This window comes from Oncorhynchus kisutch, linkage group LG22 (genome assembly GCF_002021735.2).
Source record: "Oncorhynchus kisutch isolate 150728-3 linkage group LG22, Okis_V2, whole genome shotgun sequence".
In the NCBI taxonomy this organism is placed as follows: Eukaryota; Metazoa; Chordata; class Actinopteri; order Salmoniformes; family Salmonidae; genus Oncorhynchus; species Oncorhynchus kisutch.
In genome coordinates, this window is record NC_034195.2 from 8,640,502 (window position 1) to 8,784,680 (window position 144,179).

At 42.4% G+C, this 144,179-nt stretch overlaps 2 protein-coding genes across 3 annotated transcripts; one reads left to right on the forward strand and one right to left on the reverse strand.

Moving 5' to 3' along the window:
* Nucleotides 1-10,955: 10,955 nt before the first annotated feature.
* Nucleotides 10,956-60,998, reverse strand: snupn (snurportin 1). 2 transcript variants are annotated; one of them, XM_031801773.1, is made up of 9 exons: nt 60,903-60,998; nt 28,594-28,764; nt 19,662-19,845; nt 19,246-19,350; nt 13,504-13,600; nt 13,007-13,104; nt 12,757-12,834; nt 12,374-12,454; nt 10,956-11,987 (listed from the first exon to the last, which is right to left on the reverse strand). In XM_031801773.1, the coding sequence occupies exons 2-9, from the start codon at nt 28,749-28,751 to the stop codon at nt 11,643-11,645; spliced, it is 1,146 nt and encodes a 381-aa protein (XP_031657633.1). In that variant the 5' UTR covers nt 28,752-28,764; nt 60,903-60,998; the 3' UTR covers nt 10,956-11,642. The 2 variants fall into 2 exon arrangements, with proteins under 2 accessions (XP_031657633.1, XP_020312303.1); XM_020456714.2 differs by lacking the exon at nt 60,903-60,998 and adding an exon at nt 42,907-43,037.
* An 11,654-nt stretch (nt 60,999-72,652) lies between these two features.
* snx33 (sorting nexin 33) lies at nt 72,653-108,924 on the forward strand. The gene is made up of 2 exons (XM_020456861.2): nt 72,653-75,323; nt 104,321-108,924. The coding sequence occupies exons 1-2, from the start codon at nt 73,901-73,903 to the stop codon at nt 104,572-104,574; spliced, it is 1,677 nt and encodes a 558-aa protein (XP_020312450.1). The 5' UTR covers nt 72,653-73,900; the 3' UTR covers nt 104,575-108,924.
* The last annotated feature ends 35,255 nt before the right edge of the window (nt 108,925-144,179 follow it).

The following is a 144,179-nucleotide window of genomic DNA, read 5'->3' on the forward strand; positions in this document are numbered from 1 at the left end:
GTAAATATCTAGTGCTGCATGCAGAGTTCCATAAATGCTAGCCTGCACAACTGAACAAAAATATAAATGCAACATGAAACAATTTCAAAGATTTTACTGAGTTACAGTTCATAAGGATTTTTTTTTTTTTTTTAAATAAATTCATTACGCCCTAACCTATGGATTTCACATTACCACGAATACAGATATGAATTGGTTGGTCACAGATACCTTTTTAAAAAAAGGGCCTCACAATGGTCCTCAGGATCTCGTCACGGTATCTCTGAGCATTCAAATTGCCATTGATAAAATGCAATTGTGTTCGTTGTCCGTAGCTTATGCTTGCCCATACCATAACCCCACCATGGGGCACTCTCTTCACAACGTTGACATCAGAAAACTACTCGTCCACACAACGCCATACACATGGTCTCCGTTTGTGAGGCCGGTTGGACGTATTGTCAAATTTTCTAAAATTACGTTGGAGGCGGCTTATGTTAGAGAAATGAACATTAAAGTCTCTGTCAACAGCTCTGTTGGACATTCCTGCAGTCAGCATGCGAACTGCACGTTCCCTCAATTTTTGACATCTGTGGCATTGTGTTGTGACAAAACTGCACATTTTAGAGTGGCCTTTTATTGTCCCCAGCACAAGGTGCACATGTGTAATGACCATGCTGTTTTAACAACTTATTGATATGCCACACCTGTCAGGTGGATGGATTATTGTGGCAATTTAGAAATGCTCACTAACAGGAATGTAAACACATTTGTACACAACATTTGTGCGTATGGAATATTTCAGGGATCTTTATTTCAGCTCATGAAACGTGGGACCAACACTTTACATGTCACGTTTGTATTTTTGTCCAATGTAGTTAGTTGGCTAGCTAGCACAAAATGCCAAGTTCGTATTTCTTGATCCAACCAAAAAACAGAACAAACAAGTTACATACATTCATACAGTACCAGTCAAAAGTTCAAGGGTTTTTCTTTATTTTCACTTTTTTCTACATTGTAGAATTATAGTGAATACTTCATAACTATGAAATAACACATATGGAATAATGTAATAACCAAAAAAGTGTTAAACAAATCTAAATATTTGAGATTTTTCAAAGTGCCTTGATGACAGCTTTGCACACTCTTGACATTCCCTCAACCAGCTTCATGAGGTACTCACCTGGAATGCATTTCAATTAACAGGTGTGCCTTGTTAAAAGTTCATTTGTGGTATTTCTTTCCTTCTTAATGTGTTTGAGCCAATCAGTTGTGTTGTGACAAGGTAGGGTTGTTATATAGGAGATGGTATTTTACCAAATAGGGCTAAGTCCCTATTATGGCAAGAACAGCTCTAATAAGCAAAGAGAAAAGACTTTAAGACATCATTACTTTAAGACATGGTCAGTCAATGGAAATGTTCAATTGCAGTTTTAAAAACCATCAAGCGCTATGATGAACCTGGCTCTCACAAGGACTGCCACAGGAAAGGAAGACCCAGAGTTACCTCTGCTGCAGAGGATAAGTTCATTTGAGTTACCAGCCTCAAAAATTGCAGCACAAATAAATGCTTCACAGAGTTCAAGTAACAGACCCATCTCAACAGCAATTGTTCAGCGGAGACTGTTCAGAGGTGAATCAGGCCTTCATGGTCGAATTGCTGCAAAGAAACCACACATAAAGGACACCAATAATAAGAGGCACACTTAAGGCACACTTAACTAGCATGGCTACCACAACATTCTGCAGCGATACGCCATCCCATCTGGCTTACGCTTAGTGGGTCTATCATTTGTTTTTCAACAGGACAATAACCCAACACACCTACAGGCTGTATAAGTGCTATTTGACCAAGAAGGAGAGTGATGGAGTGTTTCATCAGATGACCTGGCCTCCACAATCAACCGACCTCAACCCAATTGAGATGGTTTGGGATGAGATGGACCGCAGAGTGAAGGAAAAACAGCCAACAAGTGCTCAGCATAAGTGGTAACTCCTTCAAGATTGTTGGAAAAGCATTCCAGGTGAAGCTGGTTGAGAGAATGCCAAAGCTGTCATCATGGCAAAGGGTGGCTAATCTAAAATCTATTTAGATTTGTTTAACACTTTTTTGGTTACTACACGATTCCTTATGTTATTTCATAGTTTTGATGTCTTCAGTATTATTTTACAATGTAGAACATTATTTTTTTAATTTTTTTTAAACCTTGAATGAGTAGGTGTCCAAACTTTTGACTGGTACTGTACGTGCTGTTACCAGATCCACTAAACAAAATCAGACAACAATTATCCGTTTGCTCTGGTGGTGTTAGTTACATTTGGCTAGCACAGCAAATAACCACAGAGGTACTGTGAAGGTAGAGAAAGATACATTGACCTTGTTAGCCAGCTAGATAGATGAATCTCTCACAACAGCCAACAATATAACTAAACTAAATGTAGCTAACATATGAGTCCAATGTTTGATGGCCACATTGTTCATATCAAAAGTTAGTGGGGTAATTTCTGCCGCTAGCTATCAATCCCTCTCTCCCCCCTCACCAATCTCTTCATCTGCTTTCTCCAAAACGCAAGTATATTTTACCAGGTGTATTGTCAACTTAGTTTCAAATAAGAAACATACTGTAGTATTAATGAACTAGCTATTGGCATGTATTTCCAACCTCACGTTACAAGAACTAGCTAGAAGTTTGTTTCCATGTAGTAAAACTAGATTATAATACAAAAATGCTAGCGCTGGCACCTTGTGGTGATAATGTTGAACTGCATATAATTATTACACCAGGATGACACAGAAAATGAAGCGAACGAATTGCAACTTAATTTCATGCAACATACATTTTTAAATAAAATCAAATGAATCTTAAAATATTCCTTTCTGCACACCCTCATGACAGTGGTATTTGGTAATGATCTCGCTCTCCTGTGCATGTCATCCTTAAGGCCTACCTTCATTAGTAGGGCTTGCACTAATCCATTTCATGACGGCATGTACAGTAGCTGTAAAAGTCAAATTTGGTATCCTTCAAAATGGTCAACTTCATTAATTGTCTAATGAAAAAAAGTGTCAGCTTTTGTTTTTCTTTCAAATTATTAGAAAAATTATTCCCACTCACAAATTCAGATCGAGGAGTGCTTTTCCTATTTCAAATAGTATAATTTCAAATGGAGAAAACATCTGAACAGATTGTAAACAATGTGTGAGGATTTGCTAATCCTGTTTCAGTATAGAAATGACAAGCCACATGTACAAGTGTATTGGACATGCCCACGAGGCCAATACTAATCCCAACATATGTCTGTATTGGGAATGCATGCCATAAACAATCTCATATCCATTGTAAACAATGGAACCAAAAGGGTAGAGCATGGATAGTGGAGGCAAGAGAAAAATACCCAGGAGAGTGACCACAGTGAAGGGTCCCTTTTACATGGGCTGCAAAGTAGCCATGTAATGTGTGAGTTCCATACCTGTATGGCTGACTGGGATGGTCTATCATCATACAGCTGTATGATCAGAGTCAATGTAGCAGAAAGAAATACCCACAAAATGTGTTCTGTGGGTGCTAGATTAACTCAGTTCACACAGTGTGCTCTGCTGGCTGCTGAGATTGATGTGGAGGAGGTGGTGGTCAGTGAGTGTAGCAGAGGCAAGTTTGTAGCACGTGAGCTAGTTGACAGGTGAGTGCTAGACTCTTCCTCAACGAATCCTTACTCGATTCCTCTCATCGCCTCCTTCTCAAAACCCATTGGAGAAAGTCAGTGGGGAGGAACCTTGTACATCCTCCTCCAACACAGTTGTGATACAATTCAGGAGAGGAGATAGGATGTGAGTAATCAAGGAAAGAGAAAGTGAGACAAAGCCCAAGTAGCCAGTTAAATCAAAGAGGCAATATGTACATGTAGGTAAAGTGACTATGCATAGATAATAAACAGAGTAGCAATTTGGTTAGCTGTTCAGGAGTCTTTTGGCTTGGGGCAGAAGCTGTTAAGAAGCCTTTTGGGCCTAGACTTGGCACTCCGGTACCACTTGCCGTGTGGTAGAGAGAACAGTCGATGACTTGGTTGGCTGGAGTCTTTGGCAATTTTTTCCTCTGACAACACCTGGTAAAGAGGTCCTGGATGGCAGGAAGCTTGGCCCGCTACCCTCTGTGATGCCTTGCGGTCGGAGGCCGAGATGTTGAAATACCGGCCTGTGATGCAATCAGTCAGGATGCTCTCGATGGTGCAGCTGTAGAACTTTTTGAGGATCTGATTCCGTTCACCTTCGCACCCCTGGGCCAGACTACACTCAATCATAGGACCTATTAAAGCGATGAGTCTTCAGTAAAGACTTAAAAGTCGAGACAGGAGTGGAATGTAATAGGAACACCTCCCTAATATTGAGTTGCATGCATCTTTCGTACTGTCAGCAGTGAGCGTCTGAGTAAGGCTGCAGAGGTTGGGTTCCCAGTCTCACCACACGTAGATAGGCACACACCTCCTTCCTGTTGACAGGCTCTTTCCACACAACGCAACTCTGTCCCCCACAGTTACTCAAATGTCTCCATGCATACTGGGGCGTCAGAGGGGAGATGCTAATTAAGCCATTTTGTCTTAATGAAATTAGTCACGTTCCAGAGCTGTCTGTATAACTGTTTTCCACAACACAAAATGTGGTCTTCAACGAGGTGCAGAGGGCCACAGTGAAAATTTGTTATATATTTCCTTGATGTCAATTTGCAAAAAATATTTACTAGCTGGACAGTCAAGAAACTGTATGAATATACAGTGCCTTCAGAAAGTATTCATACTCTGACTTATTCCACATTTTGTTGTTATAGCCTTAATTCAAAATTTATAAAATAAATACGTCTCACCCAAGCTACACAATACAGCATAATGACAAAGTGAAAACATGTTTAGACATTTTTGCAAAATTATAGAAAATGAAATACAGAAATCTCTTTTACAGTATTCACACCCATGAGTCAATACATGTCAGAATCACATTTGGCAGCGATAAAGACGTGAGTCTTTCTGGGTAATTCTCTTAGCACTTTGCACACTGGAATTATACAATATTTGCACATTATTATTTTCAAAATTCTTCAAGAGCTGTCAAATTGGTTGTTGATCATCGCTAGACAATAATTTTCAAGTCTTACTATAGATTTCCAAGCAAATTTAAGTCAAACTGTAAAATCGGCCACTCAGGAACATTCAATAGCTTCTTAGTAAGCAACTAGTCTAGATTTGGCCTTGTGTTTTAGATTGTCCTGCTGAAAGGTGAATTCATCTCCCAGTATTTTTTATCCCGAAACTCCCCAGTTCTTAACAATTGCATGCATACCCATAACATGATGCAGCCACCACTATGCTTGAAAATATGGCGAGTGGCATGTTTTGCAATATTCTTATTCGGTACAGGCTTCCTTCTTCTTACTCTGTAATTTAGGTTAGTCTTGTGGATGAACTACAATGTTGATCCATCCTCAGTTTTCTCCTATGACATCCATTTTTACTCATGTACCAATAAGTGCCCTTATTTGCGAGGCATTGGAAAACCTCCATGTTCTTTGTGGTTGAATCTGTGTTTGAAATTCACTGCTCGACTGAGGGACCTCACAGATAATTATATGCGTGTGGTACAGAAATTAGGTAGTCATTTAAAATCATATTAAAACACTATTATTGCACACAGATGTGCAATGATTAAAACCAAGGTGGCATAGCAGTTCAGACGTCTTTTGTCCTCGTCTTGTCGTGTCCTGTATATATATATATATATTTACAACTTTTTCACATACATTTTATTTTTATTTTCCATCAACTCATCTTCAAAACACTCTCCTGCAACCCGCCTCACCAATGTATATTTATAAAAAAGTATTATTTACCTCAGATCTGTAATCCTCCAAGAAGCTAGCCAGAAACTCCAAGAAGCTAGCCTGAAACTAGCCAGAAGCTAATCCAGAAGCTAGTTCAGAAGCTAGTTAGCTCCTTTACTGGCAAATCGTTAGTATTCAGCTAACCACGGTTTGTGGTCATCAGCTATCCTTTAGCTCGAAAATCTATCGCCAGTTCTGTACGGCGCAGCGCGGCTCGGAACGGAACATACCGGACCAATTTTTCTCTCCATGTCCCTGGATTTCGACTGCTCTCTGGACATTCATACCCGGATCTCACAGCTAGCTAGCTGCTATCCGTGTGACTATCGGCCTTCGTCGATTCCGGAGCAAACATCAATTATTCCGGAGCTAGCAAGCTCCGTCAATCACTCCTGAGTTCCATCAATCACACCTGGGCTGCAGTCACCTATCCGGACCCGTTTTACTGCTTTCGCGGAGCCCCACCGGGCCTTCACAACTGGACTGCCGACGTTATCTACCCGAAGGAGTTATTCGGCTGGCTCCTGAACGCCCATCTGCGGCCTGCTAACCGTTAGCTGTCTTACCGGCTGCTATCTGAATAGACAATCGGACAATTTTTTTATATATATATTTTTTTATTTTTTATTATTATTATTATTATGTTTTCTTCTTGGGCCTCTATAACTATATCTATTGTTTTTATTTTTGTTGTTGTTGTGTGATTTGGATTAATCCCCTCTACCACACGGAACCCCACTAATCTACTGACGGAACGCAAGAGGTAGCTAACAACAGACCTCCATCCTATGCTAGCTTGCTACCGATGCCCTGGCTAGCTGTCTAAATCACCAACCAACCTCTCCACTCACCGGACCCTTTTGATCACTCGACTAAGCATGCCTCTCCTTAATGTCAATATGTCTTGTCCATTTCTGTTCTGGTTAGTGTTTATTGGCTTATTTCACTGTAGAGCCTCTAGTCCTGCTCACTATACCTTATCCAACCTATTAGTTCCACCACCCACACATGCAATGACATCTCCTGGTTTCAACGATGTTTCTAGAGACAATATCTCTCTCTTCATCACTCAATACCTAGGTTTACCTCCACTATATTCACATCCTACCATACATTTGTCTGTACATTATACCTTGATGCTATTTTATCGCCCCCAGAAACCTCCTTTTACTCTATGTTCCAGACGTTCTAGACGACCAATTCTCATAGCTTTTAGCCGTACCCTTATCCTACTCCTCCTATGTTCCTCTGGCGATGTAGAGGTGAATCCAGGCCCTGCAGTGCCTAGCTCCACTCCTATTCCCCAGGCGCTCTCTTTTGACGACTTCTGTAACCGTAATAGCCTTGGTTTCATGCATGTTAACATTAGAAGCCTCCTCCCTAAGTTTGTTCTATTCACTGCTTTAGCACACTCTGCCAACCCGGATGTTCTAGCTGTGTCTGAATCCTGGCTTAGGAAGACCACCAAAAACTCAGACATTTTAATTCCAAACTACAACATTTTCAGACAAGATAGAACTGCCAAAGGGGGCGGTGTTGCAATCTACTGCAAAGATAGCCTGCAGAGTTCTGTCCTACTATCCAGGTCTGTACCCAAACAATTTGAACTTCTACTTTTAAAAATCCACCTCTCTAAAAACAAGTCTCTCACTGTTGCCGCCTGCTATAGACCACCCTCTGCCCCCAGCTGTGCTCTGGACACCATATGTGAACTGATTGCCCCCCCATCTATCTTCAGAGTTCGTGCTGCTAGGCGACCTAAACTGGAACATGCTTAACACCCCAGCCATCCTACAATCTAAACTTGATGCCCTCAATCTCACACAAATTATCAATGAACCTACCAGGTACCTCCCCAAAACCTTAAACACGGGCACCCTCATAGATATCATCCTAACCAACTTCCCCTCTAAATACACCTCTGCTGTCTTCAACCAAGATCTCAGCGATCACTGCCTCATTGCCTGCATCCGTAATGGGTCAGCGGTCAAACGACCGCCACTCATCACTGTAAAACGCTCCCTGAAACACTTCTGCGAGCAGGCCTTTCTAATCGACCTGGCCGGGGTATCCTGGAAGGATATTGATCTCATCCCGTCAGTAGAGGATGCCTGGATATTTTTTAAAAATGCCTTCCTAACCATCCTAAATAAACATGCCCCATTCAAGAAATTTAGAACCAGGAACAGATATAGCCCTTGGTTCTCCCCAGACCTGACTGCCCTTAACCAACACAAAAACATCCTATGGCGTTCTGCATTAGCATCGAACAGCCCCCGTGATATGCAGCTGTTCAGGGAAGCTAGAAATCATTATACACAGGCAGTTAGAAAAGCCAAGGCTAGCTTTTTCAAGCAGAAATTTGCTTCCTGCAACACTAACTCAAAAAAGTTCTGGGACACTGTAAAGTCCATGGAGAATAAGAACACCTCCTCCCAGCTGCCCACTGCACTGAAGATAGGAAACACTGTCACCACTGATAAATCCACCATAATTGAGAATTTCAATAAGCATTTTTCTACGGCTGGCCATGCTTTCCACCTGGCTACTCCTACCCCGGACAACAGCACTGCACCCCCAACAGCAACTCGCCCAAGCCTTCCCCATTTCTCCTTCTCCCAAATCCATTCAGCTGATGTTCTGAAAGAGCTGCAAAATCTGGACCCCTACAAATCAGCCGGGCTAGACAATCTGGACCCTTTCTTTCTAAAATTATCTGCCGAAATTGTTGCCACCCCTATTACTAGCCTGTTCAACCTCTCTTTCGTGTCGTCTGAGATTCCCAAAGATTGGAAAGCAGCTGCGGTCATCCCCCTCTTCAAAGGGGGGGACACTCTTGACCCAAACTGCTACAGACCTATATCTATCCTACCGTGCCTTTCTAAGGTCTTCGAAAGCCAAGTCAACAAACAGATTACCGACCATTTCGAATCTCACCATACCTTCTCTGCTATGCAATCTGGTTTCAGAGCTGGTCATGGGTGCACCTCAGCCACGCTCAAGGTCCTAAACGATATCTTAACCGCCATCGATAAGAAACATTACTGTGCAGCCGTATTCATTGATCTGGCCAAGGCTTTCGACTCTGTCAATCACCATATCCTCATCGGCAGACTCGACAGCCTTGGTTTCTCAAATGATTGCCTCGCCTGGTTCACCAACTACTTCTCTGATAGAGTTCAGTGTGTCAAATCGGAGGGTCTGCTGTCCGGACCTCTGGCAGTCTCTATGGGGGTGCCACAGGGTTCAATTCTTGGACCGACTCTCTTCTCTGTATACATCAATGAGGTCGCTCTTGCTGCTGGTGAGTCCCTGATCCACCTCTACGCAGACGACACCATTCTGTATACTTCCGGCCCTTCTCTGGACACTGTGTTAACAACCCTCCAGGCAAGCTTCAATGCCATACAACTCTCCTTCCGTGGCCTCCAATTGCTCTTGAATGCAAGTAAAACTAAATGCATGCTCTTCAACCGATCGCTGCCTGCACCTACCCGCCTGTCCAACATCACTACTCTGGACGGCTCTGACTTAGAATACGTGGACAACTACAAATACTTAGGTGTCTGGTTAGATTGTAAACTCTCCTTCCAGACCCATATCAAACATCTCCAATCCAAAGTTAAATCTAGAATTGGCTTCCTATTTCGCAACAAAGCATCCTTCACTCATGCTGCCAAACATACCCTTGTAAAACTGACCATCCTACCAATCCTCGACTTTGGCGATGTCATTTACAAAATAGCCTCCAATACCCTACTCAACAAATTGGATGCAGTCTATCACAGTGCAATCCGTTTTATCACCAAAGCCCCATATACTACCCACCATTGCGACCTGTACGCTCTCGTTGGCTGGCCCTCGCTTCATACTCGTCGCCAAACCCACTGGCTCCATGTCATCTACAAGACACTGCTAGGTAAAGTCCCCCCTTATCTCAGCTCGCTGGTCACCATAGCATCTCCCACCTGTAGCACACGCTCCAGCAGGTATATCTCTCTAGTCACCCCCAAAACCAATTCTTTCTTTGGCCGCCTCTCCTTCCAGTTCTCTGCTGCCAATGACTGGAACGAACTACAAAAATCTCTGAAACTGGAAACACTTATCTCCCTCACTAGCTTTAAGCACCAACTGTCAGAGCAGCTCACAGATTACTGCACCTGTACATAGGCCACCTATAATTTAGCCCAAACAACTACCTCTTTCCCAACTGTATTTAATTTTAATTTATTTATTTATTTTGCTCCTTTGCACCCCATTATTTTTTTATTTCTACTTTGCACATTCTTCCATTGCAAAACTACCATTCCAGTATTTTACTTGCTATATTGTATTTACTTTGCCATCTTGGCCTTTTTTGCCTTTACCTCCCTTCTCACCTCATTTGCTCACATTGTATATAGACTTGTTTATACTGCATTATTGACTGTATGTTTGTTTTTACTCCATGTGTAACTCTGTGTCGTTTTATCTGTCGAACTGCTTTGCTTTATCTTGGCCAGGTCGCAATTGTAAATGAGAACTTGTTCTCAACTTGCCTACCTGGTTAAATAAAGGTAAAATAAATAAATAAATAAAAAATAAAAATGTGACATTTGACTTATTAAGCACATTTTACTCCTGAACTTATTTAGGCTTGCCATAACAATGGGGATGAATACTTATTGGCTCAAGCCGTCAGCTTTTCATTTGTAATTCATTTGTTAAAAAATTCAAAAAACATAATTACGCTGGCCTACATACAATATGGGGTATTGTGTGCAGGCCAGTGACAAAATAAATCTCAATTTAATTCATTTTAAATTCAGGCGTACAACATTTGGAAAAAGTCAAGGGGTGTGAATACTTTCTGAAGGAACTGTAGGTCCATTATAACTTCTACACAGTTTCAATTTGGTTTTAGTCATTTTAAAGTATATTGAGTTCATCCCCCCCTAAAAATTCACCCCTGGACACCCCTGCTCTATAGCTTTTTAAGCAGTTGATATTAGATTTCAATCAAAATAACTGAATTCATCTTGATTTAGCTTAATGATTCCCATCTCATCTATCCATGGTCAATGCCTAATCATTCTTACCTCTTGAATAAAAGTCTGAGAACAAAAATTGAAAAGTCAATTAAAACAATTTAATAAACATACACTTAAAAGAATCAGATTAATCAACTTTTGCATTTGTTACACATCTGGCCATGACAGACACTGTCAATTTAGGTCTAAAGGGCCTGTGTAACCAACTGTGTTATTTATTGAACCTCTGAAAGTGCAATGACGTATAGTTGTCCATTCACAAGGCCTGGCAAAATGAGCAGAAGAACAGTGTTCTTTTCGGCAACACTAAAGTAAGTTGCCCAGCCCCAGTGGTCTCTCAATGGAAAAATATAATTGAAAGTGTTTTTTTTTATCTAGGTCCGGGAAACTGGCTTCTTTAACAGGGCCCTTGCATTTTACATAGTGTAATGCAGTGGATTAGACTAACTAGCACAGTGTAATGAAAATGTGGATACAGCTCTGGTGAACCAAACGATGCCTGAACTCAGGGCGTTCCAAATGAAGCACAGTGACTAACTTGCTATTTCATTGAACTCCCGCTCATTAAATGCCTCGCAATGTAACTGTCCAAAAAAAACTCCCCACAACGTAGTCTGAAGTTTTTTGTAATTTGTCTTTCTGGCATGGCGAGCAGCAAAGCATTACAATATTATTGGTTAGCAGAACAGAGTTAGCCTTTAGCAGCTAGCCAACTGAGTTAGCCTTTAGTGGCTAGCTAACTGAGTTGGCCTTCAGTGGCTAGCTAACTCGTGCTCTTCTCTGAGGTCTCCATGTGAGATTCCTTCAGCGGTCTGCTGCGGGGCGAGGTGGCGGAGTCCCCATCTCCCTTTTCCTGGTCGGGGGTGGATAGGTGCTCCAGCTCGTAGCGGCCGTTCAGGTCCCCTGGCCGGACATGGTCGGAGGTCTTCTTGTGCTCCCGGATCTGGGCCAGCTGGTGGCCGGCATACTCGGGCTTGGCGGTGAGGGGCCCCAACGGGACCTCCATGCCCAGGATATCGACGACCATGTAGGGCCGCAGCCAGCCCACCAGAGGGGTGCTGCCGGGGGTGTAGTGGGTCTGCCGGTGGTAAAACAGAAGTCCGTCCACCTGAGGACACACAGAATCCACTCAGTTTGGGCTTGTTACAACTGCCTCATCATGCCCCCGGAGAGCAGTCTCACCTTTAACCTCAATGGTGGTGGGCTGAGCAGCAAAACAGACTCTAGACAAGTCAATGAGGTTGAGAGAGGTTCTATTGGGAGCTATAAGTTGAGATGGCGCATTGAACCGGGAAACCCAGACTAGCAATGTGTGTTCATTCTATGAAGTACACTTCATTCTTTCCCAAGAGTGTCGAGAAGCAAACAGAGGAGATTCGCTCTACTGAAGAACCACAGACTGATCTGCCCCTTTTACAGACTACAAGTAGAATCACAGATGTACTATAGGACTAAATAGCTGCATTTGAAGTAGTATGCAGTTGTAGTTCTTACATTGAAGTTGTACTCTGTTGCAAGTGCTTTCTGAATGGCTTCCGTTGAGCAAGCAGTGCTTTGAAGACTCACAAACTTGAACTATGGAGAAGAAAAAAAAACAGCAACAACCATATTGTCAGACAGCACACAGGCCACAGTTAATTGATCATCTAATGACAATATGACTATCTCACGAGTACACTTTTTTCCAGTTTAATACACCAAAAGAAACTGCATGTGTTGGCGGTCATGGTCAAATCAAAATAAACATTGAAAAGGAGGTGATATCTTTGGTCCTTTTTTTATTTATACTTTTTTTGTGTGCCTCTAATCATCCTCATTTGTACTAAATTGAAAAGGTCTATATACACAATATATTTATTATTGTGTATTGCTCTTACAGGGTTCCTCTTGGCAATGTCAGCCATGCCATCCGTCTCCTGGACTTTCGACTGGAGCCAGTAGAACCGGAACTCTGTCTGTTGATGGAAAAACAAACACCATCAACAAAGTGGTCACTAAAATCCCCAAATGACTGATGAATTGGTCAACATGGCAAAAAGAGCACATCTGTATCCCAGACACTAGTACTACAGCACTGTAATTCCACTGGAACTTCAATGCTCTGCTAATCAATCTGTGTGTGCTTACTGGACAGTCGTACACTGGATGGCCCCTCCAACACATGACATCCAGGATGAAGTAGGTCCGCTCCACCTCACTGTAGATACAGTCCAGGATGGTGTAATCTGCACACAGACCAAACATTAGCACTACCATGTGTGGTCATATATTTTTTGCATGGATGCAAGGACTGTGGTAGAATAGATGGGATGGGTCTTTTTTGGGTTCCATTTTGATTCCTAGCCCCTCCTAGCTCCAAACCCTCAGGGTGTTCACAGATCTGAAAGTATTGGATAGGTTAAGTAATAACGGTGGATGTTCTGCTTTGCCCATTGGTCTAATTGGAGCCATCACTATATTGATAAGATAAGATAGTACATTAATAATCTTCAAAAAGGGAACATTTTATTGCACCAGCCAATACGTACAAAACCAAACCCCCACCCAGTCCAGTTAAATCTGTGAACCCTGACGGGGTGGAGGAACTGGAAGCTACAGATTGAAATGGGATCAGGCCCACGTACCTTTTCCCATTGCTGAGTTGTGTCTGTTCCCTCCAGGCAACAGAGAAGGGAAGCGGTTCACACAGTAGCCACTTTTGGTGTATGCTGCAGTGGACCCCTTCAAATGGTGGGAAACAGAGACGTGAGAACTTTTTCATTGTTATTTCAGTCAAATCAAATTTCTTTGTCACATTCACGTGTTTAGCAGATGTTATTGAGGGTGTAGCGAAATGCTCGTGTTTTTAGCTCCAACAGTGCAGTAATATCTAACAATTTCACAACAATACACACTAAGTGGCAAGTGATTTTAAGTCTATGTATATACAGCAGCATCCTCTAATGTACTTGTGATGGCTATTTAATAGTCTGATGGCCTTGAGATGGCTGTTTTCCAGGCACTCTGTCCCAGCTTTGATTGACAGTACTGACCTCGCCTTCTGGATGACTGCAGGGTGAACAGTCAGTGGCTCAGGTGGTGGTTGTCATTGATGATCTTTTTGGCCTTCCTGTGACATTGGGTGATCTAGGTGTCCTGGAGGGCAGGTAGTTTGCCCCCGGTGATGCATTGTGCAGACTGAACTACCCTCTGGAGAGCCCTGCGGTTGCGGGTGGTGCAATTGCCGTACTAGACAGTGATACAGCCCAAGAGGATGCTCTCAATTGTGCATCTGTAAACATTTGTGAGGGTTTTAGGTACCAAGCCAAATTTCTTCAGCCTGCTGAGTTTGAAGAGGCACTGCTGCACATTCTTCACCAAACTTTGTGTGTGAACCATTTCAGTTTGTCAGTGATGTGTATGCCGAGGAACTTGAAGCTTTCCACATTCACTGCAGTCCCATCTATATGTGGATGGGGGGGGTGCTCCCTCTGCTGTTTCCTGAAGTCAATGCTCAGCTCCTTTGTTTTGTTGATGTTGGGGGAGGTTATTTTCCTGGCACCACACTCCCAGGGGGCCCTCACCTCCTCCCTGTAGGCTGTCTCGTCATTGTTGGTGATCAGGCCTACTACTGTTGTGTTGGAGGCGTGCGTGGCCACGCAGTCATGAGTGAGAAGGGTGTAAAGGAGGGGGCTGAGCACGCATCCTTGTGGGGCCCCAGCATTGAGGATCAGCGAAGTGAAGGTGTTGTTTCCTACCTTCACCACCTGGGGGCGGCACGTCAGGAAGTCCAGGACCCAGTCGCACATGACGGGGTTCAGACCTTTGGCCTCGAGCTTAATGAGCTTGGAGGGTACTATGGAGTTGAATGCTGAGCTAGTCAATGAACAGCATTCTTACATACACTACCGTTCAAAAGTGTGGGGTCACTTAGAAATGTCCTTGTTTTTGAGAAGCGCACATTTTTTTGTCCATTAAAATAACATCAAATTGATCAGAAATACAGTGTTGACGCTACACTGTTAAATTTTGTAAATTACTATTGTAGTTGGAAACGGCAGATTTTTTATGGAATATCTACATAGGCGTACAGAGGCCCATTATCAGCAACCATTACTGCTGTGTTCCAATGGCACTTTTTTAGCTAATCCAAGTTTATCATTTTAAAAATGCTAATTGATCATTAGAAAACCATTTTGAAATTATATTAGCACAGCTGAAAACTGTTGTCCTGATTAAAGAAGAAATAAAACTGTCCTTCTTTAGACTAGTTGAGTATCTGGAGCATCAGCATTTGTGGGTTTGATTACAGGCTCAAAATGGCCAGAAACAAATAACTTTCTTCTGAAACTCAGTCTATTCTTGTTCTGTGAAATGAAGGCCATTCCATGTGAGAAACTGACAAGAAACTGAAGATCTCGTACAGTGCCTTGTACTACTCCCTTCACAGAACAGCACAAACGGTCTCTAACCAGAATAGAAAGAGGAGTGGGAGGCCACGGTGCACAACTGAGCAAGAGGACAAGTACATTAGTGTGTCTAGTTTGAGAAACAGACACCTCACACGTCCTCAACTGGCAGCTTCATTAAATAGTACCCGCAAAACACCAGTCTCAACGTCAACAGTGAATGTTGCAAAGAAAATGCCATCTCAGACTGGTCAATAAAAATAAAAGATTTAAGAGGGGCAAAAGAACAAAGTGTCTGTATACTTCCCGAATGCACTGTGTGTGTCCACATTAGAGGTCGACCGATTAATCGGAATGGACGGTAATTTTGGGTGCCGATTATTATTATTATTTTTTATACCTTTTATTTAACTAGGCAAGTCAGTTAATTTTTATTTTCAATGACTGCCTAGGAACTGTGGGTTAACTGCCTTGTTCAGGGGTAGAACGACAGATTTCCACCTTGTCAGCTCAGGGGTTTCAATCGCACAGTTAACTAGTCCATCGCTCTAACCATTGCACTCCACGAGTAGCCTGCCTGTTATGCAAATGCAGTAGAAGCCAAGGTAAATTGCTAGCTAGCATTAAACTTCTTATAAAAAACAATCAATCATAATCACTAGTTATAACTACTAATCCAGTTTAGCAGGCAATATTAACAAGGTGAAATTGTGTCACTTCTCTTGCGTTCATTGCACGCAGAGTCAGGGTATATGCAACAGTTTGGGCTGCCTGGCTCATTGTGAACTAATTTGCCAGAATTTGACGTAATGATGACATACTTTGAAGGTTGCGCAATGTAACAAGAATATTTAGACGTAGGGATGCCACCCGAAATAAACGTTTTGTTTTCGAAATGATAGTTTCCGGATTCGATCATATTAATGACCAAAGGCTCGTATTTCTGTGTTATTATGTTATAATTAAGTCTGATTTGAAAGAGCAGTCTGACTGAGCAACAGCAGGCCTGTAATCATTCATTCAAACAGCACTTTCCTGCGTTTTGCCAGCAGCTCTTCGCAAGCACAGCGCTGTTTATGACTTCAAGCCTATCAGCCTAATGGCTGGTGTAACCAATGTGAAATGGCTAGCTAGTTAGCTGGGTGTGCGCCAATACTGTTTCAAACGTCACTCGCTTTTAGATTTGGAGTAGTTATTCCCCTTGCGCTGCAAGGGCCGCGGCTTTTGTGGAGCAATGGGTAATGATGCTTAGAGTGTGGCTGTTGTCGATGTGTTCCTGGTTCGAGCCCAGGTAGGGGCGAGGAGAGGGACGGGAGCTATACTGTTACACTGGCAATACTATAGTGCCTATAAGAACATCCAATAGTCAAAGGTATATGAAATACAAATGGTAGAGAGAGAAATAGTCCTATAAATACTATATTAACTACAACCTAAAACCTCTTACCTTGGAATATTGAAGTCTCATGTTAAAAGGAACCACCAACTTTCAAATGTTCTCATGTCCTGAGCAAGGAACTTAAATGTTAAGCTTTTTTACATTGCACATATTTTACATGGCACACATTACTTTCTTCTCCAACACTTTGTTTTTGCATTATTTAAACCAAATTGAACATGTTTCATTATTTATTTGAGGCTAAATTGATTGTATTGATGTAATATATTAAGTTAAAATAAGTGTTCATTCAGTGTTGTTGTAATTGTCATTATTACAAATTTTAATTTAAAAACATTTTAAATAAAAAAATGTTTCAAAAAATTGCACGATTAATCGGTGGCGGCTTATTTGGTCCTCCAATAAATCGGTATCGGCGTTGAAAAAAATCATAATCGGTCGACCTCTAGTACACACACTATATATTCCGGTCTGACATTGCTCGTACAACTATAAAAAAATATATCCAAATACATCAGGATAATATGTGTATTGTTTATTTTATTTTATTGCTAGTTTCTACTGCACTTTTGGGAACTAGAAACACAAGCATTTCAATGCATCTGAAATAACGTGCAAATCTGTGTTTGTGACCAACAAACTGATTTGATTTATTTCCGATGCAAGGCGATTTGTAAATCGGGCAGTCTCGACTTACCTTTACACATGCTCATTGACGCATGCTTTTCTTTGACTTTTTTAAAGTAAAACAAAGCTGCTATAGACCACTAAATGTTAACAGTCAGTACCTGGATAACATATGTGAAATGCTTGATAATGTATGTGATATCAACAGAGGTATATTTTTTGGGTGATTTAAATATTGACTGGCTTGCATCAGGCTGCCCACTCAAGAGAAAGCTTCAAACTGTAACTAGTGTGTGCAACCGGGTTCAGGTTATCAAATCAGGGTAGTTAGAAATAGCACAGGAATAAAATCATCAACATATATTGATCACATCTTTACTAATGCGACAGAAATGTATTTGAAAGCAGTATCCAAATCCATCGAAATGTAGTGATCACAATATAGTAGCCATATCTAGGAAAACAAAAGTTCCAAAGGCTGGGCCTAATATAGTCTATAAGAGGTAATACAAGAGGTTTTGTAGTGCCCGGATTAGCGTCCGGATTAGAGTCCTGCTCCTTGAAAGCGGCAGCTCTAGCCTTTAGCTCGGTGCGGATGTTGCCTGTAATCCATGGCTTCAGGTTGGGATATGTATGTACAGTCACTGTGGGGACAACGTCGTCGATGCACTTATTGATAAAGCCGGTGACTGAGGTGGTACACTCCTCAATGCCATTGGATGAATCCCGGCACAACAGGCATGGTCAAAACATATTGATACAACAGTAGCTAGGATGTGGAGAAGTCTGTCCATAATTAAGCGCTGCACTGTCAAGGCAAGTCCTACAGTTGTGGCCCCTGGACTAATGTTTAGCTGTGTGGTCAGGTGCCACAGAGAGGGACTTAGGAAAATTACAATAGGCTCAGAACAGGGCAGCACGGCTGGCCCTTGCATGTACACAGAGAGCTAACAATAATATGCATGTCAATATCTCCTGGCTCAAAGTGAAGGAGAGACTGACTTCATCACTACTTTGTGAGAGGTACTTGCATGTTGAATGCACCGAGCTGTCTGTTTGAACTACTGGCGCACAGCTCGGACACCCATGCATACTCCACAAGACATGCAACCAGAGGTCTCTTCACAGTTCAAGTCCAGAACAGACTATGGAGGCACTCAGTACTACATAGAGCCATGACTACATTGAAATCTATTCAACATCAAGTAACTCACGCAAACAGTAAAATTAGATTTAAAAAACAGACAAAAATACATGGAACAGCAGGGACTGTGAAGCAACACAAACATAGGCACAGACACATGCATACAAACACACAATAACATACGCACTATACACATGGATTTTGTGTTGTAGATATGTGGTAGTAGAATACGGACCTTACGGCACACACTTAGTATGTTGTGAAATCTGTTGTGAATGTACTGTAATGGTTTTTTAACGAGTGGCGCAGCGGCCTACGGCACTGCTTGGCAGTGCTAGAGGCTTCACTACAGACCCGGGTTTGATCCCGGGCTGTATCACAAACGGCCGTGATCGTCTGACCCACAGGGCGGCGCACAATTGGCCCAGCGGCGTCCGGGTTAGGGGCATGCTCATCGCGCTCTAGCGAATCCTTGTGGCGGGCCGGGGTCCTGCAAGCTGACCTCGTCACTTGACAGGCGTTTCCTCTGACACATTGGTGCAGCTGGCTTCCGGGTTAAGGGGACAGGCGTTAAAGAAGAGCGAGTTGGCAGGTCATGTTTTTGGAGGACACTACTCGACCTTCGACCTCCCCAGCCCGTTGGAGAGTTGCAGTGATGAGACCAGATCGAAATTGGGGAGAAAATAAATAAATGTATAACTGCCTTAATTTTGCTGGACCCCAGGAAGAGGAGCTTTTGCCAGCAGCTAATGGAGATCCATAATAAATATAAATGTGACATGTAAGGAAACCACTGATTGGTCCTTACCTTGGAGGCGACGATGAGAGAGCGCTTCCCCACGGGACAGACCACCATGAGCCAATCAGTATCCAGTTCCTGAGGGACGTCCACTAGCCACTCTGACAGCATGAGCTGGACAGGAAGAGAAACCCCAGTTCAGTTACGTTACATTACTAGGATTCCTGTGATTTATTTTGACTGAATTACAGAGTTTAGTACACAATTACATTTTCTGTAAAATAGCTTTTCAAATCATAAAATCAGTACTATGTCATAAAACTGTTTCTGTCCTGCCTAACTGCTTTAACCAGTTCATTTAAAGGGATGTGTATATTTCAGAAACAAATGACATGTATAAATACTGGCAGAAGGAAAATGCTACCATGGCAAGTCATGTGCTCTCTTCTGGTAAACTGATGCATTGTCAGAAATATTGCTCTGACCTGGTTGGCATAGTACTTTGGCAACTTCTTCCTCTCAATCTCCATCCCATCATCCTCTGCATCCTTCTCCTTCTGCTGTTCCTCCTCCTTTCTGTCCACCACCACTGCTTCGTCATCACCATCTGCCCCTGTCCAGTCCCCATCAGCCAGACGGCGTGCATGGTTGACATAATTCAGCCTTTTCCTAAAGACAAGAAAGCACAAGGGGAAATGGAAACGTAATTAGTAATGATGTCCGTTTCTCTCCGGTGGTGTTGGCAAATTGCATATAGTGCCATACGAAAGTATTCAGACCCATTGGATTTCTTCAATTGATTGGTGTTACAAAATGGGATTAAAATGGATTTAATTGTCATTTTTTTGTCAAAAATCTACACTAATGTCAAAGTGGTAATAAAATCTATTTAAAAAATAAAGATCCATAAATCTGTTGCCTCCCTCAATCTCAAATGTTGCAGCTATAGAACTTTGAGGATCTCAGGACCCAAGCAAAAGCTGTCCAGTCTCCTGAGGGGGAATAGGCATTGTCGTTTCCTCTTCATGACTATCTTGGTGTGTTTGGACCATGACAGTTTGTTGGTGATGTGGACCCCAAGGAACATGAAGCTCTCAACCTACTCCACTACAGCCCCGTCAATGTGAATGGGGGTGTGTTCGGTGCTCCTTTTCCTGTAGTACACAATCAGGTCCTTTGTCATGCCACCATACTGCCAGTTCTCTGACCTCCTCCCTATAGGCTGTGTTATCGTTGTCGGTGATCAGGCCTACTACTGTTGTGTCGTCAGCAAACTTTATGTTGGAGCCCTGCTTAACCACGCAGTCATGGGAGGGGCCTCCGTGTTGAGGACCAGCGTGTCGGATGTGTTGCCTACCCTTACCACCTCGGAGCTGCCAGTTAGGAAGTCCAGGCTCCAGTAGCAGAGTCCCAGGGTCCTTAGCTTAGTGCAGGCACCACCAAGCTTGAAAATAAGGTGGCAGTTACTAAGCGATGTGTTGTGTTGGATTGGATTTGCGCCAAACATAGGGCTTTGTATTTAGGCCAAAACATGTATCCCTTTGCCATGTTTTTTCCCCCCAGTATTACTTTAGTGCCGTTGCCTACAAGATGCATGTATTGGAATCATTTTTTAGATTGGTCTTCTTTTCACTCTGTCATTCAGGTTATTATTATGGAGTCACTACAATGTTGTTGATACATCTTCAGTCCTGTCCCATCACAACCATGGAGTTCACCAATGGCCTCATGGTAATATCCCTGAGCAGTTTCATTCCTGTCCTGCAGCTCAGTTCAGAAGAACGACTATCTTTGAGGTATCTGGGTGATATAATACAATGCACAGCATAATTGTTTAACTAGACCATGCATAGAGGGATAGTCAATGTCTGATTTGTTATTGTTGCCAATCACGGCCCTTTTTTTTTTTAAAGGCTTTGAAAAGCTTCTTGGTCTTTGTAGTTGACTTGACTAAGGGATGTTACAGATGCTGTATGAATCGGGACAGAATATTTCTTCCACTTCGATGTTAGAGTATTTTGTGTATATTGTTAACAAAAAAAAAAGACAAATCCATTTTTATCCCACGTAACAAAATTTGAACAAATCCATGGTGTCTGAATATTTTTGCAAGGCACTGTATTAATTAGGTGACTTGTTAAGTTAGCTATAAATATAAAACAGATTCGGTTCCAACAGCCCCGGACCCAACTCATTGTAATGCCCCCACCCTATGGTCCAACTAGCAATTTATATCAGTCCGAATGGTGCTCCCGACAGCACACAAAGGGGCAGAGCCTTGAGGCAGGAATTGTATCAGTGATTCGGCTAAGCATACTGTAGGCCTATATGGACTGGAATTACGCACCTCTTTCAAACCATGAAGCTGGGAGAGAACACACAATGGTGATGGTTCATTGTTTTGTGCATAACAGTGATTTAATAGGCAAATAAGAGTACAGGGCCTACTGAAATAGATGAATGGGTCTGTCAACTGAGCCAGAAATACACCCAAAAAATGTACCTCTAAAAAGGCCAACATTGGAATAATATTTGAGAATAGTTGCTTTAAAATGTGCTTAAATAATTGTCCCACATGATAAAGGTGATATGTGCATTGGCTATAGCCTCATGTGCACACCGATGCTGACATGAGGGAGGCAGCAGAAAATGAATCCAAACTTTCCTTTTAATTACATAAGAGATGGGCTAAACACCAGCCAGATTTCACAAATTTAATGTAGGATGTCAACGTTTTCAATAGCCAACGTCACAATAGCCATATTAGCAACCCATGCTAGTTGATGCATCTTTAGAGCTACCCTCCAAATTATTCTCTGTCATTTGAAACCACTGGCATGTGCAGTGCGCATCGGAACTGTTTTCCTGCTACTTGCATTTTGGTACATTTGTGCTTATGTGAAGAAATAATAGTTTATCAACATTTTAAGCTAAGTGTTCAGATCTCTTCCATCAGTCCCATACGTTTTAACATTTTGGGATTGACAGTAGTTGTTGAACTTTGTAACCATCGTCCAAGAAAGGTCCCAGAGTTGATTTGAACGTCCCAGAATTTGTTTGCGGGACACCCTTAATTTCGAGCACTTATGCAACCGCAATGTCAATCAGATACAGTGAATTCTGAAAATATTCAGACCCCTTGACTTAACATTTTGTTACATTACAGCCTTATTCAAAAATGTATTAAATTGTTACCCCCTCCTCAAATCTACACACACACACAACACCCCCATAATGACATAGCAAAAACAGGTTTTTAGAAATGTTTAAATAAAAAAGAACTGAAATGTTACATACAGTACGAGTCAAAAGTTGACAATTACTCATTCAAGATTTTTACTATTTTCTACATTGTAGAATAGTGAAGACATCAAAACTATGAAATAACACATTGAATCATGTGGTAAGCAAAAAAAGTGTTTGAGAGTCTTCAAAGTAGCAATCCTTTGCCTTGATGACAGCTTTGCACAGTCTTGGCATTCTCTCAACCAGCTTCATGAGGTAGTCACCTGGAATGCATTTCAATTAACAGGTGTACCTTGTTAAAAGTTAATTTGTGGGATTTCTTTCCTTCTTAATGCGTTTGAGCCAATCAAGTTGTGATATGGTAGGGTTGGAATGCTTTCCCAAAAGTATTGAAGGAGTTCCCACATATGCTGAGCACTTGTTACCTGCTTTTCCTTCACTCTGCGGTCCAACTCACCCCAAATAATAGTATTTTGAAGATAAATACACAATGCAGGGGATGAGAGGACAAGGATTAACAATCAATAGGAGTTGGTTTTCAGTTCAACATCTGTTAAGGATCTGTGGGATGTCAGTCATGACAGAGCTACGTGGGCCACGTTTTCATTGTTCTGTACATTGAGTCTGGAGTGGGATACTTGGGGGGTTATAAGTGGCATCCTGTTCTGTGGAGAAATACTGAAGGACAGGGAAGACTGAACGTCTACTTTTCAGCATAGCACCTATGATTTGTCCTGCTCAAATACGTTTCTCCCCCTGATTTGCTTTGGGGTCTGTGTTATTGATGAATAACCTCAGATGCTAATACAAATCATCTCAATTGGGTTGAGGTCGGGGGAATGTGGAGGACAGGTCATCTGATGCAGGACTTCATCACACTCTTTCTTGGTAAAATAGCCTTTACACAGCCTGGAGGTATGTTGGGTTATTGTCCTGTTGAAAAACAAAATGATAGTCCCTCTAAGCGTAAACCAGATGGGATGGCGTATCACTGCAGAATGCTGCTGTTGCCATACTGGTTAAGTGTGCCTTGAATTCTAAATAAATCACAGACAGTATCACCAGCAAAGCACCTCTACAACATCACATCTCCTCCTCCATGCTTCACAGGGGGAACTACACATGCGAAGATCCGTTCACCTACTCTGTGTCTCACAAAGACACGGTGGTTGGAACCAAAAATTTTACATTTGAACTCAGAACAAAGGAAATATTTCCACCAGTCTAATGCCCATTGCACGTGTTTCTTGGCCCAAGCAAGTCTCTTCTTATTGGTGTCCTTTAGTAGTGGTTTATTTGCAGCAATTCAACCATGAAAGCCTGATTCACACAGTCTCCTCTGAACAGTTGATGTTGAGATGTGTCCGTTACTTGAACTCTGAAGCGTTTATTTGGGCTGCAATTTGAGATGCTAGTAACGCTAATGAATTTATCCTCTGCAGCAGAGGTATCTCTGGGTCTTCCTTTCCTGTGGCGGTCCTCATGAGACCCAGTTTAATAGTAGCGCTTAATGGTTTTTGCGACTGCACTTTACCGGATTGACTGACCTTCATGTCTTAAAGTAATGGGCTGTCGTTTTTCTTTGCTTATTTGAGCGGTTCTTGCCATAATATGGCACTCATGCTGCCAAACATACCCTTGTAAAACTGACTATCCTACCGATCCTTGACTTCAGAGATGTAATTTACAAAATAGCCTCCAACACTACTCAGCAAATTGGATGCAGTCTATCACAGTGCCATCAGTTGTCACCAAAGCCCCATATACTACCCACCACTGCGACCTGTAAGCTCTCGTTGGCTGGTCCTCGATAGATATTCGTCACCAAACCCACTGGCTCCAGGTCATCTATAAGTCTTTGCTAGGTAAAGCTCCGCCTTATCTCAGCTCACTGGTCACCATAGCAACACCCACCCGTAGCTCCAGCAGGTATATTTCACTGGTCTTCCCCAAAGGCAACACCTACTTTGGCCGCCTTTCCTTCCAGTTCTCTGCTGCCAATGACTGGGACGAATTGAGAAGAAAAAAAAATCACTCAAGTTAGGGAGACTTATATCTCCCGCACTAACTTTAAAAACAGCACATCTGTAAATAGCCCATCCAACTACCTACCTCATCCCCATATTTGTCTTTCTGCTCTTTTTACGCCAGTATTTTTTTTTTCTCAACTGGCTTACCTGATCAAATAAAAGTGAAAAGGTGAATAAAAGGTGAAATAATATTTTATGGACTTTTACCACATAGCCCTATCTTCTGTATACCACCTTGTCATAACACAACTGATTTGCTCAAACGCATTAAGGAAAGAAATTACATTTTAACAAGGCACACCTGTTAGTTGAAATCCATTCCAGGTGACTACCTCATGAAGCTGGTTGAGAGAATGCGCAAAAGCTGTCAAGGGAAAGGGTGGCTAGTCAAAAATAAAATGTATTTAGATTTTTTTAACTTTTTGGGATACTACATGATTCCATGTGTCATTTCATAGTTTGTGTCTTGACGATTATTCTACAATGTAGAAAATAGTCAAAAATAGAAAAACCCTGGAATGAGTAGATGTGTCCAAACTTTTGACTGGTTCTGCATATGTCAATTTGGGTCAGGTGTGCATCATCTGAACGCTTGTTCTATTGCCAACATTACTAGCTAAATTATTAAATACGATCTTACAGTGTTAGGCTTCCACTAAGCAATTCAGAGAAATAAATTGTCTTTTTGGTATGCATAGAATGGAGTCATGAGTGCATTTAGATGCTTGGTCCATAACAAATTTTCTTCAACATACAACCATTCTGTTCAGGACAACCCAGGGTATAACGCCATGTCATCTTGTAACTGTACATCAAACAATTTACAACATTTCCCTCACCCAGACAACAAAATTAGGGATGCACGATATAAAAATCGGTGAGCCTATCGGAATCGGCCTATATAAGCTAAAAATGTTAACATTGGCCCGATGTCTAGTATAACGGCGATGTGTAAAACTGATGTCAAAGATGACGTGCATACCTATATAACGTAGGTAGATGAAGTAATGATGCCAAGAAAAATATAGCGCTACCCGTGCAACACAGCATTCCTAACCTAGCCCACAATGTCTGCTGTGTGGATCGAGCAGTCAACAAGTCGAGCAGTCATTTTAAAGAGTAAGGACATTTCAACAAGACAACTCAAAGGAGAAATCCATTAATGCCAAGATAATGGAATTTATTGCCCTTGACAATCAACCGTTCTCTGTTGTGGATGATGTTGGCTTTCGCCGACTGGTCGAGCACCGGTACACACTACCAAGTAGGCACTATTTTTCAGATGTTGCCCAACCGGAGTTACACAGTATTGTTGACACTCACATCCATGTACTTCTTGCTATGGGTGTCACTGCTATTAGCTTCACGGCTGACATTTGGACCTGCGATGTCCGCTCCATGAGCATGAGGAGTCTGACAGCACAGTGAGTCGACGAGGATTTGGTACTGAGGAAAGCCAGATTGCATGCTCAAGAATGTGCTGGTTCTCATACCACTGCTGCCATTTCAATGGCATTTGAGAACATGCTTGGAACTTGAGAACATGAACACTCCTAGCTCCATTCAAACAACAGACTCGAGAAATAAGCTCAACTGTGTCTGCAGCAGACGTGATACCCTCTGTCATGGCATTGAAATGCCTGCTCAACAAAACTGCCGACAGACCGCGGGGTTAACTTGGCAAAGTACTCGACTAGAGGCTGTGAACAAGCTATTTGTGGTATTCTCTCTGAGCCTCACCATCATGCTCGATGCTAAGTACAAAGACTGTTACTTCGATGCAGACAAGAAACAGGGTTTACGTTGAATGTTACACACAGCTGGACAAGATGGAAATGGACACAGTGACAGTGCGCACAGAGGAAGAGAGGCCACGGACAGACAGAGCTGAAACTTCACCTCTTGATATGTATGATGAAATCCTGGTTGAGACTGACCAAACGAAACAGCACAGCAAGTAAGTGAACGAAATAGGTTTTGATTATGTTTTACTGCTGATGGGGACATACGTAAATGCCAACAAAACAACTTTTCAGTGTGTGTTTCAACTATTTAACTGTACTAGAATGCTTAAAGATTTTTTTATTTTTTTAAGAATCGGTTATCGGTATCATTTTTTTTTGGGCAAAAAAGATATCAGTATCAACCAAAAATATCATATCGGTGCATCCCTAAACAAAACATTTGCAAAAGTTAGCTGGAGGGAGGCAACTTCTTGTCGTGTGATGCTCAAATTCAGAACGGCTGTCAGTCAAAACATATACAGATTTGTGAAGTGGCGACTCTGAGCTCTGATGTCATGTATAGCATGTTACTGTACAACCACTGCATTCCAATTTAGAAGCTTATCAGTGTCCAGGTAAGGGCTAACTTTTCCGATTCATCCAGATATAAATTACCATTAAATTGTCTGACCTTTTGTAATGAGTCTGATATGGATACAGGCTTAACCTCTGGGATATGTGGGACATTTGTCAAAACTACGTTTGTAATACAACTTTAGGTCTTTTTTTACGTAAATAATCAATAAAATTGAAGACTAGTTCATTCAAGATGGCCGTACTTCTTCATTACACAAAGGAATAACCTCAACCAATTTCTAAAGACGGTTGACATCCAGTGGAAGCGATAGGAACTGCAAGAAGGTCCCTTAGAAATCTGGATTCCACATGAAACCCCATTGAAAAGAGAGTGACCTCAAAAAAAAAAAAAACGGAATGGTTTGTCCTCGGGATTTCGCCTGCTAAATAAGTTCTGTTATACTAACAGACATGATTCAAACAGTTTTAGAAAATTCAGAGTGTTTTCTATCCAAATCCAAATCCTAATAATATGCATCTTATCTTCTGGGGATGAGTAGCAGGCAGTTGAATTTGGGCATGCATTTCATCTGGACGTGACAATACGGCCCCCTGTCACGAAGTTGTTAACTTCTTCGATATAGGGGGCGCTCTTTTAATTTTTGAAAATAAAAAAACGTTCCCGTTTTAAACAAGATATTTTGTCACGAAAAGATGCTCGACTACGCATATAATTGACAGCTTTGGAAAGAAAACACTCACGTTTCCAAAACTGCAAAGGTATTATCTGTGAGTGCCACAGAACTGATGCTACAGGCAAAACCAAGATGAAATTTCAAACAGGAAATGTCCCAGATTTTGAAAGCACTGTGTTCCAATGTCTCCTTATATGGCTGTGAATGTGCCAGGAATGAGCCTACACTTTCTGTCGTTTCCCCAAGGTGTCTGCAGCATTGTGACGTATTTGTAGGCATATCATTGGAAGATTGACCATAAGAGACTACATTTACCAGGTGCCCGCTTGGTGTCCTCCGTCGAAATTATTGCGTAATCTCCAGATGCGTGCATTTTTCCATTTGGTTCAGAGGAGAAACCAAACTGCCACGAATGATTTATCATCGAATAAATAATGTGAAAAACACCTTGAGGATTGATTCTAAACAACTTTGCCATGTTTCTGTCGATATTATGGAGTTAATTTGGAAAAAGGTTTGGCGTTGTAATGACTGAATTTTCTGGGTTTTTCTTAGCCAAACGTGAACAAAACGGAGCGATTTCTCCTACACAAATAATATTTTTGGAAAAACTGAACATTTGCTATCTAACTGAGAGTCTCCTCATTGAAAACATCCGAAGTTCTTCAAAGGTAAATGATTTTATTTGAATGCTTTTCTTGTTTTTGTGAAAATGTTGCCTGCTGAATGCTAGGCTTAATGCTATGCTAGCTATCAATACTCTTACACAAATGCTTGTGTAGCTATGGTTGAAAAGCATATTTTGAAAATCTGAGATGACAGTGTTGTTAACAAAAGGCTAAGCTTGTGAGCCAATATATTTATTTAATTTAATTAGCGATTTTCATGAATAGTTAACATTGCGTTATGGTAATGAGCTTGAGGCTATGATTATGCTCCCGGATACGGGATTGCTCGACGCAAGAAGTTAACAGCTACAGCGCTTAAGTCAGATATATTCATTAGCAGCTAGCAATAAGCCATCTGTTGAAAACCACATAGCCTATTAGAGGGCAGGATGAAGCTGCCCACATCCATATGAATTTCCTAGGGGCTAATAGGCCAAGTTGTGTATGGACTTGGCCTGTAATTGGTTAGGGAACTAACGTTTTCTGCAGATCTAGAAAGCGCCGTCGTCGTTCGCTTTGCTCCAACACGCTGAACTTGGTCTTGTACTGGGCCATCCGTGGGTGGGGGGCCGCTGTGCTGTTGGCCTCCTTCGAGACGGCGAAGCTGGCCGAGAGAGCTTGTGTGAGGTCATCCATGGTGATGGTGAGCCTGGAAATACACACAAAGGCATGAGTTAGGAGGTGTATGGTGAGCTCAGCTGACCCTTGATATATCAAGGAGCCACTTCTACTAGAGCATAATATGGAGCTGACAGAGCTACATAACTCAAACAGGATGTTAATGCAAGTTGAATGATCAATATGCCAAAATCGTTAGCTAATTTGCTATAGTGCATATAGTGTCACCACCCCAGGCAATTTGGCATGTGTCATGTACCTCTTCCTTTCACAAGCTATTTGCACATCTAATACAAGCTCTCTGTGGAAGTCAATCAATTATATGCTATATGAAGTCAGTGGGGGTGCAACATTTGGAACCTTACAAGGATAGATGCAGTAAAGAGGTCAATGAAACACACCGTGGCTGATGGGATGCCCTGGCAACACTACACCCCTGCAGTCTGCTGCGCCAAATGAGCAATTCATGCGCACCGAGCCTACTCTTTTGCCAGTGCAACATTTGATTATGCAGAAATGAGAGACCATATGTATGGCCGTTTTAGTAAAATCACCACCCGCCAACCCCTCTTTTTACACTTCTGCTACTCTGTTCATCATATATGCAAAGTCACTTTAACAATACCTACTGGGGGGAGAACAAGTATTTGATAACCTGCAAAATCGGCAGTGTTTCCTACTTACAAAGCATGTAGAGGTCTGTCATTTTTATCATAGGTACACTTCAACTGTGAGAGACGGAATCTAAAACAAAAATCCAGAAAATCACATTGTATGATTTAAGTAATTCATTTGCATTTTATTGACATAAGTATTTGATCACCTACCAACCAGTAAGAATTCCGGCTCTCACAGACCTGTTAGTTTTTCTTTAAGAAGCCCTCCTGTTCTCCACTCAGTACCTGTATTAACTGCACCTGTTTGAACTCGTTACCTGTATAAAAAGACACCTGTCCACACACTCAAACTAACTCCAACCTCTCCACAATGGCCAAGACCAGAGAGCTGTGTAAGGACAGCAGGGATACAATTGTAGACCTGCACAAGGCTGGGATGAGCTACAGGACAATAGGCAAGCAGCTTGGTGAGAAGGCAACAACAGGTGGCGCAATTATTACAAAATGGAAGAAGTTCAAGATGACGGTCAATCACCCTCGGTCTGGGGCTCCATGCAAGATCTCACCTCGTGGGGCATCAATGATGAGGAAGGTGCGTGATCAGCCCAGAACTACATGGCAGGACCTCGTCAATGACCTGAAGAGAGCTGGGACCACAGTCTCAAAGAAAACCATTAGTAACATCCTGCAGCGCACGCAAGGTCCCCCTGCTCAAGCCAGCGCATGTCCAGGCCTGTCTGAAGTTTGCCAATGACCATCTGGATGATCCAGAGGAAGAATGGGAGAAGGTCATGAGGTCGAATGAGACAAATAGAGCTTTTTGGTCTGAACTCCACTCGCCATGTTTGGAGGAAGAAGGACGAGTACAACCCCAAGAACACCATCCCAACCGTGAAGCATGGAGGTGGAAACCTCATCCTTTGGGGATGCTTTTCTGCAAAGGGGACAGGACGACTGCACCGTATTGAGAGGAGGATGGATGGGGCCATGTTTCGCGAGATCTTAGCCAACAACCTCCTTCCCTCAGTAAGAGCAAATAAAGATGCGTCGTGGCTGGGTCTTCCAGCATGACAACGACCCGAAACACACAGCCAGGGCAACTAAGCAGTGGCTCCGTAATAATGTGGCCTAGCCAGTCTCCAGACCTGAACCCAATAGAAAATCTTTGGAAGGAGCTGAAAGTCCGTATTGCCCAGCGACAGCCCCGAAACCTGAAGGATCTGGAGGTCTGTATGGAGGAGTGGGCCAAAATCCCTGCTGCAGTGTGTGCAAACCTGGTCAACAACTACAGGAAACGTATGATCTCTGTAATTGCAAACAACGGTTTCTGTACCAACTATTAAGTTCTGCTTTTCTGATGTATCAAATAATTGTCATGCAATAAAATGCAAATTAATTACTTAAATCATACAATGTGATTTTCTGGATTTTTGTTTTAGATTCCGTCTCTCACAGTTGAAGTGTACCTATGATAAAAATGACAGACCTCTACATGCTTTGTAAGTGAAAAACCTGCAAAATCGGCAGTGTACCAAATACCCCACGGTCCCGAGCCTGCTGGTTTTCTGTTCTACCTAATAATTAATTGCACACACCTGGTGTCCCAGGTTTAAAGCAGTCCCTGATTAGAGGGGAACAATGCAGTGGAACTGGCTTAAAAAGGTCCAGAGTTGAGTTTAAGAGGTGTAGAGAATCATTGTACCATTAAACCTCTGAAATATATTTTCCCATAACCAAAATATTGTATTTTCAGCTGGTTGAAGCTGGCGTACAAAACTGAAAGTAAAAGACGCAAACACAAAACTTAAGAACGGTAAGCATAGAAATGGTGCACACAGAACAGATCTAGCGCTTCTTAAACTCGCTTTCAATGAGAATGACAGATATAACATTTCTACGTGAATTTGGTTGATTCGACCAAAAAGTTACATATTTCAGCTTTAAGAGATTGAGCCACCACAAAATTAAAATGTAACATGAATGGCCACTCCACCACCTTTCTTTACCTGTCGCACCTAAAGATGTTCTAACCATTTAGCTAAAATGGCATAATCTGAAATAAATTTATTTAACCACGTTTCAGAGACCAATTTCAGGGTTAGTATCTCATACCCAAATGTCGATCCTAAAGGTGTTTAAATACTCCACATAGTTAAGTGCAACAGCCCAAGCCCCATATGAGATTTAAAGTCGGAGAGAATATCCAAGCTAAATCGTCATAGTGTCATCAGCAGTTATTGGTTGAGCATGCTGAATCTTTACCAGGGTCGTTGGGCGAACAGATTCAAGCATAGCAGACTGAGCATTTGACAGACCTCCCTCAAGTCGCTGGATGCAGGGACAGGGTTAAGAATTGGGTGAACAGTTAGTGGCAAGAAAAAGTATGTGAACCCTTTGGAATTACCTGGATTTCTGCAAAGAAGTCACAATAGACAAAAGGTCTGCTTAAACTAAAACAATGTATGTCTTTATTGAACACACAAGGTAAACATTTACAGTGCAGGGTGGGGAAAGTATGTGAACCCTTGTATTTAATAACTGGCTGACCCTCCTTTGGCAGCAATAACCTCAACCAAATGTTTTCTGTATTTGCGGATCAGACCTGCACAACTGTCAGAAGGAATTTTTGACTACTCCTCTTTGCAAAACAGTTTCAGTTCAGCAATATTCTTGGGATGTCTGGTGTGAATCGCTTGAGGTCAAGCCACAGCGTCTCAATCGGATTGAGGTCAGGACTCTGACGGGACCACTCCAGATCTCATTTTTTATTCTGTCGAAGTCATTCTGTTGTTGATTTACTGTGTTTTGGGTCATTGTGCTGTTGCATCACCCAACTTCTGTTCGGCTTCAATTGGCAGACAGATAGCCTTACATTCTCCGGCAATTGTCTTGTTAAACTTGGGATTTCCTTTTTCCATCTGATAGAAAGCTGTCCCAGCCTTGAGGCAGCAAAGCAGCCTCAAACCATGAGGCTCCCTACACCATTCTTTACAGTTGGGATGAGGTTGATGTTGGTGTGCTGTGCCTTTTTTATCAAATCAAACGTTATTTGCCACATGTGCCGAATACAACAGGTGTTGTATAGAACCTTAGAGTGAAATGCTCACTTACAAGCCCTTAACACTTCTTTATTCTTAAACTGCATTGTTGGTTAAGTAAAAAATAGAAACTAAAAGTAACTAATACAGAAGCAGTAAAATAACAATAGCGGGACTATATACAGGGGGTACCAGTACAGAGTCAATGTACAGGGGCACCGGTTAATTAATTTAGGTAATATGTACATGTAGGTAGAGTTAAAATGACTTTGCAAAGATAATACACAGAGTAGCAGCCGCATAAAAGAGGGGTCTGAGTAGCCATTTGATTAGCTGTTCAAGAGTCTTATGACTTGGGGGGTAAAAGCTGTACAAAACAGTCAGCAAACACTGGCCACAAACGATGTGTTTACAATACCGTGTTGGTAATAAAGCATAATTTGTTTGAGTGCAACTTCTGGGGTAGCTAGCTACCTAGCTAGCACCAATACAACCAGCCTGAAAACAATGACCAGTAAAAACTGCAGTCATTTTCATTACGCTTAGCAATGATTTAGGAATACTTTTAAGTATTAGCTAGGTTGCCACTTGTTGTTCGCCTATTGAAATTGAACTTCAGTTCATGAAAATAAATAACCAGCTACTTAACCCTGTTGCCCAAAGCTAACGTTATAAGCAGCCAGCTAGCTTAATCTGGCTAGTGAGGCTGACCGGACCGGGTTGTGTGTTATGAAGCTTGCCACAATAAGGATTAGGCACAATAGTGGAATTTGCGGGTTTCCTTCACAATAAAAGTATGTCATTGACAGTGATGCAAATGAACACAAACAGTAGAATTATGCCATACTTTTATTTTGAAGGCTAACCACGAAGTCCACTATTGTGGCTAGTCCTTATTGTGGCTAGCTTCACAGATGTGTCCAACCACCATTAATCAAATAAGAACTCTTATAAATTAGGGTTATTTTAGATGACACCTAGCTTTATTAGGTAGCTAGCTAACTATATAGCTACTGAAACAGATGTCGTTTTGCTATGTTTTTTGGGAAGAACATTGTTTGCATCCATGAGCTAGCTAGCTTTTTTTATGACCAGCATTGTAGGTGCGCGAGACAACTTCACCAGCGTCATAGCATAGCATGAATCGTTGTGACATATGAAATACAAGTGATAGTTATTACACATTGATTACACTAAGTTTTAGAAAATGAATGCGTTAAATTGTGACGTGTAGTCATATTCAGGTCCTGATTGGTCAAATAGTGTTATGACACGTCAAATAGTGTTAAATAGTATATTTTTTCACACGCAAAGACCCAAGCAGTGTTCCATAGAAATCCTGGTTGAGAATGAAATGACTGAACAACGAAACAGCACAGCAAGTAAGTGAAAGAAATAGGTTTTGATTATGTTTTACTGGTAATGGGGACATATGTAAATGCCAACAAAATAACTTTTTGGTCAGTGTGGTGTGTGTGTTTAACCTTCATTTAACTTGGCAAGTCAGTTAAGAACAAATGATTTACAATGACGGCCTACCCCGGCCAACCCGGAAGACGCTGGGACAATTGTGCGCCGCCCTATGGGACTCCCAATCACGGCCGGATGTGATACAGCCTGGATCTGAACCAGGGACTGTAGTGACACCTCTTGCACCGAGATGCAGTGCCTTAGACCGTGTTTTAACTATTTAACTGTGCTAGAATGCTTAAAACGGCCGCAATTTGTTTTATATCGGTTATCGGTACCGTTTCTTTTGGCAAGGAAAATATGGGATATCGGTATCGGCCAAAAATGTCATGTCGGTGCATCACTAGTTGCAATATCAATATTCCTGAACCGCCCTGTTGATATTATGTACCCAAGTGAGTCGACACAAGGCAATTGACTCATGAACGTTCACGCCTGATATTACTCCCAATTGCCCTTATACTATGCTCTATGTGATCCAAGATGGCGTAGCAGTCAGACTTCTTTGTCCTGTCGTGTCCCTAGTATATATATATTTTTTTTAAACTTATTTTTCTTCGCATATAATATCAAATATTTTGCTAAACCTCAACATCTAAATACTCTCGTGCTACCCACCTCACCCAATGTAGCGTGGATCTGCTTTTTTCTTTTCTTCTAAAGTATCTATATTGACTTAGGATCTGGAATCCCTCAACTTAAGCTAGCCAGCTAACTACCAGCTATCAGTCAGCAAACCATTGCCAGCAGTCATCAGCTAACCTTCAGCTCGAATAGCTCCCGCCAGTTCGAACAACGTGACTAACCACAGCATAACGAACCTATTATTTTTATCCCCCAATTCCCACCACAAACTGAACATTTTCATCTGGATCTTCACAACTAGCTAATCGCAACCCCGGATGACTACTCCTGGCTAGCGTTTCCACCCACTTAGCTTGAAGCTAGCCCGGCCAGAGCTCCTGTGCTACCACTGAAGCATAGTCCTGGGCTACAATATCCGGACCCCTTCTACAGCCGGTACGGGGCATGGAACCCCGCAGATCTCCTATGACTGGAATACCGACATAATCTGCCCGAGGACTCCAACAGGCCCCTCAGGCGCGACGCCCGCTGAAGGCCCATTATGCTAAACAGCTTGGCCTGCTAGCTACCTAGAGCTACTTGGAACCCTACTAATTCCACGACCGGTCTATCGACGTCACTGCATGAAGAGGCAAAAACAGACTTAACCCCATCGCGACGTCCCCCAAAGGCTAACTTTCTAGCCCCTGCTATCTGCTTGCTTGCTAACCCGGCCTGCTAACTGCTAGCCTGCCCCGGTCTACTACTGTCTACTGCTAGCTTGTTTAGCCCCGGTCTGCTAACTGCTAGCTTGTTAAGCCCCGGCCTACTAACTGTTAGCAGGCCTGTGCTAACAAGCTAACCGTCTGAATCGCCGTGTCCCCAGCCAGCCCAACCACTCACTAGACCCATATTTATTTTCAATTATACCTTCCAGTAACCTGCCTCACCCAATGTGATAAGGAATCGCTATTATTTTTAAGTTTAGAATACATTCAAGAGCCTCCAGAAGCTAACCAGCTACAAGCTGTTTAGCCACTGCTAGCGGCTTTTACCTTCTGCACAGCCAGCCCTGTTTTTAGCCTGGATAACACTCGCCAGTCTACCAGTATCGAACTGTCTCTCCACAACAACGCCGGATTCCTGCCGTAATCCATGGACCACTACTTCTGATCTTCACAGCTAGCTTGCACCCAGTACCGAAGCTATCCCTGAGGCCCACCTCCCGGCCTACTCAGCTGTTCACCCGAACCCCACTCATACACGGCTAGAGCCCAATACTCCAACGGATCCTTGCTGGAAACTCTGGACCTTGGCTAACGCCACTAACACGAAGCTAGCACCAGTTAGCCGTGAGCCAGGCACATCTCCCTGCTAACAAACTAAATTCTACAATACCTCTTTCGCCATCTGGCTTGGATTCTCTGTCGACACGGCCCCCCGCCGCACCACCACGACGACTGGTCTGCCGACGAATACTCCACCCGCTGTGCTTTCAACCGGCCTCCGTCTGAGCAGACCACCCTACCACCCCCGGGCTACTAACTTTAAACGTTGTGTCGCCCGCGTGCTAGCGTAGTGGCGGCTTCCCTGTTCCATCTACTGCTGCCCCCTGGAAACTAGGATCACTTGGCTACATAGCTGATGCTTGCTGGACTGTCCATTAATCACGGTACTCCATTCTGTTTATTTATGTTTTGTCTGTCGGCCCCAGACGCGAACTCAGGCTCTGTGTGTAGTTAATCCGACCCTCTCAAAGCCTTGGTTTCATGCATGTCAACATCAGAAGCCTCCTCCCTAAGTTTGTTTTACTCACTGGTTTAGCACACTCTGCCAACCCTGATGTCCTTGCCATGTCTGAATCCTGGTTTAGGAAGGCCACCAAAAATTCTGAGATTTCCATACCCAACTATAACACTTTCCGTCAAGGTAGACCTGCCAAAGGGGGAGGAGTTGCAATCTACTGCAGAGATAGCCTGCAAAGTTCTGTTCTAGTTTCCAGGTCTATGCCCAAACAGTTCGAACTTCCAATTTTAAAAATGAATCTCTAGAAATAAGTCTCTCACTGTTGCCGCCTGCTACCGACCCCCCTCAGCTCCCAGCTGTGCCCTGGACACCATCTGTGAATTGATCGCCCCCCATCTAGCTTCAGAGTTTGTTCTGTTACGTGACCTAAACTGGGATATGCTTAACACCCCAGCAGTCCTACAATCTAAGCCAGATGCCCTCAATCTCACACAAATCGTCAAGGAACCCACCAGGTACAACCCTAAATCTGTAAACAAGGGCACCCTCATAGACGTCATACTGACCAACTGGCCCTCCAAATACACCTCCGCTGTCTTCAACCAGGATCTCAGCGATCACAGCCTCATTGCCTGTATCCGCGGTCAAACGACCACCCCTCATCACTGTCAAACGCTCCCTAAAACACTTCTGCGAGCAGGCCTTTCTAATCGACCTGGCCCGGGTATCCTGGAAGGATATTGACCTCATCCCGTAATTTGAGGATGCCTGGTCATTCTTTAAAAGTAACTTCCCACCATCTTAGACAAGCATGCTCCGTTCAAAAAATGCAGAACTAAGAACAGATATCGCCCTTGGTTCACTCCAGACCTGAATGCCCTCGACCAGCACAAAAACATTCTGTTGCGGACCGCAATAGCATTCAATAGTCCCCGCGATATGCAACTGTTCAGGGAAGTCAGGAACCAATACACACAGTCAGTCAGGAAAGCAAAGGCCAGCTTTTTCAAGCAGAAATTTGCATCCTGTAGCTCTAACTCCAAAAAGTTCTGGGACACTGTAAAGTCCATGGAGAACAAGAGAACCTCCTCCCAGCTGCCCACTGCACTGAGGCTAGGTAACACGGTCACCACCGATAAATCCATGAGAATAGAAAACTTCAACAAGCATTTCTCAACGGCTGGCCATGCCTTCCTCCTGGCTACTCCAACCTCGGCCACAAGCCCCCCCTCCCCCCGCAGCTATTCGCCCACGCCTCCCCAGCTTCTCCTTTACCCCAATCCAGATAGCAGATGTTCTGAAAGAGCTGCAAAACCTGGACCCATACAAATAAGTTGGGCTTGACAATCTGGACCCTCTATTTCTGAAACTGTCCGCCGCCATTGTCGCAACCCCTATTACCAGCCTGTTCAACCTCTACTTCGTAACATCTGAGATCCCCAAGGATTGGAAAGCTGCCTCAGTCATCCCCCTCTTCAAAGGGGGAGACACCCTGGACCCAAACTGTTATAGACCTATATCCATCCTGCCCTGCCTATCTAAGGTCTTTGAAAGCCAAGTCAACAAACAGATCACTGACCATCTCGAATCCCACCATACCTTCTCCGCTGTGCAATCCGGTTTTCGAGCCAGACACGGGTGCACCTCAGCCACGCTCAAGGTACTAAACGATATCATAACCGCCATCGATAAAAGACAGTACTGTGCAGCCGTCTTCATCGACCTGGCCAAGGCTTTCGACTCTGTCAATCACCATATTCTTATCGGCAGACTCAGTAGCCTCGGGTTTTTCTAATGACTGCCTTGCCTGGTTCACCAACTACTTTGCAGACAGAGTTCAGTGTGTCAAATCGGAGGGCATGTTGTCCGGTCCTCTGGCAGTCTATGGGGGTACCACAGGGTTAAATTCTCGGGCCGACTCTTTTCTCTGTATATATCAATGATGTTGCTCTTGCTGCGGGCGATTCCCTGATCCACCTCTAGGCAGATGACACCATTCTGTATACTTCTGGCCCTTCCTTGGACACTGTGCTATCTAACCTCCAAACAAGCTACAATGCCATACAACACTCCTTCCGTGGCCTCCAACTGCTCTTAAATGCTAGTAAAACCAAATGCATGCTTTTCAACCGTTCGCAGCCTGAACCCGCACCCCCACCCTGGATGGTTCAGACCTAGAATATGTGGACATCTATAAGTACCTAGGTGTCTGGCTAGACTGAAAACTCTCCTTCCAGTCTCATCTCAAACATCTCCAATCCAAAATCAAATCTAGAGTCGGCTTTCTATTTCACAACAAATCCTCCTTCACTCACGCCGCAAAACTTACCCTAGTAAAACGGACTATTCTACCGATCCTCAACTTCGGCGAGGTCATCTACAAAACAGCTTCCAATACTCTACTTAGCAAACTGGATGCAGTTTATCACAGTGCCATCCTTTTTGTAACTAAAGCACCTTATACCACCCACCACTGTGACCTGTATGCTCTAGTCGGCTGGCCCTCGCTACATATTCGTCGCCAGACCCACTGGATCCAGGTCATCTACAAGTCTATGCTAGGTAAAGCTCCGCCTTATCTCAGTTCATTGGTCACAATGGCAACACCCACCCGTAGCACGCGCTCCAGAAGGTTTCTCTCACTGAGCATCCCTAAAGCCAAAACCTCATTTGGCCGCCTTTCCTTCCAGTTCTCTGCTGCCTGCGACTGGAACGAATTGCAAAAATCTCTGAAGTTGGAGACTTTTATCTCCCTCATCAACTTTAAACATCTGACCAGCTAAACGATCGCTGCAGCTGTACATAGTCCATTGGTAAATAGTCCACCCAATTTACCTACCTCATCCCCATACCGTCTTTATTTTATTTACTTTTCTGCTCTTTGCACACCAGTATCTCTACCTGCACATGTTCATCTGATCATTTATCACTCCAGTGTTAATCTGCTAAATTGTAATTCTCTCCTATGGCCTATTTATTGCCTACCTCCGCATGCCTTTTGCGCACAATGTGTATAGATAATTTTTTCCCCCTTACTATGTTATTGACTTGTTTATTGTTTACTCCATGTGTAACTCTGTGTTGTTGTCTGTTCACACTGCTATGCTTTATCTTGGCCAGGTCGCAGTTGCAAATGAGAACTTGTTCTCAACTAGCCTACCTGGTTAAATAAAGGTGAAATAATTTAAAAAGTATATATTTCCTTCTCCTTGTGATTTTAACACATACAGGTAGACTAGAGAGGCCATCCCTGATATGCAGAGGACCAATTACACTGATTAGAAGCACCTGGACTCTGCTGTTTCCTATCAATGTTGTTTCTGATTGTAATATTTGAACCGGATAGCATACGTGTAGGTGCTCGGAAAGAGACTGAGGAAGCATGGAGAGGTAGCCAATAGGCTAAGGAACAGAAGTTGGGTTTTGGAGAAATGGCATCAGTGAGTGCTTTGCAAGCAATGCGGCGGATGAAGGCGCGGAAAGAGCGTGGTGAATGGATAGACATCGTTATGGACAGTGAGGAAGAACAGCCAAGTGAAGTGGGAAGATGTGTGTTGAGGAAAAATGGCATAAGACATGATAAAGAGGAATCTGGACCAGTAGTACATTTTTGCAGAAAGTGGAGCCTTGCCTTTATATGGATCCATTTGTGGTTTCAGGGTGGGTAAGAAAGGAGTTGGGTGTAGTTGAATCAGTGAAAGTAACCTGTAGTGGAATGCTATTTGTTTGTGTTACTTCTGACCAGCAGGAGAAGGCACTTTGTGTCAAGCAACTTGGGTCAAGATCTGTTTCTTGCTTTGCTCTTAGGAATATGGCACCATTGAAAGGAGTGATTTCTGAGGTAGCGTTAAGTGCAGAGGTGGAGCAATTGAAGTTGAAAAATCTGGGTGTTTGCGATGCCTGCCGTTTGGTTCGACAGACCCAGTGGGGAGCGTGCTGAACCAGAGGAGTCATTGTCAGTTCTTTTGAGTTTTGAGTCAGTCTCTACCAGACAAAATCATGTAATGTTAGGATACATCCGTTCTCCTGTTAAAGCTTTTGTGTAGAATCCACCGCGCTGTTTCAGATGCAGTGTTTATGGTCATGCTGCAGCAGTGTGAAGAGGGACAGAGGATGGTGAAGTTTCAGTGGATAAAGTTGTCAATTTTATGGGTGCTCATGTTGCTGGAGATCAGAAATGTCCAGTGCAATTGAGGCAGATTGAAATTGCAAAGGTCAGAGTCGTGCAGAGGGTGTCATATCCCGAGGCAGTGAAGAAAGTGCAGGAGGATGGGTCAAGGGTGAGGGATCCTGAGAGGATCCCAGTGAGTAGTAGATTTGTGCCAGTTCCGAGGGATAGGGTACAGACTGAGTTATGCTTCAGTAAGGTTGGCTTCTTAGCATTCATTGCAATGGTTATCAACTGTACTGCAGAAGTGGAAACTAAATCACAGGAAATAGATGTTATGGTGGCAGCTGCAGGTAAGTATTTGGGTACACAAGATTTGACTTCAGATGAGTTAAAGGATGTGTTGAAGGGTGGTGTGCTGACCTCCCAGGCTGTTAGTAGTGGGTTGTTAATGAGTTTAGGTGGAAACTGCAGAGAAGTACCTGGGTGTATGAGATTTTACTGTTGAAGAGTTAATGGGGTGGTAATTTATACATTTATGAAATAGTGGTATATAGGTGTAGGTACAATTTTAGGAGCAGGAATAATGAAGATAATTTAATATAGGTAGGCCATGACTGGCCTCACTTTAGTACAATAGGTGGCGGTGTATGCACCTTTAAGTTGAATGCGATCCCCTGACCCAATCCCAAAGAAGAATATTTGAACTGCTGTTCTTAATATACCTCAGTGGCCTGATTGAGGAGAGGATGGATGAAAGTTCCAAAATGGCAGCATCCATGGAAATGTTGCTTGAATCTGAAAGTGCGGCAAGTGAAGTGTGACAATGAAAGGAAAATGGAGAAATCAAAGAATGGGACGAAATTAGCAAGAGTTATAGTGGAAGACACAGATCGTTCCAATAAAGCCTTTTCAGTTGGACTGCGTTTTTTGGACAAGAAGATTCATTTGGGAGGTATATTTGTACTATCAAGGACCGTGAAGAGAGCAGTGGGAAAGGTGGATTCAATCAAAGTGACTAGAAGTGGTCTTGTTTTGGTTAATTATGAAGATGAAGAATAGAAACATGCACTGGATCTAGCAAAATTGCCCATGTCGGAAGAAACCTGTATTCATCTTCGGAGCAGGACCCTGCCAAAGGAGTTATATCTGGAGTGTCGTTAGAGCTAGATGACGAGTCCCTTTTTACTAAAGTCCCAGGAGTGGTCAGTGCATGTTGCCTGACCCTTATGGTATATGGAAAGAAGGATAAAAGACTATCGATGATATTGTTGATTGATACTATTGTTGTTTGTTTCCTTGATACAATGTTTCAATATTCTCAGAGCCACTTTGTTGATAAATGCTTCAATATTTGCATGTTTCTCTTTTTATACATTTAACCTTTATTTTACAAGGCAAGTCAGTTAAGAACAAATTCTAATTTACAATGGCGGCCTACTCCGGCTAAACCCTGACGACGCTGGGCCAATTGTGCGCCGCCCTATGGAACTCCCAATCACAGCCAGATGTGATACAGCAAGGATTTGAACCAGGTACTAGTGACGCTCTTGCACTGAGATGCAGTGCCTTAGACCGCTGTGCCACTCCGGAGCCCAATCGGACGTTTCCCCACCACTTTCAAAGTACTATTTAGCCTTGTGTGACTCCACTTTCCTCCCTTCGCTCTCGGCCTGAGGACCTTCCTGCCCCCACCTTTTCCTGGATGTTATACAGGTGTCTTCCCTTACGCTCCCTGTTCCACAACTCTTGACACTTATTTTTAACCACTGTTCCTTTCCTGGAGAATAATGCAGACAAGAAAATGCAAAAATAAGCTAAGAACACACATTGCTCTGCATTGAGGTTTTTCTTTGAGAATTTGACTACCTGTAAAACAGGTTTGACAAGGTGACATGTAAAGGGGCCTTAGCTCTCTTGGTTTAGCTGAACTGACACCACTGCGCTCAACCATTAATAAACCCTGCATATTGCTACAATTTATCTTAAAGTCTGTTAAACCAAACCACAACGTTAACTTTATGACTAACCCTAACCTTTCATTAAAGGCCCAAAAGTCATTTGTTTCCATTACGATATAGCCAATTTTGACTTTGTGGCTGAGCTAGCTCAACTCTGTGTTGTCTGTTCACACTGCAATGCTTTATCTTGGCCAGGTCGCAGTTGCAAATGAGAACTTGTTCTCAACTAGCCTACCTGGTTAAATAAAGGTGAAATAAAAAATAAAAAAAATAGCTAGACGTAGGACCCGGGTTGCAGACCTGGGGCTGCCATGGGAATAATTTCTGTCCTGGATACGTTTGTTTCCAACGTTACTTCTATGTTCTGTAACGTTGCTCACTGCATGTCACAATTTAGTGCGCGACGACTGGGTGATGTAAAATGTAACAACTGAGAGGGTGTCAGTCAGTGTCACATTGTATCAACTTGACAAGAAATAGCGAGCTGGACCAAATAGATACGCATTAGCAGCTAACGTTAGCTAGCAACATCCACCGCAGCATTCATTCAAATACTTGTAGCTGGCTGGTTGCCTTGCATTTAAACTCTTCACATTTGTGCGATCTGTTGTTAAAAATAAATAAACCGACTAGCTAAGTGGTTAGCTAGCTAGCCAGATTGTAAACTACCTTGACGAAGAACGAGGCAGGCGGGCTGAGATGTCACGTTTCTCCTTCCAGCAGATTTTTTGTTGGCCAAGCAAAATACTTCCCGGAGTCGGGTATTGTTCCAGGTCCTTTCTTCTTCTGGGAGATTTATATAGCGGTTGGCAACCAACTTTAAGGTGTATTACCGCCACCAACTGGACTGGAGTGTAGACCAGTGACAGTCTAAATCCTACCCAATAATCTCGTCTCCTTAAGGAAACGAAATACATAATTAAATGCTACATCCCCTGAAGATTTCCACAGCAGTTCACTTAATCCTGTCTCTTCAACCCCATTACTCCTCAAATCTAATAACAATCGCTCCCCTTCTCTCACATATTTCTGGCACTGAAATAGAACATTGCCTCCAACTTCTCCTGACAATGATTACAACTCCCAGTCGGATGTTTCCCCACCACTTTCAATGTAGTATTTAGCCTTGTGTGTCCCAGTCTCAGTCTTGTGACTCCACTTTCCTCCCGTCTCTCTTGGCCTGAGGACCTCCCTGCCCCCACCTTTTCCTGGACGTTATACAGGTGTCTTCCCTTACGCTCCCTGTTCCACAACTCTTGCCACTTATTTTTAACCACTGTTCTTATTAATCCCTTGGTTTATGCTTTACTGATCGACAAATCCATCTCAACATAAGGATGTTTAAGAGCCTGCTTGGTAATATCCATTTCCTCATTCCCCTCTACTCCCACACGAGCTGGTATCCAGAGGGAACATCACAAATTCTCCATCTGTTTCACCATATACAAACACTGCAAAACCTTGTACAAAACATCCTGTCTGCTCTGAGACACACATGAATTTAAGCTCATCAGTGCTGCATAGGAGTCCGAGCAGATGACTACCCTGTCTGGCCTCCTCCACCCACTCTGGAGCCAATAGTATGACCAACAACTCCATTGTGTGAACAGATAAATGATCCGTTGCTCCTTTCGTCACTGCCACCCTAAACTCAGGAACACTAAAAGCTGCTCCTGTCCTCCCAGTTTTAGAGTCCTTAGATCAATCTGTGAATATATTCAAGAAAGTATAGTATTGTGTCCTTAAATGTTAACTTACAACTGAATCTACTACTTCCTCAACATCTCTTAACCTCTCAATTAACCCTAGATCTAACACTAGTTGAGGAAGACACCAAGGTGGGATATCAGGAAGATACACAGAGTGGATAAACTCCCTCCCAAACAACCCTGTCTCTCTCACCATGCAATTGTCTATCCACTCAAAGCTTGTACTCAGATTTTGTTCATGTTCCCAGCACTTTAGGAGCACCATTTTTGTAGGATGTGTAAACTTATGTCCTTGTAGATTTACCCAATATGTCATGAATAGCTGTTGTCTTCTTAAATTTAGCGGCATCTCTCCCAACTCTACCTGCATCGCTGCCACCACGGAGGTCCTGAGTGCTCCACGACATATTCTTAGGGCTTGGGCCTGGATTACATCTAACTTTTTTTAAAGATGTCTGAGCTGCTGATCCATATGCTATATTTCCATAATCCATTGATGACCTTAACAGCTCTATAAATATACAGTTGAAGTCAGAAGATTACATGCATGTTAGTCATATACATTTAAACTACATTTTTCACAATTCCTGACATTTAATCCTGGTAAAAATTCCCTGTTTTAGGCCAGTTAGGATCACTATGTTATTTTAAGAATGTGAAATGTCAGAATAATAGTAGAGAGAATTATTTTTTTCAGCTTTTATTTCTTTCATCACATTCCCAGTGGGTTAGAAGTTTACATACACTCAATTAGTATTTGGTAGCATTGCCTTTAAATAGTTTAACTTGGGTCAAACGTTTCAGGTAGCCTTCCACAAGCTTCCCACAATAAGTTGGGAGAATTTTGGCCCATTCCTCCTGACAGAGCTGGTGTAACTGAGTCAGGTTTGTAGGCCTCCTTGCTCACACACGCTTTTTCAGTACTGCCAACAAATTTTCTATAGGATTGAGGTCAGGGCTTTGTGATGGCCACTCCTATACCTTGACTTTGTTGTCCTTATTAAGCAATTTTGCCACAACTTTGGAAGTATGTCCATTTACTTCAATATATCCACATAATTTTCGTACCTCATGAAGCTATCTATTTTGTGAAGTGCACCAGTCCCTCCAGCAGTAAAGCACCCCGACAACATGATGCTTCCACCCCTGTGCATCACGGTTGGGATGGTGTTCTTTGGCTTGCAAGCCTCCCCCTTTTTCCTCCAAACATAACGATGGTCATTATGGCCAAACAGTTCTATTTTTGTTTCATCAGACCAGAGGACATTTCTCCAAAAAGTACGATCTTTGTCCCCATGTGCAGTTGCAAACCGTAGTCTGGCTTATGGCGGTTTTGGAGCAGTGGCTTCTTCCTTGCTAAGCGACCTTTCAGGTTATGTCGATATAGGACTCATTTTACTGTGGATATAGATACTTTTGTACCTGTTTCCTCCAGCATCTTCACAAGGTAATTTGCTGTTGTTCTGGGATTGATTTTCCCTTTTCGCACCAAAGTACGTTCATCTGGGTTGGCGCCCCCCCTTGGGTTGTGCCGTGGTGGAGATCTTTGTGGGCTATACTCGGCCTTGTCTCAGGATGGTAGATATCCCTCTAGTGGTGTGGGGGCTGTGCTTTGGCAAAGTGGGTGGGGTTATATACTTCCTGTTTGGCCCTGGCCGGGGGTGTCATCGGATGGGGCCACATTGTCTCCTGACCCCTCTTTTCTCAGCCTCCAGTATTTATGCTGCAGTAGTTTATGAGTCGGGGGGCTAGGGTCAGTTTGTTATATCTAGACTACTTCTCCTGTCCTATCCGGTGTCCTGTGTGAATTTAAGTACGCTCTCTCTAATTATCTCTTTCTTTCTTTCTCTCTCTCTCTCTCTCAGAGGACCTGAGCCCTAGGACCATGCCTCAGGACTACCTGACATGATGACTCCTTGCTGTCCCCAGTCCACCTAGCCGTGCTGCTGCTCCAGTTTCAACTGTTCTGCCTGTGATTATTATTATTTGACCATGCTGGTCATTTATGAACATTTGAACATCTTGGCCATGTTCTGTTATAATCTCCACCCGGCACAGCCAGAAGAGGACTGGCCACCCCACATAGCCTGGTTCCTCTCTAGGTTTCTTCCTAGGTTTTGGCCTTTCTAGGGAGTTTTTCCTAGCCACCGTGCTTCTACACCTGCATTGCTTGATGTTTGGGGTTTTAGGCTGGGTTTCTGTACAGCACTTTGAGATATCAGCTGATGTAAGAAGGGCTATATAAATAAATTTGATTTGATTTGTAGCAGACAGAACGCGTCTCCTTCCTGAGCGGTATGACAGCTGCGTGGTCCCGTGGTGTTTAACTTGCATACTATTGTTTGTACAGATGAACATGGTACCTTCAGGTGTTTGGAAATTGCTCCCAAGGATGATCTAGACTTGTTGAGGTCTACATATTTTTTCTGAGGTCTTGGTTGATTTCTATTTATTTTCCCGTGGTGTCAAGCAAAGAGGCACTGAGTTTGAAGGTAGACCTTGAAATACATTCACAGGTACATCTCCATTTGTCTCAAATTATGTCAATTAGCCTATCAGAAGCTTCTAAAGCCATGACATCAATTTTCCAAGCTGTTTAAAGGCACAGTCAACATAACGTATGTAAACTTCTGACCCACTGGAATTGTGATCAGTGAAATAAACAATCTGTAAACAATTGTTTGAAAAATTACTTCTTGTGTCATGCACAAAGTTGATGTCCTATCCAACTTGCCAAAACTATAGTTTCTTAACAAGAAATTTGTGGAGTTTTAATGACTCCAACCTAAGTGTATGTAAATTTCTGTCTATATCATTTTCAACATCATTCTATCTGCCCCCCACTCCATGCCTGAAAAGCAACGCATCACGTTCAATATTTTCTTTCCTTTGACAACTACTCTGTTAATATGCTCTACCCATGTCATTTGAGTGTCAAACTAGACCCCCAGGAACCTAAACCTTCCCACCCTCTCCAGATTCCTTCCATCCAACTTCAAGTATATTTCCTCCCTATCCTTACTTCTACATAAAAACACAGTCTGTGTTTTCTAAACTGAAAACTTGAAGCCCCACCTCAGGGACCACTGCTCTACTTCACTAATCTCTTCTTGAACTCTTCTGGTTGTATGGGTAGTATTTCTCCCTCTCTTCCATAGCGCTCCATCATCCGAAAACAGTAACCTCCCAATATCAGGTCTTACCTTAGAGAATACATCATCAAATCATAATGGGGAACGACAAAGAACTAATGACACTTCTGGGGGGTACCATTATCCACCTCATAGCTTTCTGACATAGAGCTCCCCACCCTCACCTGTATTGATTGCCCAAAAAGAAAATCATTTATCCAGTTAAAAACCCTTCATCCAACCCCCATGTTATCCAGCTTGATAAGTAGGCCTTCCTTCCTTCCACATCATATCGTAAGCCTTCTCTACATCAAAGAAAACGGCTACCATCACCACCTTATTTGCCTGTCCCTTCCATATGAATGACTCAAGGCACAGTACAGGATCCGTCGTTCCCCTGCCTTTCCCGAACCCACTTTGATCTGGTTACATTAGTCCTTAATCTCCATAAAGTAAGTCAGCCTTTCCGTTATCATCCTTTCCATAAGTTTAGGTACATGAGATGCCAACGCTATCGGCCTATAGCTTGAAGGACTTGTTGGGTCTTTCCCAGGTGTCCTTATTGGCACCACTACCGCCTGCTTCCAGGTTCCAGGCAGTTTCCCTTCCTACCACACCTTATTGTAAAAACACCATACTTTCCCCATTGCAGTGTCACTGAGATCTGTGTATTAGCAAAATACCTTCCCAGGAGATGTTACCCCAGCTTTAGCTAATGCTCTCTTCATCTCAGCCAAAGTAAAAGGGCCCTTCATTGTATCCTCCACCATCTTTCTCTGATCCAGAACCCCCGGATGTTCTCCTCTGACCCTCACTCTCCCACGCTGCCCCTCTTCTGTCAGATTATTGGAGCTGTGCACCTTCACAAATGCCTGGGCTAACATCTCTGCCTTCTCCATATCTCTCACCGCAGCAATCTCCCCACTTATCAGCACAGGGAGATCCCAATCTCTTCTGACCCCACTCATCCTCTTAATCATCCCCCATACATCTCCCACAGGAGTGGTCCTGGCGATGTTTTCATAAAACCGGCGCCAATACTCCCTCTTAGCTATCCTAATGATCCTCCTTACTACTGCTTGTGCTTGTTTATACTGAATCAGGTGCTGGTAATTATGGGACTTTTTCAACATTTTGAAAGCGCTTTTCCTACTCTTCACTGCTTCAATACACTCTTCACTCCACCTGGGGACTGCGTTACTCTTTCTCCCCCCTGTACCCATGGGACTCATCTGCCTTGCAGCCCCTACTATTGCTCCTCTTATTCCCTCATTGACTGTTTCTATATCTGAATTAAGATCTACATGAGACAGCTCCTGTTCACTCAACTCCTGAAACTGACCCCACTCCGCTTTCCCAAATATCCATCTGCTCAATCCATTTCCTACTGATTCTTCTTCCTCCCTCAATCCTATAGTACACAGGACATGATAGTGATCACTACCCACTGTAGATTCTTCCAAAACATCCCAACTACATCTGCCTGCCATGGAATTTGAAATCAAAGTAAGATCCAGAGCAAATCCTTTCTCATCCAGTAGTTTCTCCAACACTTGTCCGTTTACATCAGTCCGTAACCCTCCCCTGAGTGCACTATGAGCATTAAAATCCCCACACCACATTACCCGTCTCCTATCTTGATCTTCTACATTCCCAAGGGTCAGCTACTCCAGTCTTTTACACGGGTTGTAAAAGTTCACTAATACAATATTCTCCCCTCCCTCCCAACCACACCTCTACCACTATACTCCTGTTCCACTCCCTCTCCCACACACCTATATGGGATCCCCCACTTTATAAAGGTAGCACGCTATCCTCCTCCCCCTGCCACCCTATCTCTACAGACTGCAACATAACCTTGTAATACAAAATCTAGATTAGGTTATAGCCATGTCTCCTGGAGACATAAAACATCAGGTTAATTGAGGTACCTCCTCAATAAACTGTTTGAGCTCTTGCCCATTAGCGATCAAACTTCTGGCATTCCAGTGTAGGATTAACACCATAATCAAAATGATCCAATACATGATTCCTGGCTGGAATGATTATCATCCTGTACATTTTCAAAAGCTGGAGAACATACGCACATCCAGGTACTTTCCACAGGTGCTAGAGTTGTAGGCAAACTCAAGGAAAACAGAAAGGAAACCGCTGCACACAGCTGCTCATGCTCCCAGGCGATATTTATTTACAACAACGTTTCAACCCTTAGGTCTTCATCAGGCATCCATATCCAAGGTGGGGATGGAAGGTCCTATATATAGGGGCAGTACTCAGTGACATCACTTCCTGAAACAGGAGGTAAAAAATGTATAACATTATTTCCCAATATTAACATTCAATGTATCAAAATATGTGATTATACAAAGGGAATGTGATCAATATTTACAGTAATATACATACACATACAATATTCAATTAGGATGAAAAAAAAAACAATTTAGACATTTAGACTATAAAAACAGTTTCAAGCCAAACTCCTCATTTAAGGCCAAGAGGAGAAAGTGTGTTGAGCCTCTGTGTAACGAACACAATGGGAGACAGAGAGCTGGTTTCAAGCGCAGGGAGCGGCAGGTGTTTATTGTAAAGGACAACAGGAGGAGGCAGGTAGCTGGGTCCAGGGGCAGGCAGAAGGTCATACACAGGTGTCACGCCTTGGTCATTGTGTTTTGTGTTTTCGTTATATATTTTGGTCAGGCCAGGGTGTGACATGGGTTTACGTGTTGTGTTTCGCATTGGGGTTTTATAGGATTGGGATTGCTATGATTAGGGGTGTGTTTAGTTAGGCTTGGCTGCCTGAGGCGGTTCTCGATCAGAGTCAGGTGATTCTTGTTGTCTCTGATTGGGAACCGTATTTAGGTAGCCTGAGTTTCGCTTTGTATTTCGTGGGTGATTGTTCCTGTCTCTGTGTAGTTTCACCAGATAGGCTGTATTTAGGTTTCAGGTTCCGTTTGTTGTTTTTGTATTTATTAGTTATTTCATGTATCGTCACCTTTTTCTTCATTAAAGACATGAGTAACCACCATGCTGCATTTCGGTCCGACTCTCTTTCGACAAACGAAGAACGCCGTTACAGAATCACCCACCACACACGGACCGAGCGGCGTGGTTACAGGCAGCGACAGCAGGAGCAGCGAAAGGAGGACGTTATGGACAGCAATGGCATGGAGTATACGACGTGGGAAGAAATCGACAGGTGGGCGGCCGACCCAGAGAGAGTGCAGGAGCCCGCCTGGGATTCGCTAGAGCAGTGCGAAGAAGGCTATAGGCAAATGGAGTTGGAGAAACAGACACGGCGGCGCAGAGCGAAACCCGAGAGTCACCCCCAAAAAATTATGGGGGGGGGGCTCAGGGAGAGAGTGGCAGAGTCAGGAGTCAGACCTGAGCCAACTCTCCCTGTTAATCGTGAGGAGCAGCGATATAAGGACTTCTGGTCTTGGGAGATGATATTAGACGGAAGAGGACCCTGGGCTCAGCCTGGTGAATATCGCCGCCCCAAGGAGGAAGCAGAGGCAGCAGGAGATAGGAGCCGACGATACGAGGGAACACAGTTGGCAAGGAAGCCCGAGAAGCAACCCCAAAAAATTATTGGGGGGGGGGGGGCTTACAGGGAGTATGGCTATGCCAGGTAGGAGACCTGCGCAAACTCCCTGTGCTTTCCGGTGGGCTAGAGAGACCGGGCAGACACCGTGTTATGCTATGGAGCGCACTGTGTTTCTAGTGCAGGTGCATAGCCCGGTGCGGTTCATACCAGCCCTTCGTATTGGCCGGGCTAGAGTGGGCATCGAGCCAGGTAAGCTTGGGCAGGCTCGGTGCTCAAGAGCTCCAGTGCGCCTGCACGGTCCAGTCTATCCAGAGCCACCTCCACACACCAGTCCTCCGGTAGCAGCTCCACGCACCAGGCTTCCTGTGCGTGTCCTCGCTCCAGTATCACCAGTGCCAGCACCATGCATCAGGCCTACAGTGCGCCTCGCCTCTCCTGCACTGTCGGAGTCTCCCGCCTCTCCAGCGCTATCGGAGCCTTTCTCCTCTCCTGCGCTACCGGAGTCTCCTGTCTGTTCAGCGCTATCAGAGCCTTCCTTCCCTCCTGCGCTGTGGGAGTCTCCCGTCTGTTCAGCGCTATCAGAGCCTTTCTCCTCTACAGCGCTGCCGGAGCCGCCTGCCTATTCGAAGCAGCCTGAGTTGCTAGTCTGCAGGGAGCTGTCAGTATGCATGAAGCAGCCAGAGCTGTCAGTCTGCAAAGAGCTGTCAGTCTGCAAGGAGCTGTCAGTCTGCAAGGAGCTGCCAGTCTGCAGGGTGCTGTCAGCCTGCATGGAGCAGTCAGAGCTGTCAGTCTGCATGAAGCAGCCAGAGATCTCAGTCTGCAAAGAGCTGCCAGTCTGCAAGGAGCTGCCAGTCTGCAGGGTGCTGTCAGCCTGCATGGAGCAGTCAGAGCTGTCAGTCTGCATGAAGCAGCCAGAGCTGTCAGTCTGTAAGGAGCTGCCAGTCTGCAAGGAGCTGCCAGTCTGCAAGGAGCTGCCAGTCTGCAAGGAGCTGTCAGTCTGCAAGGAACTGTCAGCCTGCATGGAGCAGTCAGAGCTGTCAGTCTGCAAGGAGCTGCCAGTCTGCAGGGAGCTGTCAGTCTGCAAGGAGCTGCCAGTCTGCAAGGAGCTGCCAGTCTGCAAGGAGCTGTCAGTCTGCAAGGAGCTGTCAGCCTGCATGGAGCAGTCAGAGCTGTCAGTCTGCAAGGAGCTGCCAGTCTGCAGGGAGCTGTCAGTCTGCAAGGAGCTGTCAGTCTGCAAGGAGCTGCCAGTCTGCAGGGTGCTGTCAGCCTGCATGGAGCAGTCAGAGCTGTCAGTCTGCATGAAGCAGCCAGAGCTGCCAGTCTGCAAGGAGCTGTCAGCCTGCATGGAGCAGTCAGAGCTGTCAGTCTGCATAGAGCAGCTAGATCCGCCAGTCAGCCATGATCTTCTAGATCTGCCAGTCAACCAGATTCTTCCAGATCAGCCTGTCAATCAGAATCTTCCAGATCTGCTAGTCAACCTGAATCTTCCAGATCCGCCAGCCAGCCAGGATCTACCGGAGCCTACTACCTACCTGAGCTTCATCTCAGTACTGGGCTTCCTCTCAGTACTGGGCTTCCTCTCAGTACTGGGCTTCCTCTCAGTACTGGGCTTCCCCTCTGTTCCGGGCTGCCCCTCAGTTCCGGGCTGCCCCTCAGTTCCGGGCTGCCCCTCAGTCCCGAGCTGCCCCTCAGTCCCGAGCTGCCCCTCAGTCCCGAGGCTGTCCCTCAGTCCCGAGATGCCCCTCAGTCACGAGCTGCTCCTCAGTTCTGTGGGGTTCTGGGTGAGGACTATTAGGCCATGGTCGGCGGCGAGGGTGGATTATCCCAGGACGCGAAGGGGAGGAACTAGGACATTAATGAAGTGGGGTCCACGTCCCGAGCCGGAGCCGCCACCAATGACAGACGCCCACCCGGACCCTCCCTATGGTTTTGAGGTGCGTCCGGGAGTCCGCACCTTGGGGGGGGGGGGGGTTCTGTCACGCCTTTATCATTGTGTTTTGTGTTTTCGTTATATATTTTGGTCAGGCCAGGGTGTGACATGGGTTTACGTGTTATGTTTCGCATTGGGGTTTTATAGGATTGGGATTGCTATGATTAGGGGTGTGTTTAGTTAGGCTAGGCTGCCTGAGGCGGTTCTCGATCAGAGTCAGGTGATTCTTGTTGTCTCTGATTGGGAACCGTATTTAGGTAGCCTGAGTTTCGCTTTGTATTTCGTGGGTGATTGTTCCGGTCTCTGTGTAGTTTCACCAGATAGGCTGTATTTAGGTTTCACGTTCCGTTTGTTGTTTTTGTATTTATTAGTTATTTCATGTATCGTCACCTTTTTCTTCATTAAAGACATGAGTAACCACCACGCTACATTTCGGTCCGACTCTCTTTCGACGCATTACAACAGGGGGTCCAAAAAGGCAACAATGCAGGCAGGGAAAAGGCTAGTAACGTCATCCGGGAGATCAGGCAATAGGTTGACAACAGGAAATCCGAATTGGCAAAATGCGTCATTAGTGAGGTAGAAAAAAACTTTCATACACAGGAGGTGTAAATTGCAGGGAAACCCAGTGCGCTGAATAGAAGTATGTCACACACAAAAAATACCTCATAATGATGGGTGCAAAGAACTGAACTAAATAGTTTGTGATAATGACGTACAGGTGTGTGAACAGGTGAACAGAATTCAGGTGATTGGGATCTGGAGAGTGAGCTGCATTCAGGGGATCTATGTGTTTGAGAGTGTGGGCTGGAAAGTGAGCTGCGTTCAGGGGATCTACGTGTTTGAGAGTGTGAGCTGGAAGCAGACGTTACACTGTGGATCTAGAAAGATTCCCTTTGAAGAAGTTTCATCTCAATGTCCCCTCCCCTGCATGACCTCTTGATCATTTCTATTCCAATGTATCTCTGAGAACTAATAGGATGTCCAGCTTGTACAAAATGAGCAGCAACTAGATTTTTTGCCTCACCTGTCCGTATATTGCTGCGGTGCTCACTGATCCATGTCATAAGGCTTCTACGGGTTTTCCCTATGTAAGACAGACCACAAGGACATTTTAACATGTAAATAACATTGTTGGACATGCAGGTAATCAGGCCCTTGATCTTAAATCTTTGTCATGTACGGGGTTGGGTAAATGAGTTGCATTTGTACGTAAAGCTGCATTGAGCACATTGGCCACATTTGTAATTACCCTCCGGAACCTTGTCCCAAAAAGTTTCCCTTTTCTCTGGTGGGTAATCAGATTTAACCACAATATCACACACGTTTGGGGGTCTTTAAAAAAATCATATGCGGGGGATATTTAAAAATGGGTTTCAATTGTGGGTCAGTTTCAATAATGTACCAGTGCGTCCTGATAATGTCCTTAAATGTGGGTAAAGCATAATGGGACATGTTCTGCTTTTTCTTGGAATTTTGGTTGAAGGCTTTCCAACTGTGTTAGTCCTTCAAAACGATCATTGGCATGTTTTACCAAATTGTCTTTGTACCCCCTTTTTGTGAGGCCCGTGGTCTGTTTCTGATAAGAAGCATCAGATCTGCATATTCTTCTGATATGACTGAATTGACTTATAGGGAGACTTTTAATAAGTGGACGTGGATGAAAGCTGTCACCTCTATGGAGGGTATTCCTGTCCCTAGGTTTCCTATAGAGATCTGTAGAGAGAGAGGTTTTGTCCTTAATAACCATCACACCAAGAAAACTGATTTGTCATAGTGAAGGTGTTCATAGAGTTTAGTTTTTTTTTACCTTTATTTAACTAGGCAAGTCAGTTAAGAACAAATTCTTATTTACAATAACAGCCTACCGGGGAACAATCAGTTAACTGCCTTGTTCAGGGGCAGAACAGATTTTGACCTTGTCAGCTCAGGGATTCAATCCAGCAACCTTTCAGTTACAAGCCCAATGCTCTAACCACTAGGCTACCTGCCACCCCAGGTAGCCTAGTGGTAAGCATGGAATTCCAAAAGTTCTTCCTGGGTGCCTTTATAGATCACAAAAATGTCATGGATTCAGCACCACTTGATTTTGAAACATTCCCTAGATATAGGTTAGCATAATTAGGACCCATAGTGCTCCCCATCGCTGTCCCTGTGGTCTGGAGGAAAAAGTCTCCTCTGAAGAGAAGATAGTTGGAGAAATAGTTGGAGGTTAGTACCAGTTCAGCCAAGTCCACAATACAATTGGTGCTGGGAAGAGCATTAGGGGGATATTCATTGAGGTAGAACTTGAGGGCCTCTAGGCTGCCCAGATTTGGGATGTTAGTATATAGACTGGTCACATCAAAATTATATTCTGTGTACTTTTGATGTTACCAGTCTATATACTACCATCCCCGATCAGGTTCACAGATTTCAAAATCAATAGAGTCTCTAGTATACGTGGGGAGGGAGATCACACAGGGTCTCACAAAATGATGAACAAAGGTAGAGATATTCTCTGTCAGAGATCCATTACTACTAACAATGGGCCTGCCTGGTAGAGGCGGTGTCATGCTCTTGTGAATTTTGGGTAGAGCGTATATGACAGATGTGGTTGGGCAATCAACTTTCATACTCATATTCTGTCTTTGTAAAACATTTTTACAATTCATCATGGATCAGAGACTTGAATTGATCAGTAGGGTGATTTGGGAGTCTTTTGTAAAATTCCTCATCACAAAGTTGTCTCAGAATTTATTTTTCATAGTCTGCTGCATTTAGTATCACTATTGCACCTCCTTTGTCAGCAGGTTTTATAATGATACTGGAGTCATTTTTCAGTTCCATAAGAGATTCTTTCTCTGCTTTGGACATATTGTGGAATACCTTGTATTATTTTTTCTTAGCCAGGATATTATGTACATCTTTCTCAACTTGGCGGCAATATGTTTCAAGAGAGTGATTTTTTTGGGGTGGTAAAAATGTGCTTTTCCTCTTAAAATATGTACTTTCCCTTGTCATGTCCTCAGGGTAAGAATCAGGTTCATTGTCATTCAGGTTATCAATGGGAAAAACATTAGCACTGTTTCCTGTCTGGTTACTAATTTCGTTCAATAGGTTAACATTGGCAGGTGCATAGGGAGCAACCTATGATGTTGTGACAAATGATTAACGTGTCTTGCTCCGTGGGTGGGGTGGGGACTTCGAGTGTTGCCCGAAGCCTGACATTTTCCTATGTCAGTCCTGTGATCCCAAGACACTTTACTGCCTGCTCCACTATGATCTTCAGCTTCTAAGTTCTCAATTGTAATTTTTCTGTGCAATTGATTGCTGCTGTCACAAATGTAACAACCTTCCTCATGTCTCCTAGCATTCTTGTGTTCTCCCCCATTCTGTTCCCTCCATCATGCCTAGCCTGCATCTCAATCTGCCCTGGCATACCAGCTCTTCCAGGTGCCCTGCTTGTTTCTGCGTGAACTACCTTCACTGCTTCTGCTTACGAGATGCTACGCTCACTCCTCACTTTACTCTAACTCACTTTACTCGAACTATACCTCCACCTTTTTCCACTCCACCACAACATTCCATACCGTCCTCCTCAACTCCTAACCCCCCTTCCTTTCCATCCATCTCTGCTCCAGTCCCCGCCCAGTGTTGCTCAACCACTTCCACCGGATTTCCTCTCCGTTTCGTTTATCTTTGTTCAAATCTATTATCTTAGCTATATTGAACAATCGTCGTTTATCTATCCTAATTCACCAAACGCAAACAGCTTTCAGCCGTCGTTTCTCTAGACGCCTCCGTTCCACCCTGCGTCACACACAGTGCGTCCCTACAATTCAGATGTCACAATAACAAAAAAACGATAAACCCTGTCCAGGACCCGGTTTACCCAAAGCATCTTAAAGATGCACTATGCAGAAATCGCGCCGCCATTTCCTGGTTGCTAAAATTCTAATAGTTCGCCTAATTTCAGGTTATTTTACAAAATAAGCAACTATAGTGTAGATAATCATTGTACCATCTATTCCGCAGTGCAATATATTTTCCATAACAAAAAATATTGTATTTTCAGCTGTTGGAAGCTGGTGTACAAAACCGAAAGTGAAAGAAGCAAAAAATGTACTTAAAATCAGGAAGCATAGAAATAGCACACATAGAACATAGGTTCTTAGACTTGCTATCAATGAGAATGACATCTAATTTAGTTTTAACTCGCAACCTTCCGGTATCCTATTTCAGGCTCACTGTATAGACAAATTCCTCCCATGTCTCTGACCCATTGACAAATAACTCCCTATTACAGAAGTCAGTTAAGAACCAATTCTTATTTTCAATGACGGCGTAGGAATAGTGGGTTAACTGCCTGTTCAGTGGCAGAACGACAGCTCGGGGATTTGAACTCGCAACCTTCCGGTTACTAGTCCAACGCTCTAACCACCAGGTACCCTGCCGCCCGCTCTAAGTGCGTCACCAAAGATATCCCACTAAACATGGAATCAAGGGGTGTTTTCGTAAATTGGCTCCAGTGTGTCAAAGTGCGCTCTGGGTCATTCGTAAATTCAGAGCGTTGTCGGGTTGTTTGTTGGTCAATTCAGAGCATTTCGTTCTTGGTGCTTTCAGAGCGCACATTGGATGCTCTGGGTTGATTGGAGCGTTCTGACCTCACAACAGCAGTCAAGCACCTTAGCTAGCTAAAGTTGGCTAACTTGCTAGCTACTTCCAGAAACAAAGACAACACTTCACACTGAAAATTGTAATTGTCCTAGCAGAGCAGGTTTGAATGTTTTAATCTTATCTAGAGGGTAAGTCACTATAACTGTGTTATGGCAACAACTTAATACATTTTTTGCCAATGTTTACTTAAACCTGTCATAACAACCGAGTTTCTCAAACCAGAGTACTCTGAAATCGGAGTAGATAGTCAGAGTGAGTTTACGAACCCTCTGTGACCTCCATATCATTATAACTTAACAAGGAAGTTGACTACAAATTCAAAATTGCCAATGTCTCTCCTGTGATTATCTCCACAGAACAAAGGGACAGGATCTAGTTTATAACCCAGCCCTAGCGTGTGGTTGACCAATTAGAAGTCCTTGCAGTACAACTGGGCCAATGGCCAAATAACAAGTATCCTATTTCAGACTCACCGTATAGACACATTCCTCCCATGTCTCTGACCCATTGACAAATAACTCCCTATTACAGAAAAACACTATTTCCATTGATCGTTAATTCTATTGACTTCTCATCTTCTTGACCTCTCGTACTCTGCATTGTGTATTTATCTTCTAAATATTCTTATATAGCCTACCTACAGTATAGGCTACATAGTACATAGGCCCACTGTATATATTTCAATGATATTGAAATACTATTCATGTTCAATCAATTGAGTTTTATTTTGCTATTTGGCTATTGTCTGTAATTTTTGCCTCATATATTTCATGATGTGTAGCCTAACGTGCAAATCTTGATTTAGTGCATTATTATAGGATGTGCATTAAAATAAGCAGCCTCAATAATTGCAACCATAGGTGATACCCACTGGGCAAACAATGCTTGAATCAAGTTGTTTCCCCGTAATTTCGTCAAATCACATTGAACCAACATGGAATAGATGTTGAATTGACGTCTGTCCCCAGTGGGTAATAGGTCTATAGGAGCTGGTCCGTGGCCAGTATTGTGTAATAATTCTAATGTCAAGGTAAGGTTTGAATGGAGAAAGCTGACCCAAGATATATTTTCACCTAATAGCTAGAAATATTGAGTCGGGTTATTCTAATGCTTACCCTATAATAATGCACTCAATCACAGATTTATTTGGCACATCATTGCACACATGTTGTTACACATGAAATACAGTGGGGCAAAAAAGTATTTAGCCAGCCACCAATTGTGCAAGTTCTCCCACTTAAAAAGATGAGAGAGGCCTGTCATTTTCATCATAGGTACACTTCAACTATGACAGACAAAACGAGAAGAAAAAAATCCAGAAAATCACATTGAAGGTTTTTAATAATTTATTTTCAAATTATGGTGGAAAATAAGTATTTGGCCACCTACAAACAAGCAAGATTTCTGGCTCTCACAGACCTGTAACTTCTTTAAGAGGCTCTTCTGTCCTCCACCCGTTACCTGTATTAATGGCACCTGTTTGAACTTGTTATCAGTATAAAAGACACCTGACCACAACCTCAAACAGTCACACACCAAACTCCACTATGGCCAAGACCAAAGAGCTGTCAATGGACACCAGAAACAAAATTGTAGACCTGCACCAGGCTGGGAAGACTGAATCTGCAATAGGTAAGCAGCTTGGTTTGAAGAAATCAACTGTGGGAGCAATTATTAGGAAATGGAAGAGATACAAGACCACTGATAATCTCCCTCGATCTGGGGCTCCATGCAAGATCTCACCCCGTGGGGCCAAAATGATCACAAGAACGGTGAGCAAAAATCCCAGAACCACACGGGGAGACCTAGTGAATGACCTGCAGAGAGCTGGGACCAAAGTAACAACGCCTACCATCAGTAACACACTACGCCGCCAGGGACTCAAATCCTGCAGTGCCAGACGTGTCCCCCTACTTAAGCCAGTACATGTCCAGGCCCGTCTGAAGTTTGCTAGAGAGCATTTGGATGATCCAGAAGAAGATTGGGAGAATGTCATATGGTCAGATGAAACCAAAATATAACTTTTTGGTAAAAACTCAACTCGTCGTGTTTGGAGGACAAAGAATGCTGAGTTGCATCCAAAGAACACCATACCTACTGTGAAGCATGGGGGTGGAAACATCATGCTTTGGGGCTGTTTTTCTGCAAAGGGACCAGGGCGACTGATCCGTGTAAAGGAAAGAATGAATGGGGCCATGTATTGTGAGATTTTGAGTGAAAACCTCCTTCCATCAGCAAGGGCATTGAAGATGTAACGTGGCTGGGTCTTTCAGCATGACAATGATCCCAAACACACCGCCCGGGCAACGAAGGAGTGGCTTCGTAAGAAGCATTTCAAGGTCCTGGAGTGGCCTAGCCAGTCTCCAGATCTCAACCCCATAGAAAATCTTTGGAGGAAGTTGAAAGTCCATTTTGCCCAGCAACAACCCCAAAACATCACTGCTCTAGAGGAGACCTGCATGGAGGAATGGGCCAAAATACCAGCAACAGTGTGTAAAAACCTTGTGAAGACCTTTGACCTCTGTCATTGCCAACAAAGGGTATATAACAAAGTATTGAGATAAACTTTTGTTATTGACCAAATACTTATTTTCCACAAAATACGAAATACTTTTTGCCCCACTGTATTGCCGTTTACCTCAGCTCATTGACTATCTACCCAGCTAGATTTCAAGACGATCAGTGGTCATTGGGTTAAAATACAGTCAATCAAAGAAACAGCAGTCATATCATTGGCGCACAATGATGTCATTACTTGTTGTCTTCAAATCGGTTTCTTTCAGTCAATACGTCCCGCGAAATGACCCATCAGTTTGGTTGTGTTACAAACAAACCAGTTGATTGCAATGAAACCAAACATGACTGGAAAAGTCACGTTTAGTGTGTGTATTTACATCGAATGTGTGTCGAAAATGGAATGAGACGGAATTCAGCGGTTCACAAAATGTTTCGTGTTAGGCTATAAAAATTGATTTTATCAAACAAAAGACCATTCATTGTGTAACAATGAGCATTGGGAAATCATACATTCAGGCTGTTTCACAGCAGGAAGGGCACAGTGTTGGAGATAAAACAGCTCATATCATTATTTTGCTAGCTAACGAGCAAGGACTAAGCTACTGCTAAGCAACATGTTGCAAGAGGAAGAAGCTGGCGGGATTTCAGGGTTTGCGACTCCAAGTTCAACGGGCTCTGGCGCAAACACGGACAGGCCAGTGGCTAGTGCTGACGGATTTCGCATTAGTCCCCCGAAGAATTTTGTTTGTATGGACATTCAAAACTGGCCGAAATGGATCAGGCGCTTTGAAAGGTACAGGGTAGCATCAGGCTTAAACGTGAAAAATGAGGCATTTCAAGTTAATACACTGATCTACTCTATGGGGTGATGAAGCCGAGGATATATTAAATGCTTCAACGTTGACCGAGGAAGAGACACTTAACTACAGTGCCGTTAAAGACTGTTTAGAAACGCATTTTGTAGGGAGACACAACATTATTTTTGAGAGAGCTAGGTTTAATATGCGCAAACAGGAGCAGGGTGAAACCACCGACAGTTTTATCACAGCTGTTCACAAACTAGCAGAACATTGTCCGTTTGGCGTGCTCAGGGAAGAGCTTATCCGAGATCGGATTGTAGTCGGAATAAGAAATATATCACTTTCTGAAAAGTTACAGTTGGATTCCCAGCTTACCTTGTCCAAAGCTGTAAACCAGGTTAGGCAGAGTGAGACAGTAAAAAGACAGCAGACGATACTGCGCGACAGCAGCTCATTGCAGAACGAAGAGAGTGAGGAAATACATGCATTTTTATACAGAGCTAAAAAAAAACGGAGGGGAACAAATAACAGAGACAGACGTGGAGAAAACAATCACAGACAGCACCAGTAGCCAGTTCAAATGTTTGCCGCAAATGTGGGAAATCCCCTTTCCACAGATGGAAAGATTGCCCAGCAAAGGATGCGGAATGCAGGAAATGTCACAGGAGAGGACACTTTTCAGCTGTCTGTCGATTAAAGCAAATGCATGAGGTTTCAGAGGAGGTACAGCAGGACAGCATATTTCTGGGAGAAGTAAAGGGAAACAATACTGGCTGGAATTCAGACAATAAACTCAATGAGGAGGTTGTGTCATTTAAACTAGACACTGGGGCAGCAGTGACAGCTATCCCAACTAGGCTGTATAGCTATAGCAGAGATGGCCCTTTGCTCTCTACAAACAAAAAACTGTATGGGCCCAGTAATAACATTTTACCAGTGGTAGGGCACTTAGTGATTAAACTGGAGAGTAAAGACAAAAGTGCCATCCAGCCTGTCTTCGTCATTGACTCTCTAGCCAGACCGTTGCTGGGGCTGCCAGCAATTGAAGCATTGCAACTCATTGAGAGAGTGAGCGAACTGGAGGACCCAGGTGAGGTTTTCAAAAAGAAATTCCCAAAAGTGTTTTCTGGTCTAGGAAGGATAGAAGGTGACTACAAATTCCGCCTGAAAGAGGATGCTGTCCCCTATGCCCTTACCACCCCCCGCCGGGTGTCTATCCGTTTATTGGCCAGAGTAAAGGAAGAGTTGGGGAGGATGGAAGAAATTGGGGGCGGTGTCTAAAATAGAGAGTCCCACAGACTGGTGTGCAGGGATGGTGGTGGTCCCAAAAGCCAATGGGGAAATAAGGATCTGTGTGGACATGACTAAATTGAATGAGGCACTCTGCAGAGAGAGAGACACATCTTACCATCAGTGGAGCAGTCACTTGCTCAGTTGGATGGCTCACAAGTCTTCACAAAGCTGGATGCCCGCTCAGGTTTCTGGCAGATACCGCTGTCATCAGAGAGTAGGGCGCTCACAACGTTTATTACACCGTTTGGCCGTTACTGTTTTAATGTTTTGCCATTTGGAATCGCTTCCGGTCCTGAGCATTTCCAAAGACAGACGCATGTCCCAGCTGTTGGATGGGCTGAGTGGGGTCATAGTCCACGCGGACGATGTGCTCGTGTGCGGAAGGGACAGAGCAGAACATGATGTAAGGCTTACAGCAGTTCTGACCCCACTCCAGGAGACTGGCCTGACACTCAATGAAAAATGCACTTTTGCACAATCAGAGGTCTTGTTCTTGGGACACAAAATCAGTGCAGCTGGAATAGAGCCGGACCCAGAGAAGATCAGCGCCATCACAGATATGCCCAGACCCCAGAATGTGGCTGAAGTCAGGACCTTCTTAGGCATGGCCACATATGTGGGTAAGTTCCTCCCACAGTTCTCAGATACAACCAAACCTCTGAGAGACTTACTAGCCAAAGAGAATGACTGGTCATGGGGTCACATGCAACAGGTAGCGTTTGACAAAATCAAAAGAGATCTGGCCTCACAGAGAGTGCTGGCCCAGTACCGTCCCCACGCTAAGACAAAAGTATCAGCAGATGCATCATCCTTTGGGCTAGGGGCGGTCCTCACACAGATGCAGGACAACATGGAGTGGCGTCCAATAGCATACATCTCCCGAAGCTTATCCGACACAGAGCAAAGATATGCTCAAGTGGAGAAGGAGGCGTTGGCTATCACATGGGCATGTGAAAGGCTCAGCCAATACCTTATTGGCCTGCAGTTTACAGCAGAGACGGACCACAAACCACTGTTGGCTCTGTTAGGGACAAAAGCACTGGACGACTTACCTCCCAGAGTTCTGCGCTTCCGCCTCAGATTACTGAGGTTCACCTACAAGATGGTGTATGTGCCAGGGATTGCACTGATCACAGCAGATGCACTCTCCAGGGCCCCAATTAAACGTCCATTATCAGAGGTGGAGCAATGTCTAGAGGGTGAGGTACAGGTGTCCATTAATACAATAAGGGACAGTCTACCTGCATCTCAGACCAAACTGCAGCAGATTGCAGAGGAGCAACAACGAGACCCCATCTGCCAACAGATAGTGCAGCAGTGCAAAAAGGGATGGCCCAGGCAGGAGGAACTGCCTCAACTGCTGAAGCCCTATTGGGTTCACCAAAGTGACTTCCACTGTAATGGAGACCTTCTCATGAAAGGACAACGGATAGTTATCCCAGAGACTCTACAACCAGAAATGCTCGACAGAGTGCATGAGGGACACATGGGGATAACCAAATGCAGACTGAGGGCTCAACAGTCAGTGTGGTGGCTGGGTCTGAGTACTCAGATTGCCAAGCTAGTGGCCTAGTGTGAGGTCTGTACAAAATGTCAACCTTGTCATCCGGAGCCAATGATGGCAACGGAGCTGCCAAAACGGCCATGGCAAAAGGTAGGGGCGGATATGTTCTATTGGAAAAATGACACTTATCTGCTAGTGGTAGATTACTACTCAAGATACATTGAAATAGCAAAGACACCCATAACCACATCAGCTGGTGTTATCAATGGATTAAAGTCAATTTTTTCCAGGCAAGGGGTCGCTGAGGTCCTGGTTACAGATAACGCACCCCAGTTCTCTGCAAGCTCCTTTTCTGCTTTTGCCGCAGAATATGACTTCATACATGTGACCAGTAGCCCCTACCATGCACAGAGTAATGGTGAGGCAGAGAGAGCTGTGAAAACAGTCAAGGGACTGCTGAAAAAGAACAAGGATCCATACAGGGCTCTGTTAGCTTACAGAGTTACACCACTGCATCATGGGCCGTCGCCTGCCGAGCTCCTGATGGGCAGGAGGCTGCGTTCCCCATTGCCTGTCTCGCCGGCTCAGCTTAAAACCCGATGGCCTAACAGAAAGGCCTTCGCTGAGAGGGACAAACGTCTGAAACAAACGCAAACTGGAGACTTTAATCGGAGACACTGTGCTAAGGAGAGGCCAGAGCTGACAGAAGGTCAACGCGTGTGGATTACAAACTCAAAGACACCAGCAATAGTGCTGAGGAAAGAGGATGCCCCACGCTCCTATGTGGTAGACACAGGCTTAGAAGAGGTACGAAGGAACAAAACACATCTACCAGAAATAGATCTACCAGGCCTCGGCCACACAGACCGAGGCCACAGAAAATGCACAAAAAGAGGGTGAAGGAGACAGAATGCTCACAGAGCCACAAGCCGCCCAAAAAGGGATGTGAAGCCACCAGAGTGGCTGAAAGACTATGTTACGTGAAGAGAAAACATACGGCTGGGGAACATACCCAGCAGAAAGAGACTGTACCTAAGTTAATGTTCATACTGTGTGATTTAATGCTTTCATACTGTTTCAGGATGGGAAGTAGCATGTTAGAGAATAATACTGGTTTCCAAATTGCATTTCAGTTATGCTTCAGTGGTTATGCATGTTGAGTTCTTTTTCATGGGAGAGGGGAAGATGTAGTAGGATGTCCCTTGGGGCATCCATACCTATGTAGGACATGCAAGGGTTAAGGTTAATAAACAGGCTGGAGCTAGAACCTCGTGGTCGCACGTCTTTATTTTAGATCATACTACAAGACACTTGTATTTTCATGAATTTTTAATATGACTATTTTTGTAGAGATCACCGTATGTTGTCGAATTTAATCCCGCTAACGGGTTCGGTGTGAAGAGAGGTTAACTGATTTGCCTAGTTAAAGTAAACAAATAATAATTTGCAAAGACATTGGCAACTTTGTATTTGCAGGCAACTTCGTTCTCAAGTTATCTGGGTTGATAGTATGTTTAGCGAGATCTTCAAGTGTTTTTGGTCCGTGCAACACTCATTTAATTTGAATAATATTTTATTCATTTCAGTCTCTCAAGTACTCAATTTTCTAATCCACTCCTTTAAATTTAATAATAGAAAACAGTTTTATATTAATAAATATTCTACAATGTAAAATTGTTTTTTCCAAATAATTATTTTTTATATTTTATGGCTGGGGAAACGGGGTTCAAGTATGTGGATCATGTGGATGCTATCACTTAAATTCGGGGGGAGAATAGCCTTGCCTACACTGTACAATGAAGTGGTAAATTAATGTGGTCCTAATTAGTGAGTTTAATAATAACGACCATGGCGTGATACAAAACAAGCGAAGGGTCTGACATAAACCATACTACCTGATGACTGATAACAAAAGAGTGCTATATAAAGCGTGAGTAATGAAGTCCAGTTGTGACTGATGATGAGACGCAGGTGTGTGTAAAGATGTGTTGCCAGGACCGGAAGTTAGTAGACCGGTGACGTCAAGCGCCAGAGCAGGAGTGGACATGGAAGTCACACACATTATAAACAGACCTCAATTTCTTGACCAAGCCTTGCTTAATCCAGTTGACTCTCCAATAGGAAAAATGTGTTTCTCCTTGCTCCCTCAGAACAACAGATCTATACGTGCTTTATTTCAAAGGGAAATTCTATCCATTCCTTATGTCACAATTTACTCGAATACATTTGTCAATTATATCTGTTGAGAAAAAATGTGGTTATTACCACACAAATACCTGCTTGTTAACCAGGTCAAAGAAGTCTCTTTCAGAATGATCCATAAGTATTACCCTGCGAATCATTACCTGAAGAAACTCAAAAAATACATTAACATTAGCTGTACTTTTTGTGTTGAGCATCCAGAAACAGTTTTTTGCATTTATTTTATCATTTTCTACATGTAAAGAATTATGGAAAGATATTGATAGTTTGTAATTGTTAATATTCTTTATGACTTAACTATAAAAATGATAAAGAAAAACTATTTTACCTCATAAATCTAATTGTGCTAATGGAAAATGTCATATTCATAAATGTAAATTCAGTAACAAAAAACCACTCTTGTGTTTTCTATAAGGAATTCATACAGTACATTAAGACTATTCTACATTCTTCTAATAAGAAAGCTGTTAAAACTATCAATATGTGTGCATCTTATAAGGTCTTTTTATAATCTGTCATTTGTTGTACCCCTAGCATATGTTATTATTGTCTGTTTGTATACTTCTTGTTTGTATGCTGTTTTTTCTGCAATATAAAAAAATAATATTAATACCAAAAAACAACAACAATTTAACTAAAAAGGAAGTCACACGCACGTACACCAGATATACCCAAAGCAATGCTGTACCATTCTAACTGCCATGGTGTGTTGTCAGGACACCGAATGGAGTTAACTCTCTTGGTACTGTCACTAGCTGTGTTCGAATACTCATACTAACCGCACTAACTTAATTATTTGTGACGTGAATTGAGTATGTATAATGCTTATTGGCCATAGTACGGATATAGTTAGTATGCCAAAAGTTCCCGGATGTCGTACTAAATTTGCCGAAATACGAAGTATACATGCAGTGGACACTATTTCCGTGCTTTTAGGGCCCCGTAATGCAATACTTCAGAAAATGGGCATGGCTTCATAACTTTTCAGATTGGAAGAAAATGGCTGAAAATATACAGCCGAAGTCCGACGAGAGCGGATACAAATTCAATGCTTTCACTAATTATGAAAATTGTTCAGAAAATGTTGAGCAATGTGCATAGCATTACAGCAGTATGTACTTTACCGGTATGCTAACCAGTTACCTAACATTAGTTGGCTACTAATACATCGAACTTGTCAGGTAGTATATTAACTATCTGCTATCAAACTAACTATGCAACATTTATTGACTTGATTATTCACATGATTCTTAGCTAAGTGGTATAGTCATTGTGCGTTTTGATGGACATAGTTAATTCTGGCTATCTACTCCTGATTTCAGAGCACTCTCGTCTGAGTGTGTCAGAGTGCAGAATAACTGATGAATTTACGAATGCTCAACACCTATTGAATATTTCCGATGTCAGTAAACGTCTACAAAAGTGTGATTAAATTGTTGCCAGCAGCACAGTTAGTCAGCAATGCTCTGGATAACATGAAAACAGCCCAACCAGCTCTGTTAGGTCAAGTAAAATGGTCAGAGTGAGGAGTTCACTCATTTGTGTCTGGAAATAGCTAGCCAATGTTAGCCAGTTAGCTTGCATGCTTGACTGCCATTGAGCACTCGGATCTTTTATTTATTTAAGCTTTATTTAACCAGGAAAATCCCATTGAGACCCAGAGTCTCTTTTTCAAGGGAGACCTGGCCAAGAGTACAATGTGCAATGGTGGGTGAGTGACTTGGCATTTGTAATAAAGCGCAAGGATGCATGATAAACAGAGTCCAGATTCTGTAAGACAGAGGAGGTTGCATGCATATATAACAAGTCATCATAATCAATTACAGAGAGAAAAGTGACCTGAACAAGCTTCTTTCTAGCCATAAGCGGGAAGCAAGCCTAATAAGCTTTGTCACAAGATTATCCACATGAAGTTTAAAGTGCAACTTGTCATCCAACCAAATACCTAGGTATTTGTAAGATTACACTTTTTCAATGGATAAGCCACCAGATGTGACAATGCTAACGTTCTCTGGCAGAGTTCTAGCTCTGGAAAAGGTCATGCATTTAGTTTTTTGTTTATTCAAGACCAGTTTGAGACTATAAAGGGAGGCCTGCAGTGACTGAAAAGCCGTCTGGAGCTCGTCAACAGCCTGAACCAGAGAAGGAGCATATTAATATATAACTGTATCACCTGCATATAGATGTAACTTTGCTGGTTGCATCCCATTTCCCAAATCATTAATACAAATTGAGAACAACACAGGAGCTAAAATGGAAGCCTGGGGCACACCTCCATTAATCTCAAGAAAGCTAGACGTGTGATTGTCAGTATATACACATTGTGTTCTGTCAGAAAGATAGTTCCTAAACCAATTTACTACCCCTTCACTGAGACCAATGTTTCTGAGTCTACCAATCAACAATTCAAGGTTCAACTGAATCAAAGGCTTTGATAAATTCACAAACAGAGCAGCACAACGTTGCTTTTTATCAAATGCATTAATGATGTAATTTGTCACTGCCGTAGCTGCAGTTATAGTGATGTGCCCTGATCTAAAGCCAGACTGAACCTTGTTCTTTTCAATTAAGAAGTTTTTTTACATGTGAGTTCACTAGGGATTCATAGACTTTGGCCAGGATAGGGAGTTTAGAGATAGGACAATAGTTATTAGCATCTGAGGGATCTCCACCCTTTAGCAGTGGGAGGACATATGCTGATTTCCAAATGCTGGTTATGGAATTGGTAAAGAGACTCAAGTTGAAAATGTGAGCCCTACTCCTAGGCCAGAGCGCCCAGTGTGGCTCTGAATGCTCCGAGAGCAAAACACTCTGAATTTATGAAAGGACAATCTGACAACGCTCTGGATTTACGAACGCCCAGAGCGCCCTCTGGCACTCCAGATTGATTTTACGAACACACCCTAAATCGTAAAATGTTTAGCTAGTAATTTGTTATGCTAACAAGCTAGGTTGCAACAGGATCCATTTCCAGTCGACAGGCGAACGGCTAGTACTCTCAACTCGTTTCCAGTATACTAAGGGTACGTTCGTAAATTCACTCTGGAGTGCCAGAGAGCGTTGTCAGATCATTGTCAGGTTGTCCATTAGTACCCTCATAGCACCCTCACCTGAGAAGTAGAAATCAAATGGAGATAAACTGGGAATTGAATAACTGCAGTTGACATTTCTAAGTAAATGGAAGAATACTCTTATTGCAATGTGGATGGCTCTTATAAGAGCCTTTGGTTGTGCATAGTGTAGTCTATGGTGTTGCCAGGGAACAGCACCCTCTTTGAAGAAGTAGGAGGTGAAGATCTCCCTTACACAGATTGCCTTTCTTGCTGCGTTGTTGGTCCCCATCCTTGAAACATCCTGCCGAGCAGCAGGCATCGCCCCTAGTACATGGCGGCAAGCTGCAGGTCCCCTCCTGAAGTTATGCAGGACACAGGTAGCCTTCACATGCCTGAATTCCTCCAGGAGGCAGTCCCAGATGGCCCTGGTTATTCAACCTTGCAGTGTCCTCATGGTGCCCTACATGGTAACTGTAGGCAATCATTTTGAAGGAATCTACAGTTACTAGGTATATGTAGGAATAATATAATTATTAGACTTTTACATCACCAGGTTACTAAAGTATAATATCCCTGATAACAAATCATAATAACATTGGATAGATAAATGCATGTGCATGTGACAATAGCAGGATAATGTCAAGGATAGCATCACAAATGAATACATAAATACCACTTAAAGCTTGATGATGAGTTGATCATTTGAATCAGCTGTGTAGTGCTAAGGCAAAAACAAAAATGTGCACCCCTTTGATTCTCCAGGACCAGGACTGAGAACCACTCCTCTTAAATGGGATCTCTTCATCTGCAGACAGGCTTTCACAGCTCTCTATACCTGAGGACTGAAAATCTCACAAGAAACAGACTTCATTAAACTCAAATTAGACCGCACTGAATATTATGCTACTATTATCTCCATCTTCACTTCTAGGGACTGGAACTACACAAAAGTACCAGCCCTATCCAGAATAGCCTTCTCTCTCACTTTGACAGTTGGGGCTGCTATCCTTTCACCCTCCTCCATGGCTGTAAGCTAGCTACCTATAAATGCATTTGGAGTTTTTTTTTTACAGTGAATAATACATCAAGATAGCTAGCTAATATGAAGTTAGGTAGCTGGTGATATTTAATTAACTTTGCCAGCTACCTATACAGTATGTGAAGTTGACTAGATGGCTAACTAGCTACGTTAGCAGCTCATTTGAATTAGCCTGCACTGTAGCTAGTTAGCTAATAATACATCGGTTTTTAAAACATTTTCTAAATGCATTTACTTACTTGAATAGGTTCTCCTAGCCTTTTGGATGATTGGAAACAGGGGAGCAAAGTTTGTTAGTCATCAGAGAATTTTAGAGCATATTACTATTTACCTGAGAACAAATTCATGAAATGGAGAATGGATTAAACTATTTACCCATTTAATAACCAGACCTTCATACAACTTGCTATGCTGAATTCTTGATGCACAAATGATACCATATGCTGCCAACATGCCCACAAGTGAGCCACTCTGGGTGGCCTAAGACGCACGCGTGCTAGTGTACAGGAGCCGTATATAGTGTACACGGGCACTAAATGTCAATAGCTCTACGGTGCAAAACAAATTTGTTAGGATTTTCATCCATCCTCACATTAAATGCTGACATTTCTGTCAACAACTTACACAAGCAAAGGTCATGTAGAGGAGTAGGAAACAAATATTGATTGACATTTTAGTGTTTCAATCTCAAATCTTGCAAATGGCAGTATCTTTCTCATAATCTTCATAGCCTATAGGCTACTCCACAATCACATCAACATCATCATCGTCAATCATCAATATCACTGCCATTTTTATTGGCTTGGCCAAAGGTTTTGATACTGTAGACCATTACATTCTTGTGGGTCGGCCAAGGAGTATTGGTGTCTCTGAGGGGTTTTTGGGCTGGTTTGCTAACTACCTCTCTCAAAGAGTGCAGTGTATAAAGTCAGAAAATCTGCTGTCTCAGCCACTGCCTGTCACCAAGGGAGTACCCCAAGGCTCAATCCTAGGCCCAAATCTCTTCTCAATTTACATCAACAACATAGCTCAGGCAGTAGGAAGTTCTCTCATCCATTTATATGCAGATGATACAGTCTTATACTCAGCTGGCCCCTCCCCGGATTTTGTATTAAATGCTCTACTACAAAGCTTTCTTAGTGTCCAACAAGCTTTATCTACCCTTAACCTAGTTCTGAACACCTCCAAAACAAAGGTCATGTGGTTTGGTAAGAAGAATGCCCTTCTGCCCACAGGTGTGATTACTACCTCTGAGGGTTTAGAGCTTGAGGTAGTCACGAGCTGCAACAAATACTCAAACTCTGACAGTTTTATCTCAATCTCTTCATTCAAAGACTCAATCATGGGCACTCTTACTGACAGTTGTGGCTGCTTTGTGTGATGTATTGTTGTCTCTACCTTCTTGCCCTTTGTGCTGTTGTCTGTGCTCAATAATGTTTGTACCATGTTTTGTGCTGCTACCATGTTGTTGTAATGTTGTGTTGCTACCATGCTGTGTTGTCATGTGTTGCTGCCTTGCTATGTTGTTGTTTTAGGTCTCTCTTATGTAGGGTTGTGTTGTCTCTCTTGTTGTGATGTATGTTTTGTCTTATATTTATATATAAATATTAAATGTACAATTTTTAATTCCAGCCCCCATCCCCGCAGGAGGCCTTTTGCCTTTTGGTAGGCCATCATTGTAAATTACAATTTGTTCTTAACTGACTTGCCTTGTTAAATAAATGTTAAATAAATACAAAATTTTAAAAATAGCCTATATGTAAATGAAAATAATTGATTTATGAGAAAAGCATATTCATTTCTTCATGTTGTTATGTTTCTCATGCTGGGGGCAGTATCGAGCTGATTTCTTGCATTTCAGAGAATGGATAAAAGACCTCAATGAAGAAAAAAAAACGTCGTCTTTTGTCACCTGTGTGAAGCTAGCCACAATAACGATTATCCACAATAGTTGCGTTTGCGGTTCTCCTTCACAATAAAGATCCCTCAATGAAAGTCATGCAAACGGATACAAATTGTGAAACCATGCCATATTTGGAGTAGATTACCCGAAACAGGCTTGGAATGTGAATAATTGGGTTCTGTGGGTAACACTGAGTTGACTCATATCCCATTTATTCCACAATCCATATATAAGGCCGTATAGTGCAATATTAAGGTTAATACACACAATAGGCTGGATAGGGAGGTGATTCCCCACAGTCAAAGTCCCACAATAAGAGCTACGACGCTAATATTTGTGTAAACTCATCACAATTTTGTTCTGTGGGTGTCGCTGTGTCGACTAATACCCCATTTCATGGATCCCCAATCCATAGGTGTGAAATACATTGAGCTCCAAAAGTGTTGGGACGGTGACACATTTTTCTCTGTTTTGGCTTTGTACTCCAGCACTTTGGATTTGAAATTATACAATAACTATGAGGTTAAAGCGCAGACTGTCAGCATTCATTTGAGGATATTTTCATCCATTTTGGAACCAAATCCTTAACTTTTTAATACTTGAATACACATATAAATGAATTTTGTCCCAATACTCTGGGTCCCATAAAATGGAGAGACTGTGTACAAAAAGTGCTATAATTGTTAAATGGTTCACCCGATATGGATGAAGATACCCTCAAATTAAAGCTGACAGTCTACACTTTAACCTCTGCGTGATTGTATCATTTAAAATCCAAAGTGCTGGAGTAGAGTACCAAAACAACAAAACATGTGTCACTGTCCAAATACTTTTGTAGCTCACTGTATTAAGTATGCCCCCAATGCAATTGAAGTTTAATACATCAGTGAGATTTCAACAGATTTTTGAATGTCAAATGAACTAATTATTGTCTTTTGTAGAATTTATATAATAACATTCTAACCTTGTTACTGGCATTATCCAGTCCAAATATTGCATGATTCCACTATTTGTATCTGTTTGCTTCACTTTCAATTTCGGACTTTTATTTTTTTGCAGGCAAACCGTAAATTCCACTTGTGGCTAAATCGTTATTGTGGTTAGCGTCACATATGTTTTATTGTCCATGTCTAGCGTCATGGAAATAGTTACTTTGTTACAGAACGTATAGGAATAACCTCCAAGAAGTAGTCTATGCTTTGCTTTAATCGCAGACCCTAATCATTTGCTAATCATGCTTAATCTTTTTTGTATTAAAGGAAACAGATCAAGATACACAAGAACCTGTTTAGCGGGGGAAGTGGAGCAAGTCCAAGGAATGTCGATCAAGACCAGAATGCACTAGTCTGAGATATCATTACTCATCTCACTCGGCGCTGAATGGTTTCTTCCACCCGGGGCACTTTGTCTTTGTGCTGGAAACAAAATATTTTGCTAATGTTTGACCACGTCGGTGGGATGTACAGCAAGTCTGTGTTCGAGGACTTTATCACACGCAAGGATAACAATCAAACTATTCTTCAGGATTACAACGAATAGACGAATGTTTGCAATTGCTTCTTGGTGAAAACGAGTTTTCGGGTGAACCGGTATGTCATTGCAGGGGTGATGCATGGACTGAGGAGTTACAAGTTGCGATAGCCCACAAGTTTAATTGCAGTTTCAAGTATCCAAGGTAAAGCTTGGATATCCTCAATAGAAACAAAGAAAACGTTTAGGCTAATGGAACATAAGGCTATCGATAGGAATATGGTATTGATGTAGTAGGCAGTTGGTGCATGGCATGTGGTATTAAGCAATTTATCCAGTTTGCAATTGATATTTGCAGTAAGAATACCAAAGTAAATAGCCCATATTCCTTGTTAATAATTGTAAGTGTACAGGAATGGATTCTCACAACCACTGAGAACCATTTGCAATTCGATGTTACTGCTTTTGTATGCAGTCCACAGGCCTACTAAAAAGATTGACAAGATTCTTGGCACAGTATAGAAAACAACCCCAGCACTTGTGTAATCGAGTCGTAGATATACCCAGCTTGATACTGCACTAGCTGTTTTTTTTAGGGAGTTAAACCAGTTATAGCACTAAGGTTATTATCGTGTTATAGTGCATGAGCACAGATCAGTGTTTATGCCATTTGACAGTTGTTGTGGCGTTCCAGCACAATACCATTAGATTTACATAACTCTTTCACACCATCTCTTATTGATTCAAACAAGTGTTGGGTGACTACAGTTGAAATGAGCTGAAATACTAGGGCTATAGTTCAACAATTTAGACATCACCTATTTGTGTGTTAAAATGTTGTGCTCAAGGGTAGCAGCATCACAATGATTTTAGGCAGCGTGTGCATATGATTTTCATCAGAGAGTCAGAATGTCGATGAAAGGCAAGGCACTCTACACTTTCCAAAGTGAAAACAAAGAGGAGATCAGCATACAGGAGAATGAGGAACTGGTTATCTTTGACGATAACTCTGTAGATGGCTGGTTACAAGGGGAGAACAGTAAAGGACAGAGAGGTCTCTTCCCGGCCTCTTACGTGGAAGTAATCCGCCCTCGTTCCAACTCCAACCTGACAGACTGCTCCATAAGCCCGGTGGGTTCTCCAGGCAATGACTCCTCATATTTCCCCTCCGCCCCAAACACGCCCTTTCACATGCAACAAGGTTACTATGACGATGATGATGATGACTGGGATGATTGGGATGACAGTTCCACAGTGGTGGACGATGATGGCCGCAGTGGCGCAAATGGACATTCCCATCAGAGCCCCCACTCCAACAACCCCAATGTCCACTATCGAGCCAAACCTTACATGGAGAGGCAGGACAGCATCTCCAGCTCGCGGAAGGGCAGTATGGTGGGCAGGAACTTGAACCGATTCTCCAGCTTTGTCCGCTCAGGGGTGGAAGCTTTTGTGTTGGGCGATGTGCCCATGAACGCTAAGATAGCGGAGTCGTACACCATTGAGATGGGCCCCAAAGGGCCTCAATGGAAAGAAAGCCCCACACCTTTCTCTTGCTCCATCGAGGACCCTACCAAGCAGACCAAGTTCAAAGGCATCAAGACCTACATATCGTACCGAGTAACCCCAAGCCACAATGCGAGGCCTGTGTACCGGCGTTACAAGCACTTCGACTGGTTGTACAACCGTCTACTGCACAAGTTCACCGTCATCTCCGTGCCCCACCTGCCCGAGAAACAGGCAACAGGGCGCTTCGAAGAGGACTTCATCGAGAAGCGCAAGAGGCGGCTGATCCTCTGGATGGACCACATGACTAGCCACCCGGTCCTGTCGCAGTACGAGGGCTTCGAGCACTTCCTCATGTGCGCCGACGACAAGCAGTGGAAGCTGGGCAAAAGGCGGGCAGAGAAGGACGAGATGATGGGCGCCAACTTCATGCTCACCTTCCAGATCCCAAATGAGCACCAGGACCTGCAGGATGTGGAGGAACGTGTGGACTCCTTCAAGTCCTTCGCCAAGAAAATGGATGACAGCGTCATGCAGCTTACACATGTGGCCTCAGAACTGGTGCGGAAGCACCTCGGAGGCTTCCGGAAGGAATTTCAGCGGCTGGGGAATGCCTTCCAGAACGTCAGTCAGGCTTTCATGCTGGACCCTCCCCACTGCTCGGACGGCCTCAACACCGCCATCTCCCACACGGGACGTACTTACGAAAACATTGGGGAAATGTTTGCGGAGCAACCTAAGTATGACCTCTTCCACATGCTGGACAAACTGTCACTCTACCAGGGCCTACTCGCTAACTTCCCGGACATTATTCATCTACAGAAAGGTAATGTACTCTCCTTATCATGTGCTCATTAGTGTTAGACCTAGAGTCTAATAGCTTGTCCTAGAGATGAATCTTCAACTTATTGCATTGCGTCACATGGAAACAAAGCCTCAGTATCACTGTGATAACTGTTATAACTAAGTTTGGCCCATATTTATATGTTATAAGTGATAATGCATTACCACAACAGCTGGCAAATCAATAGGGCAACTCTTACAAAGCACTGACGGATAGCGGTCCAGAATCCTATAAACTAATTATTTCCTGTGGCCATACACCACATCTGTTGTTAATCACATTGACAGGAGGAAAAATGGAAAAGTGGAAAAAAAGTGACACCGCTGTTAGAATCAGTCAACGTTCATCGTTAAGATTTGATTCCAAACGTACAGTGGTTCATTACTGGATGACATTCAGCCATCTTCTTACTCATAAATCAAGGGTTCCTTGATTGATGGACGCTGACAGTTCTATCAAACATGTCTTTGAGCTCTACTCAAACGGTCTCTCTTAAATTCCGACCAGTTCTACTACTCTCTCACTATGGTAAATGGAAAGATAATTGAAGTACCCCCAAGCCATTCCTTAGCTGCATGTAGAGGAACTGTCAACACTGTGTACAGTGGTACTAAAGTACTCAATCACACTACATTTTAAAGTCCACTGGGTTTTCAAATAATTGTGTAACATCCGCTACTTCCTCTCATTAAAAATACCAGTGCGGGAAGGATGGAATAAAGTTCCATCACATCAACAGTGGAACAGCTATCTTGTAAACATTCCATCTTTGATAGTACACATCCACTACCACCAGATACACCATTTTTTAAAAGATAAAACTGCTTTGAAGTTCCTTGCAATGCAGGGCTGGGCAATATTTTCAAATGTTTGTCGGTACGATGATATTTGAGGGTATTTTATGTTTTTGAAGCTCTAAATTTGCTTTATGAGTTGTGCGTGACCGTAGGGTGGCAACCCGTACATTCTAAGTGATTTCAATGGGTAGTTCTCCATTCGGATTGTTTTATACTGTTCAATCAAACTAATGTCATTAGATAATTTCCACACTGCCACGTAGGGCTGCACAATATGGGCAAATATCGAGGCCTTATTGTTAACCAAATATTGCAATTTCAATTTGACTTGCGATTTAGATCAAAACACTTGGGTGACATTTGTTGGAATCATGGAAATATAATGATTATTTCAATTCTTTAGTTACAATGTAAAAGTGTCACTTAAATATGGTGTTGTTTGACAAATGAAAAAGCCAGGGAAGCATTCAAAGCATTAGGAATTGCAGTACTAATAGGATCTCTATGCAGACTTTATTGTGACAGGGAAGGAACCAAAGTGTTGGTCAGTGTTACCCAGGGGAGTGGGACCTTATATTCTTTGGCTACATTAAATGTTTTTTTTTCTCTTACTTCATGGAGATAACATTCATCTCTGATTTAGAAGATACTGTTGCACAAACAACATGCTGATTTAGGCCTACACCAGCATTGGTATCAGGCTATATTAGCTAGCTATGTTTTCTCTCAGTAAATCAGGGATATTCAACTATATTCCTATGGGGGGCCAGATATGAAAAAGGTTATTTACAGGGGGGCAGACATTTTGCACAAACACAGTTTATTTTATTTTTTATTTTATTTCACCTTTATTTAACCAGGTAGGCTAGTTGAGAGCAAGTTCTCATTTGCAACTGCGACCTGGCCAAGATAAAGCAAAGCAGTGTGACAGACAACAACACAGAGTTACACATGGAGTAAACAATAAACAAGCTAATAACACAATAAACAAATCAATGACACAGTAGAAAAAAGAAAGTCTATATACAGTGTGTGCAAAAGGCATGAGGAGGTAGGCAATAAATACGCTATAGGAGCGAATAGTTACAATTTAGCAGATTAACACTGGAGTGATAAATGAGCAGATGATGATGTGCAAGTAGAGATACTGGTGTGCAAAAGAGCAGAAAAGTAAATCAATTTTTTTTAAAGTATGGGGATGAGGTAGATAGATTGGGTGGGCTATTTACAGATATACTATGTACAGTTGCAGCGATCGGTTAGCTGCTCAGATAGTTGATGTTTAAAGTTGGTGAGGGAAATAAAAGTCTCCAACTTCAGCGATTTTTGCAATTCGTTCCAGTCACTGGCAGCAGAGAACTGGAAGGAAAGGCGGCCAAATGAGGTGTTGGCTTTGGGGATGATCAGTGAGATACACCTGCTGGAACGTGTGCTACGTGTGGGTGTTGTTATCGTGACCAGTGAACTGAGATAAGGCGGAGCTTTACCTAGCATAGACTTATAGATGACCTGGAGCCAGTGGGTCTGGTGACGAATATGTAGCGAGGGCCAGCTGACTAGAGCATACAGGTCACAGTGGTGGGTGGTATAAGGTGATTTGTAACAAAATGGATGGCACTGTGATAGACTGCATCCAGGAAAAATGCCAAGGGGGTGAATACTTTCGCAAGCCATTGTATGTCTAGGTAATCCTGTCTAACGCAGTTTAAAAAAAAATGTATTGTGTAATGAAACTGCGTAAACTCCACTTTCTGGAGGACCAAGTTTTGAAATCAGTGAAATTTTAGTGTGATTGCTAAGGAGATCTAGAAAACACCTTGGTTAGCTATAGCCTAATGTCATGAGTTGGGATTATGGTTCATTGTTTACGCTAGCTGGCTGGCTTGCTGGCTGGTATTATCTTATTATTCGTATCTCAGAGCCATTTCCTTGGCTAGCTATAGTCTGATGTTAGCTAGCTAACATTGAACTTGGTTGGTTAGCTTCCTGCAGATTCATGCCAAGTAGTAATGTCATGAGTTGGGTTTATGGTTAATTGTTCACCTAGCTAGCTACATGTCTTAACAAAAGACTCAAGTAACCATTTCGGGTGCGTATGTAAGTAACCATTTCGGGTGCGTCAGTCTGGCCATCAGAGCACGCTCAACACCCGTAGAATATGGCCGGTGTCAGGAAACGTTGGCAAAAAAGCATAATTAAAATGTTGCCTGCAGCACAGTTACAGTCACCAACGCTCTGGATAACATGAAAACAGCCTAACCAGCTCTGCTAGGGCAAGTAAAATGGTTAGAATGGGGTGTTCTGTCTTTTGTGTCTGGAAGTAGAAAGCAAGCTAGCCAATGTTAGTCAGTTAGCTTGGGTGCTTGACTGCCGTTGTGAGGTCAGAAAGTTCGAATCAACCCTACTCATCGGCCAGAGTGTCCAGTGTGCGCTCTAATGCTCCGAGAGTGAAACGCTCTGAATTTATGAACGGACAATCTGACAGCACATTTGCAGTCACCAACACTCTGAATAACATAACAGCCTAACCAGCTCTGCTAGGGTGAGTTATGTTCAGTGAGCTGTTGTCTCATTTGTGTCTTGAAGTAGCTAGCAAGTTAGCTTGGGTGCTTGACTGCTGTTGTTGGTACAGAACGCTTGGATCAAGCCTTAAAGAGATGGGTGGGGCTAAAGCTTAAGAGGGTGTGAACGATGCTGAATGGGTGTAGACAAGAAGGGCTCTCCAGTAGTAGTACCCAAAAATTCAAAGGCCATTTTCTCAAAAGTGAGTGCACAAGTTTATCAACTTTATCAACTTTTTTAAATTACTTTATCAACTTTTTAAAATTACTTTCCCATTGTTCCTCAACTGTAGTGTATGATATACCATTTTATCGCTCTGAGTCTCTACTATTATCTAATGTTAAAAAAACAACAACACATTTTACATTTTTGCTACATAAGACCGATGGAGCCAGTCGGTCACAAGTGGAAAGCAATATGTTTGGAACATCGAATCTTAATAAAAATGGAATATCAATTTGGAAAGTATTCAGACCCCTTGGCTTTTTCCACATTTTTACCATACAGTCTTATTCTAAAACTGATTTAAATATTTTTTTTCCCTTCATCAATCTACACACAAAACTCCATAATGACAAAACAAAAACAGGTTTTTAGACATTTTTGCAGATTTATTCAGATCAGTGGAAACAGGATACACCTGAGCACAATTTTGAGTCTCATAATAAAGGTTCTGAATACTTCTAAAATGTCTTAAAACCTGTTTTCGCTTTGTAATTATGGGGTATTGTGTGTAGATTGATGGGGAAAAAAGTTATTTAATACATTTTAGAATAAGACTGTAACGTATCAAAATGTAGGAAAAGTGGAGGAGTCTGAATACTTTCCGTATAGAATCGTGAGAATATATAAAAATAAATGTTTTGTCATACCTGTGGTATACGCACTCATATACCACACCTTTCAGTCAATCAGCATTCTCAAACCACTGATTGGCTGAAAGCTGTGGTATATGAGAGCATGCCTAAATCATGGCACTCTGCATTGCGTGGTATATATATATTTGTTCTATTTATTTAATTAGTCAGTTAAGAACAAATTCTTATTTACAATGACAGACATACCAACAGATTTTTACCTTGTCAGCTCGGGGACTCGATCCAGCAACCTTTCAGTTACTGGCCCAACGCTCTAACCACTAGGCTACCTGCTGCCCCCTTGGGCCTTATTGCTCAGGTATACTGCCAAGCCCTATATATGTATAAAGCCCTATATACAAGCCCTATATATATGTTTTGTCAGGAGTTTGCCAATGTTTGAGCGGCTTTGCATGTCTAAAAGCCTAACTAAATGTTTTAGACTGACATTTTACAATAGTAATGGGATTTAATGTTTATTTGTATAAACTATGTTTTGTCTTAATTTGTTTATTTTATTTACTTTCAAGTACTACTTTTCTGCAGTGTGTGTTTTTTTTTTATGCAGTATCGTTGGTTATGTAGAACTTAGGCTAACCGTACGTGCCTCTACCCCCTAACTGCCAAAATGAAGGAAACGCCAACATAAAGTGTCTTAATAGGGCGTTGGGACACCACGAGAACATCTTCAATGTGCCTTGGTATAGTACAAGTGTCTGAAAATCAAGAGGGATGCGACACCATTATTCCACAATTTGGTGTTTTGTTGATGGTCGTGAAAAACGAGTCCTGGGTGCCGCTCCAGAATCTCCCATATCATGCTGACCATACTGCTCGCGTCACATGCCAATCGCCATATAAAGTCCAAAGAAGAAAAACCCTGGGAGAAGGAGAGATGACTAGAAATGATTTGGTTGACCGTTTTATGTGTGGATTAATTGTCGGAGTAGAGGACTTTGTGCATTTCAGGTAAAATAACAACTCAACGTTTATATCCCAGGACAAATTAGCTAGCAACAACAAGCTAGCGAAATAGGACAAATTAGCTAGCAACTGCAAGCTAGCTAGCTAAATTACCATAAAGGTTTAATGCTTTTTGATCTGTCCTCAAATTAATAAAATTGGTTTGGGCTTGGTGTTAGTGTCCAATTGGGTTGAAATCTGGTTGCTTATATAGTTCAAGCTCCAGCTAGCTAGCTGTATTGCATGGATTTAATAGACATTGCTAGCAGCCTAGCTCTGTAAATCAAGGCAAAGGAATGTAATAGTCCAGGCAGAGAGTCTAGCAGTCATGAGCTGTGATGACTGTGAATCTGCTTAGTCATCACAGCTCCTGGCTGCTAGAGTCTCTGCCTGGTCTCATAGCAGTTAAAGGGATGCTACTAGCTTTAGACTACATTTCAAAGACAAAAGTAAGGAGTAATATATATTATCTATGAAATGACTCCAGGCATAAGTGACAAAAGCGGTCACTTGGGCCCGCGGTCGCTTGGGGCCCAAGGCCGCTAAGGGACCCTCAACTCCCCCCAAATATTATTATATTATTTTTAGTAACTCAGTCAGGGTCTCAATTTACTGTTGAGATTTAGAATAGCAGAATACAGAAGGTCTTCTCGCTTAGGGCTCCCGACCAAATTTTGCTTAGGGCCCCCAAAAGGCTAGAGCCAGCCCTGCTATGGTGTGTCCCTTAATGGTACAGTGAGTTGTAAGAAATACAGCTTTTAGTGTTAATGCAAAAGGTGATATTCAATATGCCCTGCCCCATACAATGCGAAGGATCATTCATCTTCTTTGGATACACTGAAAGGGTTGATACGCCTAGAACATGCTTAGGCACAGCTGATGCATTTGCTATGGCCTACAACTTCGACGTGTCTGTATCTGTCATAAGGGTGGTGCAGTATTTGAGCAAGACAGTCAAACGATCAGCGTACCAAGGCCATACAACCCACATCAGGTGATGGAAGGGGGAGGGACCTCCAGCACAGGAAGCCACGTTTCTCTTAGTTGTGCAAGGTAAATAAGGGCGTTGCAATATCAAGCAAACAAGTGCAAAGAGGTAATTCGTAGCCTAATAATAGGATTCAGCAAATTGAAAGCCATTGAAAATGTAATGTTATTTTACTGCTGCTCTTTAATTACTTGTTACTTTTATTTCTTATTGTTATTTGTATTTTTTCCCCATTTTTTTCTTTAAACTGCACTGTTGGTTAGGGGCTTGTAAGTAAGCATTTCACTGTAAGGTCTACTACACCTGTTGTATTCGGCATATGTGACCAATAACATTTTATTTTATTAGATATCTAAGAATATATATTCCCAAAATATATTTGAGGGTTACGTCACATTTTGAATCAATAACTATAGCCGTATTTTCTTTACCAACATTGAGTGTTGAGTTTACTGTTGCAGACTTGACGGTCAGTTGAAGCATCCCAGCTGAGCTCGAGAGCTTTCCTCGAAGTCACTTGTGTTCCTCTGAACTGGATCCAGCTGTGACAACATACCAAACACACACAAAACCTGGGTTCAACTCTTCCTACAAAGTTCACATCCTATCCTCTCATCACAGCTCTCTCCCTAACATAGAGTAATGAACACTTATTGGTGGATGACTAGATGTGTGAACTCATGAAATATCACTGCATACTCGGTCGGGTGTGGTGTGAGCTACATATGGCATTGATAACGCATGGCTGGGTAGGAAAGGCTAGAGAGGGTCTAGGTATAAATCAAATAGCTAGCTGTTTTTCAAGGTGTTTGCCAGATTTATCTTTGTTTCTCTATAGTGCATTTGGAAAGTATTCAGACCCTTTCCCTTTTTCGAATTTTTTTTACTTTACAACCTTATTCTAAAATGGATTAAATAGTTTTTTCTCTCTCGTCAATCTACACACAATACCCCATAATGACAAAGCAAAAACAGGTTTTTAGAAATGTATGTATATTTATAAAAAAAAATAAACATCATATTTACATAAGTATTCAGACCCTTTACTCAGTACTTTGTTGAAGAACCTTAGGCAGCGATTACAGCCTGAAGTCTTCTTGGGTATGCTTGGCACACCTGTATTTGGGGAGTTTCTCCCATTCTTCTCTGCAGATCCTTTCAAGCTCTGTCAGGTTGGATGGGGAGTTTCGCTGCCAGCTATTTTTAGGTCTCACCAGAGATGTTTGATCGGGTTCAAGGCCAGGCTCTGACTGGGCCACTCAAGGACATTCAACGACTTGTCCCGAAGCCACTCCTGCGTTGTCTTGGCTGTGTGCTTTAGGGCTGTTGTCCTGTTGGAAGGTGAACCTTTGCACCAGTCTGAGGTCCTGAGTGCTCTGGAGCACTCTCCGTTCCTCTTTCTCTCGATCCTGACTAGTCTCCCAGTCCCAGCATGATGCTGCCACCACCATGCTTCACCGTAGGGATGGTGCCAGGTTTCCTCCAGACGTGACGCTTGGCATTCAGGCCAAAGAGTTCAATATTGGTTTCATCAGACCAGAGAATTTTGTTTCTCATGGTTTAAGAGTCTTTTAGGTGCCCTTTGGCAAACTCCAAGCGGGCTTTCATGTGCCTTTTACTGAGAAGTGGCTTCTGTCTGGCCACTCTACCATAAAGGCCTGATTGGTGGAGTGCTGCAGAGATAGGAGAACCTTCCAGAAGGACAACCATCTCCAGGAAATCTTGAGCTCTGTCAAAGTGACCATCGGGTTCTTGGTCACCTCCCTGACCAAGGCCCTTCTCCCCTGATTGCTCAGTTTGGCCGGGCGGCCAGCTCTAGGAAGAGTCTTGGTGGTTCCAAACTTCTTCCATTTAAGAATGACGGAGGTCACTGTGTTCTTGGGGACCTTCAGTGCTGCAGACATTTTTTGGTACCCTACCCCAGATCTGTGCATCAACACAATCCTGTTAGCTTACACAATTCTTGCCATTCTCCTTCGACCTCTCATCAACGAGCTGTTTTCAATCACAGGACTGCCCCTGACTGGATTTTTCTTTGTTTGTCGCTTCATGCTCGATAAACCCTAGACACTGTCAAGCCCAGGAGGGTGGCCGTTTCAGAGATATTGAATCCGGCACGGCACGCCTGGCACTGACGATCATACCACGCTCAAAGTCGCTTAAGTCACTAGTTTTGCCCATTTCAACATTCAATCGAATGTCTTGATGTCCGTCTGCCTGCCACGGCCATGTGACTCACTGTCTGAAGGAGCACTACATTTTCATTATCAGTTAGCGCACTGCAATGGAAGACTGATGTATATGACACAGTACATGTCCCACCCACATGACATTATAGCTTACCAATGAGCAAGTGTGCAGTTGAGTGGGCGGAGCATCATTATCTTTCGTGTTTTTCAATGAGCACTGCAGTGTAGCTGGATTAGCTGTCACTTCCAAGGAGAAAACCACCTGCTGAAATCGTGAACAAAGAGGCTAGGGAACACAATGGAGTGAAACTGACTGGTCCCAGTGGTGTCAGTATCGAACAGAGCTGCTGTCCACACGTTGCATAATATGAAATGTGAGTTTCCCATGCATGGTAGCCTAGATCTGGTAACACCTGCCCAAAGAGTATAAATCAAAATGGAGGAATGGGGGGTGGAGATTATGGGCAGAAAAACAGCTCTAAAATGGTTTGAATACACATTGGAAATATGTACTACTAATTATTTTCATTCACATTGGTTTAGTTCGGTTCCTAGTGCAAGATGGCGTCACATCGTGACAGTCAGCCCTCTCACCTCAGGCCGCCGATCAGCCCTCTCAGACATAGTCTACTCTGAGAATTAGGGATCGCTTCCCCAGTATGCTTACCCTTGGACGGCCATTGAGGCTTTGACGTGAATAAGAGGCCCACTTTGTCCTCCAGTGTATGTGGCAGAACACATCACATCCATCTATCAGGGTTTCTCTTATAAAGTAAAGAAAAACAAAGATGTGTGTGCCCAATTTCGTGGAAATGTGGGTCAAATGACCTTTCCATCTGTTCCTGTACTTATGGGGACCAGAGAGCAGGACCTGGAGAGGCACATGGCCCTAGATACATTACCAGGAATGCGAGGTGTGAGTGAAGATGTAAATGCTGTCTGGTTGTGTTGTGTGAGAGAGAGTGCATGTGTGTGTGCTCTGATCCAGAGATGAATAATTTATATTACAGCATACTACAGTATGACCCTATCTAAGTCAGACAGGCCCCCATTGATTATGCCCTAGAGCACAATGTGTCCATCCTATCCTAAATAGCACATTGATTAGGCAAACATGTGTCACACTACACAATAGCATGAGCACAAACTGTACACATCAATTCAGACCAAGTGTGATCAACAGGAAGATAAAGACTACAACACATTTTAAGTTGTCCAGTAATGGCGCCTTCTGTTAACCTGGTGAAGTGCTTTTTGTTCAACAGAAGTCCCCTTGCTTTGTCTGGTCTCCATGTGAATGTTTTCTCTTGTCTATTTGCTCACACATAAATATTGACAAATGGTAGGACTGTGTTTTCACACACTGTCTATCCAAATGTCTTTGCATTCCTGGCTGACTGTGTTTCCTAGCTAGCACACTGCTGTTCCACAATGGTGATGTTATATAATACAGATGTCTTAGAAGATTAGAATTCATTAACTGCTTTAAGAAACATACTGTATGTTGCATCTTGCAATTTGTGCCATGAATTTAATATGTATTTCATGATGAATTAATGTTACCAATGTGGTAAAGTCGTTCCATTTGGCAGAGCGTTTGTTTGTATTTTCCAAAGGCTTTTATGGTTTTCCAAAAAGGACCTATTTGTTGCAGAGAAAATTCACAGGCTTCTGCTTGGGCTTAAATTCTTGGCCCTCCTACCTCTTCCAACCCCCACACTTCCACTCCCCTTCCTCTCACCCTTGATTGCAGGACATCAAATGGAGCTATAACTGTCTGCTCTTTAAGACTCTTGGCATCTGCGCTCTATGTCTGCTGGCCTGATAAAGCTGACAATGGTTGGCATGGAGACGTTAGCCATTAATCTGGTGCTGTGCTGAGTTGTACTGGCTGCACGGTCTATGTACAGACACGTGTGTGTGTGTGTGTCTGTGTGTGTGTGTGTGTGTGTGTGTCAGGTCAGGTAGAAATAGGCAGCACAAAATATTATGCATATGAAAAGGGGTTAGCCATGTCGCTCGCTCATCTTTTTATTTTGTTTTAAGTTTTATTTTGACCAGTTAAGTCCCATTGAGATATTAATCTATTGTTCAATTGGTCAAAAGGGAGAAGCAGCTGCTCTTTTCGTTCAAATTGTAATCTTCTAATATGTACCCTCTGCTGGGCCTTGTGACTAGTAAAGTGGCTAGTCCTAAACCCTAATTGCTTGTTGTGTTATGAGAGCTGTGCTTTTGATCTGATGAATCACTAGTTCGTAGTATGGATCTACTTAAAAAAGGCACGTAAAATCAGGGGGGAACGAAGGGTCGTGTTGCCAATGTCAATCACTCTTAATCAACAACACTGTAAGAGACATTGACTCAATGTCAATTTATCACGCTATCCATCTGAACATGACGGTGTTACAGTGTTATAACACAGTTCATCAGACCTCCAACAAGTCATCTGTTGAACAATACTCTCAGTGTGAATATGGTTAGACCAGTTGGATCTGTTGAACACTTGCCCCTCTATGTTCCACATTTGTTTGCAATCATGGAACAACACATGACCAAACACATCAAAAATGTGGAGGACCAAGGCACTCTTCATGCAATTAAAATGCCTTCATTGCAGTGGAATGTTCAATTGAACAAAATCTTTAAAACTCAAAAACGTTTTGGCTTGTCTTGTCTAGCCTTCGTCAGGGAGTGATACCATGACCAACACAATTTACATGCTGAGGTATCATTAACCTTTTCACTTGTGAGTTCAGAATATCTCTAATGGTCGCCACAGCGCGTGATGTCACAATGCACTCACTGTTCCAAAATGTGATTGTTGCGCAACAGGACAGTTAACCCACGCTGCCCTTAAACCAAGGCATGCTGACTGCTAATTATCTACAGTATAGGCTGTTTCAACTTGTCAATTTCAAATGATTTTGGAACAGTTTGAATTTAGGTGTGTTCCACCTCATTAATTCACAAAGAAGTAGCCCATTTCACTGTTGAATTGTGTTTGAGGCATTACTGAACTTCTCTCTTAGACTAGAGCCCAAGCACTTCCCCAGTGTTTCCCCAAGTATAAAAAAAGACCCCCCCCCCCCAAAAAAGAAATAAAGTAACAACTACTTAAAGAGCAGCAGTAAAATAACAATAGCGAGGCTATATACAGGTGGGTACAGAGTCAATGTGTGGGGGCACCAGTTAGTCGATGTAATTGAGGTAATATATACTGTACATGTAGGTAGAGTTATTAGAGTGACTATGCATAGATGATAACAACAGAGAGTAGCAGCGGTGTAAAAAGGGGGGGGGGGGCAATTCAAATAGTCTGTGTAGCCATTTGATTAGATGTTCAGTAGTCTTTTGGCTTGGGAGTAGAAGCTGTTTAGAAGCCTCTTGGACCTAGACTTGGCACTCTGGGTACCGCTTGCCGTGCGGAAGCAGAGAGAACAGTCTATGACTAGGGTGGCTGGAGTCTTTGACAATTTTTAGGGCCTTCCTCTGACACTGCCTGGTATAGAGATCCTGGATGGCAGGAAGCTTGGCCCCAGTGATATACTGGGCCGTTCGCACTATCCTCTGTAGTGCCTTGCGGTTGCATGCCAGGCAGTTGCCATACCAAGAGGTAATGCAGCTAGTCAATCTTTTGAGGATCTAAGGACCCATGCCAAATCTTTTCAGCTTCCAGAGAAGGAAGAGGTGTCTCTGTCCTCCTCCCTATATGCTTTCTCGTCGTTGTTGCCTACCACTGTTGTGTCATCGGCAAACTTAATGATGGTGTTGGAGTCGTGCCTGGCCGTACAGTCATGAGTGAACAGGGAGTACAGGAGGGGACTCCTGAGGGGCCTCCGTGTTGAGGATCAGCGTGGTGGATGTGTTGTTACCTACCCTTACCACCTGGGGCGGCCCGTCAGGAAGTCCAGGATTCAGTTGCAGAGGGAGGTGTTTAGTCCCAGGGTCCTTAGCTAACTGAGCTTTGAGTGCACTATGGTGTTGAACGCTGAGCTGCAGTCAATGAATAGCATTCTCACATAGGTGTTCCTTTTGTCCAGGTGTGAAAGGGCAGTGTGAGTGCAATAGCGATTGCATCATCTGTGGATCTGTTGCGACGGTATGCAAATTTGGGTGGGTCTAGGGTTTATGGGATAATGGTGTTGATGTGAGTCATGACCAGCCTTTCAAAGCACTTCATGGCTACAGACATGAATGCTATGGGTCGGTAGTCATTTAGGCAGGTTACCTTAGTGTTCTTGGGCACATGGGCTATGGTGGTCTGCTTGAAACATGTTGGTATTACATACTCAGACAGGGAGACGTTGAAAATGTCAGTGAAGACACATTCCACTTGACTTGTTTAAAGGTCTTACTCACATCGGCTACGGTGAGCGCAATCACACAGTCGTCTGGAACAGCTGATGCTCTCTTGCTTGTTTCAGTGTTACTTGCCTCGAAGTGAGCCAAGAAATAATTTAGCTTGTCTGGTAGGCTTGTGTCCCTGGGCAGCTCTCGGCTGTGCTTCCCTTTGTAGTCTGTCATAGTTTGCAAGCCCTGCCACATCCGACGAGCGTTAGAGCCAGTGTAGTACAATTCGATCTTAGTCCTGTATTGACGCTTTGCCTGTTTGATGGTTTGTTGGAGGGCATAGCAGGATTTCTTATAAGCTTCTGGGTTAGAGTCCCGCTCCTTGAAAGCGGCAGCTCTAGCCTTTAGCTCAGTGCGGATGTTGCCTGTAATTCATGGCTTCTGGTTGGGGTATGTATGTACAGTCAGTGGGGACGACGTCATCGATGCACTTATTGATTAAGCCAGTAACTGATGTGGTGTACTCCTCAATGCCATCAGAAGAATCTCAGAACATATTCCAGTCTGTGCTGCAAAACAGTCCTGTAGCTTAGCATCTGCTTCATCTGACCACTTTTTTATTGACTGAGTCACTGGTTCTTCCTGCTTTAATTTTGGCTTGTAAGCAGGAATCACAATCTCTACACTGTATTTCTGGTCAATTTGATGTTATTTGAATGGACAAAAAATGTGCTTTTCTTTCAAAAACAAGGACATTTCTAAGTGACCCCAAACTTTTGAACTGTAGTGTATATATTGGGGCTGACCCCATTTGGATGACAGTTCGATTTTTAGTCGATAGGCTGTTGGTCGACTGAGGTTCCTTTAGTTACCTGTCTGATTTGCGCCTGTCTCAGTGGACGAATCCTTTGCGGATGCCACAGGGAAGGCACAGTCCATCACTCTAAGACATGTAATACTGAAATTGTATATGGTTAGATTATGTAAAAATAATAGCACTAATAAATCTAATATTATTTTATAACAAATTAGGTTTCTCCCGCATTGGATACGGCCGCTGTCTGCGGTTCTGAAACATAATCTTCAGTGCGCCGTAGATTTGGCACCTTTCCCTATGTTGCTATGTGCATAATAGCAAAGTTAAGTAGCATTTTGGGGACTGAGAACAATGTGGCAGAGGCAGCAGCAGCAAAGACAAGGAAACAGCCCTTGCCGTAGCCTAATTGTGTTAAGAAAATTGAGGAGAGAGGAAACCCCAATTTAATTAAGTGTATAATCAATAGCCTAACTATTAAATGTGCCTGGCTTTATAAATCATCCGCATATATCAACAGAAATAGGACAGATCTTGCTTCTGTTGCCTGTTTGAGTGTTTGTTTAATAGCCTACTGATTCCATGAGCACCAACTCTCATGCAACAGCAAAATGTTGGATAATGCAATTTCACAGATTCGGCTGTTTTTAATCTTTGCTATGCTGTAATAAAGGCTTTACAAAAAAATGTGTTAGAACAGACTGGTATTACCTATAATTTATTTAGGGTTGTTTACACTGTTCCAAACAGGCAAAAATAATATTGTTATCTAACAGCACTTATTTGTCACACATAATATGCATAAAGCTCTCGCTCCTATACCCTCCTTTTTCTTGATCTCCTTCTTATTGTTATTATTACAATTATTATTATTATGATCATCATTATAATAATAAGTAATGTCGTTAACTTCCATCAGGCTGTAGGCCTAAGAGCGCATCCATCCTGTTTAGTCTTAATGCCGGAACGTACCTAGGCCTATATCCTATATTTCAATATGTACGCTACTGTATCTATCAATCCAATCATTCATTAATTTGTTCATGCCATCACACAGCATGCTTTGAAATGCATTCAAGCATTTCAGTTTTAAAATTAAATAACAAAGGGAGCTTTGAATAATTAGCCTAAACAATAAATAAACCTCAATTCACGAATGCATGCAATGGTTTTTAGTCTGCTGTAATAAAGATTTTATATATATTTTTTAAATCAGTTAGGACAGACTCTAGTACACAAACGGTAACTGTTTGGCAAACATAATACTCCCGCAACTCTTGTTCTATACCCTCCTTTTTCTTGATCTCCAGTAGTTTCCACTAGTGATGCACCGATATGACATTTTGGCCGATACCGATATCCAATATTTTTCTTGCCAAAAAAACTGATACCGATACTTACAATTTTAGCGGCCTTTTTAGGATTGTAGTACGATTAAATATTTAACATACACATGGACGCAGCGGTCTAAGGCACTGCATCTGTGCAAGAGATGTCACTACAGTCCCTGGTTCGAATCCAGGTGGTATCACATCCGCTGTGATTGGGAGTCCCATAGGGTGGCGCACAATTGGCACAGCGTCGTTCGTGTTTGGTCGGGGTAGGCCGTCATTGTAAATAAGAATTTGTTCTTAACTGACTTGCCTAGTTAAATAGGTTACACACACACACACCACACTGACCAAAAAGTTCATTTGGCATTTACATAATCAAAACCTACTTCTTTCACTTACTTGCTGTGCTGTTTGGTTCTTCATTTGTTCAGTCGTTTCATTCTCAACCAGGACTTCTATGGAACACCGTTTGGGTCTTTGCATGTCAAAAAAGATACACGTCAAATAACACTGTTTGATGTGTCAAATAACACTGTTTGACGTGTCAAATAACACTGTTTGACATGTCAAATAACACTGTTTGACGTGTTGAAAAAACTTGTTGACCAATCAGGACCAGAATATGACTGCACGTCACATAATTATTTAACACGTTTAAAAATGTTTATTCATCGATTCGTATGCTATGATGCTGGTAAAGTTGTCTCACGCACCTACAGTGCTGGTCAATGTTCTTCCCCAAAAACATAGCAAAACGACATCTGTTTCAGTATCTATATAAACTCAGCAAAAAAGAAACGTCCCTTTTTCAGGACCCTGTCTTTCAAAGATAATTCGTAAAAATCCAAATAACTTCACAGATCTTCATTGTAAAGCGTTTAAACACTGTTTCCCATGCTTATTCAATGAACCATAAACAATTAATGAACATGCACCTGTGGAACGGTCGTTAAGACACTAACATCTTACAGACGGTAGGTAATTAAGGTCAGTTATGAAAACGTAGGACACTAAAGAGGCCTTTTCTACTGACTCTGAAAAACACCAAAAGAGACGCCTAAGACAGCGCTACAGGGAGACAGGACAGACAGCTGATTGTCCTCGCAGTGGCAGACCACGTGTAACAACATCTGCACAGGATTGGTACATCTGACCAGCACACCTGCGGGACAGGTACAGGATGGCAAAAACAACTTCCCGAGATACACCAGGAAAGCACAATCCCTCCATCAGTGCTCAGACTATCTGCAATAGACTGTGAGGCAGGACTGAGGGCTTGTAGGCCTGTTGTAAGGCAGGTCCTAACCAGACGTCACCGGCAACAACGTTGCCTATGGGCACAACCCCACTGTCGCTGGACCAGACAGGACTGGCAAAAAGTGCTCTTCACTGACGAGTCGCAGTTTTGTCTCACCTAGGGTGAGGGTCGGATTCGCGTTTATCGTCGAAGGAATGAGCGTTACACCGAGGCCTGTACTCTGGAAAAGGATCGATTTGGAGGTGGAGGGTCCGTCATGGTCTGGGGCGGTGTGTCACAGCATCATCGGACTGAGCTTGTTGTCATTGCAGGAAATCTCAACGCTGTGCGTTACAGGGAATACATCTTCCTCCCTCATGTGATACCCTTCCTGCAGGCTCATCCAGCATGACAATGCCACCAGCCATACTGCTCGTTCTGTGCGTGATTTCCTGCAATACAGGAATGTCAGTGTTCTGCCATGGCCAGTGAAGAGCCCGGATCTCAATCCCATTGAGCAAATCAAATCAAATCAAATCCAATTTTATTTGTCACATGCACATGGTTAGCAGATGTTAATGCGAGTGTAGCGAAATGCTTGTGCTTCTAGTTCCGACAATGCAGTAATAACGAACAAGTAATCTAACTAACAATTCCAAAAACTACTGTCTTATACACAGTGTAAGGGGATAAAGAATATGTACATAAGGATATATGAATGAGTGATGGTACAGAGCAGCATAGGCAAGATACAGTAGATGATATCGAGTACAGTATATACATATGAGATGAGTATGTAAACCAAGTGGCATAGTTAAAGTGGCTAGTGATACATGTATTACATAAGGATGCAGTCGATGATATAGAGTACAGTATCTACGTATGCATATGAGATGAATAATGTAGGGTAAGTAACATTATATAAGGTAGCATTGTTTAAAGTGGCTAGTGATATATTTACATAATTTCCCATCAATTCCCATTATTAAAGTGGCTGGAGTAGAGTCAGTGTCATTGACAGTGTGTTGGCAGTAGCCACTCAATGTTAGTGGTGGCTGTTTAACAGTCTGATGGCCTTGAGATAGAAGCTGTTTTTCAGTCTCTCGGTCCCAGCTTTGATGCACCTGTACTGACCTCGCCTTCTGGATGACAGCGGGGTGAACAGGCAGTGGCTCGGGTGGTTGATGTCCTTGATGATCTTTATGGCCTTCCTGTAGCATCGGGTGGTGTAGGTGGTGTAGGTGTCCTGGAGGGCAGGTAGCATGTCTGGGACCTGTTGGATCGGAGGTTGAGGGCTAGGGCCATTCCCCCCAGAAATGTCCAGGAACTTGCAGGTGCTTTGGTGGAAGAGTGGGGTAACATCTCACAGCAAATACTGGCAAATCTGGTGCAGTCCATGAGGAGGAGATGCACTGCAGTACTTAATGCAGCTGGTGGCCACACCAGATACTGACTGTTACTTTGGATTTTGACCCCCACCCTTTGTTCAGGGACACATTATTCCATTTCCGTTAGTCACATGTCTGTGGAACTTGTTTAGTTTATGTCTCAGTTGTTGAATCTTGTTATGTTCATACAAATGTTTATACATGTTAAGCTGAAAATCAACGCAGTTCACAGTGAGAGGACGTTTCTTTTTTTGTTGAGTTTAGTTAGCTGTATATATTAATTTTTTAAACATTTATTTTATTTCACCTTTATTTAACCAGGTAGGCTAGTTGTGAACAAGTTTTCATTTACAACTGCGACCTGGCCAAGATAAAGCAAAGCAGTGCGACACAAACAACAACACAGAGTTACACATGGAATAAACAAACATACAGTCAATAATACGATAGAAAAAGTGTGTGCAAATGAGGTAGGAAAAGGGAGGTAAGGCAATAAATAGGCCATAGTGGTGAAATAAGTACAATATAGCAACTAAACACTGGAGTGATAGATGTACAGAAGATGAGTGTGCAAGTAGATACTGGGGTGCAAAGGAGCAAAATAAATAACAGTATGGGGATGAGGTAGTTGGATGGGCTATTTACAGATGGGCTATGTACAGGTGCATTGATCTGTGAGCTGCTCTGACAGCTGGTGCTTAAAGCTAGTGAGGGAGATATGAGTCTCCAGCTTCAGTGATTTTTGCAGTTTGTTCCAGTCATTGGCAGCAGAGAACTGGAAGGAATTGCTAAGAATAATGAAAACGACTGCAGTTTCTGCTGGTCATTGTTTTCAGGCTGGTTGTATTGGTGCTAGCTAGGTACCAAGCGAAAGCTAGCTACCCCAGAAGTTGCGGTCGAACAAATGATGCTTTACTACCAACACGGTATTGTAAACATCGTTCGTGGCCAGTGTTTGCTTGTTTGTATACTTTTTTTGTAGTGCTTTGACAGTGCTACTGTATTGACACGCAAAGCGTGTTTTTTAAACACAGTGTGATCATCAGGCTCTTTCTTGACTCATTTGTGTGTGCTTAAAGCATCAGACAAGCTCAGTGCATATGTAGTTGGTTTTATTATTCAAACACATAGGGTGTGTCTGTCTATATATGGGAAAAATCAGTTGAAACATTTAGACCAATCAATTAGTCGAAAGACTAGGACGACTCTCGGTCGACCAAGATCTTTTTCAATCGGGGACAGCCCTAATAGATATGTTTTAGTTCAATAAACATGAATTTGCCTACATCTTTATGTGAACGAATATCATAGGCAGATTTAATTCACAACCTGAGTAAGTGGAAACTCAAAACACATTAGCTATATCGTTATTCTAAATATAATACCCACTGGTAGTAGCCATGTATTAATATAACAGTAAATGTAATGTCCTAAAAAAACGTAGCAGTCTTAGCCTACTACCCAATGAGGCCCATGCACTCGCAATGGCCAATGCGCATTTGGTGCGCTCTGTATCTCAAAGCCATATAAAATATGTTGGTTGCAAAAATAGTTGCTATAGAGCTCAAAATTTAGTTGAAACATAAAACGTATACCTACAGAAAGCTGAGAACCCCCCTCTCTTCAACTCTGACAACAAGTATTACACAGGATAGATGTTTTTTTAGATGTTTTTTTTTCTTCTTGATTTTGAAATGTTATACAATCAGGAAGCATTTTTTTTCTCCCGGAGCACAGTGGGAGAGCCATTGAGAGTGGCTCACTCATCACAGCATCCAGGCCCCTGCGAAACAGGCACAGCAGCAGGGCAGACATTATAGGAGAATGCACTTTACAGTATGACCAAATCTTATTTTTAGCCTCCTAAAACAATTAGATGCTTTGAGTGAGGTGACCATGTAGAATGTGCAGCTCACACCAATGTGACCAACAAAATGTTTTACTCGCACAGCCAAGTCAAAGGGTCCAACAACCCTCCCGAAAGCAATTTCTATTTAACAATCCTCCCCTATTTGGACTACCCCCAAATAAATATTGAACTGTCCCTAAATGGTAGCAGTCTGGAGGCCTGTGTGGGAAAGGGGAATGCACAAAATTGTACTGGAGATTCCTGTGTTTAATACACCAGAGTGGTTGTGTTCACAATTAATCTCTTCCGCCCCCCACCCCTCTCGCCCTCTCTCCTCTTCCTCTCTATTCCCCCTTCTCTCTTTCTGTCACTCTTCCTCAATTGCATAGCATGGTTAGCATACCAGTTCCACTCTCACTGTGACTTATAATATAGCTAAATTCTCTCCACAACTTAGAATGGTCACAAGTGGTGGTACAGTAGCTGAGGAAAGCCATCTGGTTGGACTAAATAAACAAATATAGTGGTGACTTTCTAGGCCATTGGGACATTTATTAGCAAGCATTTATTCCAGTGGATTGACATGAGTAAAGGGATACCAATTTTCTACAACGACCATTACTACTATGATGACTACCACTATTACTAATTGTATTTATTTAGCACATCAATCACAGTGTAGGTTCTGAAATGCCCCATGTACGTAATGGACAGATACAATATTTTCATATGTTATGTACCTTATAACATATACACAGGGAAACAGACCATTGCGTAAGATCCACATTCCAATCTTTTCTTCTTAAGGGACATGGCAGAAGGACATTTGGAAACACCCCCTCCAATACATTATTCTTGGTCAGAGCCACAGACTCGTCAGTACAGCCCTGCCCCTGGAACAGCAATAAAATTCCCTACATGCTTACTCAGACTGCAGCCTGGATTTCTATAGAAACTAGGGTTGGGCGGTATCCAGATTGTCATACGTTCATACCGACACTGAACACAAGTGGCGCTATTTTCAATACGAAGGCTAGCAATGCTAAAAAAGTGCACTAAATCAAATCAAATGTATTTATATATCCCTTTGTACATCAGCTGATATCTCAAAGTGCTGTACAGAAACCCAGCTTAAAACCCCAAACAGCAAGCAATGCAGGTGTAGAAGCACGGTGGCTAGAAAAACTCCCTAGAAAGGCCAAAACCTAGGAAGAAACCTAGAGAGGAACCAGGCTATGTGGGGTGGCCAGTCCTCTTCTGGCTGTGCCAGGTGGAGATTATAACAGAACATGGCCAAGATGTTCAAATGTTCATAAATGACCAGCATGGTCAAATAATAATAATCACAGGCAGAACAGTTGAAACTGGAGCAGCAGCACGGCCAAGTGGACTGGGGATAGCAAGAAGTCATCATGTCAGGTAGTCCTGAGGCATGGTCCTAGGGCTCAGGTCCTCCGAGAGAGAGAAAGAAAGAAAGAGAGAATTAGAGAGAGCATACTTAAATTCACACAGGACACCGGATAGGACAGGAGAAGTAGTCCAGATATAACAAACTGACCCTAGCCCCCCGACACATAAACTACTGCAGCATAAATACTGGAGGCTGAGACAGGAGGGGTCAGGAGACACTGTGGCCCCATCCGATGACACCCCCGGACAGGGCCAAACAGGAAGGATATAACCCCACCCACTTTGCCAAAGCACAGCCCCCACACCACTAGAGGGATATCTTCAACCACCAACGTACCATCCTGAGACAAGGCCCGATTATAGCCCACAAAGATCTCCGCCACGGCACAACCCAAGGGGGGGCGCCAACCCAGACAGGAAGATCACATCAGTGACTCAACCCACTCAAGTGACACACCCCTCCTAGGGACGGTATGAAAGAGCCCTAGTAAGCCAGTGACTCAGCCCCAGTAATAGGGTTAGAGGCAGAGAATTCCAGTGGAAAGAGGGGAACCGGCCAGACAGAGACAGCAAGGGCGGTTCGTTGCTCCAGAGCCTTTCCGTTCACCTTCACACTCCTGGGCCAGACTACACTCAATCATATGACCCCCTGAGTCTTCAGTAAAGACTTAAAGATTGAGACCGAGTCTGCGTCTCTCACATGGGTAGGCAGACCATTCCATAAAAATGGAGCTCTATAGGAGAAAGCCCTGCCTCCAGCTGTTTGCTTAGAAATTCTAGGGACAATTAGGAGGCCTGCGTCTTGTGACCGTAGCGTACATGTAGGTATGTACGGCAGGACCAAATCAGAGAGATAAGTAGGAGCAAGCCCATGTAATGCTTTGTAGGTTAGCAGTAAAACCTTGAAATCAGCCCTTGCCTTGACAGGAAGCCAGTGTAGGGAGGCTAGCACTGGAGTAATATGATCACATTTTTTGGTTCTAGTCAGGATTCTAGCAGCCGTATTTAGCACTAACTGAAGTTTATTTAGTGCTTTATCCGGGTAGCCGGAAAGTAGAGCATTGCAGTAGTCTAATCTAGAAGTGACAAAAGCATGGATATATTTTTCTGCATCACTTTTGGACAGAAAGTTTCTGATTTTTGCAATGTTACGTAGATGGAAAAAAGCTGTTCTTGAAACAGTCTTGATATGTTCTTCAAAAGAGAGATCAGGTCAAAAGTTTTAGAACACCTACTCATTCCACCTACCACAGCATTCTGCAGAGATACAGTACGCCATCCCATCTGGTTTGGGCTTAGTGGGACTATAATTTGTTTTTCAACAGGGCAATGACCCAACACACCTCCATGCTGTGTAAGGGCTATTTTACCAAGAAGGAGAGTGATGGAGTGTTGCATCAGATGACCTGGCCTCCACAATCCCCCAACATCAACCAAATTGAGATGGTTTGGGATGAGTTGGACCGCAGAGTGAAGGAAAAGCAGCCAACAAGTGCGAAGCGCGGAACTCCTTTAAAGCTGTTGGAAAAGCATTCCAGGTGAAGTTGGTTGGGAGAATGCCAAGAGTGTGCAAAGCTGCCATCAAGGCAAAGGGTGGCTATTTGAAGAATCTCAAATATAAAATACATTTTGATATGTTGAACACTTTTTTGGTTACTACATGATTCCATATGTGTTATTTAATAGTTTTGATTTCTTCACTATTATTCTACAATTTAGAAAATAGTAAAAATAAAGAAAAACCCTTGAATGAGTAGGTGTTCTAAAACTTTTGACTGGTAGTGTACATGTAAAGTTCCATAGCGAATATGCAGTTATTATACAATCTCCTCTGACATAAACTATTTGCACTACAGACATATCAGTTCATAAAGTTATACAAGTAACTACAATGCTACTCACAGTTTGCTACATGCACAAAACAAATATTAGACATAAAGGCTCTCAAACCAGGAGAGTCTGCTGTTGCCAAGAGGAGCTTGATTGCAAGAAGTTAACCACTTAGAAAGATAACTAGCTACTAAGTTAGCAACCAAATTCACAACTGCAGAACATTTAGCACATTTTAGACCGTTAACTTAATAGTTAGGTTATAAGATATCTAGCTGGCAAACATTTAGTTGTGAATTTCATACTGTAACTAGATCACCTGGTGTGTGCTGCACAACAAAGCTCCGGTCTCTTATTGTTGTGTGCTTGTAAATAACATGTGACTGGGGACTACCGGTAAGCTTAATAAAATAAAATAAAGTATTGACGGTAGGGGTGTAAAAATTCACCAAACACATGGTGCACATTTTGCGGTTTTAGGGTCACGGTTGGGTTTGGTACAGCAGGACAATGAGATGCCATTCACAATGTTCAGCATTCACAATGTTCCCGGCATTGTTTGTTGTGACAGGATTGTTATGTTGGGCCTCTCAAGTTTCTACTTTGATGCTGCATTTGTAACCATGTGGGAGGTGGGAATTGACAAGTTGTGAAGTCGTAAATGCCAGTTGGATGCATTCACGTGGTTTGAACTCATTGAAAAAGACGATTGGCTACCTCTGAGCGATTAATGTATATTACCCTCTGTTCCCCCCCATGTCTGTGTGTGGAATTGTTTGTTTGTTACGTGTGGTTCACATCAGGCTGGTTTGCGCCGGGTATGTGTTTGACCCGTGTGTTTTGTTTATTGTACCGTTTGTGTACTTTGGGCATTATCGCTGTTTTCCATGGGCATGAATAAAGTGCACCTGTTATCACCCATCTCTGCTCTCCTGCACCTGACCTACCTTCAACCAGTTGTGCACATCGTGACAAAAATTGTGATTTTGTCAAGCAGCACAGGCAGCAGCTCTATAGAGATGAGATGATGACTTAATAAAGTCATCAAAAAAACAAATGTAAAATACACAACAGCTGAAATATTGTATTAAAATAAAGTAATAAAGTGAATAAATGATGGTTAATAAGTGATAAGCAGTAGTGGGCAGTCACTAACATCATGGGACTTTTAAAAATGTTTTTATTCTGTGTTGTTACAGCCTTCAACCCACATAATGCATAGTGCATTTAATGTTTAGAAAAAATGTATCAAAACCAAAATTGATATTTTTTTAACCGAAACCAAACCAACCTCAAAAAGCAATAATTGCTCGGCTCTACTAATGGCCAACAAGCTGCGTAAATCATAAACAAAAAATACAGCTATCATGCTTGTAAACAAATTATAGAGTTAAATAGTTAATTAAATAATGTTTTGATTTGCATTTAAGGAAATGCTGTTATAGAATAGGTTTGGGCGGTATACCGTATATACCCTATACATAGGAATTTGGAAATAACCATTGCATGGTTTTTCAATACCCTCAATACTGTTGAAACTATTTCTTAGAAGTTTTTCAATATATTTGTATATTTGTAGCTACTTTTTAAGTAAATGCCTGTAGTCAACTTGTGCAATGCATTAGGAGATAAAGTTTCTTAATTTCACCTGTCACATTATGAAGCTTACCATTGTTCCCCAGAACAGTTGAACCAGTCATGTGTTTGTTTGTAAATAGCACACCGGGAGAAAGCCGGAGCATATGAGTTTAGCTGTGTATTGACAGGGGTCACGTTTTATATTGAAAGCCAACAGTGTTTTTTTTGCTTCAATAGAGTGATCAGGGATGTGCATCTATAGTTTCCTTCACAGAATATACATTTGTGCAACACATTCTGCAGAAAATAGCTTCATTTTCATCAGATGACAACAGAAGTGCAATGCTATTTGGCTGGGTTGTTGAATGTCCTTCCCTATAAGCGTGCTGAAAGTATGTTGTCAATTTGTTTACTGTAAAATAGCATTGTATCTGGTCAAACACAATTCTTTCCAAAACGTATCTAAGGGTTTGTAAAAGGCTGATTGGTCGGCTATTTGAGCCAGTAAAGGGGGCTTTACTATCCTTAGGTAGCGGAATGACTTTTGCTTCCCTTCAGGCCTGAGGGCACACACTTTCTAGTTGGTTTAAATTGAAGATATGGCAAATAGGAGTGGCAATATCATACACTATTATCCGCAGTCATCTTCCAAACTGTTCCATTTTGTCAGAACCCTGTGGCTTGTCATTGTTGTCAAAATGTTTCACCTCTTCCACATTCTCTTTACAGAATTCAAAATTACAATTCTTGTCTTTCATTATTTGGTCAGATATACTTGGATGTGTTGTGTCAGCATTTGTTGCTGGCATGTCATGCCTAAATTTGCTAATCTTGCCAATGAAAAAATAATTTAATTAGTTGGCAATATCAGTCGGTAGCAAGTTATTATTTTAATGAACCTTGTTTCTTAAGCTACATATGTTAACGTGGGCTATTTTGATAACTTTTCTGGGATGCTTGATTGTTTTCATTGCTTTACTGGAAAGGTTTAGCAGAGTAGATATTCTCATTTTATTTATGTTTAGTGCAGGGTGAGCTGCACATAGTGTACTTCCTAATAGGGCACACAGTCTAAGTGCTAACAGCATAAATCTGGTTCAAAAGCATATGATTGCTGCATGCAATAGCTGTAGGATCAGCAGAGGTATTCAGGGCAGTTAGAGGGATATAAATTAGGTACATTTGCTAAAGCATTATGATGACTCAGTGACACGATGGTAGGGATTAACTGAGCTGGACTTGGGTCATTGTCTAAACGCAGCCTTATAGTGCTGTGAAAGGATCCAGACACCCAAATGATTTGGGTGGATCTCATCCTCCTTATTAAACGTGTTTTTCTTCCAAAAGGAATCAAAATTGTCAACAAAAGTTATACCCATTGAGCTGCAATAATCAAGAAGCCAGTTGTGAAGAGAAAGAATCCTGCTAAAGACAAGTATATGTCAAAACATTGTTTATTTGCGCAATGTCTCTCGTTTACATTCGTTCCAAACTGACCAAAAATTACATTCAGTAGTTACCACCTATATATGTATAACTTTATGAGCTAGATTGCCTGTCTTTGCAATTGGTTTATTTTTGTTTGCTCTCGTTTGTATATTTTGCTAACAACCTCCTTGGAAATTCGCTATTACGTGTGCAATTTTTTTTTCTTCGTTCTTGTAATAGACGCCCAATGAGCTTTTTTGCTTTTTGGTGATCCCTTTTGTACTAAACCGGTAATAACATAAATCCCGAGATGAGAGAAGGACTGTATGATGATATGAAAATCTGGATCCATCCCAGCCCTATTATAGAGGCCATTTCCTTAGTAGGTGACATCAGAGGTCACCATGTGGGAGAAGTGGGTGCTCAGGATGATAGACGAGTTTCTCACGAGTAATGACCAGTTGGAGGGCCGTTCAAGGGATTTTTCCCATTCATATGTGGTAAATTCCCACTTCCCACGGTCACGAACACACCATGACACTGCCTTCAAAATGTTTATCTGACTTCATAAAGATAATTAAAACATACAAGCAAGCATGAGGCAATGAGTTGACGTTGACTAGAATGAATTGGTTGAGAGTTTAGAGTTCACCCTGTACAGATACAAGTTAACACAGAGATCATACATCCATATAGGTAGCATCAGAGTTATCTTCAGTGATCACGTTTCAGATAGATACCAGACATAGATACTATAGTATTATTCTATCAAACATTCAATAGTCAGTACTGGCCCTTTAGAGGGGGAAGGGCTGACTAGGCCTTGGGAATTATCCTTTGTGCTTTACTTTGTGTTCCTGGACCATTTCCCATGCAGTTCCAGGTGACAGAGAGTACATAAATTAGGGCCTATCAAATCAAAGTTTATTTGTCACGTGCGCTGAATACAACAGGTGTAGACCTTACAGTGAAATGCTTACTTACAGTCTCTAACCAATAGTCAAAAAGAGTATTAGGTGAACAATAGGTAAGTAAAGAAATAAAACAACAGTAAAAAGACAGGCTATATACAGTCGTGAGGCTATAAAAATAGCGAGGCTACATACAGACACCGGTTAGTCAGGCTGATTGAGGTAGTATGTGCAGGTAGATATGGTTAAAGTGACTATGCATATATGATGAACAGAGAGTATCAGTGGCGTAAAAGAGAGATTGGCGGGTGGTGGGTGGGACTCAATGCAGATAGCCCGGTTAGCCAATGTGCGGGAGCACTGGTTGGTCGGCCCAATTGAGGTAGTATGTGCATGAATGTGTAGTTAAAGTGACTATGTATATATGATAAACAGAGAGTTGCAGCAGCGTAAAAAGAGGGGTGGGGGGGCACAATATGTAAATAGTCCACTGCTCCACTACAGCCCCGTCGATGAGAAGCCTAGCCTACATGTGTAATGTAGTAAGATTGTGAACACTTGAAAGCTTGATGAAGGAAGCAACATTTAATTGCTACATCTGTTTTGAATTCAGTGAGTTGTGTTAGCTGTTGTGTCTTACAGTAACATGATTTGTGTACTGTTACTGTAGCAGTTAAGTCTGTGGCGTAATATGCTCTATTTGGTCTAAAGCAGATTCTGCCAATGAAATTGCAGGGCGCCAAATACAAATCAACTGAAATCTCATAAATCAAATTTCTCAAACATACAAGTATTAGGCACCATTTTAAAGATAAAATTCTCGTTAATCAACCCACAGATTCTGATTTCAAAAATGCTTTACAGCGAAAGCTCCACAAACGATTATGTTAGGTCACCACCAAGTCACAGAAAAACCCAGCCATTTTTCCAGCCAAAGAGAGGAGTCACAAAAACCACAAATAAAGATAAAATTAATCACTAACCGTTGATGATCTTCATCAGATGACACTCATAGGACTTCATGTTACACAATACATGTATGTTTTGTTCGATAAAGTGCATATTTATATCCAAAAATCTCATTTTACATTGGTGTGTTATGTTCAGTAGTTCAAAAACATGCTGTGATTTTACAGAGTGCCACATCTGTTCACAGAAATACTCATTCTAAATGTTGATGAAAATTAAAGTGTTATGCATGGAACTTTAGATATACTTCTCTTTAATGCAACCACTGTGTCAGATTTCAGAAAAACTTTCCGGAAAAAGCATAATCTGAGGACGGCACTCAAAGCCCAAACAAGCCAAAAGAAATATCCGCCATGTTGTGCAGTCAACATTAGTCAGAAATAGCATTACAAATATTCACTTACCTTTGATGATCTTCATCAGAATACACTCCCAGTAATCCCAGTTCCACAATAAATGTTTGATTTGTTCGATAATGTCCATCATTTATGTCCAAATAGCTTCTTTTGTTAGGGCGTTTGGTAAACAAATCCAAACGCACGATCAGGTCCAGCCGAACGTCGGACGAAAAGTTCAAAAAGTTATATTACAGGTCGTAGAAACTTGTCAAACTAAGTATAGAATCAATCTTTAGGATGTTTTTATCATAAATGTTCAATAATGTTCCCATCGGAGAATTCCATTGTGCAATGGAACGAGAGCTACCTCTCATGTGAAATGCCTCTAATACCCCTCCTACATTTAAAATGTGGATTGACCAGATTGTTGACTTTCTCCCTCTTGAAAAGCTCATTATGACCTCCGCAAGAGACAGCCCAAGTTAGATAGATTCTGGTCTCCACTACTCAACTATATTTCAAATTGGACAGAGTGAATGGGGTGATTAGGGAAATGAGCAGATACATGTTGTGTAAGGTGCTGTAAAATCTAAAAACTAATTATTTGCTTGTCGTCTCAGCTAAGGCTGGAAATAGCTGATAAGAACCTTGATAGTGCTGCTGCAAGCTTTATATATATTTTTTATTTTTTAATAATTATATATTATTATTTATTATTATTATTATTTTTAAATATATTATTATTATTATTATTATTCTTTCTATTTTTTAAAAGTCTGTCACATCTGTGAATGTGGAATGTGTTTTAAAAGTCTGTCACATCTGTGAATGTGGAATGTGTTTTGTTGGTTGATTGAAAAACTTGAAAACTTAATCAAACTGTAAATTTAAAAAAGCATATGAACAAGTCGTACAAGTTTTTACAATTACTGATCATAGCCCTCAAATTCGAACGCCATTCAAATATCTAACCTGAATATGATTTTCAAGGTGTCATTGTCTTATACAGGTCATGCTAGGTCCACATGCATGCACTGGTAGTAGTAGCATTTCCCTTGTATCGGTAGCTAGCTAGCCCACAAGTCATAGCATATTCATTGTATCGGTAGCTTGCTAACTGCTCTCTCCACAGGTCATAGCATTTCTATTGTATCGGTAGCTAGCTAACCGCAAACTTCTCCCTCCACAGGTAGTAACATTCATTTATCAGTAGCTAGCTAACCGCCAACTGCTCTCTCTTTTCTCAGGTGCGTTCGCCAAGGTCAAAGAGAGTCAGCGGATGAGCGACGAAGGGAAAATGGACCAGGAAGAGGCAGACGGAGTGCGTAAACGCTGCCGGACAGTGGGATTTGCTCTACAGGCTGAGATGAACCACTTCCACCAGCGCCGCGAGGTGGACTTCAAGGAGATGATGCAGGCCTACATCAAACAGCAGATCGCCTTCTACCAGCGCGTGGGCCAACAGCTGGAGCGTACCCTGCACATGTACGACAACCTGTAGAGGCTGGGCTTGTCATCAGCCCTGACGTTATCCTTTTGATCCGAAATGGCCGCCCAGTTCAACGGGGGCCTCTTCAGGGGTTGTCAAAAATCCTATTGGAAACCGAGACATCCCACTGGACACACACTGGTTGTTTAAATGTAATTTGTCAATGTATTGTGACGTGGAAAATACATTGGATTTGAACAAAGTTTTCATCATTGAAATTAGGGTAAAACTTCAACTTAACTACAGAGACATAACCTGATTAACAGGTTGTTACATCAGTCTAATTTCAACATAATCATCATAACAATTAAATACGTGGAAATTGCGTTGAAAGTTCCACGTAGAAATGTAAAAAAAATTCACCTTTGGGTGGTTGAAATGAAGTTTAATTTCATATTTGATTAGACATATGTTATTTGAACTAAAATGGTATGTTTGAATCAACATCATTGTTTCAACGTCATGCCATCAACCTAAATAGATGTATATTGAAATAAAATGGTAAGCCACAGTCCAACGATTCCTGCCTGAACATTGACACCTACGGAGAGGTAATGCACTTCAGTGAAACAAGTCTACCATACAGATAGATGCCTACCTCTATGTACCCTGCTTAGCTTGAGAAACAAGCTGTGTTTAATTCAGCTGACCTATCATGTCAACACATTTAGACATTGGTCAGCTTCCATACATTATTGAATTGTAGAAAGTAACTCCTCTAACTTTTCTTACACTAGCTGTATGTGAAAGTAAGTTTGGAGTGAGGTTGGGTTTATTATGTAAGCTACATTGACATCTGATTTTCCCAAAGACCACCATCATTTCAACGCTAGGTATACTGTCATTCGACTATGGCTGATTGGATCTTTAGAAGTATAGAAGTAGTTACCATTAGCCTTATAATTAGGATGCTGAATTTACCTCTTCATGATGACATGAAGTTGAAACTAACATTGATTCAAACATACAATTTTACTAGGTCAAACTAAATATAAAATTCTACCCTTAAGAAAGCTACCCTTAAGAAAAATATAGTTTACTTAACTAAGGTTACTTTGAAAAAGTAGTTCAATATATCTGAAGTACATCATTCAGAAAAATTATTGTATGTAAATTTGAAATGTCATAGACTACAAATTGCAAGAACAGTTCACTTTGGGGTCATACATTAATAGAATATGTAAGTTTCAAGTGAGAATTTGGCAGGTGTGATGCCGAAAAACCCCCAAAATATTTCCTACTTCACCCATACATATATATATTTTTGACTAGTTCAACTACCACCTAGCTTCTTCAAATGTAGTTAAATTACTAGTTGAACTTCATGTAGTTCGCTACTCCCCAACACAAAATGTCAACCAGTTTCATACACTTAGTGTACAAAACATTAGGAACACCTGGTCTTTTCATTACATAGACTGACCAGGTGAAAGCTATGATCACTTGTTCACTCCACTTCAATCAGTGTAAATGAAGGGGAGGAGACAGGTTAAAGAAGGATTTTTAAACCTTGAGACAATTGAGACATGGATTGTGTTTGTGTGCCATTCCAAGAGTGAATGGGCAAGACAAAAGATTGAAGTGCCTTTGAAAGGGGTATGGTAGTAGGTGCCAGGCACACTGGTTTGTGTCAAGAATTTAGGGTAAAAAGGAGGGGGCAATATAGCTCAATATTAGGTAGGTATTCCTAATGTTTTGTACACTTAACCTGGATGAACATAGGATTATATATATATATTACGTTTATATGTGGAATTTCCAATGCATTTTCAACGTATACATAGTTCTGATGATTATGTTGAAATTAGATTGATGTTTCAATCTGTTATTCAGGTTAAGTCATTGTATTTAAGTTGAAGCGTTACCCTCATTTCAATGCTTACAATGCTGGTTGAAATTAGATGAAATCAGTACTGTTTGATAACTTTTTGTATTTTCAACATTGATTCCACGTCACAATACGTTGACAAATGGTATTGAAACAATGTTGATTTAACCAGTGTGTGCCCAGCGGGATGGCTGTAAAAGCTGGAAAGGTTTATCTGTTTATTCTCTTTCTTCATGGTGGACCATGATAGTCACACAAACCCTGGCTTGAAAGAAGAGAGGGGTTGCTGAGGTTGCTGCCTTATAAAGATGACTTTCTGCTTATTTTGACTTGAATATGGGCCAAGTGGTTCATAGACTCGGACAGAAAGAGGGCATGTTCTTGAAGAGGCTGGGGAAGCCAGTTTGTGCACTTCACGTAATAGTCACTTTCCAGGCTGAAATTCGAAGTCTAAATTCTTTGTTTCAAGCGACTTACACCATTGTCTTCTACATAAATCCACCAATTTTGCTATGTTATGACCAACATTCTTTTGTTGTTGTATACAATACCATCTATTTAAGGTGTTTGCAACAAATCTTAATACGTCAATTGATAGGTGGCATTTAAGAATTCTCTGTAGAGGGTCAAAGATAGGCATGTGTAGCCTTAAGCAGACGGTAGAAGCTGAACCCCTTTCGTGTACTGTATGAAAACCATGACAGAGTCCATGCCATCTCCTCCCGTTGTTTCTCAGAGTAAGGGCTTGAATCCTCAGGTGTTCACTGCAAACGTGTTACCTGAATGTATCTTCTTGAGATAGCTCTCCATTACAAGCCATGACTGTGCCCGTCGGTGGCTTTTAGAGTTCCAAGAGACAGCAGCTGCACTACATAGCTTAAGAGAATTAACATCATGGAATGAATGTTACTTTTTCCCGTGGTCCCTGTAAGTGCCTTGAAGGAGCAGAGGCATTTTAGTGTGATTTTCTAAACAAATGTCTTCACCTGCTTCTTTGCCCATTTGAGGAGAAACAGGCCTTTGGAATCAGTTGTGCTCCAGTTGAGTTTGCACAGGAGCTTTGCGCCCGTCGATCATGGTGTGTGTGCGTGCAAGCCTCCGTGCGATTGTAAATTGTTGGGTTATTGATAGACTCCTTGTTCTTTCTGTTGCAACAAACGTTTGGCCAGCAGTCTTGAAGTTGGAAGTACTTAATGTTACAGTAAGTGTAAACAAGGAGTAATCACCCCTCTTATTTGAGAAACAATGTTGACTTTGAACATAGTGTTCTTCTCTGAGCTGAATCATTACCGCACCAATTTCAGTGTTGATTACCAAATAATTGAAGTTGTTCCAGTCATATAACACATGTATTTTAATAGGAGCCACCTTGTGAGACTTTATAGAGATCTGTGGTTTGTTTGAGCTATCTTTAGAACTATTATGAATCTAAGAGGTTAAGACGGAGATACTGCTTCTCAGTGAAAGCATTGCCTCAAGAACAGTCAAGTAAATGATTAAATACAGAGCACTAACTTGTTCACAATTAAGGCGTTGCTTTGAATAGTTACTTGAGTTAACGGTCCATTCACATGCTTTAATTGGCTTTCCCCAAGTACCGTTAAATAATACAGTACTCTACTCAGGGTTTTTATTCTGATTATGGAATATTGAAGTATAAATGTCTAGCACAGACCCCAAAGAGATCTCCTGACATGTATTTCCATTCACTTCAATTTGACAGGACAAAAAACAATCACCAAAAAAACAATAGTATAAGTTATTGGATGATGCCCTTTTTCCCAGTAATGCTTGAGACCATAGTTTCAGTAAATAAACAAAGACTTCCCTGCCATTACCTTCTAAGTAAACCACAAAAGTCTGACTCTGTCTATGACTCAGTACTGAGTGTTGTCTCAATGGCTGTTCCACTTCCAACGTACATTCCAGGGTATGGGTAGATGTTAAAACCAGGTGTTTCACAACACTTGTTTTGAAATGTCCTCATCTTCTCGCCTGTTTTTCTTTTTTTATTGCACAAAGACCAAAGTATCACTATTTAGCACTCAGTATGAAATGAAAGGGTCTCTCAATAAATAGCTGGCCATACATAGGAGGTGGTCGAGTGTTGGCTGTCTTCAATAGTTTTCTTATTCATACGGTCACATTTTGAGGAGATGGGTCGGACAATCTCTGTGGAAAGAGACTAACAGGGCAAAAGGAGAAGGAATATTCAGGGGAAAAGGACTGGAAATGATTCCATGTGAACTGTTACTCACCGACTCTGACTGCCACTGGCAGTGCGAACGGTAATGTAAGGACATGTTGACGAACTGTATGGCTGGTGGAAGGACACTGAGTCTCACATGGATGATTCTGGCTAAACGAGTATGTGTGAGAATGAGACTGGGACTGGCATGATGAGACCTATGGTTCTGTTATATTTTCCTATATTGAAATACACACTGTCTTAGGATTTTGGCACAAGGAACGATGTCACTAAGGGAGGCTCTGAAAGTCTTAATAAAAGCGATCATGCTGATTCTGATTTTTAATGTCGCTTATCTATCTTTGTACGTGGAACAGTGAGTTAATGTTGCCTTGGGGAAAGATGGGGGGTGCTTTCTGGAGCCTTCAGAATATATGGTATGAATACACACTATACAAAGTGTATTAATAAATTGCTGGGTAAAAGACACAAAAAGGCACGTATGCTATTAACACAATGATATTTGACATCACATAATATGGATATTTTTTCCAGGTTTAACTGGGAAACTACTGCAATGAATCAAACTCCCTCTACGCAAACTTGTAAAAAAAATATCGAGGAAATGTTATGTTTTTTTTTTTGTTTGCATAGAGGGAGTTTGATTTGTTGCAGTAGTTTCCCAGTCAAAGCTGAAAAAATATACATTTTATGTCAGCAAGTATTCTCATAGAATTCCTATGGCGTATGCATTGCTCGGTAAGAATGGTTGTCACTGCAGAAATGTCACAAATGCACCTTGCCTTGCCCCAAAATTCTCATCAACAAAAGAGTGATTAAATTAAGATCCTACACCTGAAAGAAAGCAGGATGCCACCATAACGTCCATTTATGTCAGAACTGTTATCAGCCAAATACATTTAAACTCAGTTTTTTTCACAATTCCTGACATTTAATCCAAGTAAAAAATCCCTGTTTTAGGTCAGTTAGGATCACCACTTTATTTTAAGAGTGTGAAATGTCAGAATAATAGTAAAGAGAATGATTTATTTCAGCTTCTTTCATCACATTCCCAGTGGGTCAGAAGTTTACAAACACTCAATTAGTATTTTGTAGCTTTGCCTTAAAATGGTTTAACTTGGGTCTGTCACGACTTCCGCCGAAGTTGGTTTCTCTCCTTGTTCGGACGGAAAATCGGCGGTCGATGTCACCGGTCTTCTAGCCATCGCCCATCCACCTTTCATTTTCCATTTGTTTTGTCTTGTCTTCCCACACACCTGGTTTCAATACCATCATTACATGTTGTGTATTTAACCCTCTGTTTCCCCCATGTCCTTGTCCGGAATTGGTTATTGTAGTGCTTGTGCACGTCATGCTGATGTGTAACAGGTTTTTTTACCCATTGATTTATTGTTCTGTTTACGGTGGTTTTGTTTATTAAACTGTGCCTTTGTAAATCAGTTTTTGCTATCCTGCGCCTGACTTCTCTGCCGCCAGTACGCACCCCCTACAGAATTCCGGACCTAACTTATGGAGTCAGCAGGAGCAGGTACCCCGGGTATAGGGGTGGAGGAGCGCGTCCGGGAGTGTATGTCACATTTTCCCTGCATTCCCAGCATACGGCGCTCGTCGATTCAGGCGGGCTGGACATTTTATAGATCATTCACCCATAGTTTAGGCATCCCCATTGTTCCCGTGGCTGTGCCCTTCCCCGTTCACGCCTTAGATAGTTGACCATTAGGGTCAGGGTTGATTAGGGAGGCCACTGCTCCTCTGGGCATGGTGACGCAGGGGGGTCACAAGGAGGGAATTAGTCTCTTCCTTATTGACTCTCCTGCGTTTCCCGTGGTGCTAGGCCTACCCTGGTTAGCTTGTCATGACCCCACTGTTTCTTGGCCACAGAGGGCTCTCACGGGGTGGTCGCAAGAGTGCTCGGGGAGGTGTTTAGGGGTTTCCGTTGGTGCTACTACAGTGGAATGTCCAGACCAGGTCTCCACCATGCACATTCCCCCTGAATATGCCGATTTGGCTCTCGCCTCCAAAAAGAAGGCGACTCAATTACCAACCCATCGATGGGGCGATTGTGCGATAAATCTCCTGGTAGACACTGCACTTCCCAGGAGTCACGTGTATCCCCTCTCACAGGCGGAGACGGAGGCTATGGAAACATATGTCTCCGAATCCCTGCGTCAGAGGTACATTCGGTCCTCCACTTCACCCGCCTCCTCGAGTTTATTTTTTGTGAAGAAGAAGGAGGGAGGTCTGCGCCCGTGTATTGACTATCGGGGTCTGAATCAGATCACGGTGAGGTATAGTTACCCGCTACCGCTCATAGCCACAGCGATTGAGTCAATGCACAGGGCGTGCTTCTTCACCAAACTAGATCTCAGGAGCGTTTACAACCTGGTGCGTATCCAGGAGGGAGACGAGTGGAAGACGGCTTTCAGTACCACCTCAGGGCACTATGAGTACCTTGTCATGCAGGGACCTGCACAGGCAGGGTGTAGTGGTGTATATTGATGACATTCTGATATACTCCGCTACATGCGCCGAACATGTGTCCCTGGTGCGCAGGGTGCTTGGTTGCCTGTTGGAGCATGACCTGTACGTCAAGGCTGAGAAATGCCTGTTCTTCCAACAGTCCATCTCCTTCCTAGGGTATAGCATTTCCACCTCAGGGGTGGAGATGGAGAGTGAATGCATTTCAGCCGTGCTTGATTGGCCGACTCCCCCCACGGTAAAGGAGGTGCAGCGGTTCTTAGGGTTAGCCAATTACTACCGGAGGTTTATCCGGGATTTTGGTCAGGTAGCGGCTCCCATTACCTCACTGCTGAAGGGGGGCCCGGTACGTTTGCGGTGGTCAGCTGAGGCGGACAGGGCTTTTAGCCACCTGAGGGCTCTGTTTACCTCAGCTCCCGTGCTGGCTCATCGGGATCCCTCTTTGGCAGTCATAGTGGAGGCAGGGATAGGAGCTGTTCGCTGTTTGTGGTTTTTTTTCTCTCTCTCTCTCTCTCTCTCTCTGTCTCTCTGTCTCTGTGTGTGTGTGCGCCTTCTTCTCGAATGGACCGGGAGCTGTTGTCAAGGCCTTTAAGGCATGGAGACATTGGCTTGAGGGGGCTGGACACCCTTTTCTCATCTGGACTGACCACCGCAATCTGGAGTACATCCGGGCAGCGAGGAGACTGAACCCTCGCCAGTCAAGGTGGGCCATGTTTTTCACCCGTTTTTTGTTCACCCTTTCCTACAGACCAGGCTCCCAGAACGTGAAGGCAGACCCATTGTCTTGGCTGTATGAGGAGCGGCCCATGGAGCCCACTCCCATACTCCCCGCCTCCTGCCTGGCGGTGCCGGTAGTGTGGGAGCTGGACGCGGACATTGAGCAGGCGTTACGTGCAGAGATTTTTATGTTTGGCGGAAAAATGGGGAGGCTTGCAAGCCAAAGAACACCATCCCAACTGTGAAGCACGGGGGTGGCAGCATCATGTTGTGGGGGTGCTTTGCTGCAGGAGGGACTGGTGCACATCAAAAATGGATGGCATCAGGAGGCAGGAAAATTATGTGGATATATTGAAGCAACATCTCAAGACATCAGGAAGTTAAAGCTTGGTCGCAAATGGGTCTTCCAAATGGACAATGACCCCAAGCATACTTCCAAAGTTGTGGAAAAATGGCTTAATAAGGACAACAAAGTCAAGGTATTGGAGTGGCCATCACAAAGCCTTGTCCTCAATCCTACAGAAACTTTGTGGGCAGAACTGAACAAGCGTGTGCAAGCAAGGAGGCCTACAAACCTGACTCAGTTACACCAGCTCTGTCAGGAGGAATTGTCACGCCCTGACCTAGTAAGCTGTTCATTCTCTGTGTTGGTTGGGGCATGATAGTGACTTGGGTGGGTCATCTAGGTGTTTTGTATTTCTATGGTGGCCTGATATGGTTCCCAATCAGAGGCAGCTGTTTATCGTTGTCTCTGATTGGGGTGATCCCCAATATAAATATGATTATTTAGGTAGCCATTTCTCCATGGTTATTTGTGGGATCTTGTCTACATGGAGTTGCCTGAGTGCACTCCAGTACCTTCACTTTTTGTTTATGCTTTATTGTTTTGTTTTGGTGAGTTTCAGTTTATAAAAAATATGTGGAACTCTATTCACGCTGCGCCTTGGTCTACTCATTACGACGAACGTGACAGAAGATCCCACCAACAACGGACAAAGCAGCGTGCCCGGGAGATAATGGCATGCTGGTCGATAGAGGAGATTAGGGAGAGAACATCCTGGACTTGGGACGACATTATAGCAGGAGAGAAGAGACTGCCTTGGAGGCAGGTGGAAGCAGCGAAGGAGGGACAGCGACGAAGTCGGGGAGGTCGGCCACAGAAACCCCAATAATTTTTTTTTGCGTGGGCACATGGAGCAGTCGGCGGAGCCGAGGAGTGAACCAGAGCCAGTCTGGGAGAAGGAGAATTCGGAGGAGAGAGAAATGGAGGAGTTGTTGAGTTGGTGGAGGGCACACGGATTTGGAATAAAAGAACATGTTGTCAGTTTGGTGCCACCTGAGTCAGCTCCCTGTACTCATCCTAAAACGTGTATTAAAGTTCCGGAACAATTGATGCCGGCTATACACACCAGGTCTCCAGTGTACCTTCACAACCCAGTGCATCCTGTGCCAACTCATTTCCCCATGGTTATTTGTGGGATCATGTCTACATTGAGTTGCCTGAGTGCACACCAGTAGCTTCACGTTTTGTTTATGCTTCATTGTTTGTTTTGGTAAGTTTCAGTATATAAAACAATATGTGGAACTGTATTCACGCTGCGCCTTGGTCTACTCATTACGACGAACGTGACAGGAATGGGCCAAAATTCACCCAACTTATTGTGAAGCTTGTGGAAGGCTACCTGAAACGTTTGACCCATGTTAAACAATTTAAAGGCAGTGCTACCAAATACTAATTGAGGGTATGTAAACTTCTGACCCACTGGGGATGTGATGAAAGAAATAAAAGATGAAATAAATAATTTTCTCTACTATTATTCTGACATTTCACATTCTTAAAATAAGGTGATGATCCTAACTGACCTAAGACAGGGAATTTTTACTTGGATTAAATGTCAGGAATTGTGAAAAATGGAGTTTAAATGTATTTGGCTAAGGTGTATGTAAACGTCCGACTTCAACTGTATGTGCCATTCGCCACCTTTAATTAATTTTGAACCAAAGCCTTGAATCGATGGCAACGTTCCAGGCCCTCTCAGGTTTGAGTTTTTGGAATGCAACTCATGTGTGCCGGTGATGTCAGTCTCATGACGTGCCAGAAATAAAGTGAATTGAATTTGATTATACAACATTGAGATGGATAGACAAACAGTGTTCATCTAGAATGATTCTAGGTGCTATTTAGGGTAAAGCCAAAAGTATCAATATGTGGGTTCTGAGAGCTATTATTACATATCCAAACACCAACACCTCAATGAATAGAATATTGTATCTCCCTACATCTGTATTAGTGTGTGTTAACCCTTTACACTTGTGGGAATTGGTGTAATTGGATAGTGCTAAATTGAAATGTTTCTTATATAAGAAATATGAAAAGCATATGCATAACCATGGTAGCAATTGAAAGGGAAAAGTTAGGAGATTATGAGAAAATTATTAGACCAAATGTTAGGGCACAACAGTTCACGTGATGTGTCTGAATCTAAACCTTACGCTGTTGATTTTTATGTGGAGTTTACTGTACTTTTCACAGCTTTTTGTTCATAATGAAATCTGAAAATACTCTGTATACATTCAGTAACATGACAATAATATCCCTGGAAAAGGGGGATAGGTGCAACATAAGACAAACACATTGCAAGGGTTTGAGTGAGAGGACTAACTGGTGTCTTCAAGTGGCCATACACTTTAACAAAGTGCACAGGTCCTAAGTCATTTCAATACACTTGACTCAAAGAAGAGTCAACTATAAGTTCATTTTTTTAGTTCTCCTAGTTGTGCCATTGAGGAACTAAACACTTGTTGTTGTTTTGTTTGGAACACAACCCTGCATCGCCGCCATCACACAATTACTGTTGCTGTTTACGCAATCACAAAACGGTCTATTATAAATCGCAATCTTGACCCTGACATGAGTTTTATGATATGGAAATGTGAAGCGCATATTTGTACTCAACGTCTAATCTTTCAAAATACAGTCCTCTTAATTTACAGCATTTCTCTCACTCAGGCAACAAAAAAATTGCAAAAGTTGCCCAATTAGCAGGAGGGATGGGGGAAACTGCTTGACGCACGACGTGGTCAAGTTCAGAATATCTTGTCAGTCAATACCAATACAGTGATGTGAATCACAGAGCCAGGGCACTGATGTGATGTATAGCATATTACTGTACAGCCACTGCGTTCCAATTTAGGCATTTATCAGTGGCCAAATCTGACATTTTCAACCCGTATACATACGCGTCTGAGTATTAAGGGCTACCATATGCAAACACAATACCTCAAAAATAGAATACTGTATCTCTCTACATGTGAAGCATTTGAGCATTGAAGATCATCAGGCTCTTCGAAAGCATAAGCTCAGAATCCTTAGTCAAACTCTCCCACAGGCAAAGAATAGCTTGAAGTAAGCCTCAATAACAGAATCTGAATTAAAAATTGAATTAGCCCACACAAGGGGTGGACTGGGACCAAAATTCAGCTCTGGAATTTTAGCTCCACCACACTAAAGGGTAACTACACCCAAACATTTGGTAGATTTTTCCCAGACCTCAAAAGCCATCTCCTGATGTTGTTTAAGCATTGTTATGGACAAAGAACATCCAATTTGGTTGTTTTTCTATTTAAAAAAGAGTGATGTTGAGAGCGCAAAACATGAACAAAAAGTGGGATAAAGGAAACCTGGAAAAACAAAATGGAGAAAACAGAATTTGGTTCTTTATACCTTTGTAACACTACTTATATGGCAAATATGTCTTTCATACATGTCTCCCCCATCCTAAGGGTTAATTACTATTACATATATAATATAGGGCCAAAATATGAAAACTGGCAGTAAATCTGTGTCAGTCTCTCTCTCTCTCTCTCTCTCTCTCTCTCTCTGTTTTCTTCCTACCTCCACTGCACTTGACTGCAGCAGCAGCAGCTGAGGTAGCTGCTTGGCCCAACAACCTCCTAGGGTAACACTTTATTTTAAGGGTCCATAGTAAACCATTTATAAGGCGTTTACAAACTGTTTGCTCAGCATTTATGACTCATTACTTCCACATTTGTAAATGATAATAAGCTAGTTATTCACTCAGGTATATATATTTCCTTAAACATCCTGTGCGGTGTGCATATATTTTCACCAAGTTACACTGGTCACTCAAAAAATGTACACAGTGTTTATAAAGTATAAATAGCACTCAGTTTAGATTAGGGACTGCAAAAAGACTTTACTAATGATTAGTACATGGTTTATTAATGTGGGGGTAATGATTAATGAATGGTTAACACAATTTCTGAATGCCTTATAAGTAGTTTATTACAGACCCTTGAAATAAAGTGTTTCTGTCATAATGTATTACAATGAAACACTGAATTAATGCATAATAACTGCTAAATAATCCTCTGTTAAAGGTCAGTTCAGGGATTTTTAATAGTTTTATCCATGTTTATTTGCTTCTGAATCTCAGTCTCGTCAGCCAGCGAGTGGGTCCTCTTATGACCTCTAGTAAAGAGTGACTCTGGTGTCGGTATATATTAATGGGTACCCATTATAACTTGTATTTTATAACTAGCAGTAGCACTGTATTTAATGTCTTAATGTCTTATTGGCTTATGTGTTATAAAAGCCAATCTAATGACTTTTTAGGCTTATTACAAGTTAGTTCCCCTGAATCCCCAAATCCCTAACTAGGCCTAAGTGTTAATTAGCCTACTATTTCACACGATATATATACAGCCAAAATATTAACTGGCAGCTGTAGGCTAAATCTGTGTCAGTGTGTGTGTCTTTTTCTGTTTTCTCCCTACCTCGACTGCACTGTTTTCTTCCGGTGCTAAGCCTAGCATCATTTCTCAGCACAGACACAATCACAGTACTTGGTCAGAGCGGGTCTCTTTGCTCATGCAGTTTGAATGTGTATTTTTGTGTGACCACAGCTCAGGCCATCAGAAAACTGGGCCTGCTCACCTTGGTAGGGGGGGGGGGGGCAAATGCCTGATGAGGCAAATGCTCAAATGATGAGGCAAATGCTCAAATATAATATTATGACAAGAGAGAAAAGGTGCAAAAATCTTTTTTTTTAAATGTACAGGCCCATGGGCTGCCAATGGTGTCCTTTTTTCATTTTCATTTGCCAGAACTGCCTGATGGCCAATCCACCCATGGCCAACACTTTGGAAAAAGGTCCAACACCTTGAACCACTTGCCAAAGTAATGCTAACTGTGCACTTCTCCCAAAGTGCCTCGATTCAAGAAAGTGAGGAAGTGGAGAGATGAAAACAAGTCAACCTCATCTCCTTTGAGCGTTTTCCATAGGACATAGCTGAGGGTTGAATGAGGTAACTACCTGTTTTCACAAGTCAAGGGAACAGTTCTTGAAACTAGTCCAATATGGTCCCTAAGCTCGAACACTGAACTAATTTATACAAAGGAACTGTGTTCCCTATATAGTGCCCTACTTTTTACCAGAGCCCAAAAGTAATGCACTACTGTATAAAGGGAATAGGGTACCATTTGGGACGCAGACCATGAGCTCGTCTGTATATATTAGTATATGTATATATATATATACTGTATATACCCTATCTGTCGTCATCTTGTTTCCAAAGTGCTGGAGAATGATAGGTCTAGTCATATTTCCTCCAGTTCCTCCTGCGTGTGTGCTTCTGGAGGGGCACATGGCAAACCCGTTACAGGCCAAAGTGCCAGCAGATGTCCATTAAAAGAACAGCATGCTGAGAAGAGGAGAGAGAAACCAGCAGTTCATGTCTGGAAGAGACAGCATTATTTTAGCCCTGTTACTGTGCTGTGAAATGCAGTTTGACTAGTACCTTGACAGAGCTATGGATGCAAGGACTGACCATCCATGATACCAAATTAAAGTTTTAACCATGTTTCGAGGCTATACTGTGTTTGTTTAAATTTGCATTGTTTACAAATATTGGAGTAAAACAAGCTTATATTTGGGGTTCTGATGGGGTATGACAGTTGAACTTAGCTCATGAGGCATTTATAAATTACATTCTTGAATTATCAATGGGTATACACATACAAACAACAGCATACAGACAACTAAGGATTCTAGCTTTAAGGAATCTCCTAAGACACTGGACAGAGGAACTCTGCCTAGAAGGCCAGTATCCCGGAGTCGCCTCTTCACTGTTGACGCTGAGACTGGTGTTTTACGAGTACTATTTAATGAAGCTGCCAGTTGAGGACTTGTGAGGCATCTGTTTCTTAAACTAGACACTCTAATGTACTTGTCCTCTTGCTCAGTTGTACACCGGGGCCTCTGACTCCTCTTTCTATTCTGGTTAGAGACAGTTTGCACTGTTCTGTGAAGGGAGTAGTACACAGTGTTGTATGAGATCTTCAGTTTCTTGGCAATTTCTCGCATGGAATAGCCTCCTTTTTTCAGAACAAGAATAGACTGACAAGTTTCAGAAGAAACTTCTTTGTTTATGGCAATTTTGAGTCTGTAATCGAACCCACATGTGCTGATGCTCCAGATACTCAACTAGTCTTAAGAAGGACAGTTTTGTTGCTTCTTTAATTAGCACAACAGTTTTCAGCTGTGCTAACATAATTGCAAAAGGGTTTTCTAATGATCAATTAGCCTTTTAAAATGATACACTTGGATTCGCTAATACAACGTGCCATTGGAACACAGGAATAATGGTTTATGATAATGGGCCTCTGTACACCTATGTACACATTTCCAGCTACAGTAGTCATTTACAACATTAACAATGTCTACTCTGTATTTCTGATCAATTTGATGTTATTTTAATGGACAAAAAACTTGCTTCTCTTTCAAAGACAAGGACATTTCTAAGTGACCTCAAACTTTTGAACGGTAGTGTATCAGGAACTGATGCTAGCATGTTTTGGACCAATAAATGCACAATTATTTATGTTTCCAGGAAATAGTTACTGACTGGGAATCTGGGATGCACATTTATTTTCTGAATTTCCCAAAGCACTTCATTATGTGCTCCTCCTTTGGATATGATTCCCTGAAGAAACATTTTAAATTAGCTTATTAAGTTACTTTTAAGTAATTTGTCTTTGAAACATAGCTGGAATGCAAGTTCATCTTATTACGTGGGTATGGAAGAAGTGTGTGTGGCATTTGTTTTGTTACTGAGTGTATCTGCATGGATAGACAGTCCCAAATAGAGCAACTTCAGTGAAAAATGGAATGGAGGCATAATGAATCTCAAGCACTTGTTCTTAAAAAAAATGATTTGTTTATCATCGCTTTTGCAAAACACAAGGCCTTGACCAATTTAGAGAATAAATAAACTGAAGTAAAACAAATATTTTTCAACTGTATAAACTATTTGGTAATACTTTATATGGACCACCTGTCAGCTATCACCCTGTAATACATTGAAAGCTTTTCTATAGGCCCTGGAGAATTTCCTGACATGACCCGAACTAAGCATTCAATCCTAAATCAAACCCTATGGAATTTTTACCATATTGCTTACATTTATCAAAGCCTCAGATTTCCACAAGTGCAGTGAGGGAAAAAAGTATTTGATCCCCTGCTGATTTTGTGCGTTTGCCCACTGACAAAGAAATGATCAGGCTATAATTTTAATAGTAGGTTTATTTGAACAATGAGAGACAGAATAACAACAAAAAAATCCAAATGTTATAAATTCATTTGCATTTTAATGAGGGAAATAAGTATTTGACCCCCTCTCAATCAAAAAGATTTCTGGCTCCCAGGTGTCTTTTATACAGGTAACGAGCTGAGATTAGGAGCACACTCTTAAAGGGAGTGCTCCTAATCTCAGCTTGTTACCTGTATATAAGACACCTGTCCACAGAAGCAATCAATCAATCAGATTCCAAACTCTCCACCATGGTCAAGACCAAAGAGCTCTCCAAGGATGTCAGGGACATGATTGTAGACCTACACGAGGCTGGAATGGGCTACAAGACCATCGCCAAGCAGCTTGGTGAGAAGGTGAAAACATTTGGTGCAATTATTTGCAAATGGAAGAAACACAAAAGAACTATCAATCTCCCTCGGCCTGGGGCTCCATGCAAGATCTCACCTCGTGGAGTTGCAATGATCATGAGAACGTTGAGGAATCAGCGCAGAACTACATGGGAGAATCTTGTCAATGATCTCAAGGCAGCGGGGACCATAGTCACCAAGAAAACAATTGGTAACACACTACGCCGTGAAGGACTGAAATCCTGCAGCGCCCTCAAGGTCCCCCTGCTCAAGAAAGCTCATATACATGCCCGTCTGAAGTTTGCCAATGAACATCTGAATGATTCAGAGGACAACTGGGTTAACTTCTTCGATATAGGGGGCGCTCTTTTAATTTTTGGATAAAAAAACGTTCCCGTTTTAAACAAGATATTTTGTCACGAAAAGATGCTCAACTATGCATATAATTGACAGCTTTGGAAAGAAAACACTCTGACGTTTCCAAAACTGCAAAGATATTATCTGTGAATGCCACAGAACTGATGCTACAGGCGAAACCAAGATGAAATTTCAAACAGGAAGTGCCCCAGATTTTGAAGGCGCTGTGTTCCAATGTCTCCTTATATGGCTGTGAATGCGCCAGGAATGAGCATACACTTTCTATCGTTTCCCCAAGGTGTCTGCAGCATTGTGACGTATTTGTAGGCATATCATTGGAAGATTGACCATTTTACACCTCATCTACCAGGTGCTCGCTTGGTGTCCTCCATCGCAATTATTGCGTAATCTCCAGCTGCGTGTATTTTTCCATTTGCTTCCGAGGAGAAACCAACTGCCACGAATGATTTATCATTGAATAGATATGTGAAAAACACCTTGAGGATTGATTCTAAACAACGTTTGCCATGTTTCTGTCGATATTATGGAGTTAATTTGGGAAAAAGTTTGGCGTTGTAATGACTGAATTTTCGGGGGGTTTTCTTAGCCAAACGTGATGAACAAAATGGAGCGATTTCTCCTACACAAATAATCTTTTGCTATCTAACTGAGAGTCTCCTCATTGAAAACATCCAAAGTTCTACAAAGGTACATGATTTTATTTGAATGCTTTTCTTGTTTTTGTGAAAATGTTGCCTGCTGAATGCTAGGCTTAATGCTATGCCAGTTATGAATACTCTTACACAAATGCTTGTGTAGCTAAGGTTGAAAAGCATATTTTGAAAATCTGAGATGACAGTGTTGTTAACAAAAGGCTAAGCTTGTGAGTGAATATATTTCTTTCATTTCATTTGCGATTTTCATGAATAGTTAATGTTGCGTTATGGTAATGAGCTTGACAATGACCCAAAACACACGGCCAAGGCAACAAAGGAGTGGCTCAAGAAGAAGCACATTAAGGTCCTGGAGTGGCCTAGCCAGTCTCCAGACCTTAATCTCATAGAAAACCTGTGGAGGGAGCTGAAGGTTCGAGTCGCCAAACGTCAGCCTTGAAACCTTAATGACTTGGAGAAGATCTGCAAAGAGGAGTGGGACAAAATCCCTCCTGAGATTGCAAACCTGGTGGCCAACTACAAGAAACATCTGACCTCTGTGATTGCCAACAAGGGTTTTGCCACCAAGTACTAAGCCATGTTTTGCAGAGGGGTCAAATACTTATTTCCCTCATTAAAATGCTAATCAATTTATAACATTTTTGACATGCGTTTTTCTGGATTTTTTTGTTGTTATTCTGTCTCTCACTGTTCAAATAAACTTACCATTAAAATTATAATCTGATCATTTCTTTGTCAGTGGGCAAACGTACAAAATCAGCAGGGGATTAAATACTTTTTTCCCTCACTGTACATAAGGGGTAGGGGTTGGTTTGGGATTGGGTAAATATCTAATCTTGGCTCTTTATAGCAAACATTTTTATAGCAACCATTTGCAACACATTACACACAGGTGGTTCACGGAATGTTACCAATTATTTTGCATCTCAAACTGGACATTGGAAAAAGCACATAGGGCGTATCAAGTACACTTTTTACTCAATGTTTTCATAACAGATAAAACACAATGTTAACAAAACATTTTTTTTACTTGTCCTTGTCCTTTAAACTCCATGATGTCTTTGTATTTCTATAGTAATCATTGCCCAAGGCTTCTACTTCTACTGTGATGCTCTGCTGTATCATTTTCTCTGCATGGCGACAGCAATGTGTTAAAGTGATGCATGCCTCCTCAGCATTGCTGTGGTTAGCAGCTTTTTAGAGCTGTGGAAATAGCTCCAGTCCCCCAGCAGCCACTCAGTCCCTCTCTATAGTACAGAAAGGCTATAACTGACCCATGTCTTGCATTTTGGGGGGGAGGGGCGGCTGCTACTCCAGATGCATCCAGGCCTTCCAGGGGAACACATTGACGTTCTGGGGGTGGTTGTGAGGGGCTTTTTCCCAGTTAGGTGTGGCACTTCTCCACCCATCATAACCAGGCATCAAGGCCAATCGCTCAATCCCAGCCCAACGCCAAGCTGCTTTCCTCTGCCCGGATACAACAGAGTGAAATTCCAGTGGGTTTGACTCTTGGAGCTTCAACATTCTTATGGAAAGTCCCAGTTATAGGCTATGTCTGCTTCGTATGGTGTTTCTCAAGACAAAATCCTGACAAGTTAATCATCTCCTGAGGGCCTCGTCCTCATCCCTCGCTGATGACATCACTGGTGTCCGGTAAGGACAGGACAATACATTAATAAAAGGATGTTGTTTAAAGAAAATGCAGAGACCCTCTGCTGTCCTGTTGCAAATAAACACACATGCTCACACACAGATCCGTACTGACACAGTTGTTGTTCTTGGTTGTTTCAAGAGAAAAGCTGTTTCCCAATGTGTCTTTCTGTCCATCCTCTTTCCTTGAAGGTCAAAGGGGAGGGACCTTGTATCTTCTCCAGTGCATTTTGAGAAGCAGGTGAGCAGGAAAGGAGCGATGATGTGGGGAATCAAGGAAAGCCAAGAAAGAACCAAAGATGGAATAGGAAAGTTAGCACCTTCCTTTCCATTAGAAAACTGTAGGCAGCCAACTTTTCTCTGCTTTTACAACAATATCCTCAACTGTACATTTCAATGGTATCTTGCCATTGCAGACTTGGAGTGATTCATATCACAAGGAAAAAGTGTAATAGTGCAGTATTTTGTCGAGACAAGCTTGGGGATAAAAAAAAAAAATATCAGCTGAAACAATCACTATTTTGGGCTGTAATAAATTTGATTCACATTTCCTTGTGTGTTTGTATATTACTGTTTTTTTTGTTGCAGCTGACCTGACCTGACCTCCATTACAACTACCTCTATTTTGACCTCCTCCCTCTCTGCAACGACTTTAGTCACAGACAGGCATCAGATGTGTGATTTGAACTATATGGCACTACTGTAGCATGTGCAGTACAAATCCTACAGTGATTCGATGTTAGCTGCAACAAGCCGATGTCTACTACATAAGTTGTTTAGAGATACTCACTAGGTACTGACACAATGTTGACACTTGGAGGTACTGACACAATGCTGACACTTGGAGGTACTGACACAATGTTGACACTTGGAGTCCCCCAGGAATGGATTGAGCAACTCTGTTTTCGGGCATGTAAATCTGAATGCCTTGTCTACTCTGTGACTCTGATATGTAGCTCTTACAACTGCACAACTGAGATTGAGAAGATATTGCTGTTGGAGGGTAGCCCGAAACTGTAGCTAACATTCTGGGAAATGTAGGCTTGCCTGATAAAAAACAGCCCATCTGGGGGACATAGCAAATCAAAAGGTCTATAAACTACAAGGAGGGCCAAATACTTCTGCCGAAGCATGAAATGTGTTGTTCACATCTCGAGCATGCCCTTTAATCTTGTGCAACAGCCTCATTTGGATGAAGTGGTGCGTATCTTTCAATGTTCCTGATTCACAAATATAGTCATACCGAATGTGATATAACGCCACAGTCCTCCTCAATGTGAGGAAGAGAAGAATGTTGGAGGCTTATTTCTGTGAGATTTCTGACAATGAAAATGCTCCTCACAAGATTCCTTAGTGACACTTTATGTAAAGCCTTCCATTATAACGCTATTTAGCTTGTTATAAGCATGTATTAGCGTTAATAATGTCTTACAGTATGCAATACAACTTTATTGCCCATTAGTTACATAGAACAACAGAAATGTGTCTTCTGCTGTTACGGATTTCTTGCGTCGAAAGAGAGTCGGACCAAAATGCAGCGTGGTTCATTCGATACATCTTTAATGAAGATGAAACACGAACAATACAAAAACAATAAACGTAACGTGAAAACTGAAACAGCCTAAACTGGTGACAACAAACACAGAGACAGGAACAATCACCCACGAAACACTCAAAGAATATGGCTGCCTAAATATGGTTCCCAATCAGAGACAACGATAATCACCTGCCTCTGATTGAGAACCGCCTCAGGCAACCATAGACTTTTCTAGACAACCCTACTAAGCCACAATCTCAATACCCACTAAAACCCCAATACAAATACACACCACAAAATAAACCCATGTCACACCCTGGCCTGACCAAATAAATAAAGAAAACACAAAATACTAAGACCAGGGCATGACATCTGCTTCATTCTCAACTCCACCACATATACAATTGAAACAAGCACATGGTCAAGCTGCAGTGCAGCACCCATGGATGGAGAGCATGTTGTGGGGTTAAGGACCATGCTCAAGGGCCCAATGGGAATGTCTTGAGGATGTGAACCCAGCAGCCGTCCAGTTGCCAGGACAATTCCTCCCGTTTTTCCTGCACTCGGCTCAGGATTCCAACCAGCCACCATTCGGCCACAGCTCCAACTCCTTAGCCGTTGGGCTACCTATTGGGGTCACTAAGTTGGGTTGTTTAAAAAAAAGCAAGGTTGGGTTGTTGATGCTGAGTTATTGATGCTGGGTTATTGGGATATGACCCAGTAGGTCAGATCTGAAGTCTAGAGGTGTGGCTTAGGAGGGGCATGGCTTTCATATAGTTATTTCTATCCACCTGTGAGAGCAAATGTCAATCTGGTTGTTCTGTTCTGTTGTATTGTTATCACATGTCAAGGTTGGACACAGACAGCTTTGTAGCTTTAATGAGGCTTGCACACGTGTATGAGTCCCTTAAGACAGGTGTTCTCAAACTTTTTTGGGACGGAGTATCCTTTTGTGACAAATTCATCATGGACACCATAATCCATAATCAGGTCACAAATCGAGTAAGCTCAACATAGCATACAAAGAGTGATACTATGACTTTGGCAGTGCATGGCCAGTTGAACCAAGTTTCAGGCCCTAGGAAGGAACATCTGAAAGGCCCGCCTTTTGGCAAACAAATTTCCTGCAATTCTACAGATTTTGTTATGTGGCAGAGAGATTTTTTGTTGTTGCAGCTTTAAACCTAGTATCCTGCAATTATATAAAAAAATATATATGTGAAGCAGAAAGAAAACATTGCATATTTAAAACTTGAATTACAGTGCATTTATGTAAACAAATTATACAATTAAATGGGATAGCACAAGAATTATTGAGTTAAAAAATGCATAACTGGTGGAGAACTGTGGATACCAATATCACTGTGAGCCTCTCAGGCCCATGTTGCCCATGACTAAGAACATAAGTTGTAGATTAATAATATTACATTGTATTGTGTTACACCCTCTAAACTTATTCCATGGATACCTTGGACAAAATGTATTTAATCTGTTGTTGTTGGTAATATTCATGAAAAGAAAGTATATATATCAACCCAGCATGAAGGTGAATAAAAACTAGGGCTGACCCCATTTCGTCGACTGGTCGTTTGTTTGGTCGATACGCTGTTGATCGACCAAGATTTCTTTAGTCGAGCAGTAGCAAATGGTGCACCTGTCTGATTTACGCCTGTCTGAGTGGACTAATCCATTGTGGAGGCCGTAGGGATGGCACATCGCAGCAAATCTGAGCCTGGCCCTGCACAATCAAATCAACTGCGGTCGTACTCCTTCTAATCATTTGTGTGCCTTAATTATTTCATCAATCAGTAAGCTTAAAGCATCAGACAAGCTCAGTGGGTACAGTTGATTCGATTAAAACACAAAGGATGTCTCTATATATGGAAAAATACACATTTTCAAAGAGAAGATGACTCTCGGTCGACCAATATGTTTTTTAGTCGGGGACAGCCCTAATAAGAACCCAACTGATGGTTAAATTAACCCATGTTTGGGTAATCCCAACAACTCAACATGTTGGGTTACTCACACAACCCAACTGTCTTGGTCAAAATAACCCAGCATGTGTTCTCTCCAATATCTTCCCAGCGCTGGGTTACCAAATTATCCGAATTGGGTTGTTTTTAAACCATATTGTTTTAGTGTGCCTGAGCTGTTGTTGATGCTGTGTCTTCGTCACAATATCTGGTAGGTAGTATAAAGTTTGGTTAAGTGAAAACATCTCTGCTTCCACTTAAAATCCTACAAGTGGAGTGTTTACAAAAGCACTACGGGATATAACATTACGGTTTAATAATATGTAAAATGGGTGGGCGAACGGCTTCACTATGGACCACTAAGCCTGGCAATTGAAGCTATAAGGCTTTACCAAAACCTTATACCAATCAATCACTGAGGGAGGAGATTTGTTACCTTACAATGGCCCCTCCTTTCAATAGCACACCTCTTGTTAATAACCACGCAAGACATGGGTCATCATTCACGACTCTTCGCCACGGGATTCAAGTCCGTCCCACTCACACTTACCCGTGGGTCAGGAGCCAGGCAAGAGTTCCTTCTTGAGACAACAGCCATTTCCTCAGAACACTGAGTCCGCATTCCTGGGATGCTGCCTGACCCCTGTAAACAACATTCCAGCATTGGGAAAAGCCACAGTGCAGCAATGGCCACAGAAAACCATTATCTCACTGTCATTACTCAAGTCTCCCTCCCTCTTTGTCCTCACATCCTCAGTCTCTCAGAGTCAATGTACTGTAAGTTCTCCATAAACTAACATGGTAAGGGCTGCCATCATTTTTACAGTTTTACATCATTCATACTGGAGAAGAACATCCATCTGTGAACCGAACTTGCTAACTGCCTGGTACTCAGCACTCCCATCAGCTTTCTACAGGCTAGGCCTACTATATGTATTTCTAAACTCTCCTAATATTAAGCACATTGCTTCTCTTTACAACAGGAGTATAGCCTACCTGGTTGGCATGAAACTGAATCACGGGAAAAGCGTCCTCCATTCGCTATTTCAGTGCATAGATGTCATGTATTTTTTCCCCTGCCCCTGTTTTGAGACAGGTGCATGATAATGGACCAGTCTAAATCAAAACAAATTTTACACATATTATTTAGTACAGTGGGGCAAAAAAGTATTTAGTCAACCACCAATTGTGCAAGTTCTTTGGAGGGAGTTGAAAGTCCTTGTTGCCCAGCAACAGCCCCAAAACATCACTGCTCTAGAGGAGATCTGCATGGAGGAATGGGCCAAAATACCAGCAACAGTGTGTGAAAACCTTGTGAAGACTTATAGAAAACGTTTGACCTCTGTCATTGCCAACAAATGGTATATAACAAAGTATTGAGATAAACTTTTGTTATTGACCAAATACTTATTTTCCAACATAATTTGCAAATAAATTCATTAAACATCCTACAATGTGATTTTCTGGATTTTTTTTCTCATTTTGTCTGTCATAGTTGAAGTATACCTATGATGAAAATTACAGGCCTCTCTCATCTTTTTAAGTGGGAGAACTTGCACAATTGGTGGCTGACTAAATACTTTTTTGCCCCACTGTATATGTAAAGAAAATAAATCAAGAAAAGTCTGATGGGTGACAATATTAGCCATGTGAATGATATATTATAGCCTGTGAATGATGCCAAGCATAAGGCAAGAAAGGCTGCCTAGAAGGCCAGCATCCCGGAGTCGCCTCTTCACGGTTGACGTTCAGACTGGTGTGTTGCGGGTACTATTTAATGAAGCTGCCAGTTCAGGACTTGTGAGGCGTCTGTTTCTTAAACTAGACACTCTAATGTACTTGTCCTCTTGCTCAGTTGTGCACCGGGGCCTTCCACTCCTCCTTCTATTCTGGTTAGTGGTACACATTGGATGAGACCTTCAGTTTCTTGTCAATTTCTCACATGGAATAGCCTTCATTTCTCAGAACAAAAATAGACTGACGAGTTTTAAAAGAAAGTTCTTTGTTTCTGGCAATTTTGAGTCTGTAATCGAACCCACAAATGCTGATGCTCCAGATACTCAAACTAGTCTACAGAAAGCCATTTATATTGCTTCTTTAATCAGGACAACAGTTTTCAGCTGTGCTAACATAATAGCAAAAGGGTATTCTAATGATCAATTATTCTTTTAAAATGATACACTTGGATTAGCTAATACAACGTGCCATTGGAACACAAGAGTGATGGTGTCTGATAATGGGCCTCTGTACGCCTATGTAGATATTCCATAAAAAATTTGCAGTTTCCAGCTACAATAGTTATTTACAACATTAACAATGTCGTCACTGTATTTTAAATGGACAAAAAATATGCCTTTCTTTCAAAAACAAGGACATTTCTAAGTGACTCCAAACATTTGAACGGTAGCGTATGTACATACATAAACAATGTACAATGTCAACATAAAAAAAAGGATATCCAGCATACCAAAATTGGTTCTCTGAAGGTTCCCAGAACATTCGTTAGGTCGCGGAAAATGTACTCACAACACAAAAACTGTCTAGTCATAGTGATGATTGTAGAATGTTAGTATAAAACATCCTCCTGATGTTGTGGGTAGAGTCTGGTGAGAACAATGTGGGGACATCACAAAAATAATTCTCCCAAAACACAAAAAAAGTTTTATTTTAATGAGAAAAAACATATAGTTCCCAGAAATATTTTTTTCTCAGTTCTTTAAAGGTTCTCACAATGTTTAATTAGGTTGTGGGAACATTGTGTCGACATGACGCGTTTTAGTGTTTCTAAAACACTAAAACTGTCCAGTTGTGCTGACATTCAGATAATGTTTGCATCAGGATGCACAAAGCATTCCTTTGATGTTGCAAGAATGCTGACAGAACAGTCTTTCTAAATTCTTGAAATATTCCCAGAACATTTAATTAGGTTGTGGGAACAGTATGGGTTAATTTCAAGAGATAGGTTCCCAAAACACAAAATATTCTCAGTTGTGATGAAATTCATACAATGTTTATGTCAGGATGCATAGGACTTTCCCTTAATGTTGTAAGAATAAAATAAGTCAGTTTATATGACGTTTACATAATATACATTTGGCATTGTCTTTGAGGCTCTCAGAACATTTCAAGAATGTTTAGGACATTTTACCTAATATTACCACAACATTGTCAGTACGCAATTTGGAAGAGATCTCCATTATGTTTTCTCTCTTGATTTATTGGCATTTGAGGGCTCTATTACAGATGATATTGAGATAGAAGCCATTTTAACATCATCTGCACATCAATAAATTCACAGAACCTTTGAATAGCATTTTATTATTTTATATATATTTTATTATTTTACATATGTTCACAACCAGGACATGTGGGGGTTTGAACCTGCATTGTTTAGCTCCAGAGGTAGATCATTATCCCACTGCTCCACCAGGTGATAGCTGCACACCTGTGATATTTTTGCTTTTTGTTGTTCGGTCAATCACGACACAAAACAGGACCGTTATTAAAATGTTTCCATTCTCTTCATATGCCGTGTACTTGTAACACTGTATTTTATTATATTTTTTCTTCATCAAGTGTTGAAGTGATTTTGAAATTGAAAAGGTTCTGAGTCTGTATTTAAGAAGCATATGAAAACACACAAATACAAGTTATTCTTAGGGCTGCAATCCTGTGGGGATCGATATGACAACAGCCAGTGATAGTGCAGGGCGCCAAATTCAAAACAACAGAAATCTCATAATTAAAATTCCTCAAACATACATGTATCTTATACTGTTTTAAAGGTAATATTGTTGTTAATCCCACCACAGTGTCTGATTTCAAAAATGCTTTATAGCGAAAGCACCACAAACGATGATGTTAGGTCACCACAAAGCCAAAGAAAAACTCGGCCATTTTTCCAGCCAAAGAGAGGAGTCACAAAAAGCACAAACAGAGATAAGATGAATCACTAACCTTTGATGATCTTCATCAGATGACACTCATAGGACTTCATGTCACACAATACGTGTATGTTTTGTTTGAAAAAGTTCATATTTATATAAAAAAAACGGAGTTTACATTGACGGGTTACGTTCACTAGTTCCAAAAACATCCGGTGATATTGCAGAGAGCCACATATTTGACAGAAATACTCATTATAAATGTCGATGAAAATTCAAGTGTTAGACATGGAAATATAGATATACCTCTCCTTAATGCAACCCCTGTGTCAGATTTCAAAAAAACGTTATGGAAAAAGCACACCATGCAATAATCTGAGACGGCGCTCAGAAAACAAACCAAAACAATTCCTCCATGTTGGAGTCAACAGAAATCAGAAATGACATGATAAATATTCCCTTACCTTTGATGATCTTCATCAGAATGCACTCCCAGGAATCGCAGTTCCACAATAAATGCTTGATTTGTTCGATAATGTCCATTATTTATGTCCAAGTTGCTACTTTTGTTAGGGCGTTAGGTACACATATCCAAACGCTCGTGCAGGTCAGGCATAACTTCTGACAAAAACTTCAAAAAGTTATATTGCAGGTCTTAGAAACAATTCAACCTAAGTATAGAATCAATCTTTAGGATGTTTTCTTCATAAATCTTCAATAAAGTTCCAACCTGAGAATTCCCTTGTGTGTAGAGGAGCCATGGAACGCAGGTCGATATCATGTGAAATGCGCTTGACCAGGAATGGCTCTCTGCCAGTACCCTGACTCATTCCCCTCTCATTCAGCCCCACAACACAGTAGAAGCCTCATTCAAGTTTCTAAAGACTGTTGACATCTAGTGGAAGCCCTGGGAAGTACAACTACTTCCATATCCCACTGTGAATTGAGTAGGGCCTGGGTTGAAAATCGACCAATCTCAGATTTCACACGTCCGGTTTGGATTTCTTCTCAGGTTTTGCCTGCCATATGAGTTCTGTTATACTCACATACATTATTCAAACAGTTTTAGAAACGTCAGAGTGTTTTCTATCCAATGGTAATAATAATATGCATATTCTAGCTTTTATGGCTGAATAGCAGGCCGTTTACTTTGGGCACCTCTGGGCACCTTTCATCCAAGCTACTCAATACTGCCCCTTCAGCCATAAGAAGTTAAAGGAAGCTCTATCCAACAAAAATCACATTTAATAAGACTTTCAACACGTGTTGAAGAAAGAAAAAACATAAAATACAATGTTACAAGTACACAGCATGTGAAGAGGATTGGAATATTTTAATAACTCAGAAATTGTGTACTGTGTTTTGATTGACCATATTCTACAGAAGAAGAAAAAACAAACAGGGCAAAGATTTCCCTTAGTGGCGAGAGTTCATTATCGGGCTGCAGTTCTGAAGGTTATGGGTTTGATCACACATATTCTGTAAGCATGATTCTTTAGAAAAAAATAAATAGAATTAAGGCTCAAAGAAACTCTACTAAAAGAGAGGTTGTCTTTATTTCGTCCAGATTTATAAATAGTTTTTTCATAGTTTTGGATACCTTGTAAATATGGGTCCAGAAGTACACAGCATAAAAAGAGGACTGGTGAAGTGATGGTGAATAACCCAGTTATCAGTTGTTCCCTGGCTTAGTTATATCAAAGAAAGCTAAAAAGGAACCATGTAATTCCTGATTGACTATATTGCCATGGCTATATACTATAAAAAGACCCCTCAAGAGCGTTTCCCTGGTGGCACAGAGGATAAAAGTTCCAGCTTGCGAACCAAACATTGCAGACGATGCATGACTCGATCTTTGCCTCCCATTGGGCAGTTGCAGCAATGAGACAAGGTCAAAACTGGGCCTCCCGGGTGGCGCAGTGGTTAAGGGTGCTGTACTGCAGCGCTAGCTGTGCCACCAAAGACTCTGGGTTCGCGCCCAGGCTCTGTCGTAAACCTACCGGGAGATCCGTGGGGTGACGCACAATTGGCCTAGCGCCTTCCGGGTTAGGGAGGGCTTGGACGGTAGGGAAATCCTTGTCTCATCGCGCACCAGCAACTCCTGTGGTGGGCCGGGCACAGTGCGCGCTAGCCTCGGTTACCAGGTGCACAGTGTTTCCTCCGACACATTGGTGCGACTGGCTTCCAAGGTTGGATGGTGCTGTGTTAAGAAGCAGTGTGGCTTGGTTAGGTTGTGTATCAGAGGACGCATGACTTTCAACCTTCGTCTCTCCCGAGCCCATACGGGAGTTGTAGCGATGAGACAAGATAGTAGCTACTAAAATTGGATACCATGAAATTGGGGAGAAAAAGGGGTAAAGGGATCAAAACTGGGGAGGTAAAAAACACAATAATATTAAGCACCAGAGGAATGGGAGCAACCGGGTCTGAAATGTATATGTCATCAGAATAAATATATTTTTTAAATTTCACCTTTATTTAAGCTCTAATTTACAACTGCAACCTGGATGGTGCTGTGTTAAGAAGCAGTGTGGCTTGGTTGGGTTGTGTATCGATAAGATAAAGCAAAGCAGTGCAACAAATAAACAACAACACAGAATTACACACAGGATAAACAAAAGTACAGTCAATAACACAATAGAAAACACAATAGAAAAATCTATATACAGTGTATGCAAATGGAGTAAGGAGGTAAGGTAATAAATAGGCCATAGTAGCGAAGTAATTACAATTTAGCAAATTAACACTGAGTGATAGATGTGCAGATGATGATGTGCAAGTAGAAATACTGGTGTGCAAAAGAGCAAAAAAGTATAATAAAAACCATATGGGGATGAGGTAGTTGGATGGGCTATTTACAGATGGGCTATGTACAGCTGCAGTGATAGGTAAGCTGCTCAGATAGCTGATACTTAAAGTTAGTGAGGGAGATATAAGTCTCCAACTTCAGCGATTTTTGCAATTCGTTCCAGTCTTCCAGTCATTGGCAGCAGAGAACTGGAAGGAAAGGCGGCCAAAGGGGATGTTGGCTTTGGGGAGGACCAGTGAGATATACCTGCTGGAGTGCATGAGCTGAGATAAGGTTGTGCTTTACCTAGCAAAGACTTATAGATGACCTGGAGCCAGTGGGTCTGGCGACGAATATGTAGCGAGGGCCAGCCGACGAGAGCATACAGGTCGCAGTGGTGGGTGGTATATGGGGCTTTGGTTGAGTTGAGTTGAGTTTATTTTTATTTTTACAGGGACAGTGCACATTGATCAACATTTCAGTAAAAGTGCCGGTTTTAGCCAACCGGCTAATTTTCAACCGCAGTCCCTGGGCAGGTTATTAAAAACAATTACAATATAGACAATAGCAACATAGAACAAGCAAGACATAGCAACATAGGACAAGCAAGACACAGCATACAGACAGAGCAACATAGGACAAGCAAGACGTAGCATACAGACAGAGCAGCATAAAACAAAAAGCAGCAAGACAAAATTCATAAAAGCAACAAAGTGTTTCCACACCTCACAAGCTACAGACAACAGACAACATGGAGTGGCAACACACAGCTAGGGACCATGTTCACAAATCTGATTGACCTTTAGCTATGTCTTCAAGCATTTTGTGAAAGTGTGATATGTGGTGCAGTTATATGTGTCTGATGGCAGTGTATTCCAGACATGGGAAGCTCTCACAGAGAATGCAGATTTACTAAAGGTGCTTTTCCTTAGGGGAACTATACAGTCACCTCTCATGGCAGACCTTGTGGATCTGCTGCCATATGTCTGGGTTTTCTGTTTAACAAAAATATTGAGTGGAGGGGGAGCCAGGCCATTGAGGATCTTGAATACAAGACATGCGTCGGTGTATTGCACAAGATTTTCCCAACTCAAGAGCTCATGCTTTCTAAGGATGTGACAATGATGATGGCTATTGGGCTTCCCATCAAGCACTTTGAGAGCCTGTTTGTAGACAGACTGAATAGGTTTTAATGTTGTACAGCAAGCTTGGGCCCAACTAGTCAAGCAGTATGTTAAGTGGGGGAGTATCATAGATTTGAAGTACAGTTTTGCTACCTCTGTAGTCAAACAATTTCGTATAAATCGGAAATTAGCTAGGTTGAATTTGGTTATTTGAATTACCCTTTTCACATGCTTTTTAAAAGAGAGGTTGGAATCAAGTATGATGCCAAGGTACTTAAAATCGGATACCACCTGGAGCTTCTCCCCTGACACATAGACATCTGGCTCAGTAGCATCTGTTGCCCTCTTTGTGAAGAACATGCAAACAGTTTTTTTCACATTGAGATGCAAACACGAGTCACTGAGCCACTTTGTAACCTGGACCATTACAGTAGTGAGTTCTTGTGCAGCTTGTTGTTTGCTCTTTGCATGCACATATATCACTGTATCATCTGCATACATTTGAACTTCAGACCCAGTACAGACAGAAGGCAGATCATTAATGTACAGGCTGAACAGGAGGGGCCCCAGTATTGACCCTTGGGGCACGCCCACATCATAGCTACGAGTGGGCGACAGCTCATTGCTCACTCTGACACACTGAGTTCTGCCTTCAAGGTATGATTTCATCCATCTCAAGGCATCAGGGGAAAAGTTGAACTTGGACAATTTTGTGATGAGAATCTCATGGTTAACAGTATCAAAAGCCTTCCTTAGGTCCAGAAACACAGCCCCAACAGCACCCCCTTTGTCCATCTTGGACTTCACATTTTCCAGATGGTGACAAAACGGATGGCACTGTGATAGACTGCATCCAGTTTGCTGGGTTATATTTGAATATTTGAATTGGCCCAGGGGTTCTATCGCAAAGGCAAATAGGAGCCCCGAGAGTGGACACCCTTGCCTAGTTCCACGTTTTAGTGAGAAATATTGTGATTTGGTTCTTAGTGAAGCACATGGTAAAGCATACAATAATTTTACTCAGGAAATTGAATTGCAGCCAAGTCCAAATTTTCCTAACGTTGCAAATAGGTAATCCCACTCTACTTGATCTAATGCCTTTTCGGCATCTAATGATATTACAACCTCTTTATTTTTTATCCGTCAAGTTCATAGATGATGTTAAATAACCGTCTAAGATTACAGGGGACAGGCGATTTTGTATAAATCTGGTTTGGTCCAATGATGTTATCTGTTAATTGTATCCAACCGTTGGGATAGGACTTCAGCTAAAATCTTTGCATCCACATTATTGGGTTTAAACAGTAATGAGTTACATGCTTGGTTCATTGATTGAGGAAGTAATTTGTTTTCAGAAGGTCCAGGTGATTAGTTTGCATTGATTTAATTGATTAAAAAAATGTATCTCTATAATCAAGAGTGGGTAATGGGAAGTTGTTAAAAATAATAATTCAGGGTGCGTTAGGAGAGTGTTTCCAATGGATTCTGTTTATATAAATTAGAAAAGAAGGTTACCAAAAGATGAAGGAAGAGAGAATAAAAAAAGAGAAAAAAGGCATGTCTGATTTTTTGGAGGAAACATTCCCAACATTCCTCCGACACATTGGTGCAGCTGGCTTCTGGGTTAAGCAAGCAGTGTATTAAAAAGCCGTGCGGCTTGGTGGGTCATGTTTTGGAGGACCTATGTCTCGACCTTTGCCTCTACCGATTGTGTTGGATAGTTGCAGCGATGAGACAAGATCGTAACTACCCATTGTGGAGAAGAATTGAGTAAAAAAACTTTAAGATCATTGTTAATTAAATGCTAAACGTAACAGATGTATTAAGAAACTGTTGTTGTTAAGTTGATTGAACTTAGAATACAGACATTTTGTTACATAAACATATCCTAATGAATATATTTAAGCTGTGACATTCGCTGTAATGGTTACTGAAACATTTGACTTTTTACATGTGCTTGATTATCTACCTTAGTGCATTCAACTGACTGAAGTCACTCTGGATAAAAGCGTCTGCTAAAAGACCAAAATGTAAATACGAACAGTTACAAAGCATGCTGGGTATTATTATAATGAGCTGGGTATTATTCTAATAAATTCTGCCCCCAAACAAGACAAACTCTGACCGAACAAACAATTATTGTTTACATCACTTACTTAAAAAATATCATGAATGTTTAATAATTTAAAATAAAAATGTATTAGTTGTACTTATTAAATTAATGTCAACAATTACTTAACTAACCTCTGCTTAAACAAATGTATATGTGAAATTACCCTCAAAAACATTAGTTGCTTGAACTCGAAACCGATCAAATGCTGAGAAAACGTAAATATTTTAGTACCTAGTTGTCCTGACAGCTTTTGAGTTAGAACTACTTATAAAGTGAATGCTCAATAAACAGTTTGTTATGTGAACATTTTACAATCAAGTTGTTTAAACTTCAACTATCGCAAAGGCAAATAGGAGCCCCGAGAGTGACACCCTTGTCTAGTTCCAGTGAAGCACATGGTAAAGCATACAATAATTTTACCCAGGAAATTGAATTGCAGCCAAGTCCAAATTTTCCTAATGTTGCAAATAGGTAATCCCACTCTACTTGATCTAATGCCTTTTCGGCAACCTCTTTATTTTTTATCCGTCAAGTTCATAGATGATGTTAAATAACCGTCTAAGATTACAGGGGACAGGCAATTTTGTTGCAGCTTTTGAGTTAAAACTACTTATAAAGTGAATGCTCAATAAATAGTTTGTTATGTGAACATTTTACAATCAAGTTGTTTAAACTTGCTGTGATAAAGTTGCACTTAAGAAATTAGCATTTGTTATCATAACTTTAAAAAACACAGTTGATGTGACTTCTTTTTTAGTTTTTTAAAATGTATTTTGTATTTTTATATAACCTTTATTTAACTAGGCAAGTCAGTTAAGAAACAATTATTCTTTACAATGAACGTCTATACCAGCCAAACCTGGACGATGCTGGGCCAATTGTATGCCGCCCTATGGGACTTCCAAGTGGTGTAGTGGGCTATATCAGGATCACACAGAGTGATTCTTGGTAGTCTTAAACAAATCTACTTTGAAACAAAAGTATACAGCTCACAGACATGGATATGGGCTTAAAAAAAGACACCTTTACCATTGAAAAAATATATTTTACCATTATTTAACTAGGCAAGTCAGTTAAGAACAAACTTTTTTTCAATGACAGCCTTAGGAACAGTGGGTTAACTGCCTTGTTCAGGGGCAGAATGATTTTCACCTTGTCAGCTCGGGGATTCAATCTTGCAACCTTCCGGTTACTAGTCCAATGCTCTAACCACTAGGCTACCTGGCGCCCCATGTCAGACTACCTACCATGTCAGCTATAGAGTTGAAATGTATTCAATTTTGAGTTACATTCCAATATTACACTTTATATGCATCACAGAAGACTGAAATTTAGCAGAACTGTTTGACATAGAAACACTGGATTTCCATCTCTGAATGTAATTTCATTTACAGAATTTATAATGAAGTTATTAATAACATTCTACCCATGGGGCCACAGAGGGTGCTTTTGCTCATTGAATGCAGGACAAATTGCTTACCCTGTAAGCAGTCTATGCACAAGGTATAACGTCAATCCATGCTTTGGTTTAATTTTCCTAGCACTGTTTCCACATGCTAACGTTTTAACATTTTTCTTTTAGCATTTTTACCATCCCATTCAAGTCATGGGACCGATAGTTGCATCATGTAGAATGAGGAAACGGTGCCAGGGAAACTAAACCAAAGGATGGATTGGTGTCATGCCTTGTCCATAGAATGCTTACAGGGTAAGGAAACCAATATGTCAATTTCAAATTTGCCTGTACTATCCCTTTAATGCAAAGCAAAGTGGAAATGATAAGGAAGAGAAACGCCTGGCTTTGTTCTAACTCTGTGGAGGTGTGCCAACATGTCTCGCCTTCCAGTATGCTATTCCAGGGATATTTTGTTCTTTCTCTCCATCTGTGGTTATAAACATTCCAGGATAAGGAGGACACTAAGCTGGAAGCAGATATTAAAGAGCAATTAGATTGCCGCCAGCAGTGTTTTCACACTGTAAGTTTAGAAATATCTCAACTTTGTATTTAGAACTAAGAAGAAACCTTAAGTTTTGCCATTGAGTTTAGGTTGCGAAATGATCCATTTGGTGCTATTGGAAATATCATTGTAAATCTCTCTATTCACAAGTACATAGATCTATGACGAATAATGTCTGTTCAACCAACACTGTTGTAACTTTATTTGGTGGTTCCAGAAATGACTACTGGGGTGTTTGTCGTTTCTAACAACATCCCAAAGTTTGACTTATCTTTGTCCTCAGCTGGGCTGTCCCTCTAAAGTGGCTGTGTAGACAGCCTTAAGTGTATTTCCACAGGTTCTCTCTTAAAATGACTGCACAGCCGGGCTGCATACCAGTTATTTTGCCCCCCCCTTCCCTCCACCCCTCCACTCTTCACTTGTTGGAAGACCACCACCCCCATCCCATTGGCTGGCATACAGTGATGACATGGCCCAGATCAAAAGCCAAATCAAGCCCTGTTTCCCATCGGGGCGTCCACCCTGGCAATTTCCCATTATCGCCCCAGACTCTGGCCTCCTCCATGGTCTGGGGACGGGGTTGTGCTAGACTGAGAGCTGTGTTTTCCTTGGCTGTATCTGGCTTTGTAGTCTGACCCAATCCACTGCAGGGCCTCAGACACTCCCGCACATGCAAACACACACACACACACACACACACACACACACACACACACACACACACACACACACACACACACACACACACACACACACACACACACACACACACACACACACACACACACACACACCATTTTCCAACCTGTTATGTTTGTTCCTTGATTAATAATAGGTTTAGCTACTTTAATAATGAGATACATTATATATACAAGGTATGTGGACACCCTTTAAAATTTGTGGATTCGGCTATTTCAGCCACACCCGTTGCTGACAGGTGTATAAAATCGAGCACACAGCCATACAATCTCCATAGACAAACATTGGCAGTAGCATGGCCTACCGAAGAGCTCAGTGACTTTCAACGTGGCACCATCATAGGACAAGTCAGTTCCTCAAATTTCTGCTCTGCTAGAACTGCCCCATTCAACTGTAAGTCCTGTTATCGTGAAGTGGAAACGTCTAGGAGTAAAATGGCTCAGCTGCAAAGTGGTAGGCCACACAAGCTCACAGAACTGGACCGCCGAGTGCTGAAGCACATAGCATGTAAAAATCGTCTGTCCTGGGTTGCAAGACTCACTACCGAGTTCCAAACTGCCTCTGGAAGCAATGTCAGCACAAGAACTGTTCATCGGGGGCTTCATGAAATGTGTTCCTAAGATCACTATGTGCAATGCCTAGCGTCGGCTGGAGTGGTGTAAATCTCACCACCATTGGACTCTGGAGCAGTGGAAACCCTTTCTCTGGAGTGATGAATCACGCTTCACCATCTGGCAGTCTGATGGACAAATCTTACCAGGAGAATGCTACCTGCCCAAATGCATAGTGCCAACTGTAAAGTTTGGTGGAGGAGGAATAATGGTCTGGGGCTGTTTTTCATGGTTAGTTACAGTGAAGGGAAATCTTAATGCTACAGCATTCAATTAATGACTTTCTAGATGATTCTGTGCTTCCATCTTTGTGGCAACAGTTTGGGGAAGGCCCTTTCTTGTTTCAGCATGACAATGCCTCTTGCACAAGGCGAGGTACTGTAACGGCCGTTGTTGGTGGAAGAAGGTGAGGACCAACGTGCAGCGTGGTATGTGTCCATATTTATTACAATGAACACGGAAATAACAAAAATAACAAAGAGAAACAACCGAAAACACTTCTGGCTGTTGAAACAGAGGTGGAAAAAGGCTACCTAAGTATGATTCTCAATCAGAGAACCATACCAGGCCAAACTCAAAAACCAACATAGAAAAACGAACATAGACAACCCACCCAACTCACACCCTGACCATACTAAAACAAAGACCTAAATAAAAGAACTACGGTCAGAATGTGACAGTACCCCCCCCAAAGGTGCAGCTTCCGGACGCAAAACCTAAACCTATATGGGAGGGTCTGGGTGAGTGTCTGTCCACGGTGGCGGCTCTGGCGCGGGACGTGGACCCTACTCCACCATAGTCCTTCTCCACTTCTTTCCCCGCCTCTGTGGCCTCTTTAACACGGCGACCCCCGCCGCTGACCTTGGACTGGGGATCCAAGCCACGGGTCCCGAATGGACGGGAGATTCCGGCAGCACCAGACGGACGGGAGATTCTGGCAGCACCGGACAGGCGGGAGACTCCGGCAGCTCCGGAGTGAAGGGCGATTCTGGCAGCTCCTGGCTGACTGACGGCTCTGGCAGCTTCTGGCTGACTGACGGCTCTGGTAGCTCCTGGCTGGCTGACGACTCTGGCAGCTCAGGACAGACGGGAGACTCTGGCAGCTCAGGACAGACGGGAGACTCTGGCAGCTCAGGACAGACGGGAGACTCTGGCAGCACCGGACAGGCGGGAGACTCCGGCAGCTCCGGAGTGAAGGGCGATTCTGGCAGCTCCTGGCTGACTGACGGCTCTGGCAGCTTCTGGCTGACTGACGGCTCTGGTAGCTCCTGGCTGGCTGACGGCTCTGGCAGCTCCCGGCTGGCTGACGGCTCTGGCAGCTCCCGGCTGGCTGACGACTCTGGCAGCTCAGGACAGACGGGAGACTCTGGCAGCTCAGGACAGACGGGAGACTCTGGCAGCTCAGGACAGACGGGAGACTCTGGCAGCTCAGGACAGACGGGAGACTCTGGCAGCTCAGGACAGACGGGAGACTCTGGCAGCTCAGGACAGACGGGAGACAAACCGAGCCTGGTTGAATGCTCCCCGTAGCCAGGTCAGTGCGACGAGGTGGAATAGCCCGCACTGGGCTGTGCTGGCGAACCGGGGACACCATGCGTTAGGCTGGTGCCATGTACCCCGGCCCGAGGAGACGCACTGGAGACCAGATGCGCTGAGCATGCTTCATGGCACCTGGCTCGATGCTCATCCTAGCCTGGCCGATACGAGGTGCTGCGCTGTAACGCACTGGGCTATGCTTGCGCATCGGGGACACCGTGCGCCTCACGGCATAACACGGTGCCTGCCCGGTCCCTCTCTCTCCACGGTAAGTACGGGGAGTTGGCGCAGGTCCCCTACCTGACTACGCCACACTCCCCATGTGCTCCCCCAATACATTTTTGGGGCTGCCTCTCTGGCTTCCAGCCGCGCTGCCGTGCTGCCTCCTCATACCACCGCCTCTCGGCTTTCGCTGCCTCCAACTCAGCCTTGGGGCGGCGATATTCCCCAGCCTGTGCCCAGGGTCCCTTGCCGTCCAAAATCTCCTCCCATGTCCAGGAGTCTTGCGATTTCGGCCGCGGCTGCTGCCCGTTACCACGCTGCTTGGTCCTTTGGTGGTGGGTGTTTCTGTAACGGTCGTCGTTGGAATGAGGTGAGGATTAAAGCGCAGCGGGGTATGTGTTCATGATGATATTTATTTAAACTCAGAAAACTAAACAAAATAACAAAGAGAAAGAAACGAAACCGAAACAGTTCTGTAAGGTGACAAAACACACTAGACAGAAAATGATTCCAGGCCAAACTCAAAAACCAACATAGAAAAACGAACATAGACAACCCACCCAACTCACACCCTGACCATACTAAAACAAAGACCTAAATCAAAGAAGTAAGGTCAGAACGTGACAGGTACATACAGAAACGGTTGGTCGAGATCGGTGTGGGAGAACTGACTGGCCTGCACAGAGCCCTGACCTCAACCCCATCGAACACCTTTGGAATGAATTGGAACTCCAACTGCGAGCCAGACCTAATCGTCCAACATCTGTGCCCGACTACACTAATGGTCTTATTGCTTAATGGAAGTCCGCACAGCAATGTTCCAACATTTTTTTGCTTACAGACATTTTTCTTTTGATCTGTAACAATGATGTTCTGCTCTCTCAAAGTCACACTTGCAAGATTAATTTGCGCTCTTGACTGGCCTGTGCAATGGCGGGTCCAGTCCTCTGCTTGCTCGACCATATTTCTTCTCTTTCGACTCAGTATTTGCTCGCGCAATGATGTTTCATCTTGCTCATACACACCATCTCGTGCATGCGTACATGCATGTGTGAGAGTGTCTGAGGTGTGCGTGAGCAAGCACACCAGTATAAAATGGTTCCTGAGAGGATGGCTGACATTTGACATGCTCCGAACCAACTGTACTATTTTGTACGTTTTTTTGCGTTGATTGTAACTTATTTGGTAACTTATGTTGCTGCCACCGTCTCTGACCGAAAATAACTTCTGGACATCAGAACAGCGATTTTTCACCTCAAACTGGTAGAAGCTTTTTAGTCGGACGAGAAGTATATACTGCTTTCTCAGCAACAGTCCCAAATCCCTGTCATTTGCGTGAAGAAAAGACAGAGAAAAAAGGGGCAGAGGTCGGGCTGCCTTCTGAGAATTTGTAGGCGAGCGAGTAAACTCCCACTTTCCTCCGTTCTATTGGCCAACATGCAATCATTGGAAAATAAAATCGACGACCTACGATCAAGATTATCCTACCAATGGGACATTAAAAACTGTAATATCTTATGTTTCACCGAGTCGTGGCTGAACGACAACACTGATAATATAGAGCTGGAGGGTAAGACGAGGGGTGGTGGTGTGTGTCTATTTGTCAAAAATAGCTGGTGCACGATGTCTAATATTAAAGAAGTCTCGAGGTATTGCTCACCTGAGGTAGATTACGTTATGATAAGCTGTTGAACTCATCTATATTATTCGTAGCCATCTATTTACCACCACAAACCGATGCTGGCAGTAAGACCGCCCTCATAAGTAAACAAAAAAATGCTCATCCAGAATTGGTGCTCCTAGTGGACTATAATGCAGGCAAACATAAAGCCGTTTTACCTCATTTCTACCAGCATGTCAAGTGCAACCAGAGGAAAAAACTCTAGACAACCTTTACTCCACACACTGTCACGCCATGATCTGTTTCACCTGTCTTTGTGATTGTCTCCACCCACCTCCAGGTGTCACCTGTTCTCCCCATTAGTCCCTGGGTACTTATTCCTGCATTCCCTGTTTGTCTGTTGCCAGTTCGTTGTTTGTCAAGTCAACCAGCATGGTTTCCCGTGTTCCTGCTTCGTCTTATCTCTGTTTTTGCTAGTCCTCCCGGTTTTGAACCTTACCTGCCTTGACTCTGAGCCCGCCTGCCTGATCATTATACCTAAATGATTACCACCCCATAAGCACTCACGTCGGTAGCCACGAAGTGCTTTGAAAGGCTGATCATGGCTCACATCAACAGCATCCTCCCGGATACCCTAGACCCACACCAATTTGCATAACGCCTCAACAGATCCACAGATGACACAATCTCAATTGCACTCCACACTGATCCTTTCCCTCCTGGACAAAAGGAACACCTACGTGAGAATGCTGTACATTGACTACAGCTCAACGTTCAACACCATAGTGCTCATGTAGCTCATCACTAATCTAAGGACACAGGGACTAAACACCTCCCTCTGCATCTGAATCCTGGACTTCCTGATGGGCTGCCCCCAGGTGGTAAGGTTAGGCAACAACACGTCTACCACACTGATCCTCAACACTGGGGCCCCTCAGGGGTGTGTACTTAGTCCCCTCTTGTATTCTCTGTTCATCCACGACTGCGTGGCCAAACAGGACTCCAACACCATCATTAAGTTTGCTGACGACACAACAGTGGTAGGCCTGATCAACGACAACGATGAGCCAGCCTATAGGGAGGAGGTCAGAGATCTGGCAGTGTGGCACATCTCCCTCAATGTGAGCAAGACAAAGGATCTGATCATGGACTACAGGAAAAGGCGGGCCGAACAGGCCCCCATTACGCCGAGCTTGTCGAGAGTTTCAAGTTCCTTGGTGTCCACATCACCAATGAACTATCATGATACAAACACACCAAGACAGTCAAACCCCCGAGCTGACAAGGTACAAATCTGCCGTTCTGCCCCTGAACAGGCAGTTAACCCACTGTTCCTAGGCCGTCATTGAAAATAAGAATTTGTTCTTAACTGACTTGCCTAGTTCAATAAAGTAATAAAAAAAGAGGGCATGACAACACCTTTACTCCCTCAGGAGATTTAGCATGGGTCCCCAGATCCTCAAAAAGTTCTACAGCTGCACCATCATGAGCATCCTAACCGGTTGCATCCCCGCCTGGTATGGCAACTGTTCGGCTTCTGACAGTAAGGTGCTAGTGCTAGAGGGTAGTGCATACAGTCCAGTATGTCACTGGGGCCAAGCTTCCTTCCTACTGGACTTATATACTGGGCGGTGTCAGAGGAAAGCCCCAAACATTGTCAAAAAACTAGCCTGT

Coding starts and splice junctions, on each gene's coding strand:
- snupn (XM_031801773.1), bottom strand. CDS start 28,751: ATGGATGACCTCACACAAGCTCTCTCGGCCAGCTTCGCCGTCTCGAAG. Junction 19,846..28,593: donor TTTCTAGATCTGCAGAAAAC/GTTAGTTCCCTA, acceptor TCTTGTCTTTAG/GAAAAGGCTGAATTATGTCA. Junction 12,835..13,006: donor ATCCAGTGTACGACTGTCCA/GTAAGCACACAC, acceptor TTCCATCAACAG/ACAGAGTTCCGGTTCTACTG.
- snx33 (XM_020456861.2), top strand. CDS start 73,901: ATGTCGATGAAAGGCAAGGCACTCTACACTTTCCAAAGTGAAAACAAA. Junction 75,324..104,320: donor CATTATTCATCTACAGAAAG/GTAATGTACTCT, acceptor CTCTTTTCTCAG/GTGCGTTCGCCAAGGTCAAA.